This window comes from Dromaius novaehollandiae, chromosome 5, assembly GCF_036370855.1.
Source record: "Dromaius novaehollandiae isolate bDroNov1 chromosome 5, bDroNov1.hap1, whole genome shotgun sequence".
Lineage (NCBI taxonomy): Eukaryota > Metazoa > Chordata > Aves > Casuariiformes > Dromaiidae > Dromaius > Dromaius novaehollandiae.
In genome coordinates, this window is record NC_088102.1 from 63,587,455 (window position 1) to 63,731,633 (window position 144,179).

The 144,179-nt window shown below is 38.9% G+C and overlaps 1 long non-coding RNA gene across 3 annotated transcripts; it reads right to left on the minus strand.

Annotated features, from left to right (window-relative positions):
* Positions 1-37,177: 37,177 nt before the first annotated feature.
* LOC112985643 (uncharacterized) lies at positions 37,178-73,510 on the minus strand. 3 transcript variants are annotated; one of them, XR_010389508.1, is made up of 10 exons: positions 73,275-73,510; positions 60,725-60,843; positions 58,973-59,029; positions 58,626-58,747; positions 55,873-56,087; positions 49,314-51,758; positions 47,947-48,021; positions 46,100-46,235; positions 39,586-39,654; positions 37,178-38,143 (listed from the first exon to the last, which is right to left on the minus strand). It is a non-coding gene; the product is annotated as an uncharacterized LOC112985643 (long non-coding RNA). The 3 variants fall into 3 exon arrangements; XR_003259794.2 differs by having other exon boundaries at positions 51,575-51,758; positions 73,275-73,505; XR_010389509.1 differs by lacking the exons at positions 60,725-60,843; positions 73,275-73,510 and adding an exon at positions 59,157-59,345.
* Positions 73,511-144,179: the final 70,669 nt, after the last annotated feature.

Consider the following 144,179-nt stretch of genomic DNA (forward strand, 5'->3'; position numbering starts at 1 on the left):
TAATTTTAAAAAGAAATTTCAAAGCAGATGGAAGAGCTGTGTGAGTCTGGAGATACTCAGTTTCTGCTTTAAGCTCTCCAAGCAAACTCAGAGTCTATCCAGTTTGCCTCCAGAGTCTCCAGTTGGGAAAAGAAGATCTTGAAAAAATTATGTTTCCTGGTGTTACAGCCAGACAGATATTTTTTAAACTTAGAAAAGATCGTCAAGCTTCATTTACATCTTTCAGGAACTTAAGAAGAAGGCAAGAGAAAAAGGAGAAATTGAGAAAAAACCCCAAATCTCCAGAGCTGGCACTCTCACTGAAGGATAGCGTTGCTTGTAAAATAGTCACCAGTGTCTGAAACAAAGCATTTTCTACAGTTACTGTTTGGCTGTTGTTACTGGCAGTGGGCTTGATCTTTATTTGTTTGTATTTTTCCATGCTTGATCTTTCCAAAACTCTGTCAACCTTTGCTACTTCTTCTAGACTCCTGGAAATTACCATGTTTCTGGCTTTTGTATATTACAAACCTTTTCAGCCAAATACAATTTGAAAACGTGTTTGATCTTTTGACCTAGCAAAGTGAGAGTCAAACAGCCACACTTACATTAAATAGTACCATGTTCAGTAAGTAATGCTTTAGCAGTCAGTGTAAATACTACGCTGTTGATGGGGTACCAAAATCTGGCCATAAATAAACAGGGTTGGAATATATAGACAGGCTGAAAAATGCATGAGTTCAGGGTGTACTGAGAAAACTTAGAGATGAGTCAGAAGTGGAACGTTCCACCTAAACCCTCTAATCCCAGTTTAAATGAGTAAGTTAAAAACAGTACCTGAACATGCATTCCACATTTGATTTTGGTTTGGAAAGAAACAAAATCCTACTGATGAGGCAAAACTAAAATCCTGACTTCCTCATCTTATTTTCAATGAAAGAAACTATAATGTGGAAGCAAATGTACTGTTATGTCTAATTTAAGCAGGTGAATATACAGTTGTAACTAGAAATTTGGGAAGCCGGGGATGTAACACAAAAAGTGAAAGTACTTTAAAGAGATGACATAATATAATACATTCAACAACTTCTTAATTGAAAAGCAATATTTTTTGCTACAGAATGTTTTTTCAGCTAATATACTATGAATTAATCTGACTACCCATGCTGTGCTATTGTATGAGTGTTTTCCTTGTCTTTAACGTGATTGTTGTCACAATATTCCTGTAAGTTTTGCAGAAATTTAATCTCAGTCTGAACTAGTGGTTCTAAATTTTCGGGGAATACAGGGGGTTAAAATCATCTTTCTCCAGATCTTGGCAGGAGAATATAAAGAAAGTGTTATTTGGCTCGTATCCTAAAGATGTGTGGTGGCATCAACAGAGAAGGATGCAATGGCAGCGGCTTTTAGGACATCAAAAAGTGTCAGCATCAGAAACAGCAGCAGCATGAGCAGACTGCTGAGGATACTTCTTTCTTGCTCTGCCATGGAGAAAAAAAAATATTTTCTCTGGCTGCATGAAGCTCCTTGGGGCCATTTCTACATACAGTGGTTGCCATTAGAAGGCTGACACGTGCCAAGTGTTATCACAAAGTGGAATCCAAGTTACCACAGTTATTTCTAATTCTAAGTTTCAGGAAAGAGTTGTGCAGTATTTACAGAGACTTGGACATGTCATTCTGGTTACTCGATCAGTGCCTCAGCTGTCCTGGATCAGTACAGCAGCATGGACGTCAGTGGAACTACATCAGTTTATGCCAACTGAAGACGTCCCCTTACTGTACGAGCAACTAAGTACTCATACGCTCTCTAGCACGCAAACTGTATCCTCTTCCAGCCACAATTAGAGAATAGCTGGTCACACCTAAAGAGTGAAATCTAACTCCTTACCTCAAATAAAAGGCTATGAGCTGTGAAAGGCTGAAAGGGAAAGGTATGCAGTTGGCTACAGTCTTCTAGGATGAATGAGCTAAAATGATAAAGAAAATCCTCTTCCTGTGAATAATTTATGGGAGAAAATGATAAAAATCTTTGTTGTTCAGAACAACCCCTGTTGTTCAGGGGTTTTTTGTAACTAAGAAACAGGTTTTTTTGGTTAAACATTGCCCAGCTCTCTCCTGAAGAGTCTTGATAAAATAATTTTGTTGAATAATTTCACAAAAATATTTTAAATTTTAAGGCTATTTTCTGATGTATTAAAAAATTTAATTAAGTGTTTTTCACCAATCCTATTACAAACCTTTACAACTATCCTTAACCTACAGGATGCTTCAGTAATATATAAGGATACAGCCAAGATAGTGCAGTATAAAAAGTTACCTCATGGTAGACTGCATGCCCTTAGCTTATAGCAAAGACAAAACAGGTAAAATGCTTTAGCTTAAATTTTGTGGGTGAGGGTCATGCACATTTATTAGTCCCAGTTAATGCATGGTAACTCAGCAAGGCAAAGAGCCCACACGTGAGCCCCATGTCTTTTTGCGTGTAAGTGCTATCTCCAGCTTCTGTGATTAAACGGATCCTCTTACTGATCTGCATAAGCTGTGGAAGAAGTCAGTGCACAAAACTTGTGATACATATTTAGTTACCCCATTTAATCAAGTATCTGTTTTGATATCTTGGCTGCAGTTAAACCAGTGGGAGTTAAATAGGAAAACTGCAAAATATATAAAGTAACATTTTGGAAATAGGAAGTTCAGCAATTCCATGATGGCACTTTTCGGGTAGGAAGTTTCTTAGTAAAGATGACGTTTTCCATTGCTAGGATTATATTCTTGCTACCAGACCAGTGTCCAAGCTTTTTGTTACAGGTGAAGGATGAAGTAATAAAACTGCTAAAATCAGCGCCCTGCTGGTTGACAGTTCTACCTGTTATAAAGTGTTTTTTGTGGTAACCTGTAATGTAGTCAGCTGGTACAGATGAAGATTTAAAATCAACAGGCTAAAGTGAAACCTTCAAGTATCAGCCAAGTCCAAATATTTTTATAATTCCTCTAAATATCATTTGAATCATGCACTTTTTATGGCTAACAGGAGTTTCTCTGACACCACGAACATTTTTGGTAAAACTGTATCTGTAGTATTTATAAAACCTTTCAGTGTGTATTAATTTTGGGTCAGAACTGCTAGCTGAAGAAGCAGAGTCCGTAGGGAATGCTGAGTCTGGTTATTATGGAGTAGCAATATTTGTGACAACTTCTTGCTCCTTGTGTCCTTGTCTTTGGGTGGCTTTTTGGCTTGCCGCCCCCCCCCCCCCCCCCCAGCAGTTTTAGGTGCTGTCTTCGTAAGGAACATTGTGAATTCCAATTCTTCCTTTTTTTTCTCCTAGCTTTCCTCCCCGAAATACACACACACACACAAATTCCAACCGTCAAAATGTTTGCAGGTCTGTTTGTGATTTATGTTTGGTCAAATAATTGTTAGGTTAACACAGTAGCAAGTAGGTGATAAGTAAATCTTTTATTTGGACTGGTGGGCTCCCATTTTGAGCCGTTTGTAATTTGAAAAGTTAAGTATTTCTAAATCTTCCTGCAGAGGCTAGCTGCAAAGCTGTCATTAGGAGAGTAATGAGTGGTTTTGTATTATTCAGTGCCTCTCGATCTCACCTATTAGTAAAGCAGAAAAGAGAGAGGGGATATAATAAGCCTTAGGCTTAGTGTTAAATCTGTCTCCAGTGAAAGTCTGAAGTCCAGAGAAAAACGCAAGAAGAATAGAGAAATAAAACAAAAGCAGATCTGTAGTGCAGTAGCACATCTCAAAAACCTTGCTCAGTCACTTAAAAGCTCAGCACAGGTTCAATACAAAGGGTCCCCTTGCCCTTGCCCGGATGAATAAGGCTTTCACGATGGGTTTGGTAAGTGGGAAGGCGGCAGGGCTCCTGACGTACAACAACAGCGGGAACGGCAACGTAAGAAAGATTCTATTCATAAGCAGCGGGGGGTGGAGGGAGAGCGACTCTTGGATTTGATGGGGTTTTGGTTCAGAATTCAAGAGAAGACTCTGACCAAGTCCAGACATGTGTTGTAACCTAAAAACTTTTTCAGAACTCCACTTAAGTTGATTCCGTTGCTGAAGTCACTCATTGCTAATGCAATTATAGAAGGTTTAACGTGATAGGTGATGATATATTTGGATATTCTGTATATCATTTCATTTTCTAGCTGCTTTTTTTCCCCCCCTATCTGTTATTTGCACAAATAATACTGTACATGCAGACAGTCCTGCTTAGAAAAAAGTAAGGGAATCATGCCTGGCTGACCTTTTCCTTACCTACTCTAAAGACACAAGAATTTGACGCAAATAACACATTTGCACTAACCAAATCAACACTAAATGCTCTGTGAAGTGGATTGAATGTGTTTTTGTAGCTGAATACAGCTTTCTTTGAGTTTCTTTTTGGGGCACATTGCCTTTGGCTACCCTGAGCGCAAATCTTGATGTTTGCCAGGGTATTTTGTGATTCTGAAGCTCTCTCTGAAGACAGTGTCTAGTCTGTCCGTTTCTAAGCAAACAGAAAATAAGAAAAAACAGGACACACTACATTAAAACCACGAATGTAACCCACCTCTGACACAGAGAAAAATTGAGATGAAGCTGGCTGCTGAGATAGCCTTCCTCTGACATTTGGAATATGAGAGTTTAACAAGATAACAACGATTTTACTTCCTCAGAAACTGTGCAATAGTACGTTACCTTACACAAAACTCTAAAGTCATTTTACCTTGGGAACTGACCTTAGTTATACTGTGTGATTACCTATTCAGTACATATTCAGTACATTACACTGGTTTCTCTAGTGTTGTGTCAGAAGAGGCATTCAAGAACTCCTAGTTAGACTAACACAGAAACATACAGATTGAACAGCATTCCTCTCGGGAGAGGTGACCCCTGACTAGTTTATATCTGTCCAGGCTGTCAGCACTTCTGGTTGTCTTTCAGTCTGAAAAGGAGGCATGTAGGAGGGTCAAACACGAAATGAAGAAAAATACTTTGGAGTGTTGGGATCCTAAATGGCAGTGCTGTGCAACTGCATGGCTTTGCTACATGGGATGCAAGAAAGTTTGATATACAGCCAGTGCTAAGAGGGCAGGGTGTGGGGAGGAGGAGAGGAATTTATCAGATGTAGCCCTTTCTTTCTCAGTTTTCATAAATTCATGTCTGGAATTTTGGATCCAACTGCCTCATTTAGTAAGTATGTAAGATTATTTAAATAAAAGTAAGACCAAAAATGTACACTTGGGTGTTAAGCATCAAACCAAACTGATTCCCCCCATATACAATCTAAATGTAGTTTTTTAGACAAAGTTATGTCATTAACCTGTGTTAGACTGTTGCTTCAGTATTATCAAAGTTAGAGCTCCTTATAAAGGACATACCCTTATTAAAGATATTTTTCTTGTATTTTCCAACAGAACGAAAATTAGTGAAACCACAATTGCTTGGTAAGCCCCCCAGACATTGTTAAAAAGTTATTCTTTAGGATAAGACTGTGTTTTTCGTAGGCAAGTGTAAGTAGGTTCCTATCTGACAGTGCCGTTTTCAATGAAAGAGGGAACTTTTGGTTATGTATTCATGGACAGCTCAACTGACTGTATTTCCAAAAAGCGCCTTACAGATACCTGTATGTAAAGTTCTCTGGCTTTCCTGAAACTGAAGTCAGTGCCTGCGTCTCTTCAGTTCTGGCCTTGAAGCCAGAATCCTGATGTTGTACACAATGTCATATAGACTCAAAAAGTAGCCAGGAGTCATGTCCTGGGAAGTAGGTCTCCTAATGGTAGTTTGTTCATGTGGAAGTCATTCCTGGAAGTCAGAAGTGTGTAAATCAGCTGCCCTGTCAAAATCTCATCTATGTTGACCAGATTTTTAAATAATGAACACTCCACATGTCACTTGGAAAGGCTGGCCTGTCATTAGAAGGTAGCAGGATCACAGCAACAGGAGCTTTGAGTGTGAGGAGTTTCCTGATGAGTTTCTTGCTTACAGAAGAGGAAAGACTGTGCAGATACAGAAAGTGAGGTGAAGGCTGCTCCAACCTTTCCCCTACAAGCAGTAGGAAAAAATGCTTACCAATAGAACTATCGCAGCCCACAACCAATGCTGCTTATGAGTTACAATACTTAAAATCTTCCACCTGTATCTTCCCTTCTATACAAATATATGCCCTGAATATCAAGGGCAGGTGAACTAAAATGTTTGCAAATAGTAGTATATGCTGCGAACATTCACAGAATTATTATTTTCCCCTTCTAGCAAACAGAGGAAGATTGTGCTTTGGGAAATCTGGTTTGCCCAAGAATGGTATTATGGTGTTTTTGTCCTGATTGTGTAAGAATAAGGGATTTAGTTGTAGCAATTTGCAGTCACAGTCTTTTGGACAGTGTGGTAGGCACCAAATTGATACATCTTACTTGGAAGCCTAGAAGCTGGTGTAGCACGTCAACGCAGGCATGTGAAGAGCAATCGTAGATTAGCATTCCTCCTAATCAAACCAGGAATGAGTCAGATCAGCTACAGAGAGGTACAGGTAGCCCTGTGTGTGCTGGTGGACACAGGGCTCTGTCCACATTACTGTTTCTACGAACAGACAGGATTTTTTTAGTATAGGCACTGTTGTGTCGTGCCCACAAGGTCATAAAGCACATGTGGCTACTCTGTGACTCTGCACCTTACCATAAAGCTCACAGTAGTTGTGACCAATGCATCATGTTTGGACATCAGAGAAGGCCTGCCTACTATTCTTAGGAAATACTTTGGACATAGTGAGGTCAATGGGCTGATGAGATGCTTATTTAAAATTCTTCATATATATCTCTGGACTAAAATACACGATTTAGGTGCAGTGCACTCTGATGAGATGCAACATTGTTGTTTTGATCAAAGTGAGGTTTAAAAAGGCGCCTTCTCAGATCTCGTTTCTGCTGTTACATCCAATGAATGAATAAAATCTCAAACCGCGTCTTTAACCACTGTTGATATATTAAGGATATCTTCACATTTTCATCACTGTTTGTCATCATAAAAAATACAAGGCTAATGTGACCTTTTTATAACAATATAAATGCTACTAGTATCGTTACACACAGAACCTTTCATTTTATATGTTAGCCCCAAACAAATTGTCGTATTTTAATAATTACTGTGGGTCAGTAACAATCGATGAGTATTGTGATTTTCATTATGAATCTCATACCTTTGTGCTGAGCGTATGCATTTTTAGTTTAATTACATTCTAGAATTATAAACGCATTTATGACTAACATTATGGGTTACAGTTACGTTGTGATCTCCTGCACAATGTTACGTTGTCATGTAGAGTGTCATATTTATCCAGAGAAGAGGCTAAACAGCGCAGAAATGTATACATTGATAATAAGGTACAGAAGAACCTATTTCTGAAATGGTTAAAATAGAGCAAATGGTTAAAACAGAGCAAGTGGTGTGCCTTCAGAATATTCCAAGAGAGGGACTGAGTTTTACATTTCCTTGGCAGTATTAGCATAATGAGGCAAAGTTGGGAAGTAATTTATACTGTTCAGAACAGTCATGGTTCATCTCTTCGTGATCCAAAACGGATTAACTTTTGTGCTCTTTCTTACTCAAAGCCAAGAAGACTAATAGAGGAGTATCTTGCTAGTCAGTGACTAATACCAACACTCTTTTAAAGGGATTTGCACATAAACATAAGTTTGACATTAAATTTACCTAAGCATCCTTGTAAATAAAATGATCATGGATGGTTTTGTTTAATACATGGTTGAACATGATCAAGAATTAATTCATTAAAAATTTCTGTTCAGTATTTGGGAAACAATTGGCTTACATTATTTGTTCATCTTTAGGATTTATCCCCAATTCACAGAAGCGTGTCATGATGCTATATAGAGTATCATACTAGGAGGTAGGCTGGAGTACAGAGTTACCTAGAGCTGCTTGAGTAAGCTTGTAGCAAAATAATTAATTAGCAGGATGAAACGTTCTGTTTTAATACATGCTGTGTTTCTGTGGATAACCCTTTTGTGTGCTAGTTGGAGTTCAGAGAGCTTTTCTCAGAGCTGTTGCTGTTCTTAGTCCTCTCTAAGAGGATGTGGACAAAATACTAACAAAATACTCTCTAAGAGTATTTGATCAAAGACTGAGTCCTGCAGCTCATTTGCTGGAAGTTTGGAAAGACAAAGTATCTGTGTAGCATAGAGAAAAATGTACAGTCTTTATTGACAGGACAGTGTCCACCTGAACCTGAGTGTAGGGAGAGACAGAGACTGTGGTGGAACAATAGGGATTTGGAGAATAGTTACAGAATTAGAGAGCTCTTAGAGACAAGAAGATCTTATCCAGCTCACAGAACAGAAGCAGGCTCACCTGTACCTGGACTATCCACATTTGTTGTTTGTGTAGCCTTTTCCTGAAACATTCTGGCAAGAATGATTCTACCTTGTCACTGAGTAACCCATTCCAGCATCACACAACCCTAATTTTACATGTGGCTTAATTAATATAACTAGAACAGTACACTCCAAAAATGTGTTTGAAATAAGTAGCAAGACAAGTCACTGAGTGTCAGATGATTCTAAGAAAATCATATATCTTATTGTTAGCTGCTTCTTGGGTCCTAATGAAAGTCTCTGAACAGCAGCAGCACTTTTTCTATTCGGTTTACTCAGAATAAAGGAAATGGAGTGAGAGAAAACAAATTAGTTGTACTGTAGTTCTCAGATTGAAATTTGGTGAGCATCTTTCATAGCATAGCTCATTTATTTTTCTTCCGTAGAATTACTGGATTTCTAGCTCCTTTAAGTTAATTGTTTTTGATTTAAAAGTGTTTTCCCAAAGTGATCTTATTATTAATGTGCCACTTTCTTCTACCATATCTCCAGCTTTCTGCTTGTAGCACAAATACCCTCCAATACCCAAGTGAGAAAGAAATTAGCACCTAAAATGAACTGACCAAGAAAAATTTTATGGAAAGTTTTGTGGAAGTTCATCTCAGTCATTATCCGACTTGTGCTAAATAGTGTATGTGGTACAAAATGTTCAGATCTAACTTTCTGGCTAAAAAAGCTAAGCAGTTTAAAAAATGAGGTTATGTATTTTCTGATTAAAAGTATACTTTCCATTTCTTAAGAAAAGCAGAATTTTTGTGAGTAATTTTAATTTAGCCAGAGACCATATCTTTTTTTACTATAACAAGAGTCTTAGAAGAAAATGTTTTGAACCATTTCCAGTAAATATTGCCATGAACTACTAGAGGAAGAGGATCTAATAGGACATAATGGCAACAATGTCCCATCCGTTACCTCGGCAGTGGATTTTTGTAGGCAGTAATGCTTGTTAAGTTGAGCAAAGGGAATGATGGATCTGCAGGCTCAAGGGGGTTAATGTTGACAATGAGCAATTATTATTTTTGACAAGAATGCCAAAGGGTTTCAAGATGATTCTTCTAACTGAAAGCAGATTACGACTTGAGTTTTATTACTGACTGTCAAGCATAGATGTCAAGCATATAAAAGTGCAATATAAAGGAAGATCATTTTATTATAGTAGGAGACAAAGCAGAGATCAAATGATGACCTTTTTTGTGGGTTTTTTTTTCAATTACCCACAGGAAGAAGGGAGCAGAGTCTTCAGCATCTTGAAAGGGAAATGGCGGAAGAAAACATCCGGGAGAGGACACTTTCCTCCAGATAAAAAACTGTGACAACAAAAAGCACAATATGATTTTAATGAAGTTAGCATATGGGGATTGCTGTGGGTACTGATGTGTGACTTTCGTGTCTTTCTTGTAGATATAGTGTAGTAGTTTGGGGGTGGGACAGAGCCCCTCATCAGCCTTCCAGGGAGTAGTTCTCTGGCTGACTGATAATCACAACTACAAGTGATTTTTTGTTTTGGTCTTTAAGTGAGCTATTTTCCCCTCTGGTCTGTTGGTTTGTGTTGTAATCTTGATCTTAGAGCTGCTGGTCTTTGTCAGAGCAATTACTCAGACCACACTTCTCTGATGAGAGACAAAAAATACTTGCTAGAGGCAGGTCCACCTCTCATTTGTTTTCTGTGTGCCTGTGACAATAGCTGATAAATTTCGTTTCTGCTGAGAAGTAGTGTCCCGCTCCCTCAAAAAGGGCTCAAGTGTTTCTTTGGCTTCAAGTAAAGGTACTGTCACCTACATAACAGTGTTTGTCAGATTCACTGAAAAACTAAAGACAGTTCAGCTTGTAACGCTTGAACTAAAATAATCCAGAACCTCATGGAGGTTTGAGTTCAGACCCAGATTTCATTGCTGACCTTACCTGTATAATGGGGTGAAGTGGAATCCATCACTGAAACAGTCATATGCGTCTGTAATGTTATGAGCCAGAGGCAAACTTTGCTGCTTTGCTTAACTTATCTTACATGGAAGGGGAGACATCTGCACTCCTTTGTGAACATATCTGACCAAGTGAAGCAAGCAGGATATCAGGGAGGTAGAGCATAGCATAAGAGAGCTTTACAATTTCTTTGAAAAGATACAATGATTGAATCTGTTGTGCCAGAGAATCTGCTGACACCTTCTGATTCTGTTCCATTACTCTGCCAGAGACTATAAACGTCTTCGTTCTTGATTTTTTTTCTACAAAACAGAAAAAAACAGTCTGTAAAATCCTTTCACATAATTACTGATTTTTCTGACATTTAAAAAGGCATTTCCTAAGTATGGAAACAAAACAAAATTGACAAAACAAGCTGAGAAAACAAAGATGGTGTCTCATTGGCACAAACATTTATATTGAATCTGAGTTCTTCAAAATTGTCAGAATTAATATAATATCTGCTAAAGATGCCAGACTTTACATGAATGTTTTTGAGAAAACCAAGGCATTTTCATGTTGATTGAATTTCTAATGAAGGTAAAGCAGGTATTTTGTGGTAAAGAGCAATGTGACCAAAGTTTATTTACTGCTGTGATATTCAGATAATTCTTGTGTCTACATATGCATACTACCTCAAGAGTATCTGCAGTTTTTCTTTCAGATATGTTATTTAGGAACTGGTCATAGTATGAGCCTTTACACTCACCCATCCACCATACCTACCCTCTGCTTGTGCAGTCTAGACCAAAAAGAGCTAGGAGGATCTGCAAGGCCAGTTTGTTCTCACTTATCTTGAGAGTAGTAAGGTCAGTTCAGCCCCTGCCATAAGTTCCAGCAACATTGGGAGAATTCTTATTTGGCCCATTTCACTAGTCTCCATGAGGCACCTTCCTCACTCAATGGTACCCGTTCCTCCAGGATTCCTACCAAACTCAAAAATTCAATGTGAAAGGAATGCCAGGAGTTGCATTGCCTGAAATTATTTTAGATTATGCTTGAAAGTATTCAAGAACTGTGTGAAACAGACTGCTTTTATAATGCTGTCAGCCAGTAAATATGTTAGGTTCCTTTCATGCTGAATTTTACACCCAGTCCTTGCTTGCAGAGGATGCTCAGTGCTGTCCTCCTGTATCCTTTGCCTCATCTTTAGTTCACTTACCCATCTTCTCTGGTGGCTTGGTGAAAGTAAACTACCCAGTCTGGAATGTGTAATATAACCACATTTTCAACTGCCAGATGATGTTTAAAAATCCATTTCAGAAGGCTTCAACATTTTTTAGAGGGTTACATGGTTTCCAAATAGAAAAGTTATAGGTAACAAGGTAGTGTTTTGTTCGTAAATCTGCACTGAAGGAAGGTGCTTTGGGCTTTCAACAGAGAAGATGGTCAGATATCTTTAGTGCTTCCTAGGTACAGTAGTGATGATTTTGCAGATCTGAAAGACATCGATGACAATGTGCCTGGAAGTTTCCTGTTGAAACATACAAATTAAATAGCATTTGCAAGTTTTCCCATCTGATGGCACGTGGATCACATTCTTGCTATGCAGAATGGGCTTCAGCTTTCTCAGCAGCATCTTTCTCATTTTTTCAGGACTCTGCAGAGGGCTGTCAATGCACTTTGATTGTGCACAGAGGAAGATCGCAAGGAGTAGACTGGGTTCAGAAGAGTATGTCCTCACATTAGATGAAGGCAGAATCGTGGGATGGTTCTGTCTCTATCTTGTGCAGGTGAGTAGAGGAAGGATAGATTTTGATATAGTGATGTTTCCTGTGTGTTTCTCTCAGCGTACATCTGTGTGTCTGTGCGCATGCGCATGTGCATGCACACACACTCACACACACACACACACACATCTGTCTATAATCTTTTGGAGGAAGCTCATGGTGTAGGGGAAATTCTGGCAATAATTAAGAAAAGGATACTGTATGCTGCAGCAGACGGAATACATCTTTTTCATTTAAAGTAGTTTTTTTTTTCCCTTACCACCAACTTGCTGCAATTAGGAGGTTGTTGGAGAGATATCAATAGAGATTTGGGAACTGCGTTCTGGAAATGTTTTGAATTAAAAACTAATTGGTAGCTTTCTTTGATAACTGCTTATTGTTGGGTGCAGCTAAATGGAAATCAACCACAAAGGGAACTCAATTTTGTTTGTCATTAACTTTAACTCTGTTTCACAAATGATTTATATATATGATATTTTCCCTATTTGTTCTGTACCATTCTTGAACTCCAGTTAGCAGCACTTGAACTGATGTAGCATTATTTTCCCATTTATTGATGTTATTTTAAAATACCCCATATTACATTGAATACGGGTTTCAGCAGAATGGTGAAGAAGCAATAAGAGGACCAAAGTGAAAGTTTCTGTGTTTATGAAAGACTGGGAAATAAAGAGGCCCTGAGGACTAAATTTCATTGTTTTCACCTAAGATGTGTCTGAGTGTTGTGGTCAAAGGAGAGTAGACCTACACTGCAAGTATATGATGATAACAAAGCAAATTAAAAAAAGAAATCAAATTACATAGTAACCATGTGAAAAGTTATTTACTGAGTTGCCCCAGTGATGAGAAAGTGTCACGGGTCAGATAGATACACAGTCCAGGTACCAGAGCTTAACATGTTCCCAGGACACAAATTGAGCCATGTCCATGTGTGATCGCTAAGCCTAAGGTAGAGGTGAGCTAATTCAATTTACAGTATGAAAAAGGTGAATGAGACCTGTGAATAAGTACTGGAAAGATGAATGAAAAATTTTATTATGGGAAGGTGGGATACAAGAATCACAGCCAGCGGAGATGTAATTTCACTAATAATGCCAAATAACCTGGGCACGCAGGATCCAGGCCGAAGCACACCTGACTGAGTCCAATTGACTCTATGGACTTTGGACCAAGTCCATGGAATGTAAGAGAAAACAGCCTTTTGGGGAGGCTGAAATCGTTACAAGGGGGGACGTAGGTGATATTTGTCTGGAGATAGTACCAGACAAAGGCAAGTATATAAGGGTTTGCTCATTGTGGAGACACAAACGTTGAAAGCTTTTTTCTCTTGAAAACTGAGTTAACGGGGAAAAGTACACGATGGGTTTCTTTATTTGAGTCTGCAGCTGAAATACAATGCTACTTAGCAGCAAAGTGAAGGATAACATCTTGGTAAAGCACTCTCTGGGAGAGTAGTGCCTTCTCTCTGCTGGTTGATTTGGGAGTAAAATGGAGTCCACTTAACAGAGCATAACAACTACAGTGATACACCTTTTCCATGAGTCCCTAAGTAGAATCACAAGACTGCTTCCGAGGGCACTCCACCAATATAGGAAAGTTGGCAGGAAACTGTGATGACACTGCATTGCAGTTTCTTAAGTACCAGGACACCACACCTACACTGTCTCAGTGTTGTGCATGGTGCTGTCTGAAAGCAGTCTGTTTATAGTTGCAGTTTAGTTCCTGCTGTCATAAACTCTCTGCTCTGCAAGACATCCATTCATGGTAGGTTGTTTCTCTGCTTTATTTGGGTTATTTGAATTGTAGTTCCACTCCAAAAAGGATTTATAAAAAAGTGTAATCTCCTCTCTCAGCAGATGTGACCCACAAGTGCTTTCAGAGGCAAAGATGTTACTGACTTTGGTTACTCAGATATTTCTCAAATTCTTTTTAACTGTGGTTGCATTCCAAAGAGAGACTTAGTTTATGTCTTCTATGCATTATCAGTACACCAGGATCATATACATGAAACTGAGGATGAAAGTTTGACCATGAAACCTCCCTTTCTCTTATTTAATACTAATGGCAATATATAAGAAAAGGGACAAGCAGATCGAAAATAAAGTCTTTTCACTTCCAAAATAAGGGCCTGTAATTTGGAAATTGCTGTGAGACTGTAACTCTGAACTGAACTCATATGATTTTTACACTTCTCAGATGGAAACTGTAAATAATAATGCTGCCTTGCATTAACTTTAAAAATATTTGTCTTTCACAAAATATTTTTCAGAATATTTAATTAAATTGAAATAGATTTTCTTCCAAAAAGGAATTCTTTTGATAATTGGCAAGTCCCAATAAATCAACTCCTCGCCATGAATTTTTTAAGTAGGAAGAGCTCAAGTGTTTTGGGATTGGCATTTATATTACTTTTTCACATGGTGTCTTACTAATTTTGCTTGTGCTCAGGAAGTATTTTGCCAATATTTCTTGATATTTGTCTTTGCTTATTCGTTGTCTCCATTGCCACTGTACATAAGTGATAAAATCACAGGTTAGAAAGACAGCATCTTTTCAGAAGGATCATACTGTCAATGAATATCCAAGTTGTTCTCATTCCTTTCTTAACAGGGGCTCTTTCCTTGCAGAAGGAGCTGATAATAGTTTGTTTGTAATTTTCTATGTGGAAAGGTGCCCTACTATGTACACTTAAGGGACAAAAGCTGGAGCTCAGCCTTATCTTTGTTGTAGGAAACTGTAACAGAGAAAATGTCACTTGAGAACTCCCCATTCCCAAGAGTTTCCCCCTGACTTTGGTGTGTCCAGAATCCTTAGCAGCTTTTGCTGTGGTATTAAGACTTAGACCTCTCAGAGCATTAGGGCCTAAGTACAAAGAAGACTGGAGATGAACAGAGGTGCAGAGAACCTGATGTGAAACAAAGGCCTCTTTTAATGAACAGTATCACTATGAATTTGATCAGCAATGAAGAGAAGGCATTTCGAAACAGCAGTTTGAGAAGGTTAAAAAAAAATCAGGTATTCGGCAACAACTTTGGACATCTGAGATCTATTCTAGAAATCTGAGGAAGGATCTTTAAGCCATTACTTTATCCTTAAAACTTCTGTTTGGATTGTGAAACCCAAATCCGGAATTCTGTACAGATTCTGTGCAGATGAGAGTTCCATACTACACAGAAACTTTGGAAAAGGGTAGCAAAGAGTAATCTTTGCAGAACTTCATCACTGAAGGCTTCCTAGAAAGAGGGGAAGGTGCTCCTGAGGACCTAGAGATCCCTGTCTGTGAGGAATGTGCAAAGCCCCCATGACAGGACTCTATCCAGGGTTTGTAAGTAATCACAGATACTAGGGATTTGAAAAGGCATTTCTGTACTCCTGGTAGCGCCATCTTTGCAAAATCAGTTCAAGCCTGGAGTTGGTTTCAACTGGCAGTCAGCTTGCTATCACGCTTGTTTCCACCAGGGTGTGCCAGTTAAACAGACTCTATCCTGTTGTTGCATAAGGATACAAAACCGCATTGGAGTGTATAAAAAATACAGTTCGTCCTGAATGCTTTTTTGCTCAATCCATTTATGAAAGCCTATTTCAAGGCAGGTAAAACAATAACTGAACATGCACACAATAAAAAAGTTAATCCATATCCAGAGTATTATACAAAGTAAAGTTTAAAAAAAAACGGTGCAAAAATGCTGGCTTTTTACCTCCTCTTGTTTTAATCTATGACTGATTCATCAGTTGATGTGTAAAGAAACAGATCTTCTTATGGTAATTGATTCTCAGGGGCTACTAGTGTAAACGTAAATGCTCAACATAGATGTTACATAGGTGGGTGTTACAGAGGAAACATAAATTGTCAGCAGTATAAGACAGTCTGTTCGTACTGTGGGGTGAGAAGGTGAAGAATGTTAGAAATCAGAGGTTCAGAAACGCCTCCCAGTTGGCTGTGAGTGGAGTCTCCCATTGTGAGTAATTATAAGAAACATACTGTACAAGAGTCGATTCTGATCCTTTAGTTCAACAGGCAAAACACTTGCTTGAAAATAACAGGGATTTCAGGTGAGATTTGCAGAAGAGCTTACATGAGTTAAACACCTAGTTGCCATTGACCTTCTATAGGAGGTGGGCACCTACATTTTTTAGGTACTTCTGAAGCCTGTTGGAACTGTGTGTTCCTACAGCCCTAGATGAGAATTCATTTCTCAAAAAAACTGTGATTTTTAAACCATAGGGAGTTAAGACGACAGCATTCCAGTAAAAGCCCAAGAGACTATTCTAGTTGACTTAGCCCATCAAAAATTGGACTATTAACTCCAGAATATCAGATTAAATGATAGGAACTCTTCATTCTTTTAATAATCTTCTATATTTTTGACTCCTTGCAGTTTTTGCTTTCAAGCTTTTGTTTGGAACTCTAAGAGACTAAAACTTTACTTTTTTTTGTAACAAAAATTATGATTTTTTTATGCTCACATGACTCCAGAAACCAGATTTTGAGAGCTGTGATAAAATTATGAGACTAAATAATACTGTATTCATAATCCCTCTTAATATTCTGGAGAATTAAAGCTACTTTGTGAACAATATGCTGTGTGTATGAGCTTCTCCTTTGTGCTGCATCTGCCTTGATGGTCCGGCAGGAGGAAGTGAAGGGTGGCTCTGACCCATTCCTGTCACCAATAATCCAGCATGCAGCCTGATACAGGCCCTAGCAGAATGAATGCAGCCAGCCCCTGCACTAGAGACTAAGAGGAGGAAACAACCTTTCAAAGCACTTCTCCACCTTGCATACCATTTACAGTCGTCTTCAGTAAGGCCCTCAGGCAAAAATCCTAGGCACTACAGGATCAAACCTGTACTTAGTAGGAGACATTTTACTTCCTTAATAATTGTGAAGTGTCAGTTCCCAGCAGCAAACACATTCTAATATGCTGCCTTTGTATGAAGATGTGAGAACTACAAGGAGTCTGGGATTCTAAATTCCTTTCAGATCCTTTATATAAAAAAAGTCCAGATGTCTCACGAAACATTTAAAGAACTTTATTTGAAAAACATTTTCTTTTTAAATGGGAATTTATGCAGAGCACAATTAAACATGTTCTTCTAACTAAACATACCAGTTCCTATCTTGTGGCAGGGAAAAATAAATATGTAAAAATAAAAACAATCTGAGACTCAAAGTTAATCACATTGTCCCAGCTTGACTCAGATTCCATGATGGAGGGACATGCATTCTCTCCTCCTGCCTTCGATAGGAAATGTATCTCAAGCTTTGTAGCTTCTGCTGATCACAGTTTTTGCAACTAGTAATGTGCTCGTTCAGGCAATTACATGTATGAATGTGCTGACAGAAAACTATGTGGAATTTTTGCTCTGTATCCAGTAAATCTAAGGTGCAGCTTTCAGAACTGACCAGTGATTTTGTGTATTTATTTTAGGACTGACTTTTTGCGAGAGGTGCCTAGTACTGTCTAAAAGCCTGTCTACTTGAAGGCCCTTTTTCCTCTCTTTTAAAGACAGTTACTGCGTTTGCCTTCTCCAGTCTTGTGGGACTTCCCCAGCCTTCCTGTATTCTTGAAAATGATCACTTCTGGTTCAGAGATTGCCTAGACTCGTTCTAAAAGTCACTTTAAGGTGAATTTTCTATCAGGCCCTGCTGGCTGAAATGCATCTAACTCATCTGAACACTCTTTAACCCATGCTCTTCCTATTGAAAACTGCACACATCTCTATTAAAATGAAATACCTTGATTTTGCAACTAACCTTTGATGAAGACGGAATCAAGAGGGGTAAAAAATATTTTAGTGTGTTCTTGGACATGTACTTTTCCTTATTTTTCCACATGGTCATGAATGCTTCCTTCATTCTTTCCTTCATTTGTCATGCATCAAGAGGACTTTCTTTTCCTTATCACCTTTTCTTTGTTTTGATAGTAATAAGTCATTTTGCACCTCAGCCTTTTTCATCTAAACCTTATATGCCAGGCTGTTCCTTTACATCCATCCTTCCTTAGTCATCATTGTTTCCATATTGTTTGTATTTATTCTCTCTTGATTTATACTGAAGCATTCCTGATGCTTTCATATTGCTTTGTTATATTTCCTCTGGAGCCAGATGGTTATTATGACTTTAATGTCATAAGCACTACTTTCTCTGAAGTCCTTTTTCCCGTAGATTTTGTTCACAAAAGAATCTACCTACCGGATGCCTGAATTTACTGATGTCTGCTTGAAAATTGGGTAGTTAAAACTCATCCCCATCCCTTCATACCTTCCCCATTACCATGGTTTTCCCCATTCAAATAATTGTCATTAATTGCTGCCTTAAATAATCCACCCTCATCATAAAATTGTGCTACTTCTTTTCCTGTTTTACCTTTATCTAGAGATAGGAGATATATGTGTTTCTCTCTCCTTCCAGGACTACAGGGTAAGTATACGCAGTCTTGGCATATACTGAAACGTGTTTCGTTTTTCCCTCCTCTCTCCTGAAGAAACTGTACCATTCTAGGTCAGTGTTGTCACCCTGTGATGTGTTCATCAAAGTCTCTGACACACCAATTAAGTGTCCATTTTGGGGGATATAGGGCTTCAGTTTGTTCCCCACAACTTTTGACTTCTGTGCATAAACATAGCAGATAATCATCAGATTGCCCTGTTACTCCTTTTTTCTCTCCCCTGTGATGCTATTGCAATTCACATTTCCCTCTGGGAGTCACTATAGTTTTAGTGACAGATGGACTTTTACCATCACCTCATTTTAAGCCTTGTTTAAAAAGTTCCCGTCTAGACTGATAGGTTAATGCCTCAGGATGCATTTCTCTAGATTTTCACAGCACGCGAAGTTCATGGAACACTTTCCTACTGTTGGAGGTAAAGCCCTTGCATAAATATCATCTGTGCCTGAAGACATTCATCTCTGGAATTCTTTCACTGCTTATTCTGCTGTTCACTTCTGGAAATCATAGAAAGATCCATGATTTTATGAACATAGCCAAGTTTAATCTTTGTAAGTTCATGCATATTAGCTCAGGCACAGCACCATAGTAATGTGGCCAGATTCATGGAGTGGAGATGGAAATGGCCACTTCTTAAGCAAGCACTATTAAAAAAGGTTCATAAAGCAACCCGCAATAGTGCTTCAGCAGGTGGGTATTATGGTTCTTAAATTTATCCTGTGATGATAACTGAAGACGTGTAAACGTAATACAGTGTAACTGCCCTTTCCAGCAAGGGTTTTATGGAGAGGTAATGATCTTTTATCAGGCTGTACCTGGAAAACGTGGACATTAGCCTTTGGGAACACTGAAACAGAAATACGTCTTTTGTTCTCAACTATAGTGGTCAGTACATTTCTTTAATCAGGCATAGTTTCCTTTTGCTATAGTTCATTCTCACAGCAAAAAATCTCATGCAGTGCTGTTACCTGTGGATCCTTTGGTTTATTATGATAATGCCAGAAGAGTACAGTAGGAAGTTTCTGTTGAGGTCATTACATTGATTGGATTTAAATTCTGAAAGACTATTTGATCTCTTTCGGCATAAGGCTGGATTCAGCTGGCATTTTTTTCAATCTGTTGAGAAGCAAACTCAGAATTTACAGATGCCCATCATGCCATAAGTGTAATTTATTTCAGCTAGATAGTATAAGAATATCCTTATGTAACACAAAGTGCTTACAGTGGGAAGCAGTTTCAAGTACATATGAAGATTTAAAAATGTGTCATCTTCTTAAGATTATTTAATGAAGCACTCTAATGGGAAACAGCTTTATTTTATCTTAACTCTTACATGCTTCGGTTTTCATTAGAACCACTCTTATAACAATAGTATTTTTATGCTTGGATATTGAGATGGTGATGTGGAGAGGATGCAGTACAGAAATACATATGCAGTTTTTACATTTCAGTTTCTTTGTCAATTATTTTTTATCTTATTTGCATTCACGTTGTCCTTCTGTACAAGCATCCCTCGTTCAACTGATGCTTTCTTTTATTGGAGTCTATTGTGCTGTCAGACCTGGTTTATAATACAATAATCTTATAGACACTTACAATTATGAACTTCTTATGAGTATTCACAAACACATTAAAGATGTGCAGGTAGCAAATTAGCTGAGAATCTCAACAATCTGCACTTACAGTAAATATCCTGCTTTTAGAGAAGTAGGACACATTTAAAAGTCAACAGTTCTTTTGAAAGTACTTTGTCATATTTATGAAGCACTGCGTCACATTTATGGCACATAGTGTCATGATAAGTTGTCCAAAGTGCCTGTCAGCTTCCCTTACAAACTGAAAAAAATGAACACGTCAGAAGATTACCTTACAGAGTAACAAGCAGTCTTCAGAGGTTAGCATTATATTTTTTCCTTTTTCCATGAGACTCAAGCTGTGTCTTTAAACTTTCTGCTTTTCCAGTTTAATTTTTTGTGGTGTTATTTAATAGGAATGGACCATTTTAATTTTCTACCATGAAAAGTTATAAATAAAGACATTTTTAAAAGTAAATAACTTTTAGGAGCTTTTTTAAAAGCATGCAGCTGTTCTAACATAAGAGATCCTAGTTAGCTCTTTTTTAATACAAACCACAAAGAGGTCAAAGAATCCAGAATTTTTTTACTACCCATTCACATTTAATACAAATTCCAGCTATGTATTCATATTATTTCTTTAGGCACCTTCAGAATGCCAGCAGGTAATTGGGTAATCAGAGCTAATGGTGCCCGTGTCAGCTGCCTGAAGAAATACCCTGAGGATGACATTTGGAGCCTACTTAACATATATTCCTGTTTCACAACTGAGAGGGAGATGAAACTGTCAGAAATATAAGGAGTAATAAGAAGAGAAAAGTGCTAATAAAACCTTTTTTTTCACTAAGGATTTTGTTCATCATACATCTTCCAAAGGAATCTATTCTGATTTAACCAACAGATAGATAAAGTGTACCGCGAACAGAGTAGAGTGGACAACAGGATGACATTTCACAGCATGTGGGAAGCATACTTCTTGCAAACATTACTTTGCAGAATCACAGCTTTGCTTTGTATTTTATTATGGAAAAGGAAGCCTCAAACTCCAGGGTCAAAAACAAAGCTTTTATTAGCAGGCCCCACTGTCAGAAGTAGTCTTTGTGGCAGTGCTAGCTGGAGTTTGCAGAGACCGAGCAGAAGTTTTGACATGTGAATTACTCCTCTTAGAGTGAGAGTGATGATACTGTTGACAATAATAATGTTATTATTATTTGCAAAATCAAATAAGGATAATAAACTGATTGCTCCAGGTGACTAGTCTGCAAGGACAGGAATAAGGAAGTTCATAGACAATATTAGTAGGAAAGAGTAAACAAACAACTTCATTTTCCTAAGGAGGGCCTCAGCTTTCTAACTTTGTGAAAGTGCTTCTCTAGAGTGTGTCCTGCACAGCCACCAGTTACGGAGCTGTTGCTGTATGGCCACTCTTTACTAAAAATTGCTTCCTGTGCTGTCAGCTGTTATGTACCCAAAAATGCTGTTCCTTACCATTTGAGGATGCATGAATCATTGCCTCGTGTAAGGCATGGATTTTATCTGAGATGCTCTGCATCTCCTTGACACTGAAGTTAGACATTTAAGATTGATTATTTTTAGTCTTTCTTACCGCTTGTTCTCTCAACAGTTTAGGGCCTTTGGACAGTCAAGATTTATTTATTTTATTTTTTTCCTGTAAGAGACTTCATAGAAATGTTTTCAATGTAAGGTAGCTGGAGCTATGACCCCCTTGCACATCCTTGTCTGTGCAGTCCACAAACACCAAGTTAGGAACCAGTGACTGATCCAGGGAGAACTCTCCAAGATATTTCCTAGGAAGAACCATTTATCCGAAGTACATTAGAAATGGAGTTATCTTTGGAGTTTTCCTAGTGTCCGCCTCATCCACTGGAGGGGAAACAATGCAGAATGTCTCATTATAGATGCAGTCCTTCAGATCTAGTTTGTCAATATCAGTGACCACGGCACAATTGACTTAAATGATTCAGTAACTTCTGTTACAGCACTTTGTAGTCACCCTGTTCTGCCCTCTAACCCCACCGTTCCTGTGCCCTCCTGCTCCTATTTACATGCACCTGTCTCTCCATTAACACCTCGTTAAGGAACACACCTGCCGCGGTTTTACTTAAACCCACTGCACTGCAGCCATTAACCCTGTATTTTTCCTTATGAGGCACTCAGCACAATAGCAGCACTGAGTAAGGTTCATTAATGAGTCATATAACCAACAAAAATTGGTTTTCTATGGGTCCTTTTGGTTCAAATTCTTCATTTCCCACCCTTTTTAATAATTGACTTTGTATTAAATATGTTCCCAAGAAAAAATGCACATGAACACATATGCATTAAATCCAGCTGAAACAGCACAGTTTTGAGACATAACATTAAAGTATAGAAATGCAATACATATTTATGAATGGTAAAAAGGGCAACAATGAAACCACAGCTCTAGGGCTTAGGAGGCCTTAGTTCTATTCCCAGGTTTGTCAAACATCTGCAGTTGCACAGCAAGTTGTATCATCTACCTATGCTACTTCTCAGAAGTAAGTGTTGCAGTTTATGTGCTTGGGCCAGCATGCATACGCAGCTCACCAAAGAAAAGTATGCAAGACAAAGTACAAGCATCTACAGCATCAATTGCACTAACACACAGAAGAGAGGCAGCAAAGTTTGTTCATGGCTGTAGCAGAAGGAAAGTGGTGAGTGAGCAGATAGTGTGATTGATGCGAGATTCAGAATCCAGATCGTCAATGCAATTTCTCCAGCAGGTTCACTGAATTTGTTTCAAAATCTTTAATTATGGTTTGACTTGATTAGGAAGAGAAACTGTCTGGGCAAACATGGCAGATGATTGCCCCATAACTGCGTAATCAACGAATGCCACAATCCGTTTCTTGACCATAATCCCATGAATCTGCTTTAAGAAAAAATCTAAGCGCTAGAGTTCATTTTGGATCAGAACCTCATCTCCTTATTGTATAGCTACACAAAACTATTGAATATGCTACTTTAATAACACAATAAGAGAGTCCCTCAGCTGTATCCATACATTTGATCAACGATTTGCTGCAAATTACATTAAGTGACCACAGATCAGTATTTCTTACTGAACGCCCTTACAGAAGGGTAATTTGCTGTGTAATTGCTTTTCATCGCTTCTTTATTATGGACTATTGCTTTCCTTGGTCAAATCGCTCATACTTATGCCACAGAAAATACAAGAGTTGCTCTTTCAAATTTCGTAGTGCTTATGTTGCTTAGTAATTCGCTGCTTTTATGCATGTTTTTATGCATAACACTGTGTGGGAAACTCAGATCTCTAAGCAAAGTAAGCTCTTCTTTTGTTAACATGGTACTTGCATTGCAATTCTGGTGTCGATGTGGCTCTTCTCATTTGTGCAGGTTGAGATGAACCTCAATGGGATGTCTGGTTTTAACAGGGATCAGCTCAAAGAGGTTAAAATTCCTGCAAATGCACTAAATATAACATTTGCAATTTAGTACATACAGTGCATATTTGTTACACTGTATCTTGATACTAGTTTTCCCCTTGGTATCTTATTCTCTCATCAGAATCTCTTTTTATCCTTATATTTATTCATTTCACTGATGCCTGTTTTGAAAGTGATCTTAGATATTTTTGCAGAATCAAAATATATAGAGAAGGCATCTCTGTATAGAAAAATCAGTTGTTCCTGCACCTCTCTTTTCATATGCTCACCTAGAATGGAGATGATAATCTGTGCAAATATTAAAAATACATGCAGTGTAAGGTGATCCACGCATAAACCAACCCACTCGTGTGCAGTGTAAGCTGATCCATGCATAAACCAACCCATTAAATCTAGCTGTAGAGTTTACACATTTCTTCAGCAGGAAAGCCCACCAATGGGGTGTTTTTAATAGGCTTTGAAAGCTACACTTTATTATTCACTGCGCAGAACTGACATTAGATTTGATTCAGTAAGGAGCACTAACTGCATAAACAGATGTCAGTTGCTCTTTGGTCTGGTGACCATGGACTGGATTAAAGAAAAATCTGAACACAAAACTGATGATAGGGATCTTCTTTAAATGACAGGAGAATGAGTTTACTAACAAAGTTTCCAATATATCAGGTCAGTCTATTTCAACATGCATCTAGTTGGAAGAATACGTAGGATCACGTTCTTCCCTTTAAGGACAAGTAAAGCAGTAATACAGCACTTAATAACTATTCCTGAGAAATGCATCATTCCTAATTCATATATCACAGTTAACAGTAGTACATCAGTATTTACTAAGAGTTAGCAAAGAATACCATCTAGGATACCACATGCATTAGCTACCCGGAGCGTATGGAAGTAGTCTTCCTTGAAGTCAATGGAAAGAATGCTGTTGAATTTGGTGCACTAAACATCAAGGCCCTTAGGTAGGGCAGCGGGGGCAGACTCTTTTCTGTGGGTAGTAAATTCTGCAATCCATTAACTTCTTATGTTAATGGAACTGTGTTCCATTATGATTCTGTATTTGTATTAGTATGTTAACATCTGTCTCACTGCAGCACCAAAGATTGTGCCCCATTCTGCTAAGCCTATTGTAAATATATAGACATATATATACTGAGTGACAGACTCTTCCCAAAGAGTCCTAGGCCTTGACTCTGAATGCTGATCCACTCTTTTGCTTCTCTGATGGCAGAGATCATATATTGAGGAGAATTATGCCCTATGGAACATTTTGTTCTGTACAGTGGAAGCTTAACTGTAACACAGAACCAAGAAAATGCCTGAACATCAGTCCCATTCCTGTCCTCCAGGTGGTAGGAGGCGGGAAGGGGGGATGCATGTTACTCCACTGCATAGGCTAGCTGTTTTTTGATCTGTCATAGCTGCTGGGGGAGGCAGGCAGTTAGCGTGGAATTTAGGATAAAGTTTCATGTTCTGCCTAATCCAGGCTCCTGCTGAGAGCAGAAGTCCTGCTCTTCCCCCCTCTCCATTTGCCCAAGCTGCTTGTTTTTGCCCTTTCGTTTGCACAGGACTGAGTTTTGCATACTCTCCTGAGTGCAGATCAGATCAGTCCAAATCAGTGATCTGATGGAAAACTAGTGAGAGAATGTGGGGGGAATTGGGGAAAAAAAAAACCCGAAACACCCAAATCTCTTGCTTATGTGACTTACCCTGCAGCCACACAGCCCTTTTCTCAGATGCAAGAGAAGTGGAAGCCTGTTAGCTGGGGGCAATGAGGAGAGGGGGGTGGCACAGATCCACTCCTTTCAGTAGCCACTCACAGCTACACCAGATGAGGTAGCAACTGAAACTGCAGCGTTTTATTTAAGCTAAGGGAAAGGCAGACCAGGGCAGGGCCTTGCAGTCCTGAGAATCTTTTACACAACCGTGTAGGTCAAAGAGAGCTTTAAAATCACTTACGGCCCCAACCCTCGTATAGCAGGAGGAAAGTAGCCATTGAGAACTGCGGTCTCTTATTTCACTTTTGCTTGCTCTCTGAATCTGCAAGATTGTGAGTCCCTTCAACTTCCATTGAATTCAGCAGAAGCTGATGACATGCATAGAACTGGGACTTTAAAGCTTTAAAGCCTGCTCCTACTATAAAATACTCGTAACCAAATATACTTAACATTACTGGGAATTATGTAAATAAAACCAAAACCACCTGCCAGACAGCTTTTATACTGGGGAAATAGTCTCAATTTAAAATGGCGTTTTAAAATTTATGTCATTTAATAATACAATAAATTTCCATTTTCCAGTTTTGTCATTATGAGGCTTAAAGGCAGTTTCATGTGTGGCACCTACTTGCATTTAACTCCTGGGGTTATTACAATGAGCATGGCTTTAAAATAACACATTTACATTTTCAAAGGAAAATAAATAGTTAATGGTTTCAGAATCATTATTCTTTTCCACAGAATCCCATAAAAATTTCCCAATGAAATAGCTAATAGACCAATGGCAAGACACTTACATATGCAAATATGTTTCAGTGAAAGAGTTAAAGTGCTTTATAATATAAATTTGCTTTCAGTGCCAATATAATTAGATTGTAACAAGCAAACCCCTGCAACATAACACAGTGAAAATTTGAAAATTTGATTCTGCCTGGCAAACAACCAAGTCCCTGCGTGTGCACAAACCTGACATTAATAAGCTACAAGAGATTACATGATTTAGAAAAGAAGCACTTGGTGTTACAAAATCAAATAATAGATCTCTAGGCTATAATTAGGAGAATTGGGATTCAACAATGAAGTCATAATAATGTAATTTAGCTGTAAGTAACAGAGCCATGGAGTCACATTAGGAGGTGTGATCACATCTTTCAGCAAAGCTCTGCAGTGTAGACTTATTGCTGTTCAGTTTAGTCTAGTACACAGCAACCTGTTGGCACGGAGCTCAGGCTGACAGCCTTTGTTCTCTAGGGGCAGTATGGCAAAGTGCCACCCGTGCATTTTTATTTCAGTCTTGTGACTTTTAAGTCAAAACAATAACATTATATATACACTGAGTGCAGAGTTGCCTGTGAATATTTGTATAAATTACTGCACAGCGCAGCGTGGGTTTAGGGGCTGTTTAAGAACAAATATATAAAAAAACACCCAAAGCAAAATAAACAGCTGAAGCAGGGTTTTAGGTTTCTAGTAGCCTTGATGAACATGTAATACTCAGTTACTTTATTCATGTATTTCTGTTTTTAAGAAAAAGGAGCAGACAGCTCAAGATCTGCACCTTACTGCAACTGTAGGCCTGATTCTGTTTTGCTTGTGGCCATTACACTAACGCGAGGGGCCCTAGTCTCTCATCAGCCCAGAAGGCAGGTGTTGCACGCTCACGGTGGTAACAAATGTGAGCTCTCGCTCAGCAGCAGCTCGGGCACAGCCAGCCGTACCTCGCGCAGGCCCAGCACGTGTGCGCTGTGCCACGCGGCCCTGCAGCCGGCCGCTTGAAGGGAGGCTGCAGCAGAAGTTTAGGTGGGCAGAAAGCACTTACTCACATTGGTGCTGACAGTACATCAAACTTAAATACACATTTTCGCAAAAATTGCCGTTTGATTTAAGCCATTACCGAGCTATATATCATACCAGCTGCCCCTCTCCTCCATCTGTGTATTGCCCAACCAAGGCCCTTTCTTGGGCCTGTTGTTAATTTGTTTTTCGCAAATTTTGGCCACAACCGTTTCTTTGTCATTCACTTGTCATAACTAATAAAACAGATAAACCACATTAATTTGGTGAGTTCCTCCTTCAGAAGCTGGTGTCTTGTTACCAGTGAAACACTACCTATCCAGTCAATTACTAGCTGTTTTTCTTTTTTTTTTTTTCCCCCCGTCTCTGCACACTTCATGGTGCTTATTTTATAATCGTAGAGGGATGTCTCCCACAACCCTGTGTCCCCCAGGGTGCCCTAGAGGAGGACAGGCTGCGCCTCATTGCCTGAGCCCACTCAGGAGCACAAGTAGCCTAGCTGCAACAGCGCTGAGCTCGATTTTGTGTCCTCACCTGAAATCTGATTTCCCCTCACAAAAGACATGCAGGGATTTTGTCCGTCATCAGCTTCTGAGATGTGTAAATCAACACCTGGGAGGGTGCCCGAGGGTTGGTGTGGTTCTAACTTTTTAGCTGCTAAGATAAATGGAGGAGAGGGGCATCAACTTTGCATTCAGACTGTCAGCAAACTTTGAAATGGGGTGGTCCATTCTTGCTGTGGTTTCACAGTCTGGGGCCAGTGGCCCCTACAGCATGCCCGTGTTTTTGGGAAATCCAGAAGCTTCTGCTTCCGCTCAAGTCTTCTGTATAAGATAAAATAAATGCAAAATGTTCTTTAAGCCAAACAAAAACTGTTTCTTTCACCTGTTGCTCTTGTTACCTCCATTTTATTTTTATTTGCAGTTTCTTCCAATTACTGTTCATTTTATTAGTTATTTATGGTTTTGCCATTTTTTTGGCAAATGTCAGATGACATTCTGATTTGTTTCAAACTGCCCTTTATTTTCATTTTCTTTCCCAAGCATGTTGATTTATGGTCTTTTTTTCTATTTCTTTTATGCTTTAAATGATCTGTTTGTTTTATTTCCTTTATTTGCATAGCACTTACTTTTCATGACCTTTTTGTTGCTGCAGCTGCTGCTGCTTCTGTACTGCTGGCATTTTCTCTATCAACCAGGAAGCACAACGTGAAAGTAAAGCAAATCCCTGTGAAGACAGGCATCCAAACACAAAATCTTTTCTGGTATTTATTTATTTATTTTTATTCTGCAGTGGTCTAAAGGCATTGGGATTTCTCAAAGAGTAGAAGCTAAATCGGCTTCTTTCTTTTGAAAGAAACATATTGTAGGAACTCTGTATCTACTGAAGAGCCCATTTGAGTAACTTCCTTTAGGCTGGTTTAATATTTTGACAGCTCTTCTAGGAGTAAAGATGTTTGTAATGGAGGTAGCATGAAGAAAGAAAATTCTGAATTGCGGAGGTGTTTCTTAAGGCTCTCAGTCACTGAAGATGGTGACAGTTTTTAGTACGAGTCCTCGCTGCTAGTATAAAATACTGTTTGTATGTTTAAAAATGAATATACTTGCAGCAAGTGAAATTTCTCATAGTAAAACTCTACACAATATTTATCCTTCATTATGGCTAAATGAGTTTGTGATACCATACACACACATGTGACATGCCAGCCAGATACATGTTCCTCTCTCTTTCTTTCTCTCTCTCTCACATACATACACACAAAATGAAGGATGGTCTTTACATGACGGGGATGTCCACAGAGATATGTATGTGTATATATTTTTATACACATAGACACATACACATATGCAAAAAAAATGCGTTTGTTGTCTGATACATCATTATTATATCTGCACTGTTATTATTACCTAATTAATATATGGGGATAGATACATATATCTACACATACATAAATACATATATATGTATAAAATGTGGTCTGTTATATGCTGTGTTAGTTAAATGATGATATTAACACTGACTGTGTTTATAATCTCTCTGTTTGGATCCAGTTTACTTTTATGTTATAAAAGCTGATGTTATGTCAGAGCTTTCATAGTAAAATTATTGAGCGAATTAGTCTCAAAATTCATTCTGCAGTTCACAGTAGATAAAACCTCAGATCTTTTCAAGTTATTGTTAGTAATCCTTAAGAAAAAAAGCCTCAACATTATATTTCATTTAGTTCTTCATTTTGCTGTGCTGTGTCACAAATTGGCATCTTGCCAGGAAAACAGGCATATATATCAACTCATTTTTTTAATGTGAATGCTAGATGATTTGCAGTGACCTGTTGAATAAAGTCTGCATTAACCACATGCTTCTCAGATTCTCTCCCTTCCCCATTAAAAAGTTTCTTATTGCTCCTTCTAACATTGGTGTTTGCACCATTTCATATGTGTATGTGTGTAATATAACGTGCATATATTTACACATACATGCCTATAATGAGCCAAAACCAAAACAGCCTCTGTCTTAGCTTGTTTGTCAGCTATGCACATTCTAGGGAATGAAACTTGAACGTTGTTCAAAGACAAAGCGTGCAAGTTAGCCCAAGGATAGAAGCAAGTCATGTGCAACAGGTTACATGGTTTTTCATAACTGCTGGCAAAAAAGAATCACCTCCTGTCCATATTACAGGAAATATTTTAGAATATTAATGGTATAAGCAGAACTCTTCCCTCACTGATTCATGCATGTACTTCAGTACGGTTTGTTGTTGTTTTCAGCATAATTGACATAATCTTTTTCTCACCATCTCTTAATATAAATCCATCACAAAAAAAAGCAATGAGAGTACATTTTTGTAACCTTTCTTCACATACACTTCTTTCTTCATTCCCAGGGTTAGCTTGAGAAGGCTTTGACATAGGGGTGTAGACACAGGTTGTGCTAATGGCCTTCGCTTGTTCCATGGGGCTATCTATCTCCTAGAGAAAGTCTGTGCCAAACTAAATGCTTTGGTTTTGGGGGCTCTCCAGCTTACAGAGAGCGCCTCTGCTGTCGTGGCGTCTTCCTCATAGCCCTTCCTAGCCCACTGCCTCAATTCCCCAATTCACAAGTCCTTGCCATTGCACTTGCCAGGATGCTAATAAGGATTAAACCTTGACCGAAGGTGAGTGGGAAAGGGATGTGGTCCCCAGCTGAGCGGACACATGGCACATTTTTGAGATGACAGCAAAGGAGCCCCCTGCTTTTTTTTCCTCTGCTCACTGGTCTGGTAGTCATGGTATAACTTAAGGGTGTAGTGGGAGGAGTGAGGCTCATAACAGAGTTTCACTAGAGCTGTTAATTCTGCAGTCATGCAGGAGGCCTCCCTTAAACCTTGTGTCCACTAACATAGGCACAGAGTGGCTCATACAATTAAAGTAACTTTTTTTCTATCATCTTTTGTATCATAAAAAAGACTGAGATAAATTTCATAATTCTACTCCTCTGGAGAGAATACACGAGGGAGGAAGTCACACAGTGTGGATGTTGGTCACAGGCAGTGGGAAGAGCTCAGGTAAATGAGCCCCTAGAAAGAACAGAGTCTCTGGGTTCGATCGCTACTATCAGCTTAAATAAACTAATCATTAGGGAACATGGGAAAATGTGTGTGAAGTTACTGGAATGTTATAGAATTGCAGGGGCAAAGTATGCCTCAGGAATATCCATGCTTATAGTTGTGTTAGAATTTGTAGCCTTGTTACAATTAGCCTCATTTCATGCTCACCTGGACACTGCTAGTTCAGGCTCTTCTGTGGCTTCACTCAAAAATTCAGACCTCTGTCTTTTGAGTAGAATGATGTTTAGATCCAGCCTTTAGCATGCTGATCACAGTTCACCGGACCCATTTGTGCTCTTCTGCTTTTGTGTGAGTCCTTGTTGTTCCACAGTTATGTCTTTGCTGCTGCTGCTAGTTGATATTGCTGGTATTATAGCTAGGGTGCAGCATCTTTAATCATACTCCCATTTCAGTGCTAGCTGTTTGGGTCAGATTCTGCTGCCGTGGCTTCTGCAAACCCTGAGCTGCTGGCTTGGTCCCATGCGTGCTGCAAGGGCTTACAAGCCTTGGTGTCCCAGTGGGCGCAGTGCGACTTAAGCTGTACCAGTTACTGCTGCACAGGAAGTGGTCTGCAAGGCCAAAAAGAGCCCAGTAATTAGAGATGGGAACCACATGCTGGACTGGGTACACTGGGGAAATAGGAAACAGAGGCTAGGTCTGACAGTCTTGCCTCTGCGAAACTTCTACCATCCTAAATTTTGTTCACAGAAAAATAAGGCTGGAAGGAACCAGGTAGCTCACTCCCATGTTGTCATGGTTAGAGTTTACAAGATCACTGGAGAGTAAATAGTCATAATCTCTCCCTGTACGCTCCTCCCGGTCTCTCCAGAATCCATGCTCCAGTCTTACATGATTTCTTACACTTTCTTCTCTGCTTCATTATGTCAAAGGCGGCACTGATGCTAAGTGCAAGGTGCCCAGCTTTTGGATGTTATTTATATTACCTTTTTTTTATTGTCACCTTTCTGATAGAAACATTGAGTGTTTCTTTTGACTGGAGTCATTTCCTTTTCTTCTTCTTGTCCACATTCAATTTATCATCTAATTGTGGCTGAGTTTCTGATGTCTCCTTATTTTTCAAGAGTCAAAGAGACAGTATATAAGGTTCTGTTCATTCTGACAAAGTCATAGAAATATGTATGTAAACAAGGTAGCGCATTGCCTTCATCAATTTAACTGGGGGATATGTGTATTATTAGAGCTATCTGAAGCCATCTTTCTGCAGACTTTACCAACCCCTGACTGTGGAGCAAGCCAAGCAGAGCCATCTGTGTATGGTCTTTTAAGAGTATTAGTGTAATGTGAAAGAGATCTCAGTGGTAACTGTACAGTTACCCCATGGGCACCTTCCATTTTTATTCTTTGCATAGAGAAGCACCGTTTCTCAACCCCACGCAAGTCAGCAGACTGCTGATATACAGATTTTGCATTTCCAGAAAAAAGATTCTCAGCCACGTTGAGCTAAAAAAAAGAGCACTCGAGTTAGGAATCTCTTCTTACCCTGTCCCAACAATTTGAATGGATACACAGTGGTGCTCTAACACAGGGAGACTAGACTTTCTATCGTCTCTTACCTATCTCCATTCCACAGAAGGACTACAGGAAGACACAAAATAAAAGACAAGCAGGTTTATGCAAAGCTGTCTTTTAAAGTAAGTAAGTTCATTCTCCATATTTTTAAATATAAATGCTCCTTTTCTACACGCAAACGTCTAGGATTCTAATTTCAGTTTCATCATTACGATCATTACAAATTCATGTTATTCTAGTTCCCCAACTTATTTTTTGATTCTTGGGTGAATTTGGTTGTTTCAGCCTTTTTATTTTAAGTTAAAAGTCAAAAAAAAAAAAAGCAAGGAATTCAAGTGGACTCTTCAATAAAAGGTGTAAACATGGCCCAGGAAGAGCAGCCATACTCTAAACTTACAGAAGCAATAATTTATTAGAGTCATATAATCACTTACATAATGAAAGCTTTTGTTCACAAAACAGTGTATTAAAAGAAATCCATCTCCTAGCTTTTTGGACTTTGAAGACTCTTCTGTGGTATTCAGTGACTTGTTAACAAATAGCAGGGTGGATAATTCTAACAACTACCTAAGCAATTCCAGTTACCCTCAGTGGGATGTTAATTTGAATAGCATTTGGATATCAGTATTGTTTATTGTGATACTTCATCACTAATCTTAGAATGATCCAACTAATGCAGCCTATGGTTTCTTTCATTAGGAAATGAGGTCAAAGCACACACATTTTGCACAGCTGATCACTGACACCAAGTTTTCCAGCTTGAAATTGCAGCAGGAAGTGCTCACTGTCAAGCGTCACACTGAGAACAGAGAAATAAGAAAATTCTGGGAATGTGTCGGCTGCAGTTCCTCCGCTGCCCTCTTGGAATTGCTATAGTGTTGCACCAGCCTATTGCTTTTTTTCTACTTTATTCAGGCACACACAGGCACTCATCCACATCCACACACAGAGTTTACATAGCAGTTACTACTTTTCAAGTGCCCAGAAGTGTGCCAGGCCTTTCACTAAATATACAACATGGAGTCTGCTGTATAAACACAGCTCAGGTTCTGATCCTAAGAGCCTCATCCAAGTCTCCCTAAAATGAGCTGGAAGACTTACTTTGATAGCACCAAGGTGGATCAGGCCTTATTACCTAATGGCTCATCTGAAGGCCTTTTATGTGTCTGTCAGTCGGTATACTTAAAAAAAAAAGATAAACAAACATACCTACTGTAACACAATTAGGCATTCCAAGCTAAAGCTGTTAAACTGAAAGCATCATCTCCTGCATGTGGAAAGGCCCTTTTGCACAGCTCAGTATGTATTCACTACTCTGCTTCACACTTTTTTCCCTCCAGAATAACCGCTTCAGTTTCCAGAATACTAGTAAAGCTGTTATATGGCTAACTGAACTACTATACCATTAGGCAAAAGTAATTTTCCATATAAATTATTTAAATTTCATCTGTGATTAGCTCTACATACGAGCAATGTTTTCTGTATAGGATAACGCTTTTCTTCTTTTAGGGAATTGCAGCATGATAAATAAATGAATAAAGACTCATAGCAGTGTATTTCACCACTTAACACTGTGAAGCATTCCTATCAGAAAACTTGGAAATCACAATATTCCCCATGCCCCCCCCCCCAGTCTGCATTAAAAATAACTAAAGACTGTAGTCATAATTTTTTTTTCAAAACATGAAATGCATTTTATGAAACAATGCCTCCGATGAGACACAAACTCAGCAGAGCTTACAAATAGTCAGCATTCACTGTTTTCATAGTGTTGCTCTAGCTAAGAGGCCTTATTGGTGATTGCAGATGCTTCGGTATATTGTAAACCCAGGTTTTAGATTAAAATACATGAAAGATAGCTCACTTGCATAGATAAATCAAGGATGCAAAAATAAAGTTTAAATATCCATTACAGTACTACTATCATTTTGCCAAAATGACACACAGCATTACTACAAAATTTGCTGTAATGCGGTAATTGAGAAGAAAATTTGCCCTGCTGTATAGATGAAAAAGGTAAATGTATGTATCCATATATTTAATAGCATATTAAACATTCATTGGCCTGACTTTTCTTAGCATTACTGAGCACCTACAAATCCTACTAAAAACTATGGGAGAGGAAGATGTGCAACATCTCTCAAAAATCTAGTCCCCTATGCCCCATATTTATATATACACACATGGCACACCCGCCCCCCCCCCCCCCCCAAATAGGTAATGAGTAGACATACCTAGCACGGTGAAAATAGGTATCTTGTCTCACAGCCAGCTGACATATTAATGCCTAATCCCATATGGGGAAGATGCTAGAAATGTTGCTCTGATTTAAGTTTCTATACAACATTAATTACTTAACTCATCATACTGATCTTGGTGGTCTTCTTACAACATGCTTTTAAGGATTAACACACAACTTGTCTGGAACAGTGTTGTCATATAGTGCTGTTTAATCAATACTGAAGTTTTTGTGGGGGGATATTCATTGATTTCATCAGTATTTTCACTGAAAATGTGCCTAATGCCCATGTTTGATGTTCTGTTTGAGCAAGAGAGTATGAGAGCATGTGCGAGAGAGAGAGAGAGAGAGAGAGAGAGAGAGAGAGAGAGAGAGAGAGAGAGAGAGAGAGAGAGAGGACCCCCCCCCCAAACTTTAAAATACATTTGCTCAAAAAAAAAAATGCCAGACATTTTCACATTATAATCTTGTTCTCTGTAAGCATCCAGTACAGCTGTTCCTACATAATGGCAGCTTTTTTTCCAGTGCAGGAACTACAGAAGGGTCCTTGCTTTCTTTCTCTGACTCTACTTAGTCCCTTAGACCCCCCCCCATGTAGGAGGCAACAAGTCTGTGGGGCCTTAGGAAGCTGGGGGGACAATTACTAGAAGAGCTGTAGAAAAAAAGTTTAGGAGTATGTGCTTACCCTGGTGACCATAATACTAAGGATGCTTGTTGTAACTGTAAACTGTAAAGGTGAGGATTAGGAGATGTAGTAACTAGTACTGTTTTTTACATATCCCTCAGAATGGCAAAAGATATTATTTTGTGCTTTTCTATAATCAGTTATAATATTTTATAATTTTGCCATTCAGCAGCCCCTGTCTTGTTATGGCTTCATTACTGTAACCATCTCACATTGATGAAGGTGAGATAATACTTATTTTTGGGTACCTCCACTCAGTGTGACCAATGAAAAAAAAAAAGATCCTTCCTTTTGGCCAGTGTATGCCCCTACACTTCTTTTGGAAGTGTGTTTGTGGTCACAGGTGAGTAGGCCCCCACATAGTCTTCTGCATGCAGGCAAGTGACTGCTATGTACAGCTGTATGAAGAATTCACAACAAATAGCCTTTGATGATTGCTGGCTGGTTTTTGCATTCATGAATTACAACCCTCATGTGAGGGTTGCCCAGAGAGGTTGTGGAGTCTCCATCCTTGGAGATAACTCAAAAGCTGTCTGGACACAGTCCTGGACAGCCTGCTCTAGGTGACCCTGCTTGAGCCAAGGGAGGTGGGGAGGGGTGGACTAGGTGATCTCCAGAGGTCCTGTCCAACCTCAACCATTCTGTGAATATTCAAAATTAAAAAAAAACCCTCCAGATTTCATATCTGTATTACTAGCCTTAGAAGTATGGTTAAGTGTTTTAGTGTTTGCAAATGGTAACAAGGGAAAAAAAAATTTTTGCCTTTGCATGTGAGTAAAGATCCATAAGGACATTGTTGTCCTTGATTCATGCAGGGTGTGATTCCACTGCCTCCTTTAGCATAACCTCATATGACCCAGCAGATCATCGCCTCCAAGATGTGCTTCTTCCCTCCCCCCCACATATGCTAGCTCTCGTCTGATTCCCTCCTTCTCCAGTAGAGCTGCCTATTTCAACACACCCAGCTGTGTGACCTGTAACCCAGTCCTTGCATGTCTGCTTAACAAAGTGTTGGCAGTTTTAAGTTGGGGTTTGGGGTGAGCATGAGGATTTTTTTTTCCTCTTTTTTTTTTTCTGCTTTTTTGCTAAGGACTTGCAATAATTTGTGAAATTCTGTTGAAACTTCAGAATTACAAAGAGAAGGTCAATAAGGTTTTTTTGGTTTTTTTGCGATTCAAAGCCATTCTGCCAGGACTGCTAGCTGTAGGAAGGCATCTGTTCAGATACTTCTCAATCTGCAAAACCATTCCATAGTGGAAGTACTTCGTCTTTAATAGATCTGTGAAATAATTGTCAAAGCAATTGAGATTTTTTTCTTCCACTTGAACATGCTGCATTGTTACTAGAAACTTGTCCACAAGTAATAGATTGCTAGCATTCAAGGCATTTTTACTTTCTGAAAGAAAAAAACCAAGTGTTGGGGTTTTTTCTTAACTTAATGTGTCAAAGGGATGGAGTTCTCCCTCCCTTTAGACACATGGAAATTTGATGGAGGATGGCAGAACTATAATAATTCATGTATATTTTACATTGCAGTTTTTGTAACTATCAAATATTTGACAGTGTCTTCTCTTTTGACCACTGGCCTGCCGCTGCACAGGTTTGAACTTCTTATGTAGAGCACTCTGTGAATGTACTTCAAATCCAAAACCCAAAGAGATGAGCTCTAGGCTGAAGAAGATTGCATGCCATCTAGCAGTAACAGTGCCCACCATCAGGGGACCTGAAGGATCCATCCAGATGTTCTAAATGAGTTTACATCTGTTAATTGCGGTGGAGGTTTGTCATCTCCTTTTCTTCACAGGCATTAGAACAGTTGCAAAAGTCTTTACTTGGTTCTGCCATTAGAGAGAGGGACCAAGTTCCTCCGTAAGGCTGTACGAATTGTAGATGCATCTACACGCTTTTGACACATCATCAGTGATAGTGATTAATTTCATCTGAGATGACTGATTTGCATTTGGATACCTGTGCAGAACTGTGGTTGCTAATGACATATCAAAAGACCTGGAATAAGACACACCTTTTGGTTACTTCCAATTAAGGTCAAATTCAAATGTTCAACCTAGGAAAGAAGGACTTCAAAAACAGCTGATAATTCTCAGAATCACTGATTCTCCTCTTACTTAGGTTTATTAAAATGCAGAACTCAACAGTAGTATAATTATACACATGTACAAAACCAATAATTAGCCAAAAATATTCACAATACAGCTACTGACCCATAAAAAGTCTCTTCCAGCCATCAGCTGTAGAGACCATCACACAATTTTTTTATATACAAAGACTGCAATGACGGTAGTTTCCTATGCATGGTCCCATGAGCTGACTGTCTATGAACAATATCCCAGAAAGTGATAGATGAGCATATTCAGAGCACTGAGAATAGAACGTTACGCTCTTTTATGGCTAAGATATCCAACAATCTGTGATTTCTTTTTTTACCATGCATTTCTCAGAAGAGGACTCCTTAGGAGGAGGGGAAAAAAAAAAGTCAAACAAGACAACAGCATTTTCCAGACTTGTATTTCCAAGTCTGAAAAGTGAACATGAATGAACAGCTGTGATGTGTGCAAGACAGCAGAGCATTTGCCTGGTACTAATGAACAGCATTCCCAGTAACACTGATTTCTTGTTCTGAATATAGCCATTGAGAGGCTAACACAGGAATGGTGGATTACTAATACAAATTGAAAACTAAAGACGTACAGCCTTCAGTCTGCCTTTCCTTCTGTCACTTACTTTGTACTGCACGAATGAGATACTGTTTTCCTGTTTCCCTGAGATGTTGGTTCACTAGGGTAGAGCGAGCAGACTCAATTTCACTGAAAGTAATGGAGTGAGATTATCAAGAATTATTTCCAGTGGGCTGAGCTTGCTACTTTCCTTCTGTTGTGAGAATATAAGTAAACAACTGAACACCTTTACTGAAAGCTGAGAATCTTCATAGTCATCACCTCTTCGTGTTTCCTTGATTAGGCTAGCATTTTGATTTTAGCCATGCTCAATTAACTCATCCAGGAATTGGTCCAGTCAGAAACAGTTGATTTAAGTGAGATAAACTGGGCATCTGTTTGGAAAAAAATGATTATCCAAAATATGCCTTTCATCATGAGAAAATGAACTGTGCTATCTCCATATTTAAAAACATATGTTTCTAAATAGATTATCTTCCTCTGAAAGCTTAAGAAATAGAAACTAGTAACCACAAAATTGAAACTGAAACCAAAACAAGGAGATATTAACCCAAAATGAAGTAACCAGTGTGTTAACATTTTAATGGAATCTGAACTTGCTACTAGCACCTTCATCAAACTGCTATATAAACTGTATCAAGATAAAGCGATTAAAAGTAGCAATAAAACCAGCCATTGCAGCAGTGAGTGAAATGTGTGGGGTGCTTGTGTGTGTGTGTGTGTACTGGTGCTAATAAAAATACTGCCATATTTAGTCGCTGATTTGCTTTAGGAAAGAAAATCAGCTGACAACACTCCCCTGTTTTGTCTCAATTACTAAAGATTTTTTTCCTTAAAAAAGAGGTATAAAATTAGAGCCATACTTAATAATTAAGGGTTAATGTTCATGGCATTGGAGAATACAAGGCAATAAATAGCTTTTGCGGGTGATTAAATGCTGAATTGAAGCTGAAGCATTTGAAAATCTCAGAAGCTGTTTATTGCAAGTGAGCACCAATGCTGCAGATATTATTGCTATGATACTAGAATATGAATCAAGAAGATACCATAACACTGAAAAAGAAATAACAGTCAGTTTATTTATATATATATATATATATATATATATATATATATATATATAAAATCGCAAAAGCATTTGAAAACGCTTTGCTATTACTTTCTAGGTTGATGTGCCATTAGCTAAATAATCTGCAGCTAACAGTGGAACTAAAATTCAGCATCTTCGAAGGGGCCTCAGCCCAGCCTCCAACTGCATATGCACAGTTTAAGAGCGAAGCTCTTAAGGTCAGTCAGTGTTAAGTTTCTATATGTACCCCCCGCCCCCAGTTACTGGTGTCCCTGTAGTTTAGGTTTGCACATAAATGGAGGTCAGGGGCTGACTACCTGCTCCAAATGAGAACAGTTATGAATGTCATATTGTGTATTTAAATAGTTACACTACCTAAAGACACCTGTTGCCAGATAGAAAAAGGTGTTTTATTTTTCAGGATGGTCAAATGATTTGTTCATAAAATATATCCTCTTATAATCATGCTTTAATATGCCTACTAGGAACGGATAGGACTTGACTGAATCTCACACACTATCCAAAATACCCATTTGCAAGTAATAAAGGAAAATTTGCCAATAATCTGTGGTAAAATATGAACAGTTCTGCTAATTCAAGTAGCACAGATGCAGCATGTGCCAATTTAGAAACTACATGAAGCCAAAAAGCTTCTAGAATAATTCCAATTTCTTCTGAAGTCACGGAAATGTTGGCTTTAGATGTAGCATAGCAATGTACAGTATATAAAAGAAAATGGGAACTAACCAATCTATCGGGAAGGCAGACATGCAGAATGGGTCCTAATGCTCCTCATGCAATCCAGATCCAGAAGTGCTAAGAGGAAAAAAAATTAAAAGGAAAGCATGTAATAACAGACTTCTTAAAGTAAGCCCAGTAAAGTCATTCCAAAATGACTAAAGAGAAATAGTGAACAAAAAATGCCTTTGGGTCCACCGTCTGTTTATCCATTCCATATTATACCTTTTCATCACAATTACCCAAAGTGGTATATTTGTATTTCTGTAATGTATGGAATTCATTACATAGTTTTGCAATGAAATTATCACACTGCGGCTGGGACATCTGCACCCTGTCATATATCATTCTATTCATTTCTAGTTAATTTAATCCTAATATCTGCCTGCATGACAAGACAGATGTTCAGCTATACTGTATCTTCCATAGTTTTCTGCCTTGAAGTAACTTTAAGTCACTGAAAGAAATGACATCTTTCAAACAGACAGCTTACGGGTTTAAGAAGTATGCATGTGCAGATGGGCGTGTATTTGTATATGTTTGCGTTTATATGCCATAATCCTTTTTAAGAAGCATGTTTTACAAAAACCTTCTACAGCTAACTTTAAATATAAACATTTTTCATTTCACACATACGGGATTCTTTTCAAAATGTGCTTTAGTAACATTTTGGCATATTTAATTTAATAATTTTCAGAAATATGCGGTATTTCTGTTGAATTAACTTCTAAGTCTTGTGCCTTGAATGGGACAGATTTTTCCATCACTACTGAGTAGAAGTCATGGGCCAGTGTTCCTTTTTGCCTTCTGAGCCCCAGCCCCCAAAAATCAACAGGTAATCAGGTTTTATGGCTAATAGTGCTACACTTCAGGTCAGACACATGAATATGCCAACCAGAAGTACATTTCATCCAATGAGTTTTAAAGCCGCTTGTTAATAGCATCGCTTTATGAACTTACGCCGTTGGTCACTTACAAGATGTACGTTGGTCACTTACAAGATGTACAGAAGCCTGTACACATTCATGTGGAAAAAGATGTATTGACCACAAATGCACAGCACACACTTTTCATCACTCTCACCACAGTCAAGTAGAGCTCTCAAGGCTGTCAGAGAGCTTTGTTGTGCTTTCTGCTAAGAGCATGGGCTCTTGCACTAGATCACAAATGGATTTAGGCATCCTTTGACACCTATTCCCAGTCAGTCCTCCATTCACAAGCCTTGATCCCAACTTTAACACATTAGGTTTACTTGTTTCATTAATTTGTTATATTTTAGGCAGCAGAGCACCTAACAGTTTGGCACTGCAGTTCTTAGAATTGCATGTAGATTTCCTTTCGGAGGTAATGCATTTGACCTAACTGAAGTCATGCTTGTGATTTTTATGGTTTAAGGCCCTACAACTATGTCAGCCAAATCCCTTTTTCAGCTACATTGTGTAACCAGTAGCAGTATTTGGCCTCTTCATGATCAAACATCCATTTTTGGGGGTAACCAAAAATATTTTAATTGTCTATACTGTAAAAGAGATGCAATTCTTTTGAAATTATACTGCTGTCACAGTGAAATAATACTGTCATTATGTAAGCACACAAGTGACATTTTTAGCATTTAGTAGAAGACTGTGCAACTCAACGCTATTACATTGCTCAGTGTAATTCAGCACAGTTGGACACTATCTGTCTGCCTCGTAAAAGAACAGGACTGGAACACCAGGCATTCTGCTGGTCAGTATTATATCCTGTCTGCTTAGAGTGGTCCCAAAATCTCTGTGCTATCGTATTGAGCTGTTAGCTGGATAAATACTGTGAATATAATCTGGTGGCCTTTTGCTGTCCTATCAATGTTACAGGCTAGTGGCAGTGGTTAGAGGCCATAGGTTGGGTAAAGAAGGTGCAAAATGTACTGTACAACTCAGACAAAACAGCTAACACTCTCTCCTTAAGGGGTTACTTTCATGTTAACTATTTTCCAACACCTTTGAAGAACATATAGGTGTAAATTCTGTGCCTGTAAGCTGCCAGATAAGTCACAAGCAAATTATATCCAGCTGTTGTGTTGGATAACAGCAACAGATTGTGTAATGGACACCCAGATAAAAACAAACATGAACTGATTTAGAGTATTAATTATCTAAAAATGGCAACAGCTTTTCGAATTGTTTGGCTGATGATGTAGAGAGTGAAACAGTTCACTTAGCTTATGTGCACCTCTGGTATTAACAGGATTTAGGGAAAAACAGTTCTGAAATTGCTTCTAGTCCTTTGAATGGCTTTCTTTAGTGTTTTCACACTTTAGCACCATGATATTTGAGTTTAAATAGGATTCCTTCAGTGATGTAGCCAATTTGAAGCTAGGAATAGGCTGAACATGGATATCAGACCAGAGACTGTCTAACATTTGTAAGCATCCATTTATATTTTCAAATGGAATGTTTACTTTTTCTGTGCGCTCTATAAATCAGTTGGAGTCTACTTTACCTCTTGAATCTACCCGCTAAAAATCATCCCTTACTATAGTTGTTGCTCATGTCATAACATCATTTTCAAAGCTTCATAAAGATAAGAAATCAGCCAGTGAGGTGTTTCAAGCCAACAACAATGCAAAGAACACCAGGCTGCTCATTGATTATTGTTAGCTCCTCTGCAAATATTACAGCATATGTCATTTCCCAACTGTTATTAGTTGTTTCTGTCTATTTCCATATGTTTAGAAAAGGAAATAGCTGGTATATTCTGGCAAATACATGATTTCCTGACTATGTGGCATAAGGCCTCCAGCTCTTCAGTAGCGACCACAGCAGGTCAGGTGGCAACAGCAGAGCTTCAGTAACTCCTTTAGTGAAACTTCACTGTCACCAAAAAAAAAAAAAATCTCTCTAGCCATCAATGACAAGTTTTCAACAAACAGTCCTTTCCCCACTGAAAAATTGTTAGAGGATGACTAGCAGGAATTAAGCCAAATTCCAGCACAGAACGGCTGAGTGTTGGTAGTGTGCCTAATACATCTGAGAGGTTTTAGATTTCTAATATGGGATGGATTAACGTTGGCAGTGGGCCTAACACCCTTGTGAGATATGGAACGGTAGCATAAGCCCTGGGACCTTTTGTGGGTCTGGAGGATTGTTTACTTAAATATGTTTACATAGGCTATTAAAAAAAAACTCAAAGAAATAAGAGCTCCTGTCTAAAGCTGCTTCTTAGGATTCCCAGAATGGACCCTTGGGGACAGCTGGTCTGTTCCATGACAACATGCAACAAGGTTGCTCAATTAGAAACCTGTACTTGAATGAAAAGTGAGATACAACTGGAGTGACAGAGAGTTGGTCAAATCAAGATACAAAGTGGAAGATTAAACTGTTAGGGAAGTGAGTTTACAGAAAGATTAGACAAATAAATAGGTAACTCTTCAGAGTATGCAGACAGACTTCTGGTAATAAGCATTCAAGTTGCTTAGATTGAATGGCTTAACTTAAAATCAGAGCCTAAGTATTGAATAGCATTAACATTTTTTTCAGTACCTCAGGAGCTAAACATTATATAAGATACGGTTGTTTTGCAAGGATGGTTTGTTTATTTTGCTGTATTGGTTGTGTGGGTGATGGTGGTACCTATCTTCTATAGTAAGACAGGGCATGGCTGTTACTTGGGCCCGGATGATTTGAGGTCTGGTTGTTGAGCAGCTGTTGTTTAACCAGAGCCCAGTGGCCTTTGTAAGATATGCTGCAGAAGTGTGCATTCAGTAACAGATGTCACTTGTGTTTATTACAGTTACTCTTGGGTGATGGTGTAGAAGATATCTGACCTCTTTTGAAAGTTTTAAAAGTTGGTCCAGTCATTTGAGCCACAGTAAGATGTGAAAATATTTTAAGCTTCAGCAGAAGCAACATAAAGCAAGGTAACTCCCGCTGCTTCTCCGCTTTCATCCTTGTTTTTTAGAAAGGGCTTGAATTACATTTATAGTTGCAAGTTGTTGCTTTTTTAATGCAGAGCAAGAAGGGAAGAAAAGATAACGTTTTTCCAGAGTTCACAAGGGTCTTGTCTTTTTGTAAATTACTTTATAAAGTATGTTGTGGTCTGCCCTTAGTAGGTGTCATTCCCACATGCATATATTAAACTACCTACTGCCTGAAGAAGAAACTTAGAAGTAAAACCTCCGGAATTCCATTCCTACACCTGAAACTGACTTGCTGTGCAATCTGATCAGACCTTTATCATGTCTCCATTGCCTATGGCGGTGTTCTCACATACTGCAAGAGCCTCAGAAGCAAACTATCAAGGCACAGGTTTGCAAAGTTACTAGAAGTCTACCATATCAGACACCCAGGAACACGCTGGGGGGGGAAAAAAAAAAAAAAAAAAAAAAAAAAGGCATCTTCTTCCCACGTGCAAGTTAGTGTGTTTACAGAGACAACGTTAGGTACCAGTAAGAAAGACTGACAGTGCTGAGTATTGTAACACCTAACGGTTACTCATCCGAGACCTGAGGGAAGTTTCTTAGGGCTTAGCCTTGTCAGGACTTACTTAAGCACACTTTAACAGCACATCTTTAGGAACTTGACTGTTCAGCACTCTGTTATCTAGGAACCTTCAGGTTCCAGGGTTAATAGACAACCAAACAGGGATTTAGAAGAGTTTTGAAGCCGAAAGTATGTATGCAACATTTTTTGTAGAGCTACCCCTAAATGTCTTTAAAGTCCATTCCTATGAATATTAAAATGCACCTTAAACAAATATGTTATTTAAACAACAGCTAAACGCTGAGGAAGTCAGAAGGAAAGGGGCCAGATATATAGAAGGGAAGTTTATGGTGTCTCAGTCTGTGTTTATACCAATATAACTGACAAATAGATCTGACCTGTGAAAGTGAGAGATTACAGTAGGACAGAGCTCTCATTCAGCCTCCTTAATTTCTTTGCTGAAGCGCTGGATAATTAAACTAAAAAATACATCTTTTAAAGCAAATCACTAGATTAAATAATCCTGCATGAGTGTAACCACACTGATTATGATCATCTTCCATACTTCTACATATATGTGCACACATACAAGAACAGAAATTTTTATACTTTCAATCTTTAGCATATTCAATAGAAAATAATTACAGAAGAAAACATGGGACAAATCTCCTACCATTATGTGCAACTGTGAAGGCTTGTGTATAACTTTGCAGTGATTATAAGTCTCTCCTTCTATGTAAAGACCCTATGTGCAAGAGTCATTGGACCCTAGTCAGATACAGGCAGATAAAGGCTCTTATAAGTCTAACTAAAGTCAAATGGTAATGAGTGCCCAATCCTGTAAGACTCTAAGCTTTATCCACAGTAAAACAATAAATAAATCTATGAGGGTTACATCTAAAATTGTGAGAAACATTTGTCATAAAACTCATGTGGTTTCAAGTTTTTTGCTACAAAGCACAGACTTGAGTCTGAGACAAGACTGAAGTGAGCTGGTGCTGATGGATGGTTTTGATACATATTATGTGAAGCAGATGGTTATATTTCTTTCCTCGCATAGCCAACTAAACTTTTAATAGCAAGGGACTACCTGGAGTGCCTTTGTCTTTTTAGAAATGTATAAAACAAATAGCACAATGCAACCTCTGTGCCTGCTGGGACTCCACAACGCTATCATAGTATAAATGTATAAAAATGTAGTCATGCTAGAAAACTCCTTTTGAATGTTGAGTTTGTTCAAACCTGAAAAAGTCAACACAAATCAATGGATGAGGATGAACTGGAGAAAAATACTTGTACTGACCAAAATTGCAGGTCCCCTTTAAAACATGAGAAAGGAGTAGGGAAGATTCTAAAATCCGTTTTATGAGATGTACTGCAAACCACTTAGTCAGTTAGACTGTATAAATTACCAGAATAGTATAGGTTACACAGCATACGCAGTTCTTTATCGACAAGGAGGGTATCCCCACCTCCCTGTAAAAGCTACCAAGCGCTGCGGGTGCATCTGGCTGGTGACAGAGCCCGATTCTGTTTAGCCGGTCATCGCACCAAGTGCTCGGGCTCTCGCGAATCGCGGTGAGCGTCTCTGCAGGTGTGATGTCTCTCTGCCTGATGGAACATCAGTAAAGCCAAGGAAGAGTTTTAGATGGGCCATTGCCCAAAAAGGTACTCTGCCCTTCCTCACTGAGAGGACATTTTCTATTAGCCAGCCAGGGTAAAGGAAGGAAAAGGAGTACCAAAAACATTTATTTCCTCTCTGCATCAGACTAAGAAACTTGATAATTGTGGGCAATAGGCCAGTGCATTCCCCACTGATTTCACTCTAATATAGACTCTCTCTCAAAAGGTCTGAATTAGTGCCCCAGCACGCAAGCCATGAAAGAGGGGTGGGAGATTCAGCACAGTATGGATTGCATACTGCATTTTCCAGGAGTGCATGGCTAGCAAGCTCGTCTCAATACATCTGCTGGCAGCTCAAAGGAACACTGAGATAAAGGTGGGCCTCTGTTACATTTTAAAGATATCATCTAGTTCTGAAAGATGAGTTGTATCTTTCTTACTTGTATCCTGGGTTTAAAGGACTGCCGAGTATCTCCCATGACATTCTGAATATGAAGACTTCCCAAAATGCATGGCTTCCAGTAATGACAGTCCATCAGACACAATAACAGTAATAAGTCCGTTCAGTCCTACTTCCTGTAAAAGAACCAAGTGCCAGAATTTGCTCAGGAAATAGCTTGGAAAATGTGAAAAAATTCATGAAAACCATGACGTTTCTTGTTAGCCACTGTATTCATTGAGTACAGAACTAATGAAAATTTAATAAATATCTGGACACTTTTCATAACCTTTCAGGTTTGAGAACCTTAGATGTATTAAAATCCTAAAAAGTTTTAAGGTTTAGAAATAAGGCAGGAAAAAGGACTGTAGTCAGTTAAGTTTCTCAAATGAGTTTTCTGAGAAATACACAGATTTACTGTAGCAGAGGACCTGGGGTCCACATACAGCAAGTACTTAAAATCCTACCCTTCAAACGCAGTTACATGCATAAATTTATGTGCACATATAGTATCACTCAGTCACTCTTAGGTGTGAAGCTACGCGCTGTACTTGATTTAGTGTAGGCTGGCTGCTCAGGGCTGTTACTGTATACTAAGTTGAGGATGATATACAGCATACTGAATGGATGTGTTCCACTAATTCTCTGTGCAAATCCTTAGGTTTTATTCTTTGTTTTTAATAGTCCTGCCCAAAATAATAAGACCACTCATTATTAAATGCTATTCTAGGTATTAAATACTTACAGGACTGGACCTCTGACCCTGATTCTTTGAAAGCTTCATTTACTATGCTTAACCACTCACTTCACCTACCTCCACAGTGAATGTGTCTGCTGACTGACTAGACAATCTTCAATTGCTCAAGATTTGCAGGTTTGTGAGCCAGTAGGTAGCTCTAAAAAGTGACCTAAAAGTTGATGATTCCATCCTGGCAACATGCAGTGGGGGAGGGGTGTGTGTGTGTTAGATTTTTATATTTAAGTCTTTAGGGAACTCTGAATACATCAATTTGATGCTTCAATATCACGAGGTAGTTGCTAAATCTGTTTCATTTATACTTGGTGACTAAGGGAGACTGATTCTCTTTTCCTGCCCTTTGAGGGAGCTCATGGTGTAATGGGTGACATGTCAGCAATAATTAAGAAATATCCTGGTACAAACTGCAAAAGTTTTTCCCCATGGAAAAACTTAAAAAATGATGCACTTGTTCTGAAAATGCTTAGGGCCCTCTCTAAATAGATTATATTACTGGGTTTTTTAAGAGTGCGTGACTTGAGGTGCACATTTTGCTTGTAACTCATAAAACCACAATGCAGCTATGTGAGTGGAACAGCAAGAATAATGTGCAGTGAGCTTCAGTGCATCACAAAGGATTTATCATTCAGCCAATAACCTGATTTCTAGTTTTAGTCAATTGTAATACAATCAGCATAACAGTTTCTTAGGCCAAAAACATGAATGCATTTCTTTGGCTCCACACTTACTACTTTCTTGCATTTTTCTCAGGTAGGGTCCCCTCATTTGGACTCCATGGATTAAATTTCTTTGTCTCTTTAGAAGTTGGTCTTTTAGTACAATGTATTTCAAAATGGTTTTATATTGCACAGTGCCTTAAGCTTTTTGGTGGGTGTGCTTTACACTTCAGTTTTGCTAACAACTGCCTGGAATGATCATACCGCTTAGCAGGATATCAACTACAGATGCAGTCTGTATAGTAATTGCTTGTGTATCTGCTAATTTTAAAGATGCTTCAATTTATTGGCTGTAACAAGTAAACCTCTTCTGCCTAATTTCAAACAAATGAACATCAGATATTAAAAAGGTTACCTCAAACTGAAACAACTTACCACCCAGTTCCATCTTCCACCCAGGAGCCAGTGAAAGATAAAGGAGCAAGGGAAGGCAAATAGATCACAGATAAACTAAGGTGAAAACAGAAGAGAAAAAAGAAGAGAATAAAGGTTATAAGAGAAAACTTTGAATAAAGACAATAATTCAGTAAACATGTAAGTATGTATAGACACTCTTTGCCTGACAGTCTTTGCTTCTGCCTAGTGATAATATCTCTAGCGTATATGTGAACTGCCTGTAGACACAAAGTTGTTAAAAACTCATAACGGTCAATACTTTAGGTACTCCGTTAGTTTAGAAACTCAGATTCCAAGAAGTACTGTTATTATCCATCACAGTAGATGTGACCTACTTTTCAGGTGGTCCAGCCTCCCTACGGTTGAACGAATGCTACATGTTCCTGAAAGTAAGCTCCAATATTGGAAAGCTCACAATAGTGCCACTACAGCTTTACAGTCCAGGGTAAGCAATGGGCCTCTGTAGGTGTTCAGGTGAATATTTTTCAGTTGATACTATTTTGAATACTGGCAGCATGCTCTATGAATTTCGAAGTTGCTCAGAAGCGTGAGTTTAACTTCACAGTGTCATTTTATCAGGTGATGTAATAGGTGTTTAAATGATTCATCAGATTATTACGCAAGAAATCTATGGCTAAATCGAAATCAGATCCCATATAGTCTAAATATGAAGATATCATTCATCAAGCCGTATTTCTTCCCTGGAAGGACAATGAATCAATTAATGTACTTCTAATCATTTAAGAAAAGCTCCCTATTCTCTCTGCAAATCACCGCAAGTACAATACAATGATCCATACTAGCTATTTCGAAATGCTGTTTATGGCACTGCTCTTTGTAGTGCATATCAAAGGAAAACAGGCAGTGCAAAGGTCGAAAGAAACAGATTCGAGAACAAAACTTGTCGTCCTTCAGGCAGTGAAGGTCAGGGCACATAATGGAGTAGTCACACCAAACCTCCCAAGGGACATGCATTTGACACACATGCTGGTGCTATTTTCTGGTCCGTCATGGAGTTACACAAAGCACTGTGCATGGTTAAGAGACCGCCTTTTGCCTAGCTTCCAAAAGAGAGAGAAAAGATGCAATCGCAAAGATGATTATACTTAAATTTCACATGCAATGATTCAGACTGGGCTGTCCACAAACAACAAGAGCTCAAACAGCTGAGGAGACCTAGCATTCAGGAGTCCTCCTTGCCATCATCCCATCAAACCTAATTATATATAAAAATAATTTTGTGCCCTCCAGAGATACTGTGTGCCATTGGAAGATAACTAAATATGAAGTCTGGAACAGTGCTATCACAGGGAAGTGACTGTGAAATATTAGAGACCAGTACATACCAATATAGATGCAGGAACAAGTGGAGTAGCATTCCAGTCCCCTTGTCCTGTTTCTTTCACATGAATAAAGCAAGAAGGATTAAGCGTAGGAGAAATTACTTAGAGCCACAGGACTTTTACAGGACAAAAGTCCTTACAAGTCTGTTATGCACAGTTTTGCTCTGTGAGGTTAGGAGAAAGAAACATTTTTCCTCCCGAAAGAGTAGCAGTAGAGCCATGTGGATGCAGCAGCATTCCCAGCTGCCGCCTCCCTTTTCTATGGACATCCTTATCTGTCATTCATGTAGTCATGGACTGCTTTGATCCATCTGCTCTCTGATTACAAATCTTTCCTTTCTGTTCAGCAGAGAGTAAACTACACCAGGCTGTATAGTGATGTCCGAAAGTAAGAAATTCCATCTTAGGTTCCCTACATCTTGCCCTAGTCTTCTCATAACAAATTTTCGCTGGTTCCATTTATCAGGACCTTCTTTGGATTCGAACAAATATCTCTGAAGCTATGGCCATCCTTCCTTCTCGCACAGGTACCATTTCTCTTGCCCTGCAAAGCCCTTTAAAAAGCCAAAGCGAAGCTACTCAAACACTCTTTGTAAGGGATTCAAGAATCTGGCTAAGGTTTGCTCCCTCTTTTGCCTTCCTACAATGCTCCATTCTCATATCCAAGCATTACAGCTGGGATTGGCTAAAACATGCAAATTAAGCTCACTTTTCAGATACTTGGAGTGGTATCTTAGCATGTGCTTAAAGTTGAGCATAGACTTATGATCAACACTCAGCAGTAGAGTGTAATCAGAATGGATGTCAATTTATCAGGGGCTTATGTAGCTTGCCGAAATGGGGCTCATGTTACATGTCAACAGTTGTCTTCTGTAGATCACCTCAGAAGTGACTCCTTTCCTAGATCAGATAACAAAGCCTAAAGTTTTAGTAATTACTATATTAGTAATTACTATAATTCTTTTAAAAATAGCAAAAAAATCTTATTTTTACATTAAAACATTGCTGTAGTGATAAATTTCCTATAAAGAAAAAGGCACATTTCATTAAAGTTAAAAGATTCAAATTAAAAGAATCAAGATTCAGAAAGGATTATTATAAAAATAGAACTGTGTTCTAAACCTTAACTTGGAGTCTTAGTTTTTAGCTTTATCAAGTCTAGACTGTTTTTTCAGTTCATGAAGAAACTGAGACACAAAAATGGCATTTTTAGCCAGTAACTCATACATTTAGATTCCTGGGTTTAGGTTTTGGAAAAAATGCACCTAGTTGTTTTCTTATTACAATACTGCTGGTTTTGTTCACCGGTCCATGTTTTTCTTGGAATGTGGCAATGTGGAACGTTTTAAATTAGGGGTTTTTACTTTTTACCATCCAGTGTCTACTAAGTAAGTCCATCATCTAATTCTAAAATTGTGAAGCGGCAAACATACACTTGTAGCCAGCAGTACATATATATTTTTACTCCCAAGAAATGATTTTCTGTTCTAAATTTACTGCAGAAAATTTCGGAGACAAAAGAAAGGCTCATTGCCAAACCTAGATTTGCTTCTTTATAATAATACTTTAGGTCTCTTGAAATATCGTAACTAAATATTGTAAGCTACTGAGAAGTTTCCATCAAGGCTATAATCAGTAATAGCAGTTGCTAAACTTCAGCTGATACAAAATCAGAATCTTTTGCATACAGTTGTTTAAAATGAAACTATGGAACAAATGAAGGCATTAGATTGGATGCAAATATTAATCAAAGTCAGATTTTTACTCTAATTACAAACAGTTTTTGAAATATGAGCCATGAATTACATTGAAAAGATAGAGGATACAATCCCTGCTACTGCAACCCATTGCATATTTTACCACCTACCACAACAATCACTATTGTGTGTTGAACGCACATGCTGTTTGGAATATGTACTGACAGGCACGTTGACAGTGCTGAGAGAACCTCGAGAGGTTTGGATTTGGGGTTTAGGTTTGAATAAGAAACTTAATGTTGGAATTATAATTTCATACTTATTTGAAGCCCTGGAAGGTTACCCATATGATTCTTTCTCTTAGAGTCAGAATGGTTTTTCTTGTGATGGAGACATTGGGCTGGGTTCAGCTCCCAGGTCTGCTAGGCATTCGGACAAGTTACTTCATCTGTTGATGAAGTCTAGTCTAGTCCTAAACTTGGGGCTAATACCACAGTGTTTCACTGTCCCCTTTTGTCTTATTCTCTGTTTAGATTCCAGGCCATTTGAGCAGGAACTGTCTCTTACCATATGTAGAAACAGCGTGCAGAATTTCAGAGTCCCAATCTCAACTGAATCTTTTAAGTACTACCGTCAATACTATTAGCCATGCCTAACTGCTGCTGCTTTTCAGAATGAAAAAAAAAAAATCCCTCTCTCTTCATCCGTTATTTTTTTTCAGCAGGTTTGGATTCCACAGCTTGCTGTCTTCCTGGAAGGAAAGAAAAGGAATTTTAAAGTTCCAATGTGTATCTCCTTAGGAAGACTTCTGACAAATACATTTTGCCTAATGCAGACTGAAAACAGCACAGTAAAATGCCTCCTTGGTTGTCTTTTCAAAGACCACTCAATAGGGCTCTCCCTGTCTGCCTTTACAGGTGAGGCCACCCTATTCACAAAGCCAGAACAACCCGGAGAATTTTGCGTTTTTTCCTTTGGCGGAGCTGGATATGCTAAAAAGAAATACCAAACAGTCCAATGTGGGGAATTACTGTGGACATCTCAGAAGCACAAACTAAGAACAATTTCAGTTTGATTTGAATGTTCTTTGATTGACATAGATGGTGGTGGTAGAGAGGATTTACTAAGTAGGAACCAGAACTGTACCGTTTTAGAAACGGTTCATTTGGGAGGAAAAAAGAAAAACAATTATGTGATGGCTGGGAAGGTATAGACATTCTTTCCCCATCTTTTAGAAGCCCTTAGTCAAAGTGGACTCTCATTTTGATTAGGAAAGAAGAAATTATTCTCCACTTGGTCTTTCAGAACACTCTGAATTGGGTAGTGTCTTGAAGACCAGACTTGCACATACCAGATTGCACTGAGTATGTGCTCGCACTGCCCCCTCCTGCTCATCTCTCTCTCCCATTTCCCTCAGATAAGAGTTTCTAATAGTTTACTCAGAAAGCTCCAGTAATTTCTAGCTATAGAGTAAGTTTTGAGAAGGTGCGTGTGAAAAAGAGGATAGTTCTCATCTAAGTAGCATGGCTTGATTATCTTTGGAACTGGCACTGGTGCACTCTCAGTGTGATGGGAAATAATACCATTTTGTGGGGTAACATACCTTACATTTTTGTTTTCGTCTGATAAGGATCAAACAAAGACCAAAGCATCAATACTCGGAGGGCCCAGCTGACAGGGTCGTGGGCAACAGACTGAATTGCCATCTACAGCTACGGATATTTTATTTTGAAACACAAGATACGATAGATGGGAAGTTCTGCCCTTTGAAATCCCATGCAAAAACCTTCACAACAAGAGAAGTTCTTATATGATAATTTCCCATTAGAAATTTTTACTCTCCAAGCACCTCTGTGCCAAGCCAGTCACCTCTCCCTCACTTCCCCCCTTCCGGCAATATTGTATTTGTAGATAGGGAAAGATAAAGATTTAAGGGTTTGGTTTGAACATACAGTAAGACCATAATTAGGAATAACAAAAGTCTGATGGTTTATGAGTTCTTTGAGTAACATCAGCCTGCAGTGTCTATTAATAGGACTAGTGTTACTTAGAGCTGCTCTTGGACTGGAGTTGTTACTAGAAAGACAGCCTCATTGCACAGGTTGATATGTGGAACTTGGAAAATGAAATGAGCAGGTAAGATAGTACTCCAGTTATGTTCTTCCTCATGTTTATACTTCAGCCTCTAGTCAGCTTGTATAATGAGAAACAGCTGCAGAACAGGCAGGAGCAATTAAAAAAAGAAATAACAAAATGTCACATTTCTATAGTATTAACTAATACTTTCATGTGTGCGCACATTGGAGACTGTGCCAAAATATTCCCTTCTGTGAACATTCAGCCTTTCAAAAACTTTGAAGTAATCTGAGTGTCAGTTACTTTTCACTCGTGCTTTTTTGGGAGGCAAGGTTTTCAGCACACTCACCAAAATGCCCCAAACTGAAGAAAATAAAATAAACTAAAATGAAAATTGAAAACAACAATTCAAGTTTTATTCTCAGTAACACTTATGGTAGATGATGGTTTTCCTTCCACAAAAGGAGTTGCTCTTTCTCTTTTATAAGCCTATTCCCAGAAGGGCAGTAGACAGACATGTTCAATATTTTATTTTCGTTAGATCACTTTTCAGATATCCATACTTCTGTCAGAAATGCCATTTGCAAATAGGATGGGAAGGATTTTTAAAGAACAATGTGAAACTAACACCCACATTCACACTCACAGTTCGCATTCATATAATTTATTGTCATATCAAATAAACGTGTCTTTCATAAAGACACTGCTATTTCTTTATAGAGCAATGATGCATGGAAATTTATTTAACCGAACACTTCTTTGTGTTCATTTCCTATGATAGCACTAGTACTGTGGTAATTTCAGTAGTATCTAAACCATATGGAAAACTTGGTTAGGAAGACAGATGGTTCTTTTTCAGTGGGGCTCCATCAACTTTATGTAAAAGGTAAATTTCCTTCTTTGGAAACACACTTTAAGATGAGGCTCGCTCTCAGTACACGACAGTCAAGAGACTTTCAGCTCTGTACTGAAAGCCATACAGGCAAACTTCTGTACCTGAGCTGTAAAGTGCTGGTCAATAAATGTTTCAGTTTCCAGACAAAGATTAGATTTCAATACCAGTAAAGTCAAAAATTTCAGTTAGTAAGTGAACTACTTCATTCCACTATCCATAAGCAACTATATCCATACAGTGGAAGAATCTGTGATAGTACTGTGGCGGGAGGAAAACATGGTAGAGATCTTCTCACTGACAAATACACAGTTTCAGAAATGCAGAAACGCACACTCAGGTGTGCTTGGTTTTCCCTGCGTGAAGCTAGCATTGCAGCTGAAGAATGTCACATCATCAGCCTACATGCTGGAGGTGAGATTCCAAGTTCTGCCACTAAGCTTGGTTCCACATACCGCAAGGTAACGTGGGCACAGTGAAGACATGAATTTCACTGTGCACTGAATAACGAACAAGCCAAAGAAAACATGAAATAGGGACTTTTGCTGCTCACTGGTTTAGGGCACTTTGCCTAGGATGTGGAAAAACATAACCAGGCTCCAGTTCTTCTTCAATTTAATAAATAAATAAATCTGTAAAATTGAATGGAAGCCTTGTCTTGGCAGGTAAGGAAAGGGTTTCCTCATTGCATGTCTGAGAAAATGATACTCCAATCAAAGTACCTAGCCTCAGCTGAAACACAACAAAGTTAGGAGCTTTTCTTCGAGAGGTGGGACTAAAGGCATAACTCTTCCTTGGCATTTTACATTAATTAGTCTGGACAATTTCCTCCACTTTGCCTTCCTTAATCTAATAAACATAGTGCCATTTTCTATGAATTTTACTCTTTGGTACTTAGGCCTGGCATTGTATCTCAAACTTCATGTGTGTCTTTAGCTTGGATCCTAACCATGACATAAATTCTACTAGCTGGCAAAGTACTTAGAAGAATTGTGTTTAAATATAAAAAAAGTTACAATCCTTAGTATAATTTGTGATTCTCCCTGTGAATACCTTATGAAATATATATTCTTTTGATCTGGACATGTCAGTTACTATTTGGCACTTGCATATGTCTTAAAGTAGACTGAAGATGCCCCAAATAATTTTTCAGCATCCTTTGTGCTAAACAATGCAGAAGCACACAAAGAAAGAGTTCTCACTTCAGCAAACTTCCCATATATGCACACAAAGAAAACAATGAGAGAAGCCTGTACTGCATATTTCAGAGTTAAGTTAAATTGGCTTTTAAAAAAAGAAACATAGCTCCTTTTCCTTGCTGGAATTGTGTTGCTAAGACACTGTAGCACCACAGTATTTTTTTTTAAAATTATTTCTTAAGTAGGAGTACAGCTGACATATCACTAGTTCCTTTTTCAGATTTCAGTGGCAAATGTTCACACACATTATACATGTGTTTAATTCTTTAATATTGTGATTATAAGATGAGGCTCCAGCCCCAAGATGCCTTCATTAATTAAATGTATCAGTTCAACATACACACACACACAAAATTTATTTACAATACTGTCTTTGTGTGTGTTACTTCAGAGTTTAGAAAAAGGGAGGTGGGAATGAAGTTTCACCAGTAGTTTTGTTTTTAAAATGTAAGCAAAGCAAAGAAGGAAGTTGTGTCAAAATGTACTCACCAGTTCTGTTGTGGTCTTAGGAACTTTCAATTTTAAAAGGTCATCTTGGGCTGCAGCTTGTGTTTTCTCCTACCAGGACTGGGGTCCAATTTTCAAAAGCTTATATTTTCACACCAGTGACAGACACAGTAGGGAAGCTAAAGGAGGTTCTACCACCATGGCACTATACATCTTTTGGCACCATAACCAGGAATGTTCTATTACCTTACCTCCCAAGAGGCTTTATGAACTCCTGCTGCAGAAATTAGCGGTGTGATTGTTGAAACCTGCTAGCTGGCTGCAGGAGATTCTGAACACTTGGAGCTGGACATGTTAGGGAGGCCACCTGACAAAAGATTGTTCAGGCACTACTTCCATCCACTGTTCTCTGCTAGTGGTAGTGTCACAGAGGGCTTCTTTTGATAGCCTGAGTCGTCTCTTTCACCTGTTGCAATGACATCATGGTTAACCCCTTAATTTGCTGAGGCAGCAAAACATCTCAAGCCTTTGAAGGCAGATGGCTTCCCCCTGCCCCTCCCCTCCCCTCCCCTGTACCCTTCCCGAGGAGCCTGCTGTCAAAGAATAGAGCAATATGAGGTAACTAACTCTTCATTACATATTTTCTGTTTTGATGTCCTAAAGAAAGACATTGGTTTCTTAAATGTCTCTAGCATAGTAGTATTTCTAACAGTTTTTGTCACCTCAAGTTCTAATAAGGTTTCTGTGTTAGCCTTCTGTGAGGGTACAGATCTTGATAAAGTTACTGGTTCAGAATATGAAGTTGCTGGTCAAATGTCAAGGTGTAAGCCTCTAACATCACTGGTTAAGTATACCTTGTTGGGTTATTTAATGTTGGGAAAAGAAAACACTCCTGAGCAGCATGCCATCATGTTGAAAATGGTGTCCCTGTGTGATGTTGGTTCCTTGCTACCTGGAATGATATGAAGGAGCAGGCACTTTGGCAGCTGATGATGTGAAGAACACTACTTTAGTGAAGACTGCATTAAACCACAACCTTCTGGTATCTTACTGACTCAGTGCATAGCTGGACTCTGTTCTTAAGGCTGTTTCTGCATTATAACCACTGAGAGGGCAATGTTCAATACATGAACAGTACTAGCAGTAGAACTCAAAACTGAGCTCAGCACTCTCATACTTGCTTGTTTTACCTCTGATGCTCTATCCCTCTGGGATTCGTTACAGGAAGAGAAGTAAAGGGAATCTCCAGGCTGCCTTGCCAGTACCTTGGTGAAACAGTTGCCTCCTGTCCCCACTTCACAATCTCCACCTTATTTCCAGGACAGCTCCCACTAGGCAATCACTGAAAAAATTAACTCTCCTCCAGCTCCTCGAAGACAGTCTTACATACTGAATTGAAAAGTCACTCTTTCTTGCTCAGTTAACACAGAGATGGAGAGCATTCACACTTTCACTACAGGGGTGTCTTCGCAACCAGAATACAGACATAATCAACTGCTGAGATACACCTTTTCCCTGAATGAGGGTGTTCCACCAGGCAGAAAGCAGCGTGAAGGCGAGAGAGAATGGAAGGAGCAGGCATGAATCATAGCTGGTTTTGACACTTTCTGGGAAGCAGGTGATGGGGTGATGTGAGTGCTACACCCTGTTCTCCAGATGATATAAATTCTCTTCTAATGGGGACTCCTTTGAAAACACGTGAACATATGTGAAAGCAAGGCCTAGAACTCAGCACTGCAAACCTGTAGGGAAATGTCCTCATCCGTCAGCAACACAGACTTGCCCATCCTGAGCAGTCTTTTTCTAGCCTCCTGAATCACATAGATTCGACAGCACCAAAGACTTAATCTTGTTCTCTATTTTTTTTTTTTTTTTTTTTTTGGCTGAGGTTGGAAGGCACCTCTGGAGGTCAGCTAGTCTAACTCCCAGGCTCAAAGCAGGGTCAGCTAGAGCAGGTTGCCCAAGGCCACGTCCCGCTGGGCTTTGAATATTTCTGAGCATGGAGACTCCACAGCCTCCCTCGGCAACCTGTGCCAGCGTTTGATGACCTTCACAGTCAAGAGCTTTTTTCTTATGTTTAAGTGGAATTTCCTATATTTCAGTTTGTGCCTACTGCCTCTCATCCTGTCAATGGATGCCACTTTTCTCAGTGAACAGAAGACTGCCATCCATACCTTTATTTCTGCTGCAATATGCTACTACTTGAATTAACTGACACTAAGAGTCATACCTTTTTTCTTTTAGGGAAGATGGGTTACAGGTTTATGAAGCCCTAAGTCTTGTGACAGATGTGAAATGGTCTTTCTTTTCTCCTACCTTCTAATTCAGTTTAAGTCCAGCTCTGACCCCCATATCAAAAGCCATAAAAGAAGAACCACAGTAAGAACGGCTTTATACTAATATTAAACCAGGCATTCACTGAGGGTATGAAGCCTCTCCTTCTTTGTCAGGCTTCTCACTACAGCCTTCTTCACTTGTCTTCTAGTAGCATTTCTGTGACAGGAAATAAATAGCATAGGCCTTCTCACAAAAGGCCACACTGATCACTAGAGCTCTCTCCATGAGGAGTTATCTCAGGCTCCTATTCCCCCTGCTAACCATCAAACAGCTGAGCTATTTAAAAATTAAAATCATTTTTTTAAGTCTCTGCTAAGCTGAGACCTTTTCCTGGTAAGTTCACGGCTGGAGTTAATTTTTATAGCCAAGTTACCAAACAAACTGAAAATAACAGGGGTTTATAATGGAAAACCTGACACCACCTAAAGTATAATGGAGCAGGCATGCTGCTGTAATAATTCTTCTAAGCCTACTGAAACTAAGCAATGTTAATTATTAATCAAAAGCAAAGCAGCCATTTTAAACATTTTTCAGGGAGATGTACTCATTTATTTCCTGCTACTATGTATTACTTTGTATCAGTAACTGTCATTCAAAGCCAGCAACCCTTAAACGACTGCGAGGACACTGATCAGAAACCATATCCACAAGGCACATGACACTGAACCTGACAAACACACTGACTGATCGGCTGTGCAGTCCCATTGTCTTCCGTTGTGTCTTTTCCTCCTCATGTCTTTGCCCGTCCAAACACGCCATATTTACATCAGCTGCTGTGGATTTTTTGTACTGTGAATAGTTCAGAAAATGAACACCCTTGTCAGTATCATATAGTGTAGCAAAGAATACCTAAGAAATACATACTGGGCCAAAATTACACGATGTTTTAAACCCATGGATACCATGCAGCTTACTCTAAAGGCTATTTTCTTCCACAGTATTCTTATTTTTTACCCTTTGCTGTGGAATATAAACAGTAGTTTCAATTTACTTTGTCTCTTGCCTACCTCTTACCTGGAGGAGGTAGGGAAAATCACTTTGATATGTGATTCCTTGTATCTGAAGAAGTATCTGGGGAGAAGAGGTGAAAAAAGCCCGGTCATGGAATGAAAACTGTAGTCAATAAAAGCTAACATGGACTTTAAAATGATACACAGTCAGACAAAGGTATTAAAATGTATACTTAAAATGGTCTTACGTCAGTGTCCATCTTCTCTTACTATGATCTTGATCATCAGTCTGGAATGATACACTATTTTCTGTTCTCACTACAACCTTGCAGTTGCTGTGAATTAATTGTATGCTTCTTTCAGGCCTCATTACAGTCTTTGACACAAGAATGACTTTTCACAGAAGTGAGTGCCAGGATGTTCTGATTCTCATTGAATATTCTCATTAATCCATTCTTAGGACAAAGACTAATGATAAAGAATAAGCACAGATATTAATTATTTTATTTCTCATGGCAATCCTGGGGATGTAATGAGAATGGAATGATCACCCCTTTTTGGTTCTTGCAGTAAGGTTTTTAAGTATAGAAAAATATTCAAAATTAATTTATTCTTGTAATTAAACTGCAATAAGACCAGAAGCTTAAGACACATCACATTAATTCATTCTGGTGCCAATTTTAAGGACCCAACCGTGTAAGTGCCAATTAGAGTGCACAGAGCAGAGGATATAGGTCAGTGCAGAGCAGAGCATCAGAAATGAGTTTTTGGAAAATTTATACGCAGAAAACAAAGAACAGTATAGCCCCTAGATGGTAACAAGAGGTAATGACATTTTAGATTATCTGTGTGTTGGCATTTCTGTTCATTTCCAATAGATCTTCAGCATTGCTGGTTGTGCACTAATACAGTTCTTCACAGTTACAAATGTCTTTCATCCCAATATGGATGACATGGGTGTGGATGACTGACTCTAGTTTGTAACAAGTCAACAAATAGTTAGACTGTACCTCATCAGACACACAGTCTGGTTTTCAAAGACAGCTAACGTTATCACTGTTGTTTTTGAGAGCCTTTGCACAGAATAAAATCTATACAGCTTTCATGACAAATCCATTGTTCAGAGAACAAGTGCTGGACACAGAGCAAACACCATCACATAAGTATAGAACAATATTAAGGAAATTTAGGTTGCTCAAGTTGTTCAAAAGAATACTAGGCCCTGAACAGTCAACAATTTCCTCTGCTGGTCCTTTCTTCTCTTCAAGTCTAGAAAGTTCTCTTAAGAGAAGGTAGGAGAGCAAATTCTGATTTTCTCTTGTGTTCCATTTAAACCCCGTAATTGTTTCAGCGGGAGGCTGGTAAAAGATTCTGGATACTGAAGTCTTTAGTTAAGTACGGACAATGCTGGCATTAATGTTGGGATGAGGGGAAGAATGCAGAGAATCCTACAAAGGCACACTGTATACTTCCAGATCTTTTGTACAACAAAGTTTTGTATTAATTCTCTTTTCAAAAGTGTTTCCAGTCTTTCCCACAACTTTCCTGGTTTTGGTATTACAACACAGGCATATTTTTGTTTAGATGAAAAAGAGTAAGTGGCTAATTTTAAAATTCCTTTATTTGGAAGTATTTCATTATAGATAGAAAGTGATGAAATGTTACAAAGTGAAAAGTATTCGGCCTCATAATGTGGTGATGCACCAGACAAAAGCAATAATTGCCCAGGTGATCATCCCATTCCCAGCCAATTCCAGCTCAGTCCGTCACTGACTTACCCACCTACCCTCCACATACAAAACTCAAGGATACATACCTGTTGTTGGCCAACTCAGGGAAACTCAAATAAATACAGGGTAGTATTTTGCTGCAGTTACAAGTGTTAAGTATTCACTGATAGTTGTGTGTTTGTGTAGCTCCATCCAGTAGTTAGAACTAAGAGACAAAAGAGAAATGACAGGTTTCTTTGAGAATGTTTATATTAATTTGGAATTTTTCACTCTTGCTGACATTAATCTAATTGTATGACTACAGCATTCGTTTCAGCCCTATTTGTGAATATTGTAGTGCCTCTGGAAAAAAAAAGTTTATGAGTTATAGAATAAGCAGTTTCTGATAAGAACCAGAAAAACTGTACTTCATAGACTCGATTAAAGATGAAGATTGATCCTAATGCACTAAGCATTCTTATCCTATCTGTATTCATTTAAAACAATACCGGTCAATGTCACATAACAGAATAACACATGAGCTGGAAGCTGTCAGCAGACTTTAGACATAGACATGAAAATCTCTCTAATGCAGGCGCCCATTATTCTTTGTTTTAAGAGGTAAGCATTGAAGAGGGTATCCTTGGGACAAGAACCTACCTACTTACTGCAGGTTCTCTGAAGACTCCCTGCAAGATCAGAAACAATCTCAGTTCTGGAGGCTACTGACCCAACAAAGGGAATTAACAAGACCTTGCAGAGAAGTTAGAATATTTGTTTCTTACATAAAATGGTTTTAAAAGCCCTGAGCCTAGAAAATCTTCCCTGTTAGAACAGAGGGAATATTGCAGATTCATGTTTCATTTGAAATATTTTAAAGCAGTTTGACTCATTTTTCTCAGTCCTAGCACAAAATCACGCACTATGAGTAAGTGAGAGGTGCCCAAGCAAAGAGCAATCAAAATGTCCATGGTCCATCAGCTTACGAAGTTTCTATTGCAAAATGAGAGCCCACGTAATACATTTTGGGGGAAGAAAGCTTGATGTTCTTGGGGAGAGTAGTAATCAGAAGACCTGAAGTCTATTTGCCACACAGTATCCTCTGGATGATGTTGCCTATGTAATCTGTTTTTCCCCCTGCCCACAAAAAATAGTCACAGTTGCCTCAGCAGCTTGAGATCTATAGATGAAGAACACTATAGTCAAAGCTGGATTATATTTAGGTATTAGAACAGGAATCAAGAGAGGCAGATCCATTTTTCAGGTAAGTCATATGGGTTCTCCTCCAATTCAGCCAAGGTCATGCTAAGCAGTAAATTAAAACTAAGCCTGTATTTAAGTCTTGATTTATTCAGTGTAAATCTAACTTTGACTCCAGGGAGCACAAACTGGGTCTTCTGCACTGATCTGCCTTCGGTCTGCAAAATGAAGATGAGAATAATAAATTTACTTTACCTGCCCTAGTCATTCAGGATGTAAATTCTAAAAGGAAGGAATTTTTTTTCATATTAATGTACACGTTGTACCTAATTTCATTTTGGCTTTGTTCATGTTCCTTTGGTGGGATTTTCAGGAATACTCTAGCAGGCTAGTTGAGAAATGGGAATGTTCACCTATTCATTGAATTTGGAGTTTGATATAACACTAAAAGTAGTGGAAGCCTTCAAGGCACCCCTACACTTATGTGTAATACACATAATAATCACAGAATTTCATATTCAGCAGCATCTTAATCACATTTAAAACTTAAGGGTTCTTTTTCATCCAGTTTGGAAACAGAATAATGTGTGACCCATTTGTTTAATCAAAACAGCTCACACATCAATTTGTACAGGCTAGATGTTTTCAATGAAAAAGCCACAGACCAAAATCTTACTTTCCAAATAATTTCTAATTATGAGTACATTGAAGAAAATTACACTTTGCAGCCAGAAAAGGGGTGGAGATTCATAAAGTATTTGTTATAGCCCAATCTCCTAACTTTACATCCATGCCAGAAATTTCCCCAATTTCTAAATAGTGTGATGTGAGCACCAAATTTATCTCTGATGTTACTTCATTGATTACCATTTGAAATGCCTTCCATGGTATTACACCAAAGGTGAATGTTGTCTTGTGTCTTTTCATATATTCTATTGCTAGTAAAAATACCATGAGACGGCATTAAGTACAGTGCTTTCCCACACTGTAGCACTAACTAGGGGAGGCCAAAACAAGGGAAAGTGTGCCTTTGGGAGTAGGCAGAGAATTCACTGGGACAGGTGAAAGCTTAGAAGATTTTGCAACAGTAGATGCCAAAGACTATGAGAAACTTTTTTTGTTTATAAGTAGTGTTTTAAATAAAAATTTCAAACTAGAAATTAAATTTTAAACAACATGAGTGCCTCAGAGAACCAGGCTCTAAAGCAGTCCCTTAATGGGACTCCAGCACAGCCTTTATTTTTTAATGTGAAGAAGGGAAAGGATTTGTCATTAAACTTTAAAAATAATCAAAATAAAAATCCTTTTTTTTTTTTTTTTTTGTGGGCTGGCAGTGTTACTAAGAACGATTGTGTTCACTTAGTGGGTGTCCATTGGTGAGGAGAACTTCCTTATGTGTAACAGGAGTTAGATCCAAATCCAAATTTAAGCTTGTCTTGGCTTTCCTGGAGTCTATACTTTTTCATATGCAGAACTTCATGTCTGAATTATCTGCTCTTTAACAGTAATATCTTAACCAGTGGTTTGTATATAGGCTGTTACAGACTCACTGCTTTTAGAATATGAAATAAAAATTGACATGCAAGACAACTGTATTAAATGGAAGACCAACACTTGCTGTCATTCCTAGGATTTGCTGTGAGAAGTATATAACACATTAATACTGAACATTTTTATACTAGACAGTTACCCAATTCAGTATAAACCTAGAGAAGACGTGAAATGGCCATCTTCCTGCTCTGCTAGCCAAACATCAAAATGTTCTACCCTGCAGAAGGTTGTGCAAAGAAGGGAAGATGTTGTCCACTTTTTGCCTGCCACCTTTTCAGTTTCCCTGAGCGGTCATTGTAGTAAGTTGATACATACAGAATAGAAACAGAAGACAAGGCAGTTACAGCATTGAGGAAATAACGTCCATTCATAAAGGACAAAGCAAAGCCAGTCTAAGATCTGTAAGAGTAATCCTTAATGGTGGAGGCCCTAAACGTCAACATCAAAGCTGTTAATAGAGTAGGGTATCTTTTAAACCAAGTCTTTACGCCCTGTAACTACCTCTACACCAATAATGAGAACTAAATGAAAATAAACACGTAAGCAATGCTCCTGGATCCACAGAAGGTTTAATATATGCTGATCAACAACAAAATTACACCTTCCTGTTCATCACCAGTGGACCTGTTCTCACAATATTGCTGCTTACTTTGGTAAGAAAAGTCATTCAGAAGTTGAATCTGTGAGTGAATGTACTGTGGTGTACACAGTGCATAGCTCCCATAAATTTAGCACGCAGGAATTTATTTCAGCAGCTACAGCTTTCAGTAGTTCATCAGTTTTGTTTTGCCTGAATGTAATTTACCTTTCAGCCACCAAAGCCTTACAGTATGGGACTTGTACTGAAACAAAACCAGTACTGTAAGAGCACTCACATCAAGCTCCTGAAGTGGGGGGAAAAAACCCTTATATTTATTCCAAAGTTTTCCAAGCAGTTCAATGGAGATGTGTATCTCTGATCATTTTTAGAGCAATGTTAACGTTATGGTTGCACAAGGCTAGTAAAATTACAGTTTCAATAATGCAGCTCTAATTATATAACACAATGACGTCTCCTCCTTTTTTACTCTCTTAAAAAAGACACCACAGAAAAGGAAAGGCTATTGAAATGCTTTCATATTGTATTGTATAGTCACAGGCCTAATGGGAAAAGAAATGCGGTGGCCTAAAATGAAAAAAATTGAGCTTCAGAGATAGTCTTATCCATCAGAAAGAGCTATAAATGGGAGAGATAAAAGTCCTTTCAGTTCTTGAAAGTGCAGAGATTTGTGATTTTGTTTGGGTTTATCAGCTAACTTTCAGGAAGAAAATGCCAGTTTATTACTGGAACTTTTACCTTACCTAAACATAGAGAATTTGCCCAAGTTTCTTTTATGCATATGAGCTTCTTTATAAAATATGGCCAGCCTGGTTTTCATTGAAGTCACTGGGATTTTTGACATTGATTTCAAGATGAATAGCCAGTGGGTCCTAAGCAGAGAATATGAGGGAAAAGGCATCCTACCTCTTATCCACAGTGCAGTTCAGATCAAATGCTGTGAGCTTCAGGGGTGCATTTCCTGATGCTCTCTTCATGCCTGCTACATTTCTGTTCACAATAACCTTCTTCTCTAGTGAATTTTACAACTGCATTTGTGTGTTAGAAAATCTAATACTAACCATGGAATGCTGTCAATAATTGAGAAATCAAGTGACTTTTTATGGCATTTTACCAAAAAAAAAAAAAAAAAAAAAAAAAGCCACAGGTAAACTGACAAGTCCAAAGAGCAATAGGAAACCCAACTAAGGGCGTATGTTATGAATCATGACCTACTATCCTTGCTGGGATTGAGAGAGAATCTCCAGCACAAAATGAATTCAAGCCAGTTCAGAGGGATTCTTAAAGTAAAGCTAAAAAGAGAAGCCAAAATGTTGACAGCTTTATTGGAGCACATCACTCAAAGTAAGCACCAATGTATTTTAGAAGACTTCAAGACTTCTTTTAATATGAGTCTGATTCCCTTTAAGATACTGTCAAACTTCCTAAATACTAAAATGAAGTAGGAGTTGGTACTTTCATCAGAATGAGGTATTTTGTTAGCTGGGCTAAAAGTATATCTTTGGTAAGTAATCCACCAATATATATGCTTAGTGTCAATAGCTTTTCATCCATTCAGTATTGCTGTGAGCCATGATACTACAGTGTTCATGGTCATCTAAGAATCTACATAATTATGAAAAGACAGTGTTACGTTTTTGTATAAAACAAGTACACCTTACAATGTTTTACTTCTCTGGTTCTTCTTATGTACAGGTCCTTTCTATGAAAATTGTGGAATTTTTGCCAAATAAATGTTCTACAACTGTAAAGACTGAATACAACAGAGGTATTTATGATCTACTTTCTTTCCATGGTGCATGTGCCTATATATATACACACACACCCACGCACACGTATTTAAAGGTCTTTTGATCTTTCACTGTAAGTCTCAAATATTTGGTAGAGCACTAAGAAGCATTTTTGTGGCCATGCAAGGAGTACAAAGCCAGTGTTGTATGGCCCTTCTACTGTACCCATCTGTGATTGAGGGGTGGAGGAGAGGCACTGGAGTTGATGTTCTGCACAGCCCCTCTTATGCCTGTTTCTTTTGTTTTACTTGCCAGAAATTTAATTTTAAAATGTGCTTCAATCACTATCCATCTCTATCAAGCAAGTGTCATGACAGGGGTACATTACAGTTAACTGATTTAAAGCACATAGTAGAAATACAATGAAATGTAAAATATAGGAAAGATGCTTTATTGCTACAATGATGTGACAAGTTAATATATTTCTTATTTCATCATGGAAATATAAGAATATCTGCTGTCCCACATATACAGAACAGATCACATTCTGTAGTCTGGATTTATTGCCAGATTTAGTGTCTTAGTAAGGAGTGATTCTCCCTTCAGCATTGCTTCTTTTAGATTACTACAATGTAGTGAATCCTCAGAATACTACTGGAGTGCAAAGAAAGTCATCTCTTATTAAGCATGAAAGTACAAGTATCTCAACTAGGTTATTCTATTAGATGTCCCCATAGATATAGTGGATTATTTTAAGCCCACTGAAGGGCAAAAGTTTTTTCAGAAAATGCTGTACTTCGTATGATGCAAAGCAGAGGTCCAGGCTAAATCAATGCAGATTCATCGGGATAGAACACAGTTCACTGCACCCAGTCACACAACAGTTTTTTTGATATTTGAGATGTTCCTCCTTCACCATCCTTTATCACTCCTTTCATACTCCCAGCTGTCTCCTGCTTCACCATTTGTTTTATTTGTGCTTTATTTTCCAGAAATTTCATTTTGAAATGTACTGCAAATACCATCCAAACTTGACACAGTATTATCTCTGTCAAGCAAATGTCTTGATAGGGATACATGACAGATTAATTGATTTTACAAAAACTATCAAAATAGGAAGAATATATACAGCATTGTAGAACATTACATATAACATTGTAAGGTAGCTGCAAGATTTTTTTTATGCTGCAGCGGCAGAAACAGCAGCTGACAGAGCTTGAACATACTTGCATTTGCTTGGCATACTGTCCAAGCCTTCCTGCCTTGTTGTAACTACTGCCACATCCACCTCCTAACTACTTTTATAACCAAGGTTTCTCATCAAAGAATATTGTTCAAAGAATCAAGGTCAGGTTGGTAGTTGCTGATCTCTTCACGCACATAGTAAATCCTGATTCATTTATATAATCTGATTGTTATATACTTTACAGAGCTTTCACACCTAGCAGAATATTTTGCTAACTGGATGAAAATGAAATAAATCACATCTTAGGTGTGGTGGCCAGTAAATAAATAAATAAATAAACTGGCAAGCAAGCACAGAATGGAGATGATAGCTGTAGACCTATCTAAACCCCTCATTATGCAGTGAAAACAATGAAACAGAATTACTCTCTTTTTCCTCAGAACAGCTTCTCTGTAAAGAAATGCCTGCTACAGATTCCCAAAAGCAAAAAAATTGTCTTTCGATGAGAATATTTCAAGTCAATGAAAGTCTCCTCACAGTCTTATTGATGGGTTGATATGGACGATAGATGTAAAAACTGGCTTGCATAGTAGCAACTACCTAAAAAAGCATCAGTTGATACAAAGATGAGCAGTCTGTATTCTCAGGAACAAAGACTTGGGAGAGCACACCATTCCCATTCTCTTCCCAGCTGCCTGTGCTATCCCCAGTATGGGTCTTCCAGTGGGTTTAAACTGGTTTTCCTGTCCTCCTTCATCTGCCACAAAAGCCTCAGAATTTGCCATATATCAGAGATGTGGGCAAAGTGCTGCTAAACTTCAAGAGCTTTCCCCCACAACAGCCCCTTAATGCAGTACAGATGAATTTGCTTGTACAAACTACTCTGAAGCTGCTCCAGTTTGTGCTACGGACCAAACTCCTCTCAGTTAACACCCATCCTACTGAAGATTTTTAATGGAAAACTTAAATGAGAAAAATGTTATTAATCTGTAAATTTTTTCCCCTCTAAAATATTTAAGTCTCAGCAAGCCCATTCACCACAAAAAATTGTATTATCTGTTTAAGACTGTTAAGACTCTTTTTCATTTCCATCAAAATTTGCTACAAGGGGGAAAAAGTCTTTTCAACTTTGGTTGTAGCTTTTTCTCTTTTTTTGGCTTCATACACATATATTGCAAATAGTAAATTACTGTAATTACAATTCAAGTTTATATATCCAAATAGAAACACAAAGTTACAGGTCTTCTAGGTCTGTAAATGTTCTTCTTTGAAAATGGCTCATTTTCATCTGAATGTCTTCTATGACCAGTGTATTTCCAGCTCATTTCTTTCTCTAATTCATAAACAGAAAATTTTAGTAGTTAGCTACTGGAGGTCATCTCTGCTTGCTTTTCCACTATCAATAGAGTCTGAGATCTTAAGTGCTGGCTCTGCCTACTTAAGGTCCAAACATAGTACAAGCCTTATCCTACAAAGTGGATGCCTGCATGCTACATGTCTGTGAGAGTACTTTCTAGGAAATCACAGAGAAAAGAAACTACAGGAAAATCTAAGTAGTTTCAGAGAGAGTGCAAAGAAGACGACCTGAATGATGAATTAGCATGCACTAAATTGGCAGTTGCCACCAAAGTAGGAGGAAAGGCTGCAGGCATCCTGGATGTGAGAGGTAGAATTCATAATGATCCTGATACCAGACACATGGTCTAAAAATAAACATAACAACTGCTCTTGATGAGGAATGCCCAGTGTTCTAAACTCAGGTTAGAGAAAGATCAAGAGGGAGCAGTTTTTGCCAAAAGCTATCCAAAGAGATGGATGTAGAACATTAGTCAGCAATATCACTGGGTTTTTTTGGGGGGGGGGGGGAGGGGGAGCAAACAGTACACTGGGATGAGCATAAACAGGAGTATCATCAGAAAGAAACGTAAGGTATTCTTTGCACTTGACTCTGTGGTGTGGCCGTGGTCTGGTTTGGGACATCACATTTGAATAGAAACCTGGGCAGCCTATATGCGGTCTGTTGGAGAACAAGAATAATCTGGAAAACAGGATCTCTGAAAAAGTTTGGAAGAACTAGGGTTGTTTAGGCTAGAGAAAAGACAACTAAGGGGACGTATGAAGGCAGTCTTCAAGTACATAAAAGACAGCTCAAAGCAGAGAGGAATAAATGATTCTCTTTGTCCACTCTGGATAGGACAAAAATGATAGGCTTAAACTGCATCAAGGGAGATTTAGGTTGGGCATTAGGGCATGCAGCCTTCCAGTAGCAAGGGCAGGTTAGTACCTGGATAAATAGGAATACTGTGGAATCCCCAAATCTGCAGGACTTTCAGACAAGCAGTTTAGGTATAATCAATCCAACCTAGAGGCTGGATCTGTTATCTAGTCCATACTAAATGACATCTTTAAGGTCCCTTCTGGTCTTATGTTTTAATGAGCATTAAATGCTCTAAATCCCCAGGTAATCAAACGGGTATCATTTTATATCCACTAACAGTGGGGTAGTTACCCACAGAAAGCAAGACAACTGTGAGTGAGGCCCAGTATGATATCAGAAAAAGCTTCCAGTGAGCAGCACATGGTATCAGGCCCTGTATTCACTGCCCTGCATAGTTGCAAGTACCCAGCTAAATTATTTCAAAATCCCTGAAGCACGTGTTTGGAGAGATGTGAGCACTTCGTTGGTTCCAACAGTGATTGGGAACAATTCCTCTAGGATTAAGCTCTTACACTGAAGCTTTGTCTAATTTTTTGGCCCAGTGGTAATTTTTGAGGTTTCTTCATGGTCTAATTAGTTTTTCAGAGGAATCTACCTGCCATCTATACATGGGGGGGGGGGGGGGGGGGGTGTAAAGAATACAAATTCGTATGCTATAGCATACCCAGAATTTGTCTACAAGTACTACTGATTTTTCAGGGAAGCCTCACTGCATTCTTATGAAGCTACAGCTTTGTGACTACATGGTTTATTCTTCCTAGTTTAAACAGGCTTGAAGCTACGTTTCAGATTTCAAAAGGGCAAGAGAAGGTGAGTCACCATTAGTGAAAGGATTGGATTTTGCTACTGGGAAGTGTTTCTAAAATAGAGTTTAGAGTTTGTTTCCTTTTCTCCTACCAGATGTTTAAGGAAAATCCATGTGCTTGTTTTGTCTGAAATTCTTTTGAAAAATACAATAGCAGTCTTTTGTCCTTATTAACATTTAGCATAAAGACCACAAATTCAAAGAACTAGAATTGCATTTGTAATGCATGTGTTCACTAACTGAATTTAAATATAACCTTGATTGTCTCCTTCACAGTGTTAGGATCCTGACTCTGTAAATGGTGCTTGGATCAGAGCATGAAATGGTGCCCACCTCATCCTGCCTTTAGTAGAACTACCCTGATACTACCAGTTTAAGAGTAAAATAAGGTTCATTATTTATTGCTCTCATACTTTGTGTTTTACTCTTTCAGTGCGACACAAATAACAACAGAATTGTGTGTTACTCACATAAACCCAATTCTTAAAGACTAAGGGACTCGTGCACTTAGTGCTACAATAATTGCCTTAAAGGTATTTTTATTTCATGCATATAAAAATCACCTTGACTTTGAAAACTTGATGCCACTATACAAGGTTATTTACATTTTTACTTAAAATTAAATTCTATTTGTGTATGCAAATGCAGTATGGGGGAGGGTTTAAAAAACTGGCAAGTAAACCCTAGTGCACTCAGAAGTAGAAATTATTATCCATTTATCTATAATGATTAACAGTTAAAACGCACTCTCTGACATTTCCTCTGTCTTGGGATGAACAGAAGCTTTTGTTTTCCAGAAATAAAAAAACACTTTTTTTTTTTTTAACAGTAAATGCCTTAAAAAGGGACCACATCAGTCTCATGGCACAAAGCCAGAGAAATTTAAAATACACCCATTGCATACACCATCAAAGAGTAAGTTAAATCCATAAGCCTTGTTTATGAGACATTAACACAAATATGGATTAAAAAAGATACAAAATTACACTTTCCTGGTATGTATTAGCTTACATAGGGAACTATAGAGCAAGATGAATAACAAGTAGCTGAGGTGGCTGCATATAAGCTTTAAATCTCACCTCAAAAGTGTGCTGAAAATAAAGGCATGACAAGCCTTTCCACTAGCTGAGATGGGCCTTAGTAAAACAGGGACCTGATAAAATGGCACAGTATCATCTGTTTTAAGAGCAGCATCTCCCTCTTGCAATTGCACATCTTCTACAGGTACATATAGTCTAACTTTGCTGATTGAGAAACAACATTTTCGGTTGGTCTGTATAAAAACAAAACACACCAAACTCAGAAATGTGACTAGATGCCCTGGGAAGGGTTTAAGCATCCATAAGGAAGACAAAAATTCTGGTCACAAATGAACAGACAACGTTAGAAGAACCTGTTTGCCTAACTGATGTTGTGAAGATCTTGGCCCAAGTGAGGGAGAGAAGATGGGTTTGATTTGATTTGTTTTTTTCTTTTTCCTATGGAAACATTTCTTCTTTTTTTATTTAGGCTTCACACTTTTCCTGGGGCCTCTGGGCTCCTGTCCAGGCCAAGATACTTCAGAACTGACTTTGGTTTTCTGAGGTAAGTGATCTGTTGCTTTCAGAGCATTATAGGAGGGGTCAAGAGTGAGGTGGCATGGTATGGCCTCACTCTGGCTCCTGCCTCCCTGACATTGTACACGCTAATGCAATGTGAAGTAGCACGTCTAAATAGCCTGTCAGACTGTTTTGATGTTAGCAAACCCACAGATGGGATTCATTTCCACATTGTTCAAAAAACGTAAACGATACAAGGACATTAAAGAGCATTAAACTACTTGATGACATTTTGGTCACATTAATGAAAAGTGGCATTTATAAACTACTAGGAAAAACTGGGGGCAGGGAGAACAGAAGGAAAAGAGGAAAGGAGAAGTGATGAGGGGAAGAGGAATTAAAATCAATCAATCAAAAAAAAAAACCCAAAGGGACCTGAACAGTCTCTGGACATTATCAAAGAAATGAGGACCTTAAAAATGAAATAAACCCCAGAGTGAACTTTCCCTGTGTGTTAATGCTTGGGTGTAAAGGCCCACCATGGGCAGGGATCCCTGAGGAAGCAGTGTAACTGCCTGTCCAGGGCTACATATGCATCTGTTCACTCATAGGGGATAGGACCTTCCCACTTACGGCATCCCATCAGTGCCAGTGAGCCAAGTGTTACTGAATGTAGGAAAGAGTATCAAAATCCAACTCACCATCTTAGTTCCCCTCAGCTGAGGCATAATTTTACATTCAGTGACTTACATGAAAAACCTCCTGCAGCATCCAAGAGCATTAAGTCACACTACGGACTCTGCAGCCCGAAGACATTCCAGCGGGCAGGTCGAGAGAAGGAGGGCTAACAGCAAGCAAGCGGTAGGCCACGCAAAGCTCTGGGATCCGGTCTTGCCGCTTCTGCAGCCTGTAAGGCACACTCTAATAAGGAGCAGGGCCTGTGTGTGTGAACGGGATAAGCAGCTGCTGGTTCATTGGGGCGGCTGCACCAGGATGCCAGCCTTGCTGAGAAGGAGGGCGGACAGCAGACATGCTGCTCTGGCTACACCACTGCCACTAGCAGCCGCGGCATATTTTTTTCCAGCATTTGTGGCTAAATTAATTGTTAATGACAAAGACAACCTTCACTCTGTGTACTTTCCTGCCCATATTTGAATCCTTTACAAGGCCCCCCTTTTCTGCCCTCTCCTCCCCCTCACCATCCCCTCCCTTTCTCTGATAGGAAATGCAACCCGAGATGTGCGAAAAAACAGTGCGCATATTGTCGTTTAATTGGCCCCTTGCTCGGGCGCATCGGGCCTCAGCGCGTGTGCTGTAGGGTGTCTGCTCCACAACAGGAAAGAATAAACCCAGACTCAAATCATAGGAAATTCATCAAATATGCTTCTTAGAGTTCTGTCTTTCAAGGTCTGTTTCCCTGCCATATGATCTCTATAAACCAAATTACTGCTGGCCTGAGTACAAGACTGGAGGCGCCTGGGGCTAACATATAATGAATGCCAAATGTACGTGACAATAGACTGATCATGGAGAAGAATTGAAAAATTTTTAAGTAGTTCTTTTCTTTTATTTATAAAAAGCAAACTGACTACGCTTAATACATTTAAAAGGAGCCAATCATTTCCCTGCAGTTCCAGACCCACATAACAAACCTTTTCTACCAACTCCATTAAACTGCTAGGACATAAGATACTTTGGAATAAGGCTGAATAAGGTAACAAAATAGAAAATAAATTAAAAATACATCATTTTAGGTAGGGAGGAATATACACGTTATTGAATTAGTTTCATTTTCCTTCTACAAGCCTTTGTAAAAAGATTCTGCTCTTACCTTAAAATGCAACGAGGGTAAATTCCTCCTGCTGGAATGTATCATCTCAGAACTGCTGCATTCTAGAAAAGTAAGAAAGCTGCTTAAAGGCTAGATTGATGTCAGATGAATTATTCGTATTAATTTGTGCAATAAACAGACCAGAAATTTTTATCCCTACGTTGCCAGTTATTCTAAATAACCTAACAACTTCAAGTGTTGCTATCGCAGGATCACAGGAAATGTGAAATCTCCAGAATAAAAAATATTACACACTCTACTACATACAGAGGGTAATTAATATTGCTTTTTAGGTTTTAGAAAATACTGCACTTAGAACTGCAAGTCAACTAACAGACCGTCTATAACCTATAAATGCTTCCATATTCACAGACATCAGCAGTCTTAGAGCTACGAAAAAGTAATAATACATACATATTAATGCATCACGTTTTGTCCTTTGGGGAGTATATTTTTTAAAAGGGCCAAGGCAGCAATAAGAGTTCCTCTAAAAACTCTAAATGCCATAATTGTTTTATATGAATTACAGTGCTCATATTAATAAATGATGAATGTTTTGTATGTGTAAGTATTTGATGAATATAGCCAAAGGAAAAAAAAAAAGCCTGTCTTTTAAGTTGACATTTAAAAAAAAATGTTGCTGTTTGAAGGTTTGGAACTGGTTAAATACAAGATTATTTTAACCACATTTCAGTGAAGAACATGAAATATGGCCCATGAGGTCATGCAACTCAGCAAAACATTGCTTTCCTTCCATTTTTTTTCAAGTTAAATAGAAACAAAAGCAAAATTGCCAGAACACCTCTTTAGCCATATTTTAATCAAACCGCCTGTAGCTAATAAAAAGTTGCATCTCTAGGGCACCCCATAGAAAGCATCCAGAGAGGAATCAACCTGCATTGCTGGTGCTCCCTTGAGAGCAGCAGCTCTGTTGGACATGCCAGGAACACCCACAAACACTTGGGTCTCAGCCCTTATTCTGACGAGCTGCTGTATGGGGTGAGAAGGACATGAGAGATGAGAAAGAAAACTGTCCTGATCCACCACCATAGAACAGCTTGCAGGAACAGGACTGTAATTTGGAAATCTAACTCTAATCAGAGTTTATTACACAGAGCAGAGAGCAGTATTCCATTTCTTAGGTCCTGGACATGTCTACATTGCTGTAGAGAGGAGATTCTGTTCTTCTGTCAGTGTAAATCAGTCAGAAGTAGCTCTACTGATGTTAGTTAGAATTAACTGGTACGAGGGCGCCAGCAGTGAGACAGGGATCAGCGCTAGAGTTTCTATTTGTAGAGTTCTTTAAAACTGCTGTGGAAAATGTTTGTTTGGGTCTGTGAGCAAGGGAAAAGCTTTTTCAAGTAACAACAAAATTGTGCCATCTCTATTTTCCAGTGTAGAATTATTTTAAATTCAGTTTCAGGTACTTCTTCCCACTCACAAAACTTCTTTAACCTGGTCAGAAAAATAGAAACTTGCAAGATAATTAGCTTGTATAGAAATATGTCAAATACGTGGTTCTGAAATTGTTTCTGATTTCATTACATAGATACCATACAGCATGCCAAAATGTGTATTTACACACAACTAGTTACTCTGGACTATAGTGACAGCCACTACATGAATCACATTCTTCACAATTCCCACATAGACATTTATATACAAACTGGAATATCAAAAAAACTACTTCTAAAACAATGCAAAACAAGGCATAGAGTGACTATAAATCATGTTTTCTAAATGCAACAAGAGAGCAAAATACTTTTGATGGAAAGTTGTAATATCTCGCAAAATCCCTTCTATAATTTTAAACCAGCTTTGCTTCCTTCCCCTCACTGAAAGCTCTTTCAGAACTTTTAGTCTAAATGTATTCATGACTAACATACCTATTTCATTTTGTACCAATATTACCATATTCATCACCTGATTTTCCTTAATGTCAGTAAGCATCCTGTTTAAACAAATTTAGGACTGACAAGTCAGCCAAGAGGAACTTTTCTCCCCTGGCCAAGACCACAGTTTGCCCTGGAAAGGGGGAGGATAAGTAGAAATTCCATCATATCATCTGCAAGGCAGTGTGATAGGTAATGCTATCCTTACCCAGCTACTTCAGGTGACTCCTTGTCTAGTGTTTACTGCCTGTGAAATGCAGGATGCTCTAAACTCTTCTCAGACTCAACGTGTCAAGTCTCATGACAGTGCCTGGCTCTGGATCATGGACTTGCAACCTGAGAGATATTTTAAAATGGTACTAAAATATTTTGTTTGCACGTATAGCAGACTGCTGCATTTGAGATACAAGAGCGCCGAAGGCATCACTAAGTCCACAGAGATTTGGACAAACATTCAGTTGTATCAATGACAGTACAGTACAGTTGAAACAGCTATCATTACTTGGATTTGACACGTAAAAGCTTTGACATTCTTATCTACTTATGTACATCCTCTTGGCAAATTGACTGCATAAATAGTTGGCAACAGTTATAGCAATCTTTAAAAACAAATAATCTAGATTATCTCAAATATACTTGGTCTCTTTCTTTAGACAGATGTATGCTTAAACTACTTTGTGAACATAATAATCAGAACTGGAGAATTTCATATTTTTTGTGTATTATATCCTAAGTAACTGTGTTAAGAGTATTGTCAGGGCTGAAAATTCAAGCCCTCGAAGCTATAAATAACAGAATGAAAGTTGCCATTAATTCAGTCTCCTTAAAACTTCACTTGTTAATTTTCAACAAGATCCTACATCAAAGAATACAAAGGACTATTGGTGCTCAAAGAATAAGCAGCTGTTCAGAATTTTCTTCTCTCCCCACTGTTCAGTGTACTGCCTCTGCCTTTATTCATGGTGTACTGTCCAAGCCCTGTTTTGAAAATAGAACTGTTAATTCCTCCATGGACTTTTGGTGATGCTTATCACTATAGTATTACAGAGTTTTACATTAATACATCTCTATGAGTTGAGGGCATATTATCAACTCAATCTTCAGGATGAGAAACCACAGCACAGAGATAAAAGAAATCTACCTTATTTTAGTACTAAATCTAAGGTTCAAAATACCTGATTTAGACTATTTAGCACTATATTCACTTGATCAGTTGCAACTGTGTGAACTTCAGCAAATGAAATCGCTGTGTCTCAAGTTAGACACCCCAAGAAGAACGAAGACGAAGAAATAACTACCTTTAAAAAGCACAGCTTGATTGAGATCTGATAAAAATGCTGTGGTATAGACCAAGAATCCTGTACCTTACTACTAAATATGCTGAATACCGTGAACTGCCACACTTGGAAAATATGATTCAGGAACTCTAAATATTAAAATTCATAATAAGGTCTACAGAATTAACAGAAAATACACTACCAACACAAAAAAGGATCATTTACTACTGACTGGAACTTTTGTGTTTTTAGTAATATTGTGCATGTTTCTTTCATGTGCCCAGGAATCATATTGTCTAAATGCTCTTCGAGGAAAGTAGTAGATTCTTGGTAATCAAAGAGATGGGCCCCACTGTGTGAGCACAGCAGCACCTTGAAACTGGGCAACTGCTTCTTATAGTGAAATACAAAAACCAAACTAGGTATCTTGCCCTAAGCAACTGATTTCCAAAGATAATACAATGATCGGGACTAATTTGGCTAGCCCAACTCCTCTTTGTCAATAAATAATAAATGAACATTGCTGGAGAGGAAATGATGACATTATTAACATAAATTTCTCAAAATTTATTAACCCAAATGATTGAATCTTTTTTTCAAGTTCCAAGTTAAGCACCAAGTTAAGCATTCAAGATCCCAAATTCCTTTTCAACAGCTATCTAATCCTGGAAGGCTTCATTGAGCTTCTCCTTGTATTACTGGGAAGTGCTTAGGATCCCAGCTCAGTGGTTCTGGAATTGGACATGCGCATCTCCAGGCCTGCAGTATATGGGGAACGCACTGGAAAATATCATGTGCATTACATCTGATCATTGTGGAACTATTTTCCTGGAATGAAAAATACCAGGAAGTTGCTCAAAAGCTGGAGCCATAACTAATCTTAGTTCCTCTATACAGCACACATTAACTTTTAAGATTTCATTCAATAAATACAGTTTATGCCTATAAGGCTAATATCTTGCAGAAGAATTTCTAAAGCAACAATGATGGAGGAGCAAAAATCTCATTTCTACTCTTCTTCTCTTTCCAAAAATACATAAGCAAAGTCATTTGAGGAAAAAAGACTTGTAACAGTAGAGCTCAGAGGCCGAAATGAAGGTTGGGGCCAGCTGCAGTGCACAGCTGTCTGAACACATCTTAGAAAGAGACTCCACTCTGAAGAAGCATAACTGACAAAGCAAAGAAGGCAAAAGATGGGAAGGACACCAAAAGCAGAGTGAGCGAAGGAACCTGACCAAGCTGAACACAGGCAATGCTGGGAACAGACTACAGGCTTTCTGAATCCTTGTGTGCTGCTGTTTTGACATGTGGCAAACACTGGGGTTTGGTTTTTTATATTTTTCTTCTTTCTTTTTTAAAGGAAAACTTATCAAAATAAGATATGGCTGAAGTTCTGTCCAAATACAATCACCTGCATATTAGTTTCTCAGGATTCAAAATTATCTTCCGTGAATGACAATAATAAGATATCTTCTTGATTTGTCCATATTTAGAAATTATTTTTTTCATAAGACAGGAGTGTACGCAGAACAGCCATAACTAACTATAATATGATAATGCACATACTCTCCTTTGTAAGCTATGCATTATTCCTTATTAGTTATGTCTTCATGCTCTTAGACACTTATTACCTCAGCTAGGGATGGAGACTTTGTTGTTTAGGAAAACAGGGCTTGTGAAAGAGTTTGTGGATTTTCAGAAATCAAATTCTTTACTCAAAAATGAGTTCCGTAAGTTTGGGAAAAACAGGACATTTCCATACAAAACAAGGAAACTCAATTCCTGCTTTAAGTGTATAAAGGCAAGCAATAAGTCATAATCTCAGACCTGATAATAAACTATTTTATCACCATTAATACTGATAAAGACTTGACATATTTACTGACGTATAGTAACAGTTGTTAAAATTCAGCTTTTAACAAAGTTATCAAAATATTGTGAGAAGAGCTAACAAAATTAACATTTTAATGGCAACCACTGAAACAGGAACTGTTTTACAGACTGATTCTGGAGCTAATCCATGTGCCATAGATGACTGAGAAAGAAAAAAGAAAACCTGCCTTCAGTGCAGGGAGTGCGGAAGTTTAAGAGTTACACACATACAAAAATCTAAATGAGTCAACAAATACTGAAAGAGAGCCAAAAAATAGTTTAGCTGAACATGTGGGCTCCTTGTCTATGCAGGCTTTTCAGAGAATGTTTTTCATAAAAGAAATGTAGAACCACTTAATGCTCAGTCACTGTATTTCTGGGGATATGTCTTGGCTGCACTATGCTCAAGAGTTTAGACTGCTACTGAAGGAGGAACAATCCTCTCCCAAGGCAGTTACAATTTAAATCTCCTCTTAGGGTGGAGAAGTTCATTTTATCATGCTTTTTTCCTCCTTTTTTGCCACTGCTGCGTGCACCTGGCAGTCTCCAGTTTCTTGCTACGCATTGTAAGCACAAATGACAGTAGAAAGAAGCATGATAACTTGTAGCTGCAGGACAAGTGCATGAGTATGTGGACTTTCAACAACCAAATGATGAAGCAAAATATTAGAAAGAAGCTGTAACAGATCATGAATGCCAACATCATGCAAAATCCATGGTCATGGGATGAACATTAGATCAGAAATGACAGCACACACAATAGAGATGCAAGATTTTTGCAATTTATATTATGACGACCCTAGGAACAAGAAAGAGGATTTCATTATGTAGTACTTAATGCCCAGTACTTTTTAGGTTCCTGTACCGCACTGGAGTTCTTCCATGCTATTGTAATATAAATAAAAAGTTAATCAGAATTTCTGGGGAGGAAGGAATCTCTTTTTAAGTGTATCCACTGCTTTTAACACCCACAAAATCTTCTTGCCATTTGAACGTTTGCCCTTTAAAACCAGTCAGCGTGAATTGCTGCTTTTCCTCGTCATACATTCTTCAAAGCATATATTAAATACTCTTGGTGAAACCTTGTCACCTCTTCCCCACCCCATTCCCAGTTGAAGTCAATGAGAGTTTTGTTACTGAAATCAGTGAGGCCAGGATTTCTTTCTTTCTCATTAAAAGGTATTCAGACACCACAGGCTTTTTTGTTTGGCAAGATCCAATTTCCATTTTATCCAAACCATCAGAGCTCAGGGAACAGGCAAGATCAACCCTCTGATGAATTCTGAGACCAATCTGTGCACCCCTCAGTCAACTACAGAATCTTGCTCACCTGACCCTCTGGGCCTCTACTGTTCTTCACTTACGCTATTCCTTCTTTAGATTTAAGCATTAAACTAAGACAATGGAACAAATTCTGTTTCCAGTGATCTTAACATAAATTTAAAGGACCTGTACTTACACAGCTGATGACCCTAATTCCTCAGACAGCTTGTACCTAGAACACAATTAAAAAGTGCTCTTCTGGCAAACACAGTTTAAGTACATTAGTTGTCTTTAAAATATATACAGATCAAAATCACTTTCTATACAGACTGTACCAACTGCTTTGTAAGCAAAGTCCTCCAGTACATAGCTCTGCACATGAAGGAAAGTAATTGTGCAATTGTCAAACTTTCCTTTTCTTGAATTTGAGAATCTTAGCTTTAAAGATGGCGCGTCACAGCCTATTAAGCCACCAAGACAAACTAGCTGTTTTATACAGAGGGTAAATCAGTTAGTGATATCATGGCCATTTCACTTCCAGAAATGTTATATATATAAGCGGGTGAGGCCACCCACATGGTCCAGTGTTGTGGTCTGGTTGCTCTGTTGGAAAAAGCAGTATAAAGTCAGCTTTTTGGCTTCTGCCAGCACATCCAGATGATTTCAATTTGTTCAGATTCCACTGGAGTGGTCAGCATTACTTTGACAACGCTGTGCCAATAGGCAATTCTCTGCAGTCTTAAGAATTTCAATACACGCTGGGACCAGGCAGAGGTACAGCTATCTGTTTTACAACCCATTACCCATATGGCTTCTTAAATGTAGGTCCATTAGGTAACTCCCATATATGCAAGTGTTTATTGTGTGGCTTACATTCAATAAACACTTTACCAAGCTCAAGTTTCTACTGATGGAGTAAGGAGAGATTACGACAATAGCCATACCTTAGGGGACCATACATTGAGTTCATTTTTAAGTAGAGTTCAGAATCCTGAAACTTACAGTACCACATTAGAGTGAACTTACTCATTAGCAATCAAATCAGTAAGTGCCAAAAAATTGACCCAACAGTTTTTATGGTTGTTTCTAAGTAACTTAAATTGTGTATGAAGGATAGTAATACCACAGAGGAAATTTTCTTTTTTAACTTGTGTTTGGCAGCCCTGCCTGTAAGCATGAAAAGACCTCAGGATTGTACAAGATTATCTGCTGATCACAGAAAGGTTTAAACATTCAGAAGGTGTTCTTTGAATTTTTTGATGGAATTTTATTATGCAGTAAAAGAGAGGAAATAGTCTTGGCACTTCTGATGTTCAGCAAGTTAACCATCAGCATGAGTCCAACCTCACATTGGCAAGAATCGCATGTTCTCAGAGTTTCCATCTACTAGTTGCCATTTCATTAGAGAGATGGTGTGTGGAGAACAAATGGGTCCTCTTTCCAGACATTCAGACTGTTGTATAGGTTGTTAAATCATCAAGGGAATTAAAGCTATTCAGGACTCAGACTACAGTACATGCAATATAAGAAACATTTCTTAGCTAAGTACTGTACGTACTCGGAAAAGCAAATAGCATTGATGATGCCACTGATTAACTCACTACCTGCAACAAGTTTCCAGTTTTTGGAACCAGACTCCAAGGAGCAGTTTACTGTTCAGAACTGACAGCAAATGCCTTTCATTTTACTTCACCACCTTGTCCTCTTACCTTCATCAAAATTCATAAGGATCACTTACAGAAAGGGAGATGCTTTTACGATGAAGTGTAATCTATAAGGTGAGTGCATGGACCAAGACAAAAATCATTTCATGACACTCCATTTACAGCAATCAGGGAACAAACCCACCAATTAATAGTTACTGAACTGGTAGGTGCACACATACTTTCCTAATTTTTAGTAAATTTATGGGCTTCCTCAGCCAAATAAGAAGCTTGTGTTTACAAAATTGCTAAAGGCTTGGAACATTTTACAGACTTGACACGGAATTGATACTCTACCAAAGTTATTAACTCTGATGCATAATATAAGTGGGTTTTATTCCCCAGTAACATCTGACCTGTTTATCAACAGGAAACCAGTATCATCTCAGTGTCTTCGCTAATTCCTTTTGGAAGATAAAGACAGTAAGTAGCTGTGAGATCACTACAAAGAACGGGCCGTTACATGCAACAGCAAAAAAAGACTGAGCAGGTATCACTTCTCCTCCTAACTCGGCAAATACTGAGCCAAAGTCCAAGCACAGTGCTAATAGGCAAAGTTATTACACTAGTTCAGTCTTGTGAACAAAGCTAGAAACTGAGGTTTATGAACTCTACAGCACCTGTGGCATTTTCTCAAAATTAACTGAGGAAAATCACTGGTTCCAGGATCTGAAATTCTGCCACTTTTAGGAGGTATGCAAAGAACACAAACACACATTTTAAAAAGTCTGAGAAAATCACAGGATACCAAATCAAAGTATTCCCTTTCCAGCATAGTAGGAACCCACAGAGAAGAAATTATGCCCCTACCCAATAAATCAAACATACAAAAACAGTATTACTCTTCACAAGCAGGTAGAATCTGACAGACACAGATCAAGTCACCCAACCTGCAGGAAGTTCTCAGGGATGAGAAGACGGGCACCTAATGGCTCTAAGCACCTAAGGGCTGCAATACGCTAAGAGCTAAATTCTCTACAGTTACGAGTAATTCAGGAAAGGTGCTGAGTATCTCTGTGTTAACAAGAAGGCAAGAGTGTTCAATCTTTCTGAAGTCATTCAGCACTTTTACCTACACTTACTGTTTAACTATTCAGTAAAAACTGTAAATCAGTAGTCTGTTTATTTCCAGAAATGGACAAACTCAGCTTATGTTTTATTAGCAAGGAAAGATTTTCTGGTAAGTGTTCTCATCTCACTGGAACTAAGAGCTGCCAGCTGCATAGGAAAACATGCTTAAAGAAAGATCATTTTGGAATAACTTAAAATATCCCCATATCCTTTCCACCTCTTTATGCCTATTTAAAAAGAGCGGCAACATACCAGATTTGAACTCTTAAAAAAGTCTGAACAATGTAATATCTATATTTAGCATACAGGTAATCTCAGGCCAAGATTCAGTCTTTGGAGTATCTGCTGCATATATACCACATACATGTTACTACAAGGAGTAACAACTATGGAACATCTGGCATATCTGTATTCCAGTCTCCAAACATGACAAGTAAACAAGGTATTTTTGTACAAACTAAAATGTAGAGTGCCTAATAGTACATCCGGGCTTAGCTTGGGAAACGGTCCAGTAGCTAAGACAGGCCATTCTCGCACCTCATGGACACAGGACTTTGTGTAAGCCCTGAACCCTAGCTAATATTTCGGCCAAACCTTTCTGATCTACTTTGTGGCAGCAAGCCATTGGAACAGCGGACTTCACATTTTTGCTCTTTGGGAATAGAAATGTTTTTCTTCTTAAAGGTCCATCAAACAGTTCTAGCATTCATACTAACAAAATTTAAATAAAATAATATTTAAGGGTGACTAAAGAGGAAATAAATAAGTATCCTTTAAAGATTATGACCTAACAAAGCCCCGGGACTTTAAAAAGAAGATGAATGCGCTAAGTCAGTGTATCTTAAAGGATCCTATGATATGACATCATGCAGACCACCCTCTACCTGTGATCACAACAAAGGAAAACCATTCTTCTTTTCCCTTCCCTAAGATGGAGAGAGTTTGGATCCTCAGTGGTGTCATCACTGACATGAGAACATATCATGCAGGAGAATCTGAATCTGGAAAAGCTGTGCTCAGACGGTAAGCACAAGAGACTACAAAAACTGTCACAGAGAGGGCATCCATCATTAGGATGCAAGAGGAGAACTGATGAGGACAACTAACCTGTGATTTGTTCCCCCAAAAGATGTAGGTAGTAACAGGATAAGAAATTACTGAAAGCTTATAGGAAAGGAACTGAATCTGTGGACCTTAAAAAGTTGATAGCCAGATGTTTAAAACTGCACCTTTGTCTAAGAACTATTTCAGTGCTGCGCACTGCCTAATGAACGTGCACATTAAGCTTGTTTTCATGCATTTTTTTTTAAATCTAAGTACACAGACTTCACTATCAATACTGTATATTTGGAGCTGATTGAAAAAATTCTGTGTGATTTCTTGCCGGATAAAAATCATACGCCTTGAATAAGGATTAGCTGGATAACTCACAAGTCTCCTAGGGAAAATATGTTGTACAGACTACTCCTCACAAGTGGGGATTAATATCAAATCCCACCGGAAGTCATGTACTGCAGTGTTTGTTTTCATTTCATTTCATATTTACTGGCAGTTTATACTGTTCTTTCAGCTTGTGTTAAACAGACATTGTAGCATGACAGATTTTTCAGCACATATAACATCATGTCTCACATTTTGGCCATCTGACAGTATTTACTAGGTAAAATTGTTGTCCAGGGGGTCTTAAAAAATTGCAGATGGCATACACTCAAGTTTACTACATGGAATGTCTCCTTATGTAGAATTTTTATGCTTAAAACATTTTCAAACTTAATATGGTATTGACGTGGCAGCTGCTGTCAGTGCTCACCATTAATCTCAGTGTTGATGTTCTCACCCTCATTTTTCACTCTCATTAATCCTGGGTATTTTCTCTGTATCTGTATATTCCCCATTGCTTTAGATAACAGTTTAGTTTATGCCATTTCTGGCCAGCTCTGACTGCTTTTTTCCATCTTTCTCCGCACTTTCAGAACCCAGTTCTTCCCTGTCCCATCTCCAGCCTAAGTCCTTTGAGGTCAGAAACCAACTTCTCATTGACATAACTGTAAAAGAGGAAGAATGTCATACAAGACCAGTGTTCAAAAAAGCCCAGCACTGATGCAACAAAAGTCATTTTCTTCTTCATAGCCTCCAAACTGGAGGAACTACTTGAGCTATCTAATTCAGTATTCTACTGTCAGCTAATTTTAGATATCTTTGTGGTAGGCATAAAAACAAACAAATCCAACAGCAAACAATTCCTACTAAGAGTTTCCTCATAACTTTATTTAAGACTTGACTGGATGTGACCCTGAGCACCGTGATCTTACTTCAAACTTGGCCCTGCCTTGAGCAGGAGCAGATACAGGTTTGGACTAGATGACCTCAAGAGGTCCCTTCCAACCAAGATTATTTTGTGACTATTAATTAATTAGACTCCACCTAATACCCTAATCCGTATCTCTAATCATGAATTTGTGATTATAACCATAGAAAGATCTCATTTAGTTAGCAAACTCAGGTAAGAAGAGCCGGACGTAAGAATGGAGGTATGCACCAAAATGCCCATTAGCGAGGTAAAATGAAAAGTCAGCCATTACCCTGCAGACCTTCTCAGACAGGGGAGGGGAAGAGGTGGAAACGATCGTACCAGTGATGCTATTCCATATACAGTCCTTCAACAGGAAACCTTTCTAACAAAGTGGCAGTAGGGAGTGGGGGAGAAGAGCTCTTCATTCGCAATGGGGAACCACAGGGCCTGTGAATGGATTAGTACTAACCGCTTTACCTGCTAATGAGTGCCAGTCTGTTAGACAAACCTTCCTTCACATTATCTAGGGCTCAATATTTGTAAATCCCTGTTATCTTTACAAAATATTTATATGCATCAATTCACCTGAGAATGCAGTATCATTTTATACACCACCAGTATTTGTGTGCACATTTATCATCTGAATTTTTTCCGGTTTAGGCTTGCCATATTTCCAAATTCTCTTTAAATTAAAGACATTTTCTTTCTCAGTAAATTGTCTTGGCCTGTGTTACTGAAAGGCTATTGCTACACCTACAGGAATTTTGTATAGGTTGTAACTTCAGTCTCTCCAGGAAAAAAGATCATGGAGGGACTGCAAAATCTGAAATACATGTGATCAATAAATGACACTGTGTCACCATACAGAAAATGTCCTTGTATAAGAAACAGAAGTCAATCTGTCCATGCAGCATTGCAACAATGAGCAAGAAACCTGTGCCTAGAAAGGTATAATTTTAGGATACGATAGTGTAGTGTTATCTCTGCTAACTTAACCTAAAGTAGCACAGGCAACAGAGGAGTCGAGGAGCAGTATCAGACTTTAGCATGTGCTAACACATTCCTGAGACTCGCATTGCACAGACCTTAAAAAACCTTAAAAAAAAATCCTATCATTAAGATCGTGTGTGAGCCTTCCCTGCACTAGTCTTCATTCAGTGATTATGTGAAAAGCCTGGCAATATTTTACTTAATAGTTCTTATTTTTTATTGTAATAGTTTTTATTGCAAACAATAAAAGGAAGTCCTTTATGAGCACCAGAGCTGGTCATCTATAGTCTTTCTCTCATCAGTGTGGCAAACACCCATAAATGCTTCAAATGATATTGATTAGCTGAATTTAAGAGGATAAGGGAGGTAGACAGGGAGGAGGCAAAGGGAACACTGCAGTGGTCTGAGCAGTGATTTGCATCTAAAATATTAAAGGTTGCCTGGGACCAATCAACGTTAGCATTACACGAAAGCCATCTACTAGCAGAGACAGTTTTTATTTGTTGCTTGCAGCTTTGGAGTGGGGGTTGGCTTTTTAATTCCCCCCCCCCCCCCCCCCCCCCGCCCCGCAGTTGGATTTTCCAGGAGCAATTTTAACCACAACTTCTAGGCATTAAGAAAACAATTGGATATAGGGGCAAGAAAATCTGTACATCTATCTATACATCATCAAAATATCTTTTGATCCTAATAAAGACAGTCAACAGTATTCAAGCTTTGAAATTGTTTATGAAGTAATCAGCATTAATTTGTTCTGTTCAGATTTTAATTATATACTATGTGCCTTCCTGTGAGGACACTACCACAAGTATAGCTGTCAGATAGAAATTTAATTTGCTGGTAGATGACCATATACCTCATGAATTATACATGAAACTTTGTCTCACGGTGACTGTTGCTGTAAGACTCTTTCATCATTTGTATGTTTAAACAAACCACAATAGTTTTTAAATAAGTCTAATCAGCAGCAAGGAGATGATAAAGTGCTAAAAACAATTTCTAAAACACTGTTTGAGGCACATTTCTTATTGATATGTTTTGCTGCAAATTGGGTCACATTCCTCTGCTCTTAGCAGAATGATGGGCAGACCATTGCATTCACTTTCAAATACAACATTGATAGCTGGATTTACATTTCTTTTTAAGACTCAGCTTTCGCAAACAAGCCCTAGATTTCAGACATAATTCTGTTATTCAAATGGGAGAAGAGTTTGATAGCTATGCTAATCACTTTTATCTGAGAAAACATAACTAATAGCTTGGTTTACATTTGCCTACATTTATGAGCATAATTTTAGCACATAATTTTATTGCACTATAAAACATAATACTGCATTAGTCCGCTCCTAAAAAAAAAAAAGTTACCTTAGAGTGATTTGCACTTAAACCTTCACACCACATTTAAATGACAGTATCATTTTAAAATTTTGATCTTTTTAAATTAATTTAAAAAATCTCATACAGCAGTTAATCTTATAAGGCCATTTTCTGTATAGATATTTGGTTAATGTGTTTAAGATATTCACAGCAGCATTGATCACAGCATTGTTTAGAGCCAGTTATTCTCATGTATAAATTGGACTGAACACGGATAATTTGTTTTTACATTGCATCAAAAGAATCTCTCAAAATTCTCCATCGACATATACATTAACAAATTATGTGGAAGAAAAGAGAAATGATCTACACAGTCATTTTTTTGCATTCAGTGTTTTCAGCACTGAAAACTGAAATGGAAATAATGCCTTTTAGTTTAAGAGGGTCAGTTACTACTTTCAGTGGCCTATAAACAAAGAAGACTTGCTCAAAAGAGATTTTGTATTATTGTACTTAGTATTTCCTCTTGGAATAGTTAGAGCTAATAGTGATATGACAGCTGTTTTCCAGGATGACAACTGTGTCAAGAGACACACCATAGTGATCTTGATACTAATAATATTTTGCACATACGTGCGCCTTTCCTCTGAGAATTTGAAAATATACTTAAAAATTTAACCTTACCATTCCCTTGGAGATGGAAAAAGTGAGGTACAGAAACATTACACCCCCTGTGATACGAAGAATTGATCTATGACAGAACATGAATTTTAATGTGGCTCTCATTCTCTAGCTAGCAAAGACTTCTTCTAAAGAAAGCTCTTAAAGAGTCCACAATTGGTCTTAGTAATTACCTGTAGCATATCGTGCATTTTTTCCCATCAAAACCCCTCTCCCCCCAGCAGGTTTTCTTGCGCAGTGCACATTATTGTCAAACTAATATCCCTGTTCCCACAAACAGATATCCAGAAGGTAAATCTTCGCCACATGAGTAAGTCCATGTACTTTATATCTTAAATTTAAGCACACATATAGGGGATCATATTTTGCCTTCTCGAGTATTACAGAAACATTGCTTTGAAATGGCTTGCTTGTTTACTGACTGCAAACGAAACCATACTACTGAGCTGTGCTTTTGGTACTCAGTTTTGATAGGGTTTCTTTTATTTGTTATTTGTTTTTACAGGATCTTGGTGCTTGTGGCATATTTAATACGATACACTGCATTAACTGTAATACTAATATGGCTTGATTGTATAGCTATTCCATGATTCCCCAACTAAGTGATTTCCCGAAGCATGAAAATCTTTTATTTAGTTATCACATAAATGACTTTGAATTGAGAATACTGGTGGCATCATTCAGCATTGAAACTCTAGGAGCTAAGTGGGGAGAGCGCTCTACATCTTACAAAGGCGAGTTCGATCATTAGGTGGGAAAGATAGCCTGCTGTTGTAGCTATTCTTTGGGCAAATCTTCTAAAGGTCTCATTTCAAAAGTAACGGTAACTGGAAAATTCTATTACGCACCAAAGACTTTCAGTTTCTAGGTCTGAATCTTAACATTGTCCTCAGTGGGGTTAATCTATCTGTCACTTTCAAATAGCCTTAACAGATAATTTGTAATGGACCAGAGCTTTTCTGAAAGGAGGATCACAACCACAGTAAATTAACTTAATGCTGCCTGATGAGATGTCAAATGTCAGTGCCCTAAATAATTAATTTCACATTCACATTCACCTGAGAAAGTAGTGATTCTATTCTACGAACAGGAAAGATAAGGTATGGGGTTATAAAAGACTGGCAGCAAGATTATACAGGAAGTCAGTAGCAGATTTGGGAGCAAAGCCTCAACTACTACGAAATCCCAGAACTATGCTCATTTTTTGTCTAGTTGTGTTTTGGTCCATTTCGATTGTTTTTTTCTAAGCTATCTCCCAAGTTCATTTTGTGTAACATTTCTATCACTTAAAAATAATCAGATTCCTTCAAATAATAAAACCAGCATATTTTCTGTCACTCTTATTTCTTCCCAGACCCAATTTTGTAAATATGATAAAAACTTTCAAAAACCCTGATCTTCAAAATGGATGCACTGTTAGACCTTGAACATAACAGCATGATATAATACAGACAGAATAATATCTAGCTAAATAGTTGTTCATTTAGCAGTCAATAGTTCATTCATTTATGTAAGAACTAGGTTCATGTCCAGATGACATAGATTCCAGTCAGAGAAAAGTGTATAGCAACTGGGGTATAATAAGAATGTAAGAAAATTAGAGAAAAAGGAAATTAGGAAAGCCATTTTGTCCATGACGGGCCATCTAATTATTTCCTAAATGGGAAAATGCTTTTGCCTTACCTGGTTGGCCACTCTGTACATTCAACATGAAAAATGCTTCTTGACATCTGTTCTGAATTTTCATTTTATTTCAATGTATGCTCCTTTGTCCTGTCATTTATGTCAGCCTGAAAACAACAACATGAAATGACAGGTTCTAATCACTTAAATATTGAAAATTGACCTTTTTCTTTCTTTTTTTATTCTTAAGAAAAGGTTTCAATAGCATACTGTTTCCTCTGCCTCAGTTAAGTGTCTTCTAATTGCAGTCATGTCACAAAGTTCAGTAACAGAGACCCAAACAGAGGTTTCTAACTAAGACCGTATAAGCTGCAAGACACAAAGACAGAGGGAAGTTCAGACTTCCGGAGTGGAAACTAGGCTCACTGGAAAGACCAATTACCTTCCCCTTTCCAGTGGAGAAAACAGTTAACTCTAGAATGAATGCTTATTTGTGGGTCTGTCCTGCATTTCTAACATGCCCATTACTATTCTTACTATCACTCTTCCAGCACTGAGACAAATTGACTCCATAGTCTGAAAAGAAGCTGCCAGTGCAAGAGTGACACTCATGAATTAAGAGTACTGCTGCATTAGCTCTATACCAACACAGCAGCCAAGGTGATGCCTCCACGAAAAACCTCACAGCTTTACTGTAGCGGGTAGCTGCTGTGTTTGCATCACATACCTGGGAGCACCTAGGGACTAACAGTAGCTAACAGGCGCATGGCTGATTCTAAGTGTTTTAAAATGGGTAGGATTCCCAACAACAGTCATTTTTGGTGGCCTGATGAGGTTGCAAACTTGCCCATCAGTCTGTTCTGAAGATCAGGTGAGCCTCTCTTGTCAGACACAGCCAATAATGAGAGCAAGGCTCAAAAATCTAGACCATCTTCCCACAGTTGGGCAGTCACATTAGCAGTCCGTGCTAAGATATGCATATGGGTATATGAATAACGGAATACGCTCAACAGGCCACATGCCCATACGAAGGTAAGGCTTAAATCAGCAAGCTCTTTTACTAAACTGAGGCTGGCACACAGGTCACCTTGCTGTAACAATTCATCAAGAAAATTGAGCCTTGGTTTATAGTCTTTTGCTCTGAACTCAAAATAAGCCCGCACCTTGAGTGAGGTCAGGGTCAGGTCCTGCACGCTTTTTTTTGCTTTCACAAAAGGCTAAATAAACTTAACATGAGATCTGATGACTACTATCAATTTCAGACTACCCACAAACTAGTTGTTAAAACATTTATACCATTCTCTGATATGAGATAAGCATATATTTTATATATGCTATTTGCTAATCTCACAAGTCAAATGCACATAAGCATCTTTAGGCCTGATTTAATGAAAAATAAGTTTCACACACAGTATATGAATTATCTCCTAACCGCTAGCTAACAGCATCATTATTTTACTTCCCACACATGAAATATGGGTATCCAGAAGATTTTTTTTTTTATCCTCTAAGAAAACTGACATAATGTTTGTAACTGGAATTTGCATCTAGCATAACAATAGCTATCATTGTGCTGCTCTGCCACATTGAGAAGCATATCTGAGAGCAGGCTCAGATTTCTCCTTTCATCTTCTGCTTGCATCCTCTCTGACTGCAAGTCTTTAGGCCCCAGTCCTGAGAAAAGATCTATGCTGACTGATCTTTTTCACCCACTACAGTCCCACAGAGGTCACTGGGGCTTTATGGAGCTGCACAGATCTCACCAAATGGAGCCTATTACTGAAGGAGGCGGTAATGAAGGTTTTTCTCCTGTAACAGAATTTACCCACATTTTCCAGTTAATCTAGCAGGCAGACTTACAGGTTTTCACTTGCTGCAACTCCAGGACTGAGGAAAATTAATTTATTCTTATATGTCAGGTATAACCTGATCAACACAGCAACCACCCCCTCCACGTGTCCGTTGGTGCAGACTTGACAGGATGCATTATGGAATTGTTGCTGCTGTAGCATAATCCAGGCAAGTTTTACCACTGGTGTTAACATATTGGCCACAGCTGGAGGCTATACCCCATCTGATGATCTCATCCACTATGGTTAGATTCCCTGAATACATTAAGACTCAAACTTGAAGACTTTTTAAGGTTTGTGCCTTTTTTTTTTTTTTTTTTTTTTTTTTTTTAGTTATGTAGACTAGGGGATCCTTTGGCAGAATTTTGCACAGCCAAAATTGGTGATGCAGAAAGATGACTGATCAAAAAGCAACCTAAGAAGGTCTGCTCAAGAGCTGATTTCCAAGAGTAACTAGGCAGCAAAATGTGTCCACTGAAAAACTTGGTAGGTTTTACCTAAGCCGCCTGAACTGCATAGGTTGATTAAAATCCACTGTAGTTTCTGATTATTAAAAGATAGAATGTTTATTTAACTTCATATTATTTCAACACTTACTGCTAAACAGCATGGACAAAGCATAGCTTTGATCTGGCTCTAAATGGAAATTAAATTAACATCTCCATTTTTGAGTTTGATCCAAAGCGTATTGAATTCAGTAGGTGATTTTCCATTAGCTTCACTGGACTTTGGATGAGGCCCTATAAGATGAAATCATTTAAAATCAGGAAATTCTTTTCTTTTCTTTTTCTTCTTCACTATATCATATTTTTGGAACGTTCTTTTAATGGTTCACTCAGGAAGGAGCCAAATCTCAGCAGAGGAAAGGCCGAGGGAAACAATTTCATTGATTGCAAAATCCACCCAATTTTTGGTGCAGGCTATACTTTTGTCATGAATTTTCACATTTTTAGAGTACAGTCCCCAGAGAAAAGAAGTAAAAGGTGTCTAAGTTGCTGCTGAGTTAGGGCCTTAGTCATAAAAATAATACTGTGAAAAATTTAGTCTGTAGGTAACAATGAAAAAGTTAATGCAAATGGTCATTGACTTCATTATAGAAATCTTTGGCAACAACTTTTCCAGACTCCCGTTAAGCCTTAAGAGAAAAATGTTTCAGCACAGAACCACTTAATCATTTATATGAATGAAAATGAGTGCAAACAGAATGCTGAGATAGCTTTAAGATCACCTCTTTTTTCTTGTACGGAATACCACTATAATTACATTTTGCTTGTCAGTTCATAAATTCTGCTTATTACAAAACGGGCATTCTTGATTGCTTTTTAAAAGTACTAAAACTAAGCTAAGAGCAGTAGATCTCTCAGCAAATTCAAAACATACTATCTTCCAAACTAATCACTGGCAAAGGGGCTGTGGAAAAATTATCCAAGTTTATTGTAAGCCCCATGCAAAAAACTGAAGTTACCATGAGTTTTAGGTTAGTAACTTGGCTTTGAGTTTAGCATGTTTTAAGCCACAATGAAAAAAAAAAGATAAACTTATTTGGCAAAGCCAGACACTTTTAAAGCCAACATCCTGTAATTGTTTCCTCATTTGGCCTGGCAGCTTAAACCAAGATTAAAAAAAACCTAAGAGAAAACACTGAAATTTTCAGACAGAAAGAAATAGAGGGGAATAAAGAAATCAAGGTATTTGTGTCATCTGTGCTAAACAAATATGTAAATTACGTATATTTGTTCCCTGTTTTGTTCTTCTCTTTGATTTCATTTTGTTGAATCCTATCTAAGAAACTCAATAACCGTGTGGGAAAAAGCCCGAATTTAAAATTTTCTTGGTTTGAATTAGTGCACACAGTAGACATTCTAATACAGTTGTTGACCCTACCAATGCAGAAGAGCCAGAGTGATAACAGGCAGCCTGTGAGGACTCAGCCTCTTTGAGATCAGCTGATTAAACATCACCAAGTGAGATTAATACACACTGGGAATATCCTTATTTAGAACCAGTAAGAAAGAAGAGTGATCAGAAGGGATTTAGAGCTGCCATTCTCATTAAAATAAGGTTAGAAGCTGACATCCACAAATAGCTATAGGAAAAGGAGGGGAAGAAAAGTCTTACAAAGGAGAAATCAACAATATTTGCTATTGGATTAAAACTAAACAATCTCTGAGCATACTCAAAGTTTTATTTCTGTTACTGCTGTATTGTTGCCAGGCCTGAACTAATACCAAAAGAAAACATAAGGTGGCTACTGATCTGGCTGGGAAACAATGTCCTATTCAAAGTTAGTATCTGCTCTAAGTATCAACACACAAAATTAACTGTCCTCTGTTGGGGGTGGGGTGGGGGTGGAGAGGAATTTATATCAATGTCAAGCCAGGAAAGCAATTTTGTATTAACCTAAGGTAACAAAATGGAATATATAAAAGTATTTTAAAAGTGGAAATAATTTAAGAACTTTCTAAATATCTTAACAGTGCACTTGGCTACACTTGGATCTAGGAAGCAATATTTTACATGTAGCAGTAGATTTCTTTTACAGCTTTAAATCCAAAGACAGAGCTGTACTCCATCCAGAAATGACAACAGCAAACTTTATGCCACTGTGAAAGTAGCAAATGAAATTCTGCAGTATTCAGAAAACAGCCAGATAACGAAACTGTGATCCAATAGGTGTGATGAGGGCAGTTGTCTTCAGAGTAGTTGTACTTATGAAGCCACAGACACCTGGTCACGGTGTTAGCTGAGTGACAGTTTTTGGTCACTAAGCTTTCAGAGACACTGGAGCAAATTCTACACAGTTATCTGTGAAACCTATTACATGGAGGAATGTATGTAAAATGCCTTTGTGGCATCAGTCAGGGCAAGGAAAGCGAAAGGAAGAAGGGCAGACTTCGGCTCACACTACTGCCCCTTTGCACCATTCTGGTGACCTAAAGAGACTAAAAAGCTACCTTGACTAGGCAGCAGGTAACTGTAAAATAAAGTTATATGATTTGCCAATATACCATTATTGAATTCAGAAATAAACTCTCTGTATTTTCCACGTTAACAATTCAAGAATGCAGAATTCTTAATGTGCAGCCTATTAAGAAACTACTAAAACAAAATTTTCTCAGGATACAACATGAACTATATATCTGGCCTGAGAATAAAGGTTGCCCCTAGAAATAAATGGCAGGAGATTGCTGGGAGGTAGGTGCAGGTCTGCTGATCTTCTCTGTGGACTCTGCACCTGGAAGGCACAGTGGGACAGGAACTCCTGTGTGCCCAGAAAGCCAAAGACACCTAAGGTCTGTCCCTTCCTTTGTCTCGGACTCAGTGCTTGTCCCCAAGGGGACTGGGGAGGGGGAGAAGAAGAAGAAGAAATCAGTATTCCTCCTATCTGTAACTCAGTTTTGTGCCCTGTGAAGACCTTTCAGTTACAGAGCAACAGTTGAAGCAAGCTGAAAGTTTAGCCAACCTTGGCTGTCCCAACTTTGGGACACCGAACTAGAGCACAGCTTTTACATAAATTGGTATTTTTGATTATTTCATGCAGTGCCTACCTGTCTCCCAATTCTGATACATATTCCCATCTTCTACAATATTTTCCCTCTTGCACCATATGAAAAATTTTACTAATTCCCGTGAGATTACATTTATTTTTTTATTTTTTTTTAGTCATGGAAATCCATTATATCATCAAAAAGATGCAAGACTAGTCTGTCACCATCTCATTTTCTTATAATACTGTCAACTATCCTTTTCTTAAAAATTTTGTGCATAGCAGCATAGGAGACATAGAGGTATGTACATGCTCAGATGACCTTCTTCACCCCCACCTTAAATGAAGACTACATTTGCTATTCTCCAGCCATCTAGTGCCATTCACATAGGTATTAAAAGCCCTCGAAACAAGACCTGCAGCTTTATTTCTTTCAGTGTTCTGCAGTACACAGCTCATCCTCCCAGTGTGAGCACATTCAGCTCTTTCAATTTTAATTCCACCTCAGTTAAACTTCTATTTCCATGCCGTTAGTCCCTAGACACTTTGCCTTTACCTTCATTCAACAACTTCCTTCTAATTGCTAGCATTTCCAACACAATAATCCTGATCTAAATAGGATATCATATTAGGCTACATTAATGCAGGAATATTGGATGCATCTGCAGCCATTAATTACATTCTGCACAATATCATGTAAAATATTTTGATAAACTACCAGAAGAGACATGAAATGGGTTTGCTGTGAACAACAAGACAGAAAACACCACAAAACCTTTTATCTGCTTGAATGTCACCTGCCAATAGAACAAATATCTGTACGTGGTTCAGGTAAGAGAAGCTTAAGCTGCCTATGCCACAAAGAACCACACTGAGTCCAAAATACGTGTTGTAACTGCAACAGTTCTCTGGCTATGTTTTGCATAGGTATGTCTATGTATCAGTCACAGTAATCCGCCTACAGATATCATACGGCATAACTCTGCTCAAGTCGGTACATTCTGGGAGATACTAGGCAATATGTATTCATAACATCTCATAACATCTCAGCTGCTTGGAAGATAAGCACAGGGGTGTGGGGTTTCTTTCTTTCTCTTTCTTTTTTTTTTTTTATTTCAGAACAGGACAGCATTATTCCTTTGAACAGACAGATAAATGCTGTCATAGTGTAATTCTTACTAGCTTGGTTAAAGCAGAGTATATTCATATGGTTAAATACATATCAACTAATTCCATAGTGTACACTGGATCTTGTACGATTCCCAAATTATATTGCTAACAAAGATCCTTCCCTCGTCAATTGTGCTGAAAACCCCAAATGCGTTCTGAATGTCAGTTACAACCACTTTTATAACAATTTTTTCCCACATATTCAGGTTTGTTTTATAAGCTCTTTTGTGTCTGAATAGAATGCGTCAGTAGAACCAGCTACGTTGTGATCAGTTACAAAGCTGATAAAAAAATACTTTTGTACAGGTAAGTCCTCTAAGGTTATCTCATATGTAAATTAGAGAGAAATTATATCAAGGAAAGAAATACCAGGTCACATTAATATGTTTTGTAACTTTGACTAAAAAAGTACAAATACTTCACTATAAAGAAACTGCAAGCTGGAAATTAACTCTTCTTTCAGAAAAGGAAAGATCTAGCTCCTCCATTTTGAGAATCTTCTCGATAAAGAAGTCTGTTCTTACTGAGCAGCCAACTGACTAGATGAAAGTCTCAGCACTGGGCCCAGGATAAGCAGAGGGAAATGTGAAATTTGTTAAGAGTCTGTGGGTTTTTATCATCAAGCTTTGAAGTCAGAAGTCAAAGATGGAAATCCTGTTGTTCAAAAAGGTATAGACTAGAAAAACCAGGAGTAAACACCATGCCAGAAAGAGAGTGTGATGTGGTCAAGCTGGCTAACAAGGCTTGTAGGATATCCCATGGAACAGGATGAATGCCAAGACATAATGCAGTTTGTCAAGAATCTAACTAAAAACTAAACTAAAAAATCCAACAAATAAACTCACAAAAAAGGGATTGAGCTTGGCAGTACTGGCAACTCTACTGCCCTGCTGGTAAAGCAGAAATAAAAATGTCTTGGGCAGGGGAGGGGGCGCACAGAGATAATCTTTCCAGACTGTATGATTTTGACAGTTTGCTGCAATGCTTTAAAGTAGTCAGGCTATTCTGCTGGGAGACGGTGTCCCATTGGAAAGGAATCATGATGTTTCACAATGACAGAATCTCTAAACTTTCTGGGAGGATACTGGTTTTGCTATTTCAGGGGGTGATGAACTAAGTTCCCATAAACTGGAGTGGGATAAATAAGACCTTGTGTAACTGGCAGCTCCGGAACAGGCTCTGCTTGGAACAGAACACAGGGATAAACAGGGCTCAGCTCTGGGGCTGGTGAAAGGCTGTTCCGGTCGGCAGAGATTGCGTTAACAGCTTCTGTGCTAGGAGTCTGGCAAAAAGCTTTAGGGAAACTGTCTCTTTGCTTTCCTTCACATTTTATATATATTACACATATGGAGAATTCTGTATGTATTAGCCTGTAATTTTCGGTCAAAATCATGGTCATCACACAACGTATGTGAGTAGTCGTGGCTAAGAAAGGATATTTTAGATCTTATTTAATAGTCTCCATCCTTATGCTCTGGCAAGGAGATCTGAGAAACATTACCTTACAATGTTAAGTAGTGTTCTCTTTCATAGAACAGATACCACTTCCAGTGCAAATACATGTGCTTACAAGTTTAATGTTAGCTGTCAGTAGGTCCTCAAGCATGAAAAGTTAACATTTGCTTTCCATCAGGACTCACGTGACTAATGCTCAGTGGCTTGAGTGTTGGAGAAAAGTGAGCACAGAAGGTCTTTGACACCAGAGAAATAAAGCTTTTTAAATTTCAAATAAAACTTAACAGATGTTTGGGCATTTTCCCAATATAATTTAAAGAAAATAACAACAAAACCAAATAGCCAGGTAGTTAACTAGTTAAAAAGGTTTTTCAATTGCACCTAAGTTCAAAGTTCATTTCTCTGGTGGCTGGTTGAAAGCCAGAAATAGATGATGCTGCATGCAGTGATACTGAGGACATTGCTCAGCAGCAATTCCCCTAGAAAACCCAGAAGGATTCAAGGCTGGTTCTAGTGTTGTCTTCAACAGCACAAATGCAGAGTTTTCTGAGTAGATAAAAATAACTGGGTGATCCAACAGATGGGTGATCCAATATGGATTCAAAAGTTTTCTTGCTTCCCTGATCTTTTACAAATACATGATCTAATCTAACAATTAAGTCATAGAAATCTGAAATAAATCCTCATGTTGAATCAGCTTTCATCTTCAATTGCTTAGAAATTTTTCATGTTACAGAAGAATGAAATGATCTAGATAGATTTTTCTAAAATTAAAAGAACAAATATTCATAACCTCTTAAGAATTTTGTTTTTCTTCATACATAACTGGAAAACAACCTGTTAATTTTTTTTAGTGCAAAAAAAGACTAGTTAAACAGGTTATCCAGACTGACGTCTTGTTTATCAGGTTTTAGCTTGCTTGTACCTCAGGTAATGAGAGAGGTGTGAACACAAATTCTCTATAGAAAGTGATAGTAATTTCACTCTCAGCACCTTTTGTGCCTCAGATGAGATCACAGTATTATAATTTTCTTCTCTAGTTATCCTTTGGAAACTTTTAATTTTTTCCCCGTATTCACTTACCAGAACTAGTAAGTTTTAGAGTTGGGCAAGAGCTGGAATTCCAAAGAAGCTTTTGATATTCTGATTGGTTTTCAATCCTTACAAGCAATAAAAATCAAAATACCTTTTTTTTTAAATGGAGTTTTCTGTCATATAAAATTCAAACATGGAAATGTCAAAATGTTTCTTTTCAACATTTCTAATCAAAGCTAAACATTCTGGCATTTCCGGATCAGACTACTTTGTTTCAATGTCATGAATGAAAAGCGGTTTGCCTATGCTGTGCCTCCAGCTCCTGTACTAAACCATAGTTCCTAAGATACACTACATTATTTTGTTCTAGTTCAGAATGACTTAGCACTTTCAATACACAGGCAAAAATCAAAAATATCCTTATGCAATTTTGTATAAACTAAACATTTATGTTAAACAGAAGTTCTGTTAAATAAACTTTTAAATGTTAAATAAACCATTTGACAGATCATCAGATATCTCTACTGAAGCCCCCCGAGTTAAAAAAAATTGCCTCCATTTGCAATTATTCAGCATTTTTTTCCAAACATTTCAAGATCCATTACAAAGACTGACTCACTTATACAGTAAAAAGGAGGCAACTAACAGAGTTGGTTTCCTTTGTCCATTGTTACTCAGTGAACCAGTGGTAGATCTAATGCATCATCCCAGCTTTCAGCACTGTGTTAATGAGGCAGCTCATTAGAATTACATATAACAAAAACTTTTTATGGAAATATAAGCAACCCACTTACTACCACCTCTATGCCCAAAGGTCTTCAGTATTAATTTAAGATGGCATCATGGAATTAACTTCCAAGTTACAAAAGCTCACCATTACACCTGATGAAACAACACTTAACTTCTCAAGCTCAATGTAAAAATCCCTCAGAGTTCCAAAATTTTAAAAATTCAAAAAGGCATTCCAGGAAAAACCAGAAGCCAAATGTAAAATGGAAGACTGTAAGTTGATACAAATACTCAGCTGTAAGTCCTGGAGGTTACCACAGAGTTACAAAAACATTGGCTCAGTGCTCAAAAACAAAAACAAAAACAAAAAAACCCCCATCCAAATATTAGGAAGGTTGGAGCTGAAGGGGTAGTGGTCAACAGCTTACAGTCTAATGGCAGCTGATTAATGGAAACATTCCTCAGGGGTTGCTACTGGGGCAACATTGTTCAGCATCTTCAGCGAGGACTACCAATAGAGTGGAGTGCATCCTCAGCAGGTTCAGAGATGACACCACCTGGGGGGGACAGCTGATACGCTGGAGGGCAGGGCTAACATTCAGGACGACCTCGACAGGCTCAAGAAAACGGACCAGCGGGAGCTCCATCACATTCAAAGACAAGGCGAATTCTGGAAGAAAAAAACTGCGCAACAATACAGGCTGGGAACCAACTGACTAGAAAGCAACTCTGCAGAAAAGGACCTGGGGTCAACCTGAAACGACTCAGCAGCGTATCCTTGCGGCAAAGGTGGTCAACTGCCAACTGGTCTGCATTAGCAGGAGTGTAGCCAGCAGGTCAAGGAAAGGTCCTCAGGCCACCCGTGTGGCTATATCTGGGGTAGTGTATCCAGTTCAAGGCACCCCAGTACGAGAGAGAAACTGACAAACTCGAGAGAGTCCAGAAGGCTCCTAAGATGGTTGGAGCTGAAGCATCTGATACATGAGGAGAGGCTGAGGGAACTGGATTTAACTAGACAGAAGAGAAGGCTAAGACGGGATCTAATTGCAGTCTTCCTTTACCTAAAAGGGATTCACAGAGAGGATGGAGACAAACTTTTTTTGAGAGGTACACAGCAAAAGGATGAGAAGCAAGAGTTACAAGTTGCAATAAGGGAAATTAATGTTAGATATACAGAGGGGGGAAAAAAAAGAAAAAAAACCCACTGCCGTGGTAGCAGTTAAGCACTGGAAGAGATGCCCAGTGTGCCCGGGGAATCTCAGGGAATTTTCAAAACTGGACTGGATAAGACCCTGAACAACCTGATCTAACTTTGAAGTTAGCCTGGCCTTGAGCAACAGGTTGGACTAGATGACTCCAGATGTCCCTTCCAACCTAACTTTTCTGCAATTCTATGAACTAGCAGGAAAAGAAAAGCTACCAGACTCAAAATATTATTACTCCACGGTATAAATCCATCATTTCCCTGTTCCTCACTATGGTGTGCTGTTCTGGTTCCCCATCTCAAAAAGGATATTTTAGAACTAAAAATAGGTCCTTCCATATGGAGAGTGACTGAATGGATTAGGACTCTTCAGCGTGGAAGAAGATTACAACATTGTCAGTGGCATGGAAAAAGCGGATAGGGATCACTTGTTCGTTGTTTCTTCTAATATAAATATGAGGGACTACTAAACAAAGCTAGAAAAAGCAAGTTCAAAACAAACAAACAAAGGTAGTTCTTCACAGTTATCCACCGGTGAACCAGTGGAATGCCTTCCTGGGAAAGCAAGGGCACCTCAACACCTTGCACTGGGAGGAGAAACCTGCCAAGAGTTACTGAACAAACAAACAAACAAACAAACAAACATGAGGCTCAGGAATTCTAAGCTGAAAAACAGAGACTAAGAGAAAGCTGGGTGAGAAATATCATATATCTTTGTCTTGTTCTTATTCTGTGCTTAGACTTATTGCCACTGTCGAAGACAAGGATGCTGGGCTAGACAGGTCCTTGATCTGAATCAGTGCAGCCATTCTTATGATAATGTCTTACAAGGTTCCTATCTCGGTGTTGTCTACTTAAATCCTATCTCCGAAACATTCGAGTTTGAGTCACCACTGAAAAGAATAATCTTTACAGGATGGTCAGAATTCTTTGAGTTCTTTATGAGAAATTCCTGCAACGCACACATGTGCCCGGCAGCTGGAAATCTTACAAAGAACCTAAGATAGACGTAGTATTCTGGTATGTATTCTGTATTGTCAAATCATATCATTTATCTAAATATTTTTATATGACAGAAATACATATAGAAAAGAATGTGAAACACCAGAAGATGCAGCCACATGAATAAGGCTAACAGAGATACGCTGATTTATATGAGATGGAGATCTGAGCCATGGTTCAAATCAATAAACCTACTGTTGATTTATAGTAGATGCTCTGCCACAGCAGTAAAAATTACAATAGCGTGTGTACCCAGCAAACCTTGTAGACAGACAGATTATGAAACATGATTAAACACATGAAGGAAGTCAAAAAGATCACACAGTACAGAATGTATGTAAAAACAGCTCATGCCAGTTGTGTTAATATACAACTGTTGCCACTTTTACTTTACGTTATAGTGTGATCAGGCGAAGACGTTTGTTATAGATGAATAGAGCTGATTATCGCTGATTACAGATGCACTAATTAACTCAGTTTTATTTGTTCCAAAATTCTATTAATGATCAATTCTGAAAGATTTGGGCAGTCATGTGCAATTTGACATAGTTTTAATCACCATCAGAGGAAAATGCAGCAGTCCCTTCAGAGAGAGAATAATGAAGAGACAAAAAAAACAACAAAAACAAACTGTTGGCAGAAAACCAGTGTACCTAAAATAGGCCACTTTTTAATCTAAGCAGCTTGCTAATCACCTTAACCATCCTGACAGTTCAGACAATGAGAATTTAGAGTCCAGCCCATAAAGCAATGTTTAAATGAGAGGTGCGGAATTGTGCCAGAGCTCTTTTACATATGAGCCAGGGAGACTGTGCTAGTGCTTTATAGAAAAAGATATTAAAAACTTGTCCAGATGTATACTGTCCTGCTTTAAGTGAGCATACAGTTGCCACTGAGAATCAATAATAAGCCTGGAAGCACCTTTTCTTTATCTATAAAAAGACTGACAACATAGTCACAGTCAGAGTTAAACAGGGAATGATTACTTTGCTGTTATATGGTAGCTAGAGTTATGCCAGCATTTCCTTTTTAAATGCTTTCATGCCAGAACCTAAGCTCTATCTTGAAATCTCATCTCTTTCACCATTCCTGGACAAGCACACACACAAACTGTTCGAAGTAATGCAAGTTTGAAGAGAGAGTTTGTTGCACTGAAAAGCTTTTAAAAATCCCATCTTGGGGGGTTGTGTGTGGGGGAACTCTGGCCTGAAGAAAGGCCCTTAGCAAGACATTAGTCCATAGTCTGCTCTACTACTGGTAAGCATTTCCAAAGGGAAGCAAATAGTGTAGTCAAACTACTAAGATTCCTACAACTGCAGTAACATTTTCCTCTCAACTTTTGCAGGAGGATTTCAAAACCAGGGAAGTCATAATGATTTATCACTCTCAAAAATGGTTTTTTTTTCAGCTGCCTGTGCAGAGATGTGCACCAGCTCTCATCTCCATTGCATCATACCTAGGTATTCTGTCTCAGAATTTACCAAGCCAAATGAGGTTTGACATAGTGTTCATGTCAGCAGAAGTTCTGAACCAGACACAGATTGGACAAACTGATCCTATAAAGAGCCCTGAAAGACTTATATACAAAAAAGCAAGGGACAATGATTTAACTGTATCTTTATTGCATGTTATATGGATTTGTTTTTCACACTAGTTCGACCCAGGCATACCTCTAGGAGCTGCAACAGATTTGCACTAGGCCTTGTGAATTCAGTTCTGCTTGTCCTTTTATCCAGGTTATCTCATGGGAAGAAAGAAGATACAATGAAATAATATATTATGCAAAAATCTTTTCATCTCAGTCACCTACAGCACTATGTCTTCAGTCTGACACTCTTTATTTAAAATCTTCATTTAAAAAAAAAAAAAATCAAAATAATTGTACCTAGCAATGGCACACAAGACTGAAGAATCTGATAAAGAAAACAGCAGTAAGAATGGAGATCCAATGTCCAGTAAACTTAACGGGTAAAATCACATGGAAGACAAGGAAACCACAGAAATCTGACTGCATCTACTGCTGAGCCACTGCCAAGCTACCTCTGAGAGTAATGAAAGAAATTTCAAGTATGGAGGAGATCACTTGTGCAAGAGACCTCACTAAGTCTGTGTCTCCTTACACACACCTAATCTTTCCCTACACTTTGCCCCTTCCTCCCCTTCACAGCTGAGAGGAAGGGAATAATTAGGCAAGGCAATGCAAGTCCCTGACATGTTACTAGCCATGCTGTTGTCCTTTATGTACAGGATATAGGGGTCGGGGAAAGACTTTTGAAATCGGTGAACCCATTCACATTCTTAAGCTCAGCCATGTAAGTGCTTCATGGTATAGGGCCATATTGTTTGACACCTTGGATCACTAAGCCTATTTGTTTGAAGCAGCTTTTCTCCTTCAGGCACAGAAAAGGGTGAGGCAAACAATGCTGAGGATGCGAGACAACAGAATGTGCTCTGGGTTGACTAGAAAATGTACCTAGACCAGTGTAACCCTTCCAGAAAGTGTCCCAAACACAAAGTGAGAGCATATTTAGGAAGGAGGTGAGGAACAGATGCTCTAAGACTTTTCCCCTTCAGCTCCAACAGCTACCTCTATAAACAATTCAGCTTCACTCAGGTTTTTTAGAGAAGTAACCAGAAATCCTGCAGGTTCTGAGATTCCCACCAAAGGAATCAGAGAACATTTCCAAGCATTTCCTTTGCAAATTGGATGCAGGATAATGCAAGTAACAACTGATGTGGGCAAGCCCTTGTGCCAAAATTTCTCACAGGTGCTAGAAAATCCCCAGTGTATGACAGCAAGAAGTATAGCTGAAGAAAACAGGCATCTTTGCTTGGGGCAGGGAAGGGAGGAGGGGCTGGGGTGGAGGTATTATTATTCTATGCTTTTTTACATGAAAGCACAGCACAGACATCTCTGTGACTTCCGACTTCCACTGGTTCACAGACTTGCTGGCCTGAAAACTTTCTCCCAGGCTACAGATGTCGGTCCTTTTCAGTTTTACCGAGCCATATGGCAGTTCTGAGCTGTTGATGGATACATCCAGCCCTACGATTTCTGATAGTCATTAGAAATTTTATAAGCAAACCAAGTTCTGTTTATTACAATCCCAGCATTAATAGGCTCTGATTTTCATTCAGTCCCTACAAACTATAATAATGGGAACAAATAGCGACCAATGGCACAATACTACGAAGAATAATGATTAAAAAAAGTCCATAACTGCAGGAATTTGGGGACAGAAACCAAACATCAGGTGCCAAACACCATTCAGACACCAAAGAGGAACTCGTGGTCCCAGTACGGATCACAGCCCAACCACCCCCAAAACTTTGATGTCACAGAGCTAAGTACAGTCATCTAGCACAAGAGAGAACAGCTTAAAACTGGAAGAGAGAACAAACACTGTGCCAACAGCCACTGCAGGGCAGTTTTGACAAGCAAATGTAATCACTTGCTACTCTAGGTAGATTTACAGGGTGAAATACCTCAGTGTTTACAAAGAATGCCACAGGCCACATGGACAGAGTTGCAGAGGTCCTGTTTCATATGTGTCTTCATTACTGTGTAGAAATGCAGTGAAGAAATGCACACAAGATTACTGCAGCCATTCATTTCAGAAACTGTTTAGATAACAAAACATTTATCTGGAAAACTAATAAGATAACAACGCGTGAATCTATAGGTGCATAATTTCATGCAAAAACAGGGCTGATTTTTTACTGAAGATTTGGTCCATCATTGGAGCAACAGTCAGCATTAGAATCTTACATCTTCCCTAAATAGCCTTCATTACACTTTCCTTCAGCTTGGAAGCTGTTGACAGAAGAACAGTCCATGCAATATCTTGTTAAGGACAAAGAAATATATTTTGTGTATGCTTTTATAAAATCAAAAAACAAGCCTTTATCTGTCTTCCATGTTGCAGCAGAGGTAGTGAGGACTTGTCAAATAGGCCATCTGATTTGGGGTTTTCTTTCCTCAGTAATGGTGGTTTATTATACATCCTTGTCTAGCATGAAATAGTTTTGTGAAAAATAAACCAAGCATGACTCTTATTTGGGTTATAGAAAGGTCTGAATCATTTATAACTGAATTAATTGCTAGAAAGGCTTATGAGCAGCCAATTAGTAATATTTGTATTTGGATCTGCCAGTTGGCCCAGAACTGGAAATGAATATTAGTTTCTACATAAAAGGCTGTAATGTTCACGGATTAAAAAAAATTCAATCAAAATCACAAAATCCTTGAGAATCACTGTCTTGAACAGAACATGCCTGAAAACTAGCCAGATCATTCTATCAGCCAAAACTGCTCAAGATATTTCCCAGATGCAGGTTCCAAAACGGATTCTGCATTCCTCATACACTCTGAAGTCCTGATTATTCGTTCCACTAAGTCCCAAAAGAGTGGGAAGAAAGAATGGTGCCACACATGAAACCTGCACAGATGCCAGCAAACTGTTCATTTGTGTTTGTCTTTTGAGGACAGCATTTTCTCCACTTGTGTCCCACTTCTCCTCAAGTAGCAAGTGCGTCCCAACAGTTGGATGATCTTGAAACTACAAGGAAACTCTGCAAATCACCAGAAAGCCAAAGAAAGTAGGACAGTACTGCACTGCATCTGATGTCTTGCAGAAGCATTTTCCCAAAGACTACTCAGGAAAACACACACGCACACAGTCAGTCATCACTGCTTACAAGATAGGGACATGGGCTAGGATTATCTATAGCACAGATAATGGCTTCCAGGGGGTAGTATCACTCTTCATCTATCCATCTTTTCTCCACATCCTCTCCACAAGCCACATGCAGCCCAGTAGAATGGAGTGCCAGGGGAAATTCTGCGAGTTCAGGAAAAGGAGGGTAGTTTTGAGTTTCTGCCATGATTCTGCAAAGACTGCAAAGTTCCTTTTACTTGTCACCCTCCCAACTCCAAAGTCTGACTCTGCCCAAAATTAAATATGAGAAGAGGCACACAGTAAAGGAGAAACACAGAAAGAAGCTATCACAAAATAAAAGGGAAAGATAAATATTGACAACAGTGTTCAGTACACAAGAAACTTGGGTGGGACTTAGGCAAGTACCTCTTTAAGGATTTACTCTGTAGCTCCTTGTCAGAATATGTATTTTGGGAGTTCTGGCAATTTCTAATTTTTTCATTTAATAGAAAAGCTAGTAATTGTATAACATGTTGAGGCATAATTCTGTGCTGTCCTCAGGCACTCGCACTCCTGGACTGTATGTTTTTCCTCTTTTTATTGAATGCTTTTTTAAACAGTGAACTGTATTTTAAATGTATTCTATGTTCTTACTACAGACTGTGCTCCCCTTTACGTTACAAACTTGAGGAGAAGTTGTATAGCCAAAGGGGTTTTTGAGAAATTCAAAGTAGCATATTTTGCCCATGAAGAACGCATTCACACATTCTTGAAGTAAATTACAATAAAATCTTATATAATTAGAGCATAAACGTTAATGTATTTGTACCGGTAAGGAATGCTAAAAAAGGAAGACACTATAGAACATTGTGTCATGCTTAAAGGGGTATTTGAAAGCTTTTAAGTTAAGCATCATTTAAAACAGATTGTAATTAAGGATTTTCCTTTTTTTTATTACATATTAAGGTCTCTAAGAGCATAACTTCCATAAATAGTCAAGAATAAACTACATTCAAACCTACATATAAGCACATTTCTTGGCAAAGACAAATGAAAACTGTGATTGCTGACATCTCTTTGAAGGAAGATTTTCTTTTTTTTTCCCCCCCAGCCCTTGTTTTATTTATATGTCTCTGCATACTTTTTTATTTTTAATTATCCTAAGGAAAAGAAGAGGGGGGAGGGAGGGGAAGAGATCTTTGTTTTCCAACTGAGACAGTGAAATACATTCCAAAGCTGCTTTTGTTTTTAATTTACAGAAGCCCTCATGTCTAATCTACTAAGCCAACAAATAATCTGTTTGCCAGGTTTTACATGAGAGTCATGAAAAGTGCACACAATTGCTGACTTGATTCTTTTTTAGGATACAGATTCGTTCTCTGCCATAAACTTGAAAGGATCCTTTTGGAGAACTTTTCACAATGAAATTATTTTTAACTATACATTTTGTTTCCCAGGAGTTATTTCATTTTTACCCAGTTACTTGAGTACCTTCAGCTTTCTTTTTCTTAATAGCAACGAAAGCATTGTGCTCCCCTATCAGAAAGATAAGGCAGTTAGGTCTGTACCCAAGCTCGTGAAAGCAGCTGTTTAACAGCAAAGTGGAAGGGACCCAGAAATTGTGTTTCCCTCTGAAATAACTATAAAGCAGGTAACCACTCCCACATATTCCCATACACAGAAAATATTTGCAATTTCTATCCTTCCGCTCCTTTTGAATAACCCTATATCCTACACCTCTTACTATTTAAAGTGAATCTCATTACCTAAAAACTTGGTGCATGTCCCAAGATTCAACAGGAAATCCTACAAGATTATAGGGAAAAAAGTGGAGAGAGCAACAGAGCAACACAAAAGTATAGTGTCTCTACATTGCTTTAGATATCTCCTGAAAAATTCATGTATGCAGGAAAGGAAGAGGCACTGTTTTGTAGTGAGATTCTTGGACAGCATGATCTACCGCAAGGAAATCTCTTCTGGTGCGGAGCAGTTCGATACCACATTTTATTTACTTCCCTCCTCTCCATCCTGGTACATCTCCTCCACTAGACTACTATAAATCTAGCACAGCAGTATCAAAGAACTTGCAGGAGGAAAAGGGCACTACTGAGCTGCCTGCCTGCTTCCCCCCAAACTGGGTTTTGCTGGGATTTGCACAGGCAGTGCCAGGGCTCAGAGTGCTCTGTGCTTCTCCAGGGATGCTCATTTGTCATCTGTGCCTCCTCTTCTTTTAAAGGATATGGGCTTGAGCTACACTGGAGTTAATAAGAAAAGCAACACAACTACTACAGTTCTTGTCTTAAAAATAACCCCCTTTTTGATATTGTAATATAGGGTATTCATTTTGTACATAGAAGTGAATCTCACATTGGAGAGAAAATGGATTAGGATGAAAAATGTTCGCCATTAAAAACTCCTCTGCTCCAGGATGTGCATCTTATCTTCTATAGTGTCACTCCCTCCACAAGTACCAAGGCTTTCTATTGCCTGCACATTCCCAGGGCATTGTGCCTGAAAGCTAAGCAGGTGCTGGGTACATGATAGCATACAGACGGACACAAAGTAAATAAATAGGGAAAGGCAATGGAGACCTCGAAAAGAGAGAAAATGATGGCCGAGACGACCTTTCTAATATGCTAGACACGTGAGCGTGAACTCGCGGGGGAGGGGCAGAAGTACTGCTGATGATTTAATTGAGCTGTATTTATTTTGTTTCTAAATATATATGGAAAGATGTTTAGAGTCTCAACCGCTGGGAAGGAGCCTGTAGCTTACATCAATTAGAAAAAAGGTATCCAGTGTCCATCATCTGCACGAGAAAGGCTTTGGCCCCAGCTATGGTGCTGCTGAATTGCAGATGTAGCCAAATAAAGCATTCTTCAGTTCAAAACAAATAAAATTCTAGGTGTTTGTCCAAATGTCTTCAAAGATATGGTAGAAAATAGAACTTCACAGAACTACACAGAAAATAGAACTCACAATTCTGATACATTGTAGAGTGAGAAGAAAATATCATCACTTGAACTTATGACTTTGTTGAATTCTGTTTTCATTCAAGGGGCATATTTTACAGAATGCCCTCCACCTATTTTATTCATTAAAAATAACCCATTCTGCATTACTGTCAACCCAAGTTGAGTTCTGCATTACTGTCAACCCACCCCCATGATGGTCAGAAAATAAAGTGTTATTCTGTCCTAGTAAAAGTTTCAGCATTTAGTTCTTCACAATTTTAAAATCACTACAAAATTTTTAACAAACCTTTTGCAGTCCTTCTAGGGTTCCCATTTCCTCTACCTCTTAACATTTTATTATTGCTTCCCTTGCCAAACAGAGCAGATTTTCAAGCACTGCTAGTCAATTTCTTGAGAAAAAGCAACCCGCAATGCAGATTCAGAAGGGTTTCTTCATTCGTCTACTTAAACTATATCCACAAGTCCTTTTTACTCAAGCAAAAAAGAGTTACGAGCTATATTCACTGGATCCTTCTTCTTGCAGAAGTATCAGTGTCCCTTCACAAAGTAATGTTTTGCTAGAATCTCTGCCTTTCAAATACCTCCCTCAACTCCCCTGCTGAAATAGGGAGTTACAGATTCCTCCTCAGACTTGCATTTTGTTATGGAGGAAAACCCTCTTCCAAAGTAATTTACACCTAGAACAGCAGGGCATCAGAAAGTGAGCTTAGGTATTCACCCTCTTTCTCCACGGTTTGCCTCCACAGTAGAGAAGCCTCAAGCAATGTTTGATGGGTCTGACAAAGAGAAATTACTGAAAAATTCTCCTAAAGGAGGAGAATGGAGATGCAGGGAAAGATTCAAGCCATGGGTTTAAATACAAACGACTCAAACACATGACACTGCCACCATTCCCCTAGCATCATGATGACTGAGGAAACTTGCGTTGTCCTACAACTTCCTTCCACTGCATCCTTCAGTCAATGTAGCCTCATAAAATTAGCCGGAATGATTGCAGTAAATTGGTTCATGAAAAACCAAGTCTGCTATCACATGCCCTCATTAATGATACATTTGCCAGTGTTCAGCAGCTCCCAGGACACGCTTATACCCAAAGACAGTTTAAGAAAGTAACACAGTGCCTCCCCGCCCCCGCCCCCCCCCCCTCCCCCCCCGGTCAGGCTGCTGCACCTTTCATTTAATTTCTTTTTCTCATCTCTTGGCTTTACATACCCCTTGAGGCACATGCTCTCCAAAGTGAGAACCACTCAAATATAGTTTACACTACCCTACAGAAAACTATAAAGAGGCAAGAAAATTGCCAGGCAAGGTGACAAGATTCGCACCAAAAACCATTTTGTAAACTCTCTGAGATGTTGTTGCAACAAACCCAGAGGAAGAATTCTACCTCCTCGGCAGCCAATAATGGAGAAGGTGACAGGAGAGCAGAAAGGGAAAATGGAGACTCCCACATGCACTTGGGATGCTTTTCAGATCCTCAGCTTTGTCTATACTTAGCCTGTTAGATGATATATGATCACTAGTCTCTATTGCCAGTGCAACTGTTCACTTCAATTCTGCATGTTCCTTGATGGGTTGGTTACATTTTCACAGATGCTGTCATCACACTTTAACTGTAATAATCATCTGTCTGAATTGTGCTGTTACTATACCATGCTGCCAGCCAGCTCTTCAGCACTGAAATGTCCAACGCTGATAGCGCAACTGCCTCATGCAACTGCCTGAAATCAAGCCTAGAGATTCCTTTCTTGGAACATTTCTTAACTGAGGGCTGCTTTGTAGGGAGTGATTATTCCCAAAACCTTGTGATGAGGGCTGACACAATGGAGAAAAAGAATGCCCAAGAAAGTGGCAGATTGGGGTATGGACAGATAACTGCAAGCTATGGAGTTACCACTACTTAACAAAGTCTCACTTATTAGCAGAGCTTCATTAACTGACCACAGCGTACTTCTGAATCACTGCAATTGCAAAGAAAAGTTGCTTACTTTAAATGAGTTGTTAGTTTAAATCATGAAGATGTTTTAAGCTAAAGCTTTTATCTTGGAATTACAGGAGGCTAGAAGCATGCACATGAGCAACTAGTAGCAAATCCTTAAGCTGCAAAGCCTGGTCCCTCTTCCCTAAATTTCTACACCAATCTGCTGCAAACTAGGGCTGGAACATAATTTCCATTATCCTAAAAACAGAGTTCTCCTGTGTGCTTAAAACAAATATATATAATATCAAATTTTCAGGTGGAGGTTTGCATCCATGGCAGTCAATGAGACTGGATGTACAGCAGCCACCGTTTCTGCTTATGAGATAAGACCAAGGGGCACACGTCTGTCTCTCTGCTCAGCGTGTGTATGCTGCAGGCCTAGTCTCCTCACTGTACAGACCTACTTGCCCAAAGGCACCTAGTGCAGTACAATACAGCTTCCTCCCTCCTTGTGCATCCAATTTCCCTTGCAAAGGGAATCTAAGTACAGCACAAGGTGGCTGTACATCACATTTCATTCTGACTCCCGTTAAGCCAGCAATGCCTGTGTCCTGAAGTGCACACACATCCAGCAGGTACCTTGAAAAAAACTAGTCAATATATTCAAGGCTTTGAGACATATGAAGAAGTATGAGACTCCCAGCTTAGGCTGAAGATTTACACATTCGGCAGTGCTCCACACAAAATGACGTGGACACAGGAGATGGTAGATTACACAGATTCTGTCGCTTTATCTTACTATGAGTATATAACTCTGAGACCCCACACTTTGATTTGAGCTCCGCACTGCATTTTATTTCTACAGTTCCCCTAACTGATAATGTTTAAATGAAACAAGCCTCCTCCCCTCAAGCTTGCAGAAAAATCCCAACCGTTATTTCAGGACAAGAAACTGCACAGAACAGCCTCAAGCGAAAGACGACGCTGTAGCCAGGAAGGAGAAAATTCTCATTCTGCTAGTACCTAAAATTATAGCAGCTCAACTTAAAAAAAAGGCAGTCAAAGCCAGTGTCTCCTTTTCATCAAAAAGGATTTCTGTCCGATATTAGCAACTCGGTGCACTCCCTGCCCCTCTGACGACTCATGAGAACAAACTTGGGCTCCCTTTTGCCTCTCCTTTACTGATGTGGATGCTCCTGCTAAACTAGGGCAATATTGTGTAATATGAGGCAACATGCAAGTAGGGAAGGGGAGGGGATTAAAGCACAGATAGGAGGCTTTTCACTAGAGGAGACCAATAGGGGTCTGCAGGAAGTATTCTGATCCCTGCATCCAGCTGCAGAATGGAGCACATCAGACACACACTTCTGTGTCTGCCAGAGTACAATCAAGAAGAGAACTGTGCTTGTGAGGAAGGTCAGATTGGAGAAGGCAGACTACTTTGGGAACTAGTGACAATAAACATCACCTAACCATCAAACTATTGCTTTCTTTTAATGCTTCTGCCTGCTTTTCATTCAAGATACTCTTTAAAACTCTTTCTTCCCATGGCATTTGTATTAGCTCAAATCAGAGCTTAACCAATTCATCATGTTTTTCCAGAAGCTATTGTTTAGTGATTTTTGGGGGGGGGGAGGCAGAAATTCTTAATATATTTACATACTTGGATTAGAATATGCTTCTTTATAGCAGTAAATATTTCAAAAGTGTACAGTAGCTTGAATTCTTCTCTTTGAACCACCGAATGTATGCTATGTGGACAGCGGCAGGGCAAGCTTCTCCATACTTCTCTATCATGTGATATCTCTTCCCATGTTCTCAAACACTGAGTTCTCCATTGAGAACCATAATGCAAGGGGCCCAAGTAGGACAGTGATGGTCCTGAAAAGGCCACTGCTCTGTACGAACTGTTAAATGGTAACATCCAGCAGCGCACACTCACCAGCACTGAGTTACTGAGGATTCCGTTCCCCTATGTGGGAATTCAGCCTGTCCAAGTCAAAGAGCTGTCTCATCTTGACACGGACCAAAACTACTGAATTTTCAGTATGTACAAATGGCCATGAATGATTAGACTGAGTCAGAACAAAGAGCCTAGAAAGTAAGCAAACGATGAAACGGGTACTAAGTAACTTATATCTTAAAACAAACTAGTCAATATAAGCTTAAGAATTGGTCTGTTTATCACAAATATTTTTTACTCATATTAAAATCAGAAATTTTGTTGCCTTTTTAATCTTAGGAAAACATTAGGGCCATGAAGTTGTGTTCAACTCAATGGGAAGTCTACTCTTTTTTTAGCTCAGATACGAATGGCACTGCTGTGCAACCATTTGGCAGCCCATGTGAAAACATCTAAGCAAAGCATACAGAAATCAGGCCTCCTGCTTGCTTTTAAACACCATTCTCATTAGCAAAAGCATCTGGAGCTAGTCTGGTACTAAAATACACTCATAGGGAGATCACCAAACATGCTGTCTATGTAACACTAAGAAAATCATTCTGTATCACATTGTCTTAAGAGCTGACAAAATTCAAACTAAAGCCTCCTTCCCTTACTCCCAGTTTCAGGCCAAAACGTCATCAGTTGTACCCATTACAACTGCTTGGTAAACCAGCTCACTAAAAAGATCTGGATTAAAGAAGCTGGGATGGAGTAGGAGGATGACACTTGCTTTATTACTGTTTTTTTTTAACTGAGGTCAGTTCACTGATCCAGGGTACAGCAGGGTCACACAATGAGGTACATTGACACTGACAGTAAGAGGGCACCAGGCTGCAATGCCAGGGCAAGAATCTGTCTCAACACTGAAAAGAGCTCGTCAAGGAACTACACTTTCCACATATCCAAAGAGAAGGTAACGGGGTGTAGAAGCAGCTTGGATAAAAGGAGCAGAGCATTGTCTTTTTATAAAGCCTACTCACTTTGTATTTGTACATAACGTGCTACATCAGAAAACCCAGGACACTACACTGGAGCCAATTCCACTGACTTGACAGCATAATTGCTGGTAGTACCCTGTCCTACTTAATGAATGAATCCTCCAAAATGTATATAAGGAAACAAAGCACAGAGGAATCAAGTATCTTTAAAACAGAAATAGGGCAAATGACAAAGCCACTTGTGCAGGCAATCTGAGGTTCCAAGTGAGCACAGAGGTTAAATTATTATGAAAACAAGTTTACCTGCCCTATGCCTTGAGGATCCATTCACCCTCTGTCCCTTAACTGCCTCCCCATGCCACAGCTCCAAGCCCCTTACCACCAACATTCCCAAGCTGGCAATTGCTCCTTTAACTCCTTACCCTTATCTGTCATTTCTCCAGAGGAGAATCCTTTATCTCATTTTTTCTTTACTCCTCTGACTATCCCATCTCCTCAGCACCTTCTCCTTTACTTTGCAGTCCCCCTGAATCTTCACAGTACAACATTAAAATATGAGTTATTATTCCATGGTAAATTCAAGATAGCTAGCTTGATATGAAAAGAATTGGATAGGCTAAGTTCCCAAGACCCCAAGCAGTCCCTTCACCTGCTAATGCCAACACAAAGTCAGTGTGTTAGAAAAATTAGAAACTGCTACCTTGTCTCATATGAATTGCTGCTTTGCTTGGTCTCAGAGTGGATAAACACTAAAGACTGGCTGGTCAGAGCTGAAGAGCAAATACCAAATGCCCTTACACCAACTACTTATTATTTAGTGGCCCCAATCACTAACTAGGGCAGCTGCCTCAAAGTGCACCTCAGTGATGACACATTTGACAATTTCTCAGTCAAGGTTTTTTTTTTTTTTTTTTTTTTTTTTTTTTTTTTTTTTTTCAAAACCAACCTCTCCTAACCACACACACTCTTCCCACATACATTCGTCCTCACACATGTGAGAAAGAGAACCTGAATCGTACCCAAAGGCTTGATGTATTCAGTGGAGATTAAAGTCTGCGTGTTCAAAGAGGCACTAACCTGGGTGGGTTGGTCAAATTCTCCCTAAAGTTTTTTTGTTCTGGGGACCCCACAATGGAGAAGAGATTTCTTTTGATATTCACATTTCAAAGAGCACATTTTTGTGAATATTTTCACTAGAAGATGATAGCACTACTGATTTACACAGACTGCATATAAAACTACACATGCATACACACAAACATACACACAGAGCATATACATATGCATATGTAGAACTATCTGTAACACAGGAGGCGTTACTTTCATTTTGCCTTTTGTGCTGCTCCCTCCAGGAGTCTGTCCTTGATCTTGACAGAACTGAGAGTTTATAATGAATACTTCTCCAGCTTTTATGGCTGGCATCAAGGAAACACCTGGGAGTATGATTTGCTCACTGTGGTTTGTGGGTTTTGTGAGGTTTTGTGTTTTTTCTTTTACTTTTAAACATAGTTACTATGCTGTTTGCCTCTAATAAACATTTTTATTATGTTTTAATATTTTATTGATTTAGACAAAAACAAAATAAAACAAGTAAAGAAGAGGGTCTGCTGTGCTTCTGCAAGCAGAAAGCTGCAGAAGAAACCCCAAGATGTTCAGACACCCAGCTAAAGTCAAGAGGTCTGTTGCTGACTGTGCTACGGACCAGCAATTTGTGACATTTAGCAGTGCCTCATTTTCCCTGTAGCCACCTACATGGAAAGAGGGATACAGGAAAATGGGGTTAACTCCTCAAGAGAGCACTGACTCCTACTTAAAGTACTTGCATGATCCTCAGAATCTCAGCATTCACTTTCTACCATATTCATCTCCACAAGAACCCCTGAGATTCAGAATATATTATTCCCATTTAACAGAAAGGAACTGATGCATTAAGAAGCTAAATGATCTATTGGTGGTGACATCAGAAATTTCTGGCAGAGCACTAAGAGTCTCAGATAGAGGGCACTAAAATTTTGAAGTACAGCATATTTTGTTGCATCTGTTTAATACAACTAGTATTAAACCCAGAAATAGTAACATGATGAAAAAATACTAGATCTACTGCACAGTAAACAAAGAATATCTGAGGGAGAAATTTAGAGACACGATACCCCATTAAGGAACCAAGTCACACGGTCAGGTAACATTCACACGCGACACTGATGCGGTAAGACTGCCACTGTCGTCATGACATTCCTTCCTCCTTTCTTTCTGTGCATGTTGCCTGCTTGAGATTCCAAATCTCCTTGAATCTAAATACTAGACTTAAAACTGTCTATTTCAAGATCTGAACTATTTCCAGTAACAACTGGTGTTCTAGTTAAGTTACAGAGATTAGGAACAGGACTGGCTGAAAAGGATCACTGAAAAGATGCATCATACCTTTTCAAATGTTTATGACTAGTTTTGACTGACTAGGAAAAAGAAAAAAAGAATTTCTGAGGACTCAGCTACCTTAACATAAAATCGAGATCATCTATTCCACAGGTACAGGCTTTGTTATTTAATCCGAAAGAAGAATTTGCAACACATAGTCAAAGCTCTGGTTTACCATCTTCTTTGCATGTCTGAACAACTAACGTAAAATAGGCATAAGACAGACAATAGGGCGAAGTCTTATTACATCACCTCTTTACAAAGGTGAAAATGACAACACAAGGGGGAAAGCAGTGAGGAGTCAGGCCTTTATCCACATGCACATTAGCTGGAAGAGGCTATTTCAAGGCCACTGAAATGCTTACATGAAAGCTGCAGTGCTTATGTGGGCAGTTTAAGATCACAACTAGGGTGTCTGCAAACCTCCACACCCTCCAGCAGGTCTGCTGCTCCCGCTGAGTGTGGAGAGGTGTAGCATTCCAGGGGAGAGTTTTGCTTCCTGTGATGCCTTGTATTTTAGTCTAGCTCATCACTGGAAAGAAACTTTGCTGGAAGTTCAGTCAATTCTACAGCTTCAAATGCGTTTTAAAACCAGCATACATGAAAAGCAAAATAAAGGGGAGCTGCTAATTCCGTCTCCTTATGAATACTTATGGAAATGTGCGATCAAAGCCTCTTCCCCTGCAAGTAAATTTCAAGTCTCCTGTAGGACTCAAAGGAAGAGTATTAGAACTCATTTTATATTTCAGTTAGCATAAAGCACATGTTCAGGAATTGCAAAACCACTGCTTAGTAATAGGCTTTCCCCTAATTTGCAGGGAACCGCCTCAGAAATAGAGCAAAGCAGTCCAAATCATGTCCTTCTCCTGCTTCTACAGTAGGGGAGAAAGGTTTCAAAAGTATAATAAGCATTTCAAGCGTCTCTGTCACTCCCCCAACAACCAGCTCTAGCTACCTCAGGTGTGTGAAGAATATGCTTAAAGAGAGGAATGACTCCAGGTTAAACTTAACCTCCTGAAATCTCCTTGCTAGAATGAACACCAGCCAGTCTGTCATCTGTCAGTCCTCTCCCTACCTCAAAGTTACCGATCGTGCTGCACATTTGTTCCGACACACCAGTTTAGTTTCAGGACACAACTCTTCCCAAGCCGGGTCACTACTCCCGGAGAAGAGTTGCTCTGTAGGACTGACTGTGACTCAAAAGTTCTAGGTTCAGTACTCAGCTACTCTTAAAAAAAAAAAAAAAAAAAAAAAAAAGGACCTGCCAACACAGAATACTACTTCAGACCTAAGATTCCTGTCCTAAACTCGGAGCTGTCCAGAAGCCAAGCAGTCATGCTAGCCCCGAGTGACACCCTGGATACCGTACCCATTCTTCCAAGGACGAGCTCCGCAGCAAGGCAAGCTGGCACAGGAAGAGGGCTGCACTAATGTGGATGTATAGCTCCCAGGCCTGAGCTAGATAACATTCCCATAATAAGGAGGGCAGGCAGAGGACCATGATGTATCCACTAAATCAAAAAGTGGTATGACCTCTTCTGCATCATCCTTTGTCTTTCACACTCATATAGCAGGTAAGCAATTTGAGGAAAAAGTAGTAATGTTTTATACTGTCCTTCCCCATCTATAAAATCTACGGAGTGTGTGTGCGTGTGTGTATATATATATATATATGTATATATGCATCTGCATGTGTGTGTGTATATATACATATATACACACACACACCCTGCAAATTAGGGAAATCTATTGCAAGTACATTTTTTCTGTATGCAGGACGGAGCTACAGTAGCTACAGAGGTGTGACCTTTTGAGTGAAGTTCTCTTTGCAGAGAGCTAGACATACCATAACAGGAAAAGAAGGAAAGGAACACACAGAAATGGACCTGGAAATACTTTTTTGGAATGCTAATCAGAAACAGGAAGGAAGAGAAGATAGAAGGTGGTAATTAACTGAGAGTTAATTAAGACATTTCTTCCATGTAGGAGAAGGGGAGCTCCTGCTAGCAGAGAGAAACAATTTTGAAAAATACCTTCATCTATTAAGCAGTACTGTTCAAGGAAACCAGAGCATTAAATTCTGGTGAGATGGCATCTCCTGATTATCAGAATCTTCCAAGGTCCCTGCAAAACCCACTGATGGTAACAGGGAAACGAGTGCATCTCTCATTACATCCACTCAAACCCCTCCAACTACCAAAAACTCTCACAAGTAAGTAGCCAGGAACATCACAAAACTCAAAATAAGGGAATAGTGTACTTTGAATTTTGGAGCACATCATCTTTTTACACTTATAGACATATATTTTGAGAAGAAAGAAACAACTAGGTGGGATCTCGGGAGAAACAGAGTTACTTCCCAGTTCTGGCACAGACTCAAAGCATGATTTAAACAAATCACTTAGTCTTTCTGAGTCTTAGTTCTTCAGCTGTAAAAACTGGGCAGCAGTTCATTTATTCTGTTGTCTCATTTACACAGGTTGTAAATGCTGGAGGGCAGGGCCATCTCTTATTACAGATTCGTGCAGTACCTAGTACAATGGAGATCTGAACACAGCAGGGCTTTTAAGAGCTATCTCATGTTTGAAGTACATTCGAAGGTGTATTATTCCATGTTATGTGTGTCTCCCAGTCCTTCAGAGCTTATTACAGTAAGTGCTAAATAAAGATTTATGATCCTGAGTATAATTTAGTGTCAGAAATCAAGGGGTCAAATAAAGTATCTACTGATAATTGCTTGCATTCCCTCCTTTCCCATGTTGTTTGCCAACAAATAACGTGTGCAGGAGGGGGAAGAGGAAAGACAGAAAGCCAGTCCGTCTTTGGTGAATAAATAATAGTGAAAAAGCTCCTAAGAAAGCTCAGTCTAAACTCTAAAGCCCTAAATCACCTACAAAAAAGTTTCCATAAATTGGCATTAATAAAGAACCACCCTCTTGCTTTGTCTGGGAGGATGAGCCACCTTCTCTAAGGAAGAAACGCACGACCATCTAGAAATCCTATTAATAATATTAGAGTCCTGAACTTTAATGTATTAATGAATGGACGTGCACCCATGCTGTAATCATGAATTTCAGCATTGCCTTTGATGCTTCATTGGGCACAAAGCTCTTACAAAATGTTTGAAGTGTCTGGCTGTGTAATAATGATTTATAATTCTCTTGAACCAAAGCAAAATTTGCTAGTAAAAATCATTTTTGAAATAAAAAATAAATTGTGACTGGAGGGTCTGGGTTTGTTTCAAAAAAGAGATCACCCACAAGCAGCAAATTATTTAAAAAGCCACTGATTCTAGTGTTTTGAGATAGGGAGCATACAACTCAGAATTTCAAAGTACTGTTAATTAGGATCAGTTTATTAAAATGTCAATCTTTTTAACCAAAAAATTCTTTACCATGAATACTAGCTGCAAGTTCCCTTACGTTCAACTTTTCATGAAGAAAATTATTTTTGTTCATACCATATGTTCATCTTTAGCCTCCTTCCTACTCTCCCATTATTTTCTCTCTCCTGTGTCAGGGTTTACTTGTAGGATCAATGTCTTTTGCATGTCTGTTGGGTTACTTTTCCCCCTGCACTATGAAAAAAGTCTCTGAATTACGTTAAAACAGCTACACTTGGTGTTTAAAAAAAAATAATCTTAACGTTTCATGAATTTTCTTTCTTCCTTTTCAGCTCAATCCACCACCCACTGGAGTCAATGGAAAGAATCTCACTGACTTCAGAAAAGTTTGGATCAGGCCCGGATTTTAAATGGATTGTGTAGGTTTATTGTCATGAGTGTTTCCATTCCAAGACTTCCTTAAAAAAAAAAAAAAAAAAAAATGTGTCAGGAAACGCGGTAGACAGAAATTAACCTGGCAAGAGTATCTCCTTATCACCCTGAAAAGAGTTATTCTTGCAAAATATCTAGCAGAACAGTCCAACATTATAAAAACAAAAGGCAAAGGCAAAGTTTTCCGCAAGTTCTTCCAAGTCCTCACACCAAGTAAGCATTTTTCTTTATTTTGCTAAATATTTTCATTTCTTCTTTAAAAAAAAATAGTGCTTGGGAAAAGTGCTATTGAGACAGGCTTAATTTCAGGTGCATGTTTGGGCTGAACTGCTCACACCAGCTGCGGAGTTGAGCAGTGAGATAAGGTGCCTTCCCCAGCACTAGAACAGGGAGAGGAGCCGAATTTCTTCCCCAGGTAAGCAGCACGTAATCGTAAGCAGCAGACACCTGCACGAGGCCACAGCCATGCCCTTCTAGGGTACCGCTGCTAAATTTAAAGTATAGCAAAAGTAACCTCCTAAAGCCAACAGTAAGACATCTGTCTCTCTTGAGACAAGCCACAAGAATGGGTAGGCATTCACAAAACCACAAACACTGTATAATGAAGAAACTTGTAAGCACCTGAAACCACATCGTAGGGGTTATTGTCATAGTGGTCAGTTCACAGACAACTGAGACTTTTGGCTCTTTTGTAGAGTAATCCAATGTTTAATTTCAAAATGGGGGGTTTGGGGCTGGGGGGAGGAGATTGTTTTGTTTGTTTTCAAATAAACATTTCATCACAATCTTCCCCAGGTGGCCCAAAAGAAGCTTGCTTTAACTCTGTAACAGTCAGACAAGAGGAGCTCAATATAAAAATACATAAAAGAGGAAAAAAAAAAATCTAATGAAAACCCTGTAGGGCCCCGAGTAGACCGGATGCTCCTCAAAAGGCAGTCCCATCCTAGACCACACCAACCCTGGAAACCAAGCTGTAGAATTCTGGCACAGTCTCAAACACAACTGCTCTTTTTCCAGTATTTCTGGGGGGAAGTTTACATTCTACCCTCAGTTTTATATTGATTTTAGATATAGACATTTGTTTAATTGTGTTCCTTAAGATCACCTTCAATTAGGTATGCCTCAAACTGGAAATAACTAGCTGGATTTTTCATCACACAAGTTAAAAACCTATTTCCTCACTTTTCCTCAAAGGGATGGGCTTCTGATTTTAGTATTTCTGATTTTAACACTTCTGTTAAAGATTAGGGTTTCGTTGCCTCTGCAACTATTACAAGGAATTCTTCTATTTTTTAGGTTTGAAATGAACGTGTGCTGCTGTAGCAGTTACTGCAAAACAGAGACAACAAGCAGTGATTCTCTCTGGCCACAGACAAATGAACTCCAGAAACCCAAACGCAGAAGACCAGAGCGGAGATATCTGTGGCACACAAAAAGAATCCCTACGCACTGTCAAGGTGAACAAGAAGAGTATTTCACCTTCTATCCTAATATGCCTATAAATTGTTGAAAAAAATGTGTGCTAAGATAAGCCACCAGGAAGAAAGTTACACCAGGAGGAAGGTAGTCCCTAGGACCCAGGGTGAGACAGAAGGAACACTGCCCTTCTCCCTGGGGAACTCTTAGGATATTATCACACCTATTGTATAAATACACTTAGCATAAACAGAGCAAACATTTCCCTCCTCACTTGTGTCTCATTTTGAGTTTTTGCTTCAGAAATAGAGGTAAAAACAGGATTTCACGGTTCAGCTACATCTGTCCATCCCGTCACCCCACCCCACCCCCTGGCAGCTCCTCTTTCAACTTCCCCTGTTCTTAGGGCAAATCCTGACCCTATCTTATAGTACCCCTATGTGGACCCACACAAATTCATTAGAAACCATGCTAACACATGCCAACTCTTCCTCCTGTTATAAAGCAGTATGAGAGCCTCAACATGAAATCCTCTACTGGCAATAGGAGTCTTTCTGTGGATTTCAGTAGAGTCAGTATTTTTCATGAATTGAAGATACGATATGGCTTATTAAATTATGCCCTATAAAGCAAAGGGGGCTTCCTTCCTTTGCCATGTGCAAATACAGTTTTAAGATGAAATACTATGAAAAGAAAATACAAAAGGCCTGTAACATCTATAGTAGTAACAGATTTGCCCATCAAAAAAAGCTACAACTAACAAGGTGAGCCGCGTCCCTTTATTCAACCTTTCAACCCAAAGCAATCAAAAGGCACTATGAGACCATTAACACACCTATCCTGCCACTCTATAGTGTAGTGACTGATTCCACACCCTCCTGACTTTACTGAATTGATATATGGCTTGATACAGTGAACTCATCTCCCCAGTACACTCCTCCTATGTCAGCCTTAGAATGGAATATTCATACGACTTTTGGATGAGGCTGAGATGTGCCACTTCTGGTCAAATCAAGAAACCCTTTTAAGGGGTAGCGGACTAACCACATTCAGTGCTAATATATACACTCAGACAGATTATAAAGTCTGCTGGTACGGCTACAACTACTGCTTTCAACAAAGCTGCTTTGAGTTATTGAAGTAGAAAGTAATCCTCAAAAACATTTTTATTTAAAAAAACACCTTTAACAAACATGTTATTATCTCAAAAACCATGAAGAGAATTCAGGCGCCCCATAATAATTCTTCTCTCACTGGAGAATAAGCATAAAAAATTTCATGTCATTGGGTAATCTTCCCCAAAAAATTAAAAGCAAGAGAAACCAGCAGCTTAGGAAGAGCTTCTTAAGCCACATCTGTAGTAGCATTTGGGTGCAGAGCCATACTGAATTATCTCAAGCCCACTGCATACATTTCTGGGCTCTTTTTCTCTGATTTTATGGCATAGTCAATATTATAAAAAGCTGTGGACATGTGAATACATACACTATTCAAGGACTCTGTAGGCTATACTCCAACATGCTAGCTGTGACATCTACCCCTCTCACTGTACTTGGTACTGGAGTTCAAGATACTGGCTGGGAGCTAGCCCCACACAAAGAAAAACTAAGGTGTTGACTCCAAGAGTATGTTTGTTGTTGTCAACCTATATGTATTGCGGAAAAAACTACATATAGTGAAACTTTCACTATTACTTCCATGCAGTCTTCATTTACTTTCACAGGGATGGAATCAAAGAGCAAAAGAAACTACATTTACCTATGGACCATAAAGCTGTCCCTGTAAGAAGTCTCTGGTTTCACTCATGTGAGGGGAAGGGTGAATGTTTTTACTCTAAAAAGTTATTTTCACTAATAAATACAAATATATTAATAATAAATATAATAAAATTATTATTAATACAATAAATACAACATAATTATTTCATTCATACATTCATACACCTGTATGTAAGTGTTGAACCAAAGCAGGTTACAGATGCTCACACCAAGTTCAGCCAGGACCTTAAACATGACCCACCTTCCTTTAGAGGCAGATTCATCATTTTAGTTCAAACATGTGACCAGTGCCTTCATTCCCTGTTTGATTACCAAAAACCCAACTGCACTAACCTTAACTGACCTTTATATAAATGTATGTAAAATGCATGTTGCTGCACTTCACGTTCCATACGGATTAAAATGTGCTCCTTCTCTATTGGAACCGGTTGTATTAAGGTGCAAAACCATGTCCTACCCAAACTTCTATCTGTAAACCAGGAATAAGCAACACAACACCAGCTCCTGCTCTGCTTCCAGTGTATGAATAAGGGCCCTGGTAACTCTTGGGGGATTCAAGGGAATTGATGTATACCAGAATGCACTAAGGAAACAGCCTTGGATACATCACTGCAAGAAACCAGAGCTCTGTTATTTTTGCATATAAGAAGCATGCTACTCCAGATTCTGGCCTATTTAACTAGCCCATCTTCTGACAGACTTCTAGTTTGTAGAGGGAAGAATTCCCTGTCAGCTGAAATCCCCCAGGTTTCCCTGTACATGTTTGCCTGGGCAGAGACAGAACCTGGTGTAAAGTAAATAAATTTTCAAAGTCAGAAGATTTAGCTTCCTCTCGCTAAAGTCAATGGGATTCTTGCTCAGGAAAAGTTCGGTCCTCTTACTTTGAGATAAAGATTTCCTGACTCCGCCCCCAAGCCCCCCTTTTCTCCCACCCACCAGTAGAACAGAGCAACTGAATTTGGCAAGAATGCCTGACCAATTTACTCTCAAAAATGCAACAAAACACTTTCTAGCTGAAAATACAAGCCACCATTTGTAAAATATAAATAACCTGTAAGCGAGACGAACGAACAAAACAAACAACATATCTAAAATTGGCATATAGCAAATGATACAACTCCTCCTTATCCTCATACCGTATCACAGGGAAAAAAAAAACAACACACATTAAAATCTAACAAAGATAGTAAGACTAAGTTTTTGGGTACACTTACTTTGTTTCCACTAATGGTAGAAAAACCCATTATTCATCATTCCAAAGCTTTTCTCATAATGCAATACATTTCTCTTAACTGCTCCTACATCATAAGGACTTTAGAAAAATTACTTATTTTTCATAAGAACTAGCAAATGAGAGCTACAAATACTCTATGTTTTACAGGCATACCTTGTTTACCGCAATTCGCAGACATCACAGTCTTCACAAATTGAAGGTTTGTGGCAACCCTGCATCGAGCAGGTCTATTGGTGCCATTTTTCCAACAGCATGTGCTCACTTCCTGTCTCTGTGTCACATTCTGGTAATTCTCACAGTATTTCAAACTTTTTCATTATTACTGTATCTGTTACGGTGATCTGTGATCAGTGATCTTTGATGTTACTACTGGAATTGTTTTGGGGCTCCACAAACTGCACCCGTAGAAGACAGTGAACTTAATAAATGTTGTGCACGTTTTGACTGCTGTCAAAACATCAACATTAACAGGAGTTCGGAAGAAGTAGATTCCAGCCCTCGTGGATGACTTCGAGGGGTTCGGGACTTCAGTGGAGGAAGTAAGTGCAGATGTGGTGGAAACAGCAAGAGAACCAGAATTAGAAGCAGAGACTGAAGATGTGACTGAAGTGCTGCAATCTCATGATAAAACTTTAATGGATGACGAGTTGCTTCTTATGGATGAGCAAAGGAAGTGGTTTCTTGAGAGGGACTCTACTCCTGGTGAAGATGCTGTGAACATTGTTGAAAAGGCAACAAAGGATTCAGACTATTACGTAAACTTAGTTGATAAAGCAGCGGCAGGGTTTGAGAGGATTGACTCCAATTTTGAAAGACATTCTATTGTGGGTAAAATGCTATCAGACAGCATCACGTGCTACAGAAATCCTTTGCAAAAGGAAGACTCAATCGATGCGGCAACCTTCACTGTTGTCTTACTTTAAGAAACCGCCACAGCCACCCCAGCCTTCAGCAACCATCACCCTGACCAGTCAGCAGCCATCAACATCGAGGCAAGACCCTCTGTCAGCAAAAAGATCACGACTCACTGAAGGCTCAGGTGATGGCTAGCATTTTTTAAGCAATAAAGTATTTTTTAATTAAGGTAGGTACTTTTTTTTGGACATAATGCTATTGCACACTTAATAGGCTACAGCATAGTGTAAACGTAACTTTTACATGCACCGGGAAAACAAAAAATTTGTGAGACTCACTTTACTGAAATATTTGCTTTTTTGCGGTGGTCTGGAACCCACCCTGCAATATCTCCAAGGTATGCCTATAATTGTTTCACTGCAAGTATCTGCAGACACTTAGTCTCCGTTTTCAAATGCTACAAACATCCTGCCATCCTGGTAACAGTCAGGCAGCCTGCTGCCCAAGAGTAAGGCAAAGCATAAATCTGGTAATTTGTTTAGAACACAAAACAGATTTAAAATATTCACTACAATATTCTAAGTTGGTCATGTGTTAACATTGCAAGATGTTAACAGGATTGTATTCTTAACAAAAACAGAATTTTTATATTTATATAGATATATAGATTTTTTATAGATATATATATATACACACACACACACACACTTTTTTTTTTTACATATATATACACACACACCCCTCTCCATGTAAAAGCTGAAGCCAATTGAAAAGGTTTTATGGAACTAGGATACCCCTACCTAGATAAAACAGGAACAAACTGGGTGTACCTGAACACTGAAGATGCCCACATTTTGAAGCCAAATACCCCATCTGTTACAGCCCCTGTTTGGGGCATCTGTTTGAGCACCAATAGCCAGGGACCAAGAGACTCTGCAGTCAGGATATACATAACTGAAAAGTATAATGCAATTACTTATTGGTTAACACACACAAAAGACAGCTAGGATTTAACCAGCTGTGAAGCTAAGTGCTGGTGCTCACCACCGCAACAGGGCTCCTGCAGAGCTCTTGCTGACCAGGCGGCACGGGGCAGGCAGGGCCAGCTCTGCCGCCACGGCTCCCGGGAGGCAGCCTCAGTAGGGCCGAGTTGCCACCTTCCACCAGCTCCAGTGACAAACACTCAACCTGGCGTTTCCTGACTAGTCCCCGACCAGCCTCCCTTTCTTTTCCCTTGAGCATTTTGTACCTTTCCACGCCGGTGTTTTTCCTCTAGAATACTTGAGCTATTGTGGAGCCTTTCTCTAGAATCTTGCATTTATCTGTAATTTTTTACCTTTCTTCTCTAATATCTCTACAGATCTTAATCAGAAGTCTTCCTCAGCAGTCAGAGTCCAGGCTAAACAACTATGCGGTATCAGAGCTGGGCCTTGAATCCTTGATACACAGGCAGCTAAATCCCAGGGGCAGGGAAGCCTACAGCACAGATCGCAGAGAACATAACACATCCCTTTAAGGGGACGAATCCAAGTCCTCAGTACAAAAAGTCTGGAATTTTGCAAGGAATTTATACTTGAACATTCTGACTTCAGCTTGTTATACAAAGCCACTTGCATGATTCAGTTATGCCATATTTGTTACAATTATATCCAGGGATTACAATGAGGTAACAACAAAAAACTGTATCTCCCACTTCTAAACCAGCTTCCCTTATCAACCTGGGGCCTGCTGCCATTGAACTCATGAGGAAATGAGAGGAAATTAGGAAATTAAAGCCCAGTAAATTCATTTTATGATAGCATGTTATTCAAACATTGGGAAATGTTATTGAGCTACATCTCACCATTTGTGGAGAACAGTGACATGACGTAGATTTATACCACATTCAGGAGCTTAGTCTTTCACACTTTTTTGTTTAATTGAAAAAGGGAGTATATCATGTAACTAAGACAATATAAGAGAGCGCTAGGAAATTTAAGCAAGGGGCCAAGCTTTATCCCAGGCACAGACTTCTTAGGAAAATGAAGTACAGAGAAAGCTGTACATACCCTATCTGGACGAACAGGAGTATTTTACTCACAAGTCCATGTGCAGGTAGTATCAATACATTGCATACATCTCCTAAAGGACATGTTAAACTGAGGACAGTGGAAAGCTTTTGCATCTCTGTACATCAGTGCTCTCTGAAAAATAGGAAAAACTACTTCCCCTTTTGGAAGGGATACTCTGAGGTACCAGTGCCTTAACATTTCTTTAATATTTGCAGATTCTCAGGTAGAATGTATTGGCACTACGTAAGTCAAAGTATTATTCTATTACTATCAATTTAACACCCAGTTAAACATTACTTAACCTACTGGCACAAGTCCAATGCAACCCCATTAAGTCAAATATTGCTAATGCACTATTGTTTAAATTAAGCAGTAGTCTAAGCAGCAGTAAATGTCATTCACTGTCATTAGGGTAAATTGGTTCCCTGGGCAACACCCCAGGAACGCAGGTGTCCTGATTACATGGGTCCTCATTAGATGCAGTATACAGCATTTCTTCAAAAACGGAACTCAAGCTCATTGTAACAAAAAGCTCCGCTATTCCTTTGTGTGAGGAGGCAAGATGCACAACTACCAGAACACAGTGTGCCCATCTCCCTGCAGCAGCTCCCACATCCCTTTACACAGTACCGTTTGCCACCTGTGCCACGGCTCGGCCACAGGCCCTGAGCACAGCAGAAGCTCTATCAAGACAGGGATCTACGTGGAGAAAGAAAGGAACCACTGAAGTCAGCATCCTCCTGCACAGAGCTCTTTACATGACTGACACCTTGAAGCCGATAAGGCCCAGCACAGATAGAAGTACTGCTCCTATAGTAAATTCCAGGACCAGAGCTTTAGATGATAATCACTTTCTATTTATCGAGGATTGTGTCTTCTGTGAAGATCCTACTATACCTCAGGGGGCTAAATAATAATGAGATATACTGTATCTTGCACACCTGAAGTATTACAGATCAGCTGCGATAACACATTCATGTTCCTATTGCATTTTTCAGTTACTAATGTGACCAAATAGCCTAGAGTGTATTAGCTTAATAACCATAAAAAAATAAATCAAAGATTTACACAAACGTTCTACTACTTTCTTAAAAGAAAAAAAGGCTTTGAAACACTGACTTAAGTGTTTTCATTTCTGTTCAATAAAGGATTCATGCACTGGAAGAGTTAAGAAATGATAGCAGTAGTGAGAATCACATGAATTGTTCCTGTTAGTGACTGCTTTATAGAACTGAAGGACAGCTGGTGATCTTTGCCCTGGGGCTGGCAACTTAATATCTATTTCAGGTTTTTTTCTTGACAATATGAACCCTATGTATGATTTACATAATGTAACACACTTCTGCCAGACTTCAGAATTTACATTAGTACCAGAAACATGAGTTACACTGTTTAAACAATATAGATATCACCCATTAAAATATTAATTTTACTCATTGTCCCAGTGCAACCTTTCAAACAGAACATTTTTTCAGCCCAGAGAAGCAGTTCCGTCCAGAGAACCCTTTCTGATATAATTGTATATTGACTGAATGACAGCAGGAAGTTTTATTGAGTCTATCTTCTACTGATAATGAAAATCAAAGCAATGCATTCTCTCAATCCTACAGCGAAGTGAGAGTTTAATGCCTTTAAATGTGGCTGTGCAATAGGCATAACATTTGTATGTTAAGAATGAACTAGAGAAACTGAAAGGAACAATGCAAATGTAAAAAGAATGAAAGCACCTTACGCAAATAAAACTTCACACAGGTGCAGACTGACTCGTTGCATGAGCCCCCACATAGAGGACCCCCCTAGGAGGGCTGTGCTCCCCCATTATTCCTCCCTGAGGCCAGAGTGACACATATCATACGATGAGATGTCAAAATAGTGCTTTCCTCCCTCCTCATTCCTCTTGACTAGTGGAGCTAACATGACAAGATATAGCAATCCTTATGCAAGAAATTACCTAGAATTTTTTATACCAGGAAGAGGGGCAAAAAGAAGGGTTCTGAAGGTGACTGCTATGAGGAAGTTTGGATTATGTCCTAGAAAGTAGATATATATGGTAAGTCACTCTACTTAACACTAGCTGAACTCTAACAAACGTTTGCAATAGAATCACAGGAAACTCGAAAACTTGCCTAGTTGAGTTTTAAGCTTTAAAAAAAGTGTCTTCATGAAAAGACTTGCGAACAACACAAATCCAGTTTTAAGTAAATCAAAACAAAGGAGTGAGTCACCAGAGGGTGCTATTAGAGAAGATCTTACACGTTTTGCCAATGTCTTAATATGCAGATAGCTAGATGTTGAAGAAAACGCCAGCTTCTCAGTTGCTGGGAAATTGTGTTATAAATCTTAATATATTAGCAATGGAATCTAGCATTGCCAAACGCAAACGTTTAGAAATCTTAAGCCAGGCCGTAATCAAGTCATGAGATTGAATCAGAAATCACGAGATTTGAAGTATACTTGCTGTGGGTTTCTTCCTATTGATTTATTCATTTCTAAAATCTACATCACTTTCAGATCTCATTTTCAGAAATTCATGTGGAACAACAACAAAAATGAAGAGGAGAAATGGGGCGGGGAGGGGGGAAGAGAAAGCTATACTTGTTACTTCTAGATCTAAAGAGAATTTAAGGAAAGCAATAAGCAAGGCAGTAACAGCTGACAAGGGCCTGTTCTCCCTACCCAAGTCCTTTAGACTGGGAAGCTTCATAGATAGAGCTGCTGCCCAGTCAGTTTCATGCATGAAAACCAAACAAAGCACAATACAAGGCTTGTATTTAAGGAACTGGATTGATGCTTGGAGGACTGTTATTCAAAAGAGGTATCATCTCAGTACCTGGAATCCATGGTAAGTGTGATATGAATTAAGGAAAAGCAAGTTTAATTCCCAGTTATATTGCAGTCTTTTGGGAAAATTATCTAATGAAGAAACACTATATACCTACAATACCTCCAAAGGTACAACTGCAGTTCATACAGACACACAGGAAACAGTTTGAATACTGGCAGAAATGCACCAATGCGGCTCACAATAGGCCAAGCCCAAAGTATTCTGCCAATAGTCCAGCCAGAGTTTAGCAAACCGAACTCACTGCTGCACTGGTTAGACAGCTATCACTATTTAAGTCTCCTAGTTAAAGAAAACCTAGCTTAGCTATAAGATGTGATATATGCTGACTACAGCATATACCAGTATTTCTTACCACTTCAGTTCCATTTCTAAAAATTGGTATTAGTCACTTTTCTTCCCCCCCATCTCAACTTTCATTTAATGGCAGTAAACTACTTAGGACAATGTCTGTGGTGCTTTGTTTAAACCAGGCATATAGAAAACACCCATAGTAACATGCCTAGATCATGATTGGTGCTTGCAAGCACCACTGACTAACAAATTCATAGTACAGTTGCTGACACCAAGCATTTGCAGAGTTTCCTATATGCTAAAGCCACCCACTACTGTGTGATGAAAGTGCTTGCAAGCAGTCAGAAATGCATATTGGAACTGTGTGGTTTGAACAGAACCTTTTTTTAATGTAATGGGTCACAGTCTGGGACTTAAGTCATCAAAACATCGTACAAATTCAGTACTGATATAACCGCACCCCAGCAGAAGTCACAACAGTACTGGTAAAATGTAACAACATGATTATTTTATTTACTAAGTAGCAATCTTCTATATAAATACAGAAGCATATGCTGCAGCCTCCCCCTAACAAAATGGCAGTTTGAGCTCAACTATCTAGAAACAAACTTTGGTAAGAACATGCCAAAATACTCACATAAATTACTCTATCTGCCTAATCTACTTAAAAATTAAATAAGATAGAGAAGAAGCAGTGGGTGTATCACAGATCAGAACAGAAACAGACAAAAGGACAGAAACGCAGAAGTGTCATATCCTTAAATCACAGAAAATAATTTCATAAAATATAACTCCAATACTTTTTTCTCAGTAATATTGCATTATTGAGTTGGCACTTCCTATGACGGACCTTAGGAACAATACAGCCACTCAGAATACATTCAGCCACGGCTTTTTCAGACAAACAAAAGAAATGGTGGAAGGAGAAGGGGGGGGGGGGAAGAGAGAGAAAAGAATGCCACTTGGCAATACAGAGCCTATCACTTCCACTGCTAAAATACCAATGGCTTTTGTATTTGTGCTTATTAGCAGGAAATCCTGCTGCCTTTGCCAAGGAGACCATCATACTGCAATTATGGGAGGAGGGGATTTCCATCTGCCTTATTCCCACAACAGCTCTGGCTACTTTCAGAAACTATGTCAAACAGTGTTCAAACAGGCTACATTGTGTGAACATAGTTCCAACCAAAAGCAATCTTCATTTTCATGTTTACTGCGAGGACAGTCAAATAACTCCCATACTTGTTTTTTCAAATGGACCAAACCCCTGTGTTTCCTGTTGATCTGAAAAGCTGCAGAACCTCTGAAATTCCCTGGATTTGCTGACTTGATAATGTATTTGAATGCATGGGACTGCTGCATCCCACCAGGTGATAAAAATTATTCTGTATGGTTGAAAAGCTAGCACATGCAGATATGTGATTACAGAACATATTTACAATCTTTAACAAGCTTTCAGAACAGCAGAGGTTTTTCAAAGCCAGACAACCCTCAGAACTGTTGTAATGACCTGCTTCTGCAACAGGGCATCAGTAACAGTGCTCTGAACTCTTACAGGGGCAGAACAACAGGACTCCAACAAATAATGACAGAGAAAACACAGCAAAGTAAGCCCAAACAAGAAGAAAGGTGGCTGGATCTGGGCATAGGTCCACTAAAGTCCCAGGCATTATACCCACCTCCACATGCTGAACATCTGGCCCTAGCTCCTCACGCCCTGTCAGGTGAATGGGGAAAGGGAAGGCTTGCAGTCACAACATACAGCACTTTGGCATGCCCCAACTCTCATGAGAGAGAGCAGTTCTCTACCCTGTGGCGTGGTCAGGGCTGACACAGACGAACTAGGAGAATCGGGGAGCTGTAAATCAGTCCCCTCTTCTTTCCATGTGCCAAGCAAAACACAGCAGAGAAGAGAATCTGGACCCCGCTCCTTTGATATCCTAGTGGGCCTACCTCTTCATTCATTAAAGCAGTCTCGTCTTTCCTGGCTTTCTAGGCAGTCTTGGCGATTACACAACACCACGCACGCTCTGAACCCTCTGCTTTACTCACTTACCCAAACACCATCTCTGCTCATAGCTTTGTACTGCACTCAAGATGAGTTAAAACAGCTACCTGGGAGTCAAACACTATGCATGACAAAGGAAAGCTGTGATTGGAGGGAAAAAAAAGAAAAAAAAAAAAGCAGGGCTGTCAGCTGATACAGACTATATCAACTATTGTGTTTGCAATATCATGCTGCATGTTTCAGTACTTGAAATCATACAGTATATACTTTACTGATCGATTTGCATACCATATCGATCTCAAGGGCTGTATAATGTGTTTGATTTGTGGCACTTCTGCATAATTTTCTGATTAAGTTACTTATTTAACCTATTGACCTTTACTCTTAATTAAAGAGCCTATGTAAACGTTGAGCCGTAATCAAGTTGCACGCTACTGAGCGGAATTTACATCTTGCGAAGTTTACTTATTCTTTAAGGCTTTACACTGACACTGTGTGGTATGCAATGGACATTTTCATCCTCGGCAGTTTAAATGTGTGAAGCCTCCTAAGAATCTCACTTTACTTCAAACAAATTTCAAGCAAAACTCCCATGGGCATTTTAGTCATTAAAAAAAAAATCCACATAAATTCCTACATCTAAAGCCTAAAACAGAAACTGCAAGACTAAATCCATGTGTCTAATATTCTTATTCAAGGTCACTTGTATTAATACTTGAACATCCAAGGACTCAGTATTGCATCAGATTCCTATTGTGGGTACGTGCAACACAGGTATACAACAAAAAGTCTCTGCCCTACAGAGGTGGTAGCACTTGGCACTGCTCACCAGTCAAAACTTGAGTTACAACAGAACTCATTAGCTCTCCCTACTGAGATGCCTATTGTGGAGTCCTAATTTGAGCAAATTAGTTCATGAACAAATCAAAAAATACCCCGTAGTCATTGCATTGTATTATGTTCTGTTTATTATTTTTGAGAAATGCAATTTAGTTTTAATAATTTATGGTTCTTGCTTGTTCTTACTAAGTGTATCACAGTATTTTATTGATTGACTGCAAAGCTAGAGCAGATCTTGATAATTCAGTGCACAAATGAGCTGCTATATTTCCTGTGTGGAAAGTATTATGTTGATAGCTTGGAAAGTTAGCAGATTGACAGTAGACATCAACCAAGTATTTAGAGGCTGTAGTTATACCTTCCTCCTAATCACATATCCTTCGTCTTTCCCTCCATACACCCCAACGAAAGGAAAAAGATTAAAGATGATACTGTTCAGCAATCACTCTGAGCCAAAGAGTATGACAGTGCTTTGCCCCTTGTGACTGTTCTTATTGCTCCACAACATGCAGCCAGAACACAAAACACCAACCTGCTCAGTTACTGATGGCTTTAAGATCAAACTATGCCCACTGTGAGATCCAAAGTATCCAAATCAAAAAACAGCAGGCACAAGCATCATAATACAAAATGAGCTGCTGAATTAAGGCTGAGCGGGTTGCACTCCAGACAGACTAAACAATGTAAAAGCCACTTCCAAACACCAGGAACTCGATCCCCAACTTTTCTATACAACAGGTGCTTGTTCTCTAATAGCAATTTGCACTGAAGTTACCTGCAAGAAGGTCTGTTTTCACGCCAATCTTCAATGCTCTTTTTTAGGCTCAGAAAGCCTTTCTCAACCGGGGATTTTACTTCACTCACCTTGTTTCCATGTGGAGAGCAGAAACTCCCAGGCATTTTTCAGAAATATCCCTCTTAGGCCATTTTTTTTTAGCTACTGAAACCTTTCCTCAGTGAACAGTCCCACTACACACTGTTGACCACAGATATCCCTGGTTTAAAACCCACAAAGTGAAGCAAACGGAACAGCTCACAAGACAACCAAGGCTACAGCACATCAGACTTGCACTTCTTATCACATGCAGAGGACTGCAGAATTTGGTAGAATTACCATTTTTCCCTATTCATTCCTTCCTCTCTCTTCCACCTTCAGCTTCACTTCCTCTCTGCTTCATCTTGCCTTCTTTCCAAGACTTAGTCTTAACTGTGCACTTTACCATTACTCCATAAACTAGTTAGACTACAATTCTTCACAGCATTGCTCCTTCTTATGTTGGTTCCTTGTAACATGTTTAGTACTAGTGCTAAATAACTCAGCTGCAAATCTTTCTGAAGGAACTGTTGTTTCCTCCATGGCTTTGTGTGTTTCATGACACATTGTTTGTTATTGGCAAGAGAGAAAGAGACAACAAACTACCATTTTTCTACCTTTCTCATCTAGTTTAAAAAGAGACATAGCTGAGAAGCACTGAGGAAAGAGATCTAAATTAAAACTGAACTAGGATTATCTGAGAAAGGACAGCAGCCATAACAAGAGCACTTTAAAGATCAATTACTTCTACTACAAATCTGCAGACCAAACTGAGGTGCCAAAGCGATACAGAACACATGCACCCTTGCTGTTGGGATTGTAGGAATGTGTTCCAGTGTAATCCTATGAGACTTATCAAAGGAAAATAGTCTCATTTACTTACTAGGGCTAATCTTGGATCCTTCATCCCTAAGCTTCAGTAGGACAAATATCAAAGTGAAAGCTCACATTCCTTCCATTGTCAGTAATGGAATAGCTGGCTGTGGCTTTCTGCTAGCCATGGTTGTAGGCCACAGAGGCCTACAAGGCAGTTACCAGAGTATATAAAAACTCTGCATTTAAAATATTCAGCTTGCTCAACAAAGAATGCACCTTGATTAGTAGAGTGTATTAAATTTCACCTACTTAACTTTGCAGCTTGATTAGTGAAGTATGCAGCTTAATCAGCACAGCATGCAACTCATGTGACAACATGCACCACCTAAAACTGAAACTATAGTAGGACCCAGCAGAATCCCCAGTGTAAGTCTCTAAATAAAACATGCAATACAGGAGATTCAAAGCAGGATAACTTACCTGTTCAGTCTGCAAAAAAGCCATTAAAATGTTCGGTTCAGGGAGCAACCTTGTAGCTTTGTAAGGTGTATGATTCGGGGAGAAAAGTTTTGACCTTCCGGCACCCGGAGCAGTCAGTCAGACAGCTTCTTTCAGTGCAGAATCAAGCAGTGCCCTCATTGGCAATGCTGGTGTGTATGACCACAACACCCCTTTGCTCCTCCACAGGCAGTGCACAGGCAAATCTAACTCTCAATGGTTAATTTTAAGGATACCTGAGATATCATGTTTTGGATAGCTAGTAATGCTATTATCATCCCAGGGAAATTAGGGGGAATATCTGAAGATAACAAGTGTGTCAGCAATTAAGATAAATTATCAGTACAATTTAGACTGGCAAGTTAAACACAAGAGTTAGAAACTCTACACATTTAGGATCTGGAAGTATTTCAGATACAAAGTTTAGATTTTAAATAGTCCTAAAGCTGAAGACTGTTCAGAAAGTGTTTTGATTTGGACTGCTTTGCTGCTTAGATATAAAAACAGAAACTCTGATATCATTAGGGGTAACTTTACCTTCAGCAGAATGTAACTACATGTTCTGTCCCTAGATCACATAGAAATGCAGTTATAGCTGTAGCTTTCTGTAGCTGTCACTCTACACAAGTATTTTCTTAATGATTTCCTTTCCATGGTCATCCAATATGCTGTGAATACGTGAGGTGAATTTACAGTGTCATTATTTATGATGGTACAGATTCTAACACTACTGCAGTCAATGGAAACACTTGTTGTTGACTACAGGGGAGTTTTGTGTAATTAAGAATATTTGGTATTTATTAGGAAATAAATGTTCCCAACAGAGGCACCTGTACTCATATGATTCTTATCCCAAGCCCTTCCTCTGAGATGCTACACAGTCACTGAGCAAAAGGAAAATAGCTATGTGTCACAAACTCCCAGATGCTCAGCTGTTTCTTAACTGGAGTGCATGCCATTCCCATCGCAACAAACCTCAAGCTATTAATAGTAAGGGTTTTGAACTGGCAACTTCTGCAACAGTGAGAAAACCTATAGTATCAAACTACAAGAATTCATGGTCAAATAAGGTACAGAGATTACCACACCACCTACATGCCCTGTGACGGAAAAACAAAAACAAAAAGAAAAAAAAAAAACCCTTCTGAATTCCTCCTCAAAGCTTCTCATTACAAAGAAAAAGACAAATACAGAACAGCAGTGAATTTTCATTGTGGAGGTTTCATCTGATAGCTCCTACACAGCAAATATTAATAAGAAAATCCCAGCCCCCCAATTACCTTGATCCAGGTAAGACTGAAAAGAAGTTCCATTACTCACCCATGCTAAGTCATCTCATATCCAAACAACGTAGTAACAGAAGGGTGCTGGTATCACTGCAGACCCAGTACTGACAGGCAATATCAGTAGGAACAGAGAGGGTACAGAGCTTCACAGTTAGGGACTCAGGACTTCAGCGCCCAACCTGTAAAACCAAAGGTTAATTTTCAGACCAGATCCTTCATATTAGACCTTCCTAGACCAGGATTCTTAACCAACAGCATTCTATCATGTTTCTGAATATAGTCCAAAATTGTATTTAGAAGTCTTAATCCTGTTCCATAAAGCACTAAATCAGTTCCTCTTCTACTGTAAGCCTCTGTTAAAAAACTTCAATATCCTTTACACCTTTTTACCCTAAGCATTCAGTCCCCTGTGCCAGCGAGGTGGCATTGTCCCCCTCAATCACTGCTCTATATCTACACAAATCTTTTGTCACATCTTTCAGACTAAGTAGCAGAAACTTTTAAACTTCAAGAGAGTATAATCTACTTTAAGCAGCTTCATTTGAAAAAGAGTAGTGTCATATTTTTAGCCTCTGTATATAATTATTTTCTTATTGAACACTAATTGGAATAACAAATTAAAATAAACTGTTCACTTTCTAAAGCATTCAACTTAGCCTTTACCAGGAAGTGAGATTAAGTTTTCATTCTATGAATTTAAGCAAAAAAATCTGCAATAAAACTTAAATGTATTTAACATTAGATTGAGTCGATTAGGATAATATATTACATAAATATTACAGGTCTGGGTGAATTCAAAATGCCACTGTCCACAGCACTCCCATTTCAGAAGACCCAAAACCTATTAACTTTAAAAATCTTAGTACTCCAACAAAGGAAAGTATATCCGTAAGTACTCCACAAGAGAGACATCTTAGTGGATATGAATAGAGATATGAGGCAGTTTTACCCATGTTTTTACTCTCATTCATTTTACACCATGCTGTATTCATATATCCTCATATCAAATATATAATAAGACGACTCTGGGAAGCATCCCACTGTTCTGTTAATTTGGCAGCCAAAGGATTTTGCATAAATTTTTGGTCATTCTGAATTGTAAGGCAGACATTACAGTAAAAAGATCAATGTGATAACATTATTTGACGTATACTACTTCCCTATTTGAATTATTACCAGTTATTCTCTATCCATTCCTGAAACCACACGCATTAAAACAGCAAGTATCTTCATGACTTCGGTTGGAATAAAGCATAAAAATTAACCAGTCAATCATCTCTCTATTATGTACTGTATCTGCAGAACTTCTGTACTGGATTTTAGATAGATAAAAATCATTTGAAAATAATTTTGGAGGAATAATGCAAATCTAACATACATTCTGACTATCTAACATATCCTAGTTACATTGTTGGTAATAGCCTTTTCCTATACTGTATTGCCAAGACAGTGCTTTGGAAAACAGTGATTTTCAGCAAGTTGCTAGTTTTGCTATTTACACACCCTCTATGAAATCTGCTTGTTTCTCTAGGCAAGGCAGAGACCACACATCCATTTACTAGTTTAGGGCTAGTCAAGAGTTGGAGGTTATTGTCAACTCCCCTGTTCTAAAAGCTCAGCTATCAAAAGCAAGCCCAAACACAACACTAAGATCAGCACACACTTCCTTACACACTACCACAGCTGGCAGAGGCAACACCAAACCCCAAATTAAGTGTGAGCAGTACTTGGTAATAATCTTTTTAAAGTGTCTGCAAAGTTATTAAAGAACCTGACTGTCCCAGGACCCATGAGATGGGAAGTTACAATTTCATTCTGTCAATCCCACCTTCAGAAGACAACTTTAATCAGTTCAATTTTCTATACCTGGGAAAGAAACTGAATCCAGATCTCCTAAGTCCAAACTTAAGATCTTCATCACAAATTTATTTTTCTTCCACTTGTCCCCTTCTCTGCCCTCTTTGACAGAGCACTTTAATGCCCATCCTGTTCATTATTTCACGACACCAGCCTGAGCCTGTTCCCTGGGTCTAATTCACCAAAGATTTCCCAAGGGAGATCAATCAGGCCCATTGTGACTTTTTGTATTAATAGAACAGAAAGAAGAAAAAGAGGAGCAATCCAGGTCCAAATGAAAATCCAAGGGAACTGCTGCCCCAATTTCACTCGTCAGCTGCCTTGGGCTAAGCCCAGGAATAAGAAAACTAAGCTGAGAAAATGTACATATATTTGTTTATTTGTTGTTTTGGTTCAACCTCATCTCCCCTTCATTAAAAAGAAATAAAACAACGGTTATTACTACGACTGGTATAATTTGCCAAGTCTTTCCACACTGCAGTAACGTAGGAGTCATGAGCAGGGGCAAAAGGAGAGGCACCTAACACCACTGAAGAACGTCTAGTCATGGCCACGGCCACAGCCTGGGGCAGAGCCGGCCGGGTGAGGGAGGAGAGCTGGGCACTCTGAGCCATTGGCAGGCTGCTGACAGCAGAGGGCTGGTCAGAAGTTCCTGTAGACCCAAAGTATTTCAGCTCCTCCCTCTCCAATAAGTATTTCTTTGACTAGGAAGGGAAGTAACTGCAGTACCACAGAATCCACCATGTGGTGTCTGTTAGCAAATGTTGACTTTTTCATGGCGACTGGTGTAGGTACATCTAGATTGTGTATTTAAACATCACAGTTTTGTTTTCATTTCTTGCAAGAAACATTTGACTGAGGTTAATGTTTCATATCAACAGAGTAAAAATAACTAATTCTGGGCCCAAAGGTCATACACATCAGCACAACTTGAGTTCTGAAGTGCTTTTAACCGTGATTTTTCCTTGTAAGCCAGGTCCTTTAAAATATACAACACGTTTAACCCAGTCTCACAAGCATAGGGAAAAAACATTTTCAGTGCCTTTGGAAGACCCTAATTATTTGACAATCAGAGGGGTCCGACTGTGTTTGAGACATAATACTTGCCAGGAAATACATAAGACAAACACAGTTCACATTACAGAAAGGAATACAAATCAGAAATATCAGCACACAGAAAAAAAGACATCTTCCCCATCTGATTTATTAGACTTTTGGCACCCCAATTAAGTTCTGACAAGCTAGTATTCCAGGCACAGTAAAATATTGTTGTTCCACTAGGCTTGCTCCAATGTTTAGTCATAAGATCCATACAATAATAACAGAACAGTGGCCTATCTTGACCAACAGTACATTAGTTATTATCTGCAGCACAAACACCTACCACTTTATACTAACATTTTGGCAGTTAATCTAAACATAGCACTTAAAGCTACATCATAATTTTGAGATCTAACTGGGTCATTTTCCTTCCAGCAGGCACCAGTAAAAAGTATTTTATAACAAAAAAAGTAAATGAAACTTTCTTTACGAGTTTTTTTTTTCTCTCTCTCTCTCCTTCATTCTTTAATGGCAGGAGCACAAGTATGATTTCAAGCACACACGACATTTTTCAAGGCCTGTTCGTGGTGATGCTAGTTGGGTGAATTACAATGAGATTTATTGTGCAGTGGTGTATGTCTGATTTTCCATCTACTGCTGGGAGCTTCAGTTGGCGGGAACTAACAGAGACGCCCATTACGCACAGCCTGGTTCAAACTGTGGTTTTGGTGCAAACTCTCAGGGACAGGAACTTACTGCACACGCTGCCAAGACGACAGGGAGAGAGCTGATGAAAAGAACAAAGATCACTTTTAAAATGGCTTCTTAAATATTTGGTATCCCATCCCTTCTCCAAATCATTTTTGTGGCAAGGAGGGGGTGGGAGTATTAAAGTCCCAACTATTTCCTGTAAAAATTGGGTCATAGTCAATGGGTATAAAACAAGGCAGCTAATGACTTCTCGTTATTGTAGCAAGTTCCCTGCTGACGGAATTCAAAATGAACAGGAGCTCACCAGAATAAAGTTCTCAGTGCTTCACCCTCTCTCTCTCTTTTTTTTTAAGCTATTGGAAACACAAGTCCCTTTTAAAACAACCAACTAGAGACGTCTTTCCCTTACCTTCCTCTGCCTCATTACAGTTTTCTCAAATGTCCCATGCAAACTTCCAGCTAAATAGACTTGACATTTTCCATGCCAAGTAAAGGTGGGGAGAGGAAATAATGGAAGGAAGGGATGAGGAAAGGGGAAAACCAGAATAGGTGTAACAAGAAAAAGCAAAGGCCTGAAGGGATAAGAGGGAAGAAAAAAGTGCCTGTGCAGCTCAGGACTGCCAGCAAAAAGATAAATGCAGATTATGAGGGGCTGGCAGGGCAGGGGAGGGGAGGGAGCTTGAGGAAAGAAAAAGGTTAGAAAGAAAAAATAAAAGAAATGGGAGTGGAAAAAGCAGTATGAACAGTATAGTGGGAGGGTACAGCAACAGAGTAAATGACTTATTCAGAGCAGAGCTGAGATCCATCTTGCTGAGCCACAAAGTTCAACAACTTCATCTTAATACCCTGAGCACTTCATCTCAAAGATGGAGCTGCAGACAACTTCCACAACCACACTCCTCCCTCCTCAGGAAGGGCCTGTCAGGGAGAGAGAGAAGCATATGACACACCGCGCTTCTGCTACGCCAGAGCAATGAGAAAAAGATGATTTGTGTAGTCTGCTCCACAACTGGCACTCAGAAAAGGCATTTCACTTCAACAATGCAAATCAGGCAAGAGGTAAAAAGTGTATGACAGCCCATAAAGCCTCCTGATCTTTTCAGTGGTTTTGAAACATTCATACACAATACTATAGTACAAGTTTCCAGTACAGACTGATGACCCAGGAGTCTTTTTCTACCTTTTGGTTCATATTAGGCACCATTTACCATCCTCATAAAATCTGCTTCAACTATCAAACTTGATACCATCTTTTCTATTCTCTCCAGGGGCACCCTCTATAGCCTGCAGTGTAGTTCTGTAGCTACACATGGGATGGCACTGTTTTTTAAAACAAAATTAGTCCTCACACATCCAGTCTCTCCTCTACCCTGACCCTTTGTAGAGAGCAGATTCAAGGCAAAGGGTCATTTTATTCCCCAGAATTGTATTCATCCACCTCAAACTGACACCACTTATTTCTGTGCCTGGTTACTCAGTTATATTTTTACTTTGTATCAAGCATGGAAAACCAGCCCCTGTAAATGTATTAATTCTACATTATGATTTTTGGAAGGTTTGGCAACAGAGAGGAGAAGCAAGCAATTGGGTGCGGTATTACAATGTGTAGTGTGGTATTTCATTCTCTCTAGAGATCTGTAATTTTATGCATGTTGAAAAAAATGTTAAGGAAACTTAACATACAGAACATACGGAACTAATTTTCTTCCTTAAAGAGAAAAAACAAAAAACACCTTTGGGCTGTAAGCGTTAAGAAACATCAGTCCAAATGGAATCATTCAGCAAACCAGAGGGGGGAACAGAGAGAGTAGGCAGAGTCAAGAAATAATCATTAATTTTTGTCTGCCTCCTCTTCCCAGCCACATCTCTCTTAATCATCACTCAATTCATTAACACTTTATAATTGTGTGTCAATATGACCATAAATTCTCTATATGGGCAACAGCAGATGAACACTCCCTTGTACCACATAGACTTTTGTGATGGCTTCGATTCTTGAGTCTTTTTTTTTTTAAACAACAAAGGCATAGAGAGAACAAGTCCAAAAAGACAGATGAAGTACAGTTAGAGTTCAGTTAAAGCTTGGTCTCAAAAAGGCAAGCTTTCCTCAGATTTCTGCTATTACACCCTTGCCAAAAAAAATTTTCTGATCTCTAATCAAGCAATCACTTCAACCATATGCACGAGAGCAAGAATTACCCTATGCTGTCACGCAGAAAACAACACAGTATTGTATAGTGCAGCACTATTTTACGTCCCAACACAGAAGCATAGCTCCAGAAATAGCAAAGCATGTACCTGTAGGTGATATTTAAAAAGAAAACCCACACACATGCTTTCAAGGATCTTTAGTACAACATGCACATTGTGTGGATTGTAGTCTGGAGCAGCGTATTACATAATATGGTGCCAGACAGGCTTCTCAGCACTTAGATTCAAACACCAGCACTAGACATAGCACATCCTTGACGCCAGTGCCTTCCCCGGCCGACAGGAAGGGGTACAGAACTCGGCCACCGACAGCTGTCCATTCACAGCAGGGGGCTGGAGCGGCGCCTTCTTATGTATGTCTCTATCCACTCTTGTGTAAGAGCTAATGGTGACTGCAGCCCTCTTTTCCACTTATTTCTCTACCTAGGAAACCTTCCTGTTGTACATGAAAACCTGACTAATCACACACTGCTCCAGTTGCCACTAGCATAAAACAGCACCATAAATATCTCCTCAGGTCCCAGCCAACTGGGCAAGCTCTCTGTTGCCTTTCACACAGGAAGAAGTTCCATGTTCAGAAAAAGTCCCTTGAGAAAAAGGGAAACAGATCTTCAGAAGATAGCAAACTGGCACAAGACATGGTAAGGAGGGACTGATTATCTCAAACATGCTATAGATTCACAGCACTCAAAAAAACCTGCAAAGGCCAGGTAACCTCAAAGGATCCCCAAACTGCTTTCTCTAGACTGTCACCCACATCCCTGAATCTTTCTCTATCCTATTTTTTAAGGATTATTCAATGCAAGGAGCCAGGGAAGCTGCCCTCCCAAGAGGATGGTGCAAGAAATTCTGGTTGCGCCTGTGTCTCTCTAGAGTTGGCACAGCTTGTTCTATGTAATTTTGTCACAACCTCACCCAGACCAAAAGAGTTGGAAGAGACATGGGTGGAGGACACCATGCACTAACAAACCGTACAACAGATGCAGCATTTTAGGGCGTATAAGTCCCCTCCACTTTGGGTCTTGTAGTGATTTCTGCTTGGCTAGAATTAGCGGTTTGGGCTATCAGTTTATTTTCTAGTCACGTAAGAAAGAAGATCCAGTAATATCTGTTGGCAGCTGGGTTTAAATAGGGGTGAAAACCTGTTTGCAAGCTCTCCTGAAAGCATTTGCAACTCACGTGAACAAACCAAAGTCTTTTCCCTACAAATATTACTTGTATAATTTTTAAGCTCATAAACCAAGAGTGAGGAAATTTCCAGAGGCCTTTAGTCACCCAGCTCCACCTGACACTGGCCTTCATGCTGGAAAATCTCCCACGTAATATCAAAGACAAATTTCCTTCTGCATTTCACTATGAGTTGTGTTGAACTTCACCAGCACAGTGCACTTGGGTAGAAGTACTATTGCCTTCACATTTAAAATCACATGACCATTTCTTTGAGTAAGTTCAGCACCAAATTACTTTGAAATGCTTTAAGACTTTGAGGAAACCCCACTTTCACATATATTTCTAATAAGTAAAGAATAAAAGACATGCACAGTTACACTCTATTGCAAAGAAAGCAGAACAAACCAAACCAATAAGCACATTTATTCAGGAAGAGAATTCTAATTACCAGATCAACAGACTATTAATAGCACTACATTACATTGTTTTTCTTGATACAGCCATACCTAGCAGAGTCAAACTCAGAGCAGAGAACTTACCTGAAACACTACAGGCTTCAGAAACAGAAGTGCACGTTTCTAGGAGTGTTTGTAGTAAGGTTTCCTAGTTTTGCAGGTGTAGGCCCTCATTGCACAAGAGCAA